Source organism: Magnolia sinica, chromosome 6 (assembly GCF_029962835.1).
Source record: "Magnolia sinica isolate HGM2019 chromosome 6, MsV1, whole genome shotgun sequence".
NCBI classification, from domain to species: Eukaryota; Viridiplantae; Streptophyta; class Magnoliopsida; order Magnoliales; family Magnoliaceae; genus Magnolia; species Magnolia sinica.
Window position 1 is genome coordinate 94,347,008 of NC_080578.1, and position 123,419 is coordinate 94,470,426.

At 41.4% G+C, this 123,419-nt stretch overlaps 4 protein-coding genes across 8 annotated transcripts; all 4 read right to left on the reverse strand.

The window, feature by feature from the left end:
* Positions 1-27,596: 27,596 nt before the first annotated feature.
* On the reverse strand, positions 27,597-29,537 carry LOC131249741 (uncharacterized). The gene is made up of 2 exons (XM_058250508.1): positions 28,615-29,537; positions 27,597-27,747 (listed from the first exon to the last, which is right to left on the reverse strand). The coding sequence occupies exons 1-2, from the start codon at positions 29,535-29,537 to the stop codon at positions 27,597-27,599; spliced, it is 1,074 nt and encodes a 357-aa protein (XP_058106491.1).
* Positions 29,538-43,544: 14,007 nt separating this feature from the next.
* On the reverse strand, positions 43,545-77,562 carry LOC131249127 (uncharacterized). The gene is made up of 14 exons (XM_058249697.1): positions 77,109-77,562; positions 75,443-75,648; positions 61,356-61,426; positions 61,132-61,220; positions 55,022-55,072; positions 54,191-54,286; positions 54,005-54,081; positions 52,201-52,387; positions 50,979-51,053; positions 49,065-49,315; positions 48,731-48,800; positions 47,577-47,672; positions 47,263-47,341; positions 43,545-46,795 (listed from the first exon to the last, which is right to left on the reverse strand). Exons 1-14 carry the CDS (start codon positions 77,415-77,417, stop codon positions 46,692-46,694), a joined length of 1,761 nt encoding a protein of 586 aa, XP_058105680.1. The 5' UTR covers positions 77,418-77,562; the 3' UTR covers positions 43,545-46,691.
* Positions 77,563-82,673: 5,111 nt separating this feature from the next.
* LOC131249128 (uncharacterized) lies at positions 82,674-97,116 on the reverse strand. Of its 5 annotated transcripts, none has more exons than XM_058249701.1 (6): positions 96,950-97,116; positions 96,593-96,825; positions 96,339-96,488; positions 95,817-95,879; positions 95,036-95,113; positions 82,674-82,912 (listed from the first exon to the last, which is right to left on the reverse strand). In XM_058249701.1, exons 2-6 carry the CDS (start codon positions 96,776-96,778, stop codon positions 82,901-82,903), a joined length of 489 nt encoding a protein of 162 aa, XP_058105684.1. In that variant the 5' UTR covers positions 96,779-96,825; positions 96,950-97,116; the 3' UTR covers positions 82,674-82,900. The 5 variants fall into 5 exon arrangements, with proteins under 5 accessions (XP_058105684.1, XP_058105682.1, XP_058105683.1 ...); XM_058249699.1 differs by lacking the exon at positions 82,674-82,912 and adding an exon at positions 83,052-83,138; XM_058249700.1 differs by lacking the exon at positions 82,674-82,912 and adding an exon at positions 85,149-85,766.
* Positions 97,117-107,654: 10,538 nt separating this feature from the next.
* LOC131249743 (probable xyloglucan galactosyltransferase GT20) lies at positions 107,655-109,721 on the reverse strand. Its single transcript, XM_058250509.1, has one exon. It carries the CDS (start codon positions 109,719-109,721, stop codon positions 107,736-107,738), a length of 1,986 nt encoding a protein of 661 aa, XP_058106492.1. The 3' UTR covers positions 107,655-107,735.
* Positions 109,722-123,419: the final 13,698 nt, after the last annotated feature.

Consider the following 123,419-nt stretch of genomic DNA (forward strand, 5'->3'; position numbering starts at 1 on the left):
AATTGGTGGTCAGAGAAATGTTTACAGAGACCAGATTAAGTATGGTCAATTTGTTTAAGTTGGATTTATCGTTTCTGAATTAAAAAATAAAATAAAATAAAATAAATTGCCCATCTATATTGGATAAAGTTTTATAATCTCATCAATGGTTAATATTAACTATATTTTGGGCTAAATCGAACTTTTTTGGAGTGGTTCTTTGAAGGTATGAATGTATAACTATCCTTTAATTTGAATCCTAAATATTAGAATGGATTATACTGGTTATCAAAGTGGCTTCAACTGGTGAATCATATTATATTTGGAATTGAGCCGGATTACATTAATTAAAGAAGGTCACTGTTTGGCCAGTCTCTTAGATTTATAAATTGACATCAGTTAGCTTCATGTACATGAGAGCCTTGAATGGTGACATCACCTTAAAGGACACAGTTGATGAGGTGGACTCATAATCATTTTGGATAATTTGATTAAAGGCTCCGATCTTTTAAAAAAAAAAAAAAAAAAAAAAGAAAAAAAAAAAAAAACTATTTCGTAACATGATTAAATTTTTTTATTTTGCTCCAATTTAAATCCTATGATGTAGAACCTGTCACAGACACGTTCCTAGCATGGTTGAGCCAAAAGAAGATGGATCGTGAATTGACTATAACTTTTGATCCGGGTATCGTTACGGGGCGCATAACCTATCAATCTTTACTGAAATGGGCCATCCGAGGTGAACTGACCCACAAAGTGGGTCGCATCTGTCCGTTTCGTCAAAAAAGGCGCGCTTTCAGCTCAAAAACGAATTTTTAGGAAAATTTTACTATTTTTAGTAATTCCGATTTTTTAAGTATTTTTAGAGCTTTAGATTTTCTTTCCTTTTAGAAATAACTTTTAGTTATACTAGGACTCTTCTAGAGAGTTTATTTGCAATTTTTATTTTTAGAAATTAGGCCTTAGAAGAGTTTTATTAGAATTAGGATTTTTATTAGAGTTAGAATTTTGCTATTTTTGGTAATTACGAATTTTAGTTTATTTTTTTTCCTATATTAATGGTGTAAGGAGACACATTAGGGAATGATCAATTATTCATCAATCAATTTCGATTTTATTAGAATTTATTTCTATTTTCTGCTTTCTTTTCTCGTGGATTCGAGAAGTCTCTGTGAGGAGTCCAAAGAAGTTCCGTGGATTCGGAATAGTTATCCTCTTGAGGAAGACGGTGCTCGACCTCACGTCCTCCCCTGCATCAAAAAGACAATTATCAGCTTGACCCAAAACTTTTGCGACCCATTAATGATCAATCACCACTGTGCTCCAGGGAATTTACCTTTAACGGCGGCAGCTTTCGAAGCAGCACGGCGAGAGAATCGGCAAGCTATGCAAGGGCTGCAGGCTTCCATCGATCGCATGGCGGATCATTTAGCGGAGGCCCTAGGGCAACTCCGTGTTCATGGTGGTGATCCACCATCAACAATTGCTAGAATTCGTAATCATATTGATCGTAAGGCGACGCTATCAGTGAACCACAGGATCACTCCTGATAAAGTGGGATCTAGCGGCATGATTTTACAGCATCCTAGACGAGCCATTGATCAGATGGATCGGATGGACCAAGAATTCAAGATGAAAGTCGATCTTCCTAGTTTTAATGGTCAACTCTACTTCAAGGACTTCCTCGATTGGTTGCTTAAAGTCGAACGTTTCTTCGACTACATGAACATAATGGAAGAGAAGAAAGTTAAACTCGTGGCCTACAAGTTGACGGGCAGAGCTTCAGATTGGTGGGAGCAACTTCAACTCGAGTGAATGAGACGGATGAAGGCGCCAATCCGCATGTGGTCGCGGATGAAGAAGTTATTGTGCATGCGATTCTTCCCTACCAATTACGATCAGGTATTATTCCAACAAAATCAAAATTATTGGCAAGATAACCAATCATTAAAGGGTTATGTAGAGAAATCCTATTATTTGTCGGCGAGAGGTGACCAAGTCAAAACGGAGTTGCAATAAACCACAGGATTCATCAGTGGAAAACATGTGACCCCTATGGAAACGGTGAGCTAACTCAAGACTTCTAAAGTGGAGGGACAATCTCTTATGACTGAACAGGCCTTTATTAAACAATCTGAGGAAACGGGAGACATATATGCAGTAGTTGAAGAGAAAAAATATGTGGAGCCTGTGAATATCCTAAAGGATTTGGAACCAGTATCGCAGGAGTTCAAGGGGGTTGTGCTCGATGAACTCCCTAATAAATTACCTCCCATACGAGATATGCAAAATTACGTTGATCCCATCGCAGGGGCAAGTCCGCCTAATTGCCCACATTATCAAAAAAAATATGAAATCTTGAAGACTGATGTGAAGGAATTAATCGATATTAGTCAAGTCAAGGAAAGCATGAGTATATGTATCGTATCGGCTCAAAAGCTTAATGCTAAGTACAAAAAAAAGTCTAATGAACATCGGCGTCAGAAGTTATCTCAGACTCATGTGCCAAGTCTCTTGCGTAACTCGAGGACGAGTTTTTTTCAAGTGGAGGGGTCTGATGTAGAACCTGTCACAGACACGTTCCTAGCATGGTTGAGCCAAAAGAAGATGGATCGTGAATTGACTATAACTTTTGATCCGGGTATCGTTACGGGGCGCACAACCTATCAATCTTTACTGAAATGGGCCATCCGAGGTGAACCGACCCACAAAGTGGGTCGCATCTGTCCGTTTCGTCAAAAAAGGCGCGCTTTCAGCTCAAAAACGAATTTTTAGAAAAATTTTACTATTTTTAGTAATTCCAATTTTTTAAGTATTTTTAGAGCTTTAGATTTTCTTTCCTTTTAGAAATAACTTTTAGTTATACTAGGACTCTTCTAGAGAGTTTATTTGCAATTTTTATTTTTAGAAATTAGGCCTTAAAAGAGTTTTATTAGAATTAGGATTTTTATTAGAGTTAGAATTTTGCTATTTTTGGTAATTACGAATTTTAGTTTATTTTTTTTCTATATTAATGGTGTAAGGAGACACATTAGGGAATGATCAATTATTCATCAATCAATTTCGATTTTATTAGAATTTATTTCTATTTTCTGCTTTCTTTCCTCGTGGATTCGAGAAGTCTCTGTGAGGAGTCCAGAGAAGTTCCGTGGATTCGGAATAGTTATCCTCTTGAGGAAGACGGTGCTCGACCTCACGTCCTCCTCTGCGTCATCCTACTTCTCCTATCTTAATAAATTTTCCCTTGAAATTTGTAGACCTCACTATTTTACCGCTAATCATCCATTTGTAGCTATTATTGAGTGGTTAAGATTGCTTGTAGAGTGTGATTCTGGAGATGCTCCATCCACAGTGCAGCCCACAATTTGGTGGTGATGGTTGTGCGTAAGCACGTGGCACACATTATGAGTCAACAACATTTTAAAAATAATGAAGTCTCAAAAGAATCTAACATATGGAAGAGCATGTATAATTAGATGGAAGCACATGGCTTCACCTTAGTTATGTAAATTAATGCCCTTTCTTTTACTTTAATGCATATGCTCTTTAATAATGCATAGTTCAGTCATGGTGAGAAACTAGTTGCTTTAAAATTTTTTAGTTTAAAGCCTTTACCATGTCCTTGATGATGTAGAGCTTTAACAACTTAAAAAACTAATTGCATGCAAATTCCACCCTTGTTATATGTTAGAGATAGCAACATGTAGATATTGTGTACCATACAAAAATGGGGTGCCTTTATACCACCCATTCATGATGTTTATAAAACCATGGCATAGAAATGGTGGAGAGATGTTTTTTGTTACAATTACAATGAGGTGGGGCTCGAGCAATGCACATGGAGAGAGGAGGGGGAGAGAAATCCGGGAAGCGGTCCACCCTAAAGTTTCAAAAGAGAGGAACTTGGGGTAGGAGGCTTTTTTGGGATATCCCTTGTTTAGTTTTTGCCGGTGAAATCTGAGCCATATGATGGGCAATAGTTACACAAATCAAGATCCTCTGCTTGCCACAAGGAGGGGACTCCTGTTTTCTTGATCGTGATTGGTATACGTCATCATTGACATTGTCGACATTGCTACAGTAAATGCAGCAGTGATGATATGACTCAATTAGATTGCAACAAACATGATTCTCATGCTTGTGGCAAGCAGAGGATCTGGATTCAGTCACACATTCCTAGAATATTAGGTCTAACTCTAAGGCCCAGTGTTAGACAAATTATATTTCAATGATGAGGTCATATGCTGAGTGCCTATATGGTGCGGTGTGTGAAACAAAATATTGCCAAAACACTCTTTAACTTTAGTTAAAAGGTATTTCATATCTAGTGGAATTTTAATGTTAGATGCCCTTGGAAAATTATTACTAGGGAAAGAATGTTCAAAAGCTAATCCCATTTGTTAGTATGGATATAAAAGGAGGAAATAACTTACAAAAGTAGATTCAAATAATCCCATGCAAATGACTACATTAACAACATTAAAAGCTTCAATTATTCTTTATTTATACGTGTAAAGCCTTAGCAGATGTATTAGCATGGATGTTTTAATGGTCCACTTCTTTTTGGGAAACATGCATGATCTAATATTGCAAGGCCCACCACCACCGCTATTGCCAATGATACCCTTGATTAATCCTCTCCATGGAAGTGGATGTTTAATAACAATTGGTGGGTCCGCAGTTCCAATCAAGCCACTGGCTCCACCACCAAAGCAAAGCCAATGGGTGCTACTTGACTGCCATCGACTAGTACTAGTTCATGATCTTGCTGATTCTGTTTTTGGTTGTATGTGTGTGGGCGTGTCAGAATTGAAATTGCGGCACAATTCAAACCAAATAACAATGACCCCAAGCGCTAAGATATGCAGACACGTAGCATATATGATCGAGATCTAATGAGATCGATCGCTTATTAAGTCACTCGTTCAATGTATAAACAAGATCAGACAATATTCAGATGGTGGGGTTCGTCTTCTGATGATGGGTTGTACCTTTGCCTTGTGTACGAAAAGACTTTTCAATACAGATAAAGTAAAATGAGAAAAAGATTCTTACCGTCGATCGCGAGGGACAACTATAAAATACATCTCCGAGTGAAGAACTGAATCCAACGTGCGATTATAGATTCAAATTACAACTAAGATTACCAGCTACTTGATTAATGCTATGAATTATACTACGTAATGTAAACAATAGGCTGAAAGTAAAGAATTACCTTATGGAATGTAATTTACTTGACGGAAAAAGTAAAGAATTACACTATGGAATGTAAATTGATTAGTAATTAAAAAGATAATCAAAAGGTAGATTTGATCTGATTGGATTGATATGAGATAATTTTTCTTGCTGAATTCCTTTGCTATTTGTAGTCTTAATTTGACCCTCTATATCCTTCTGGCGGTTACCATAATTGTTCAGCACTACTTAGCTTCCTTTGTTTATTCTTTTACCATCTGTGAAGTAACTGATTTCGCGATTGCTTCTTCACTGGTCACTCAAATAATGACACGACACCACTTAATACGCTCCTTCTATTATTACTAAGAAATTACCTCCATACATATTTGCAAATCTTCAAATGCACCATGCGAATACGTACAAATCACACGTAACCTATCTTGATTGGTACTCACGGGGAATGACGATAATAGGGATGAACAAATTATCATCTATAGGCCCTGGTTCATTGCCGTCAACTACTAAGCGAGGTGGCATTGGTTCGCTGGCGACCGGTACTGTTTCACTGCTGCCAATCAGTACTGGTTCACTGCCATCGATGACCAAGCCAGCTGGGACTGGTGGGCCACCGACGACCGGTGCTGTTTCACTGCTACCGATCTGCACTGGTTCATTGCTGTCGATCACCAAACCAGCTGTGACTAGTGGACCACTGATGACCGATATTGTTTCACTCCTGCCGATCAGTACTAGTTCATTGCTGTCCGCCACCGAGCCGGGTGGAAGTGGTTCGCCAATGGCCGGTATTATTTCACCACTGCCGATCTGTGGTGCTGGTTCATTGCCATGGACCATGAAGCCAGCTAGTACTGGTTCACTGCCAACGAACCCAGGTCTCGTGCATGAAGAGAGACCCACGTAGAGTAAAACAAGGAAACTCATGCAAGCCCATGCAGCTCTTGCCATTTTTGCTATTCTTCTACTATTTCATGTTTCTTGCCATGAAGTCCTTTATATAGGACACTTCGAGTGCACTCACCTCAGTTGGGAATAAAGGTACATGTGCTACTCACGGCCTAAATTTTATATGGTTTCTGACTCACCCAACGATTGGATATTCATGATATTTTACACGTGGCATCTGATATGTAGAGATTTCCTAATGAACGGTTTGGATCTCGCACAGGTTTACGTGGCTTCCATGTATAAGGCGAGAGTTCACTCGAGCGTGTAAGCATTTCTCGTGGAAGTGACGAGCACGCAAAGATCCTGAATTCGTTGTGGAGGTACCCAAAGAGGGGGCGTTATTTGATACTCAGCCTGCGTATGACGCTTGATACGCACGCACTTTGAATGATACACGTGGCATACATTAGATCAAATTAAACTGGATAAATTGCGGGACCCACCATTGCCAAGTTACAATCCGAAAATGTAAAATTTATTTTTCAAAATACCAACCTATGATTCGTGGACGCTTGTTTGTTTAAACATGACCATTGGATATTTTTCATTTTAACCGTCCAATAAAAGTGTCCAATAATCGATGGTCGTAAAATCAAATAAAGGTGACTCTTTTTTTTCAAGACACATCAAGATTGAAATAAAAATTTGGACGTTTTAATTTGAGTTACTTATATGCCAAGTGTGCAATTTACTAGTAAGTGCATGCGTATCATCGATCACACTCCACCAGAGTATCAAAGTTCCTCTCCCCACTAAAAACTCTTCTTACAGGAAGCATGGATTTGGACCGTTCCATCAACTTCTCAACAACTTCGGGCAATTTTGGCTCATTTGATCTGGTACACGCGGCACATTTGTATGGGATCTGGACCGTTCATTTGTTAGCCCCTGCCATGGATGGGTGCTGAGCAAAATACCACATCCTTTCGGGTGTTTCATCCAATGGTTGGATGATTTTCAAGGATTTCAGTTTGACGGTTACAAAATGGAAAAAAGCAACCATTGATAAGCAGAATAAAAGTCCTCCAATCAACGGCTATGGTCAAATTGCTTGGAATACATATCTGTTACTGTTATCGTTCTCGGGAATTTCTTGAGAGAGTTTTATCTTTGAGGTTTTAGTTTTTGGGATACTATCAGGAAATGTTTTAATATCTTCAGATCAACGGCTGGGATAAATCAATCATGGCCCCACGTGGACAGATTAGGTACCAAATAGGGACGCGGTTTGGCTAGTGACCCCCACACCAGCCAGTTAGCTGATATCAAATCTCTGTGGGCCCCACCATGATGTACGTGCTTTATCCATGCCTTCCATCCATTTCCCCCCATCATTTTAACATAAAAGTCTACAAATGAGGGAAAATCAAATCTCAGGTGGACCACACCACAGAAAACATTCTTAATTAAACGTCCACCATTGAAATTTCCTAAGGCCCACCGTACTGTTTATTTGCCATCCAAACTGTTGAAAATGTCACAAAGACCTGGATGAATGGAAAACACAAATACCAGCTTGCTCCAAAACTTCTGTGGCCCCCAAAAAATTTTTCAATGTTTCCTATAGTGTGGTCCCCCTAATATTTGGCTCTGCCTATTTTTTAGCTTCATTCCCTAAAATGATCTAACAAAATGGATAGACGGTATCGATAAAACACATACATCATGGTAGGCCCCACAGAGCTTTGACACCAACTAGCTGGCTGATGTTAAGGTCACTAGGCAAACCGCGTCTCCAAATAGGGAAGTTCCTTGTACGTGCCTCAAGTATTGGATCATCGTACACATGTTCCACATCCACCGTTAGGCTACTAATCTATATTCGATCTAGACCGTTGGTTTCATTCATCTAAAATTTCCTATTTTTAGCCAGGTTTGGCCGTTTGAGTTAGACCATAGCCACCATTTTTTTGAGCCTGGGCTTGGGTCCTACTGTGCCAGGCCGTTGCTAAGCTTGGTCTGGGTTTGGACCTTGGGACTAATTAATCATCAGGCCGGCCCGGATCCGTGGGAATGGTGACACTATCAAATGATCCGGACCATTTGCGTTGTGAGCACTTGCGTGGAAGGGGTCAAAGGGAAAAATGAACGGTCAGGATCATTTACTTGGGCTAATTTCTAGAACATGGTCGATCTGCAGTAGAGAGCAAAAGATAAACTGAAGCTTATATAAGTGGGCTAATTTCTAGAACACGGTCGATCTGCCCGAGTATCAAGAAGTCTTTCTCATTCTAAAGTGCACCAGGCGTGCAGGATTACTTATATAAGTGGGCCATGTGATGGAAGCTTAATCAATCTAGCTCTAGCAGACGTGATTTTATTAAAAAGACACGGATTGCCTGACCCGGCACATGAAGTTCCTGTAGTCGGAAGCTGTGGTGCCTACATTGATGACCGTGACAAATCTAGTCCGTTCATCAGTTTTGCAAGACCATAATAGGACATAATTATAAAAATCAGCGAGATCCAATACTCATATGGACCACACCAAATGAAAGAGTGGGAATGGAAATCTCCACCATTGCAACCATTCTGGAGCTGACCATGGTGTTTATATGCTATACAAACCGTTCATAGGGTTATTACCGATCAGATAAACCGTAGGTACAAATATCATCCTGATACAAAACTTCTTTGGCCCCCACAAAGCTTCCAATAGTGGGCGTTCAATCCCTACTCTTTATTGTGGTGTGGCCCACATAAGTCTTGAATCTGCCTAACTTTTACAATCCTCTCCTATTTCTTCTTTCAAAACTGATGGACGGAGTGGATTTCTCATGGGCATTTATGTGGGCCCACACAACTTCTGACTACAGGAACCTGGGCACAGGCAAGGCAATCCGCTTCCATTCTAACTACCTTTCTGTCTTTTGAGCTGTGTGGGACCCACCTGTGATGTGTGTATAGAATCCAAGCCGTTCATCCATTGTGCTTCATGATCACCGTATCAGGGCACAAATTTAAATCAAATCAAACAGTTAAAGTAGTGGGCCCCACTCTACTGTTAACGACCGATATTGTGTTGGCTTGCCGATTGGTGGACCCCTGATGGATGGCTAAAACTGACAACGTACCAATGGCCTGAATGAAACAAACAAGCGTCCATCAAGCAAAGGTTAGGAGGCCTATCTACAGTGTGTTCTTCCCAATACTGACGCTTTGATTTGAGTTACATGAATACCACGTGTGTAGTTTCTGAGTGCATGTGCATGAACTATTATACTCCTTCAGAGTATCAAGGATGACCGAAAGGCGACAGTTGAAAAGCCTAGTCGGTGGTGCTGAAGAGTCCTGCTTATGTTTTGGGACGTGGAAATCCACCATAAATTCGATTGTATCGACTATTCCACGTGCATCCAATGCCATTCAATAAAATGGCATTATCCCTGCAAGCCGTTGATTGGTGAACGTTGGAAAAGGATCGAGACGGTTCAATCAGTAGACCCCTGTGGTGTATTTTTGAAATCCACCACTCCCACCGTCAGGTGCGTGACCTATTTTTGGAAATAATGCTATAAAAAAAAGAAGCAGCCCAATCCTTAATTCAAGTGAACCATAGCAAAGGAAACAAGTAGGAGGAAAGCGCCCAACCTTCGTTTCCGATGGCTCGACTGTTGTGTTTATGAAATCCATTCCAACAGTTACATGTTCCATCCCATGTTAAGCCCAGGGTCAAAAAAATTAGGCTAACCTTGTAAGAGCTTTACTGATCAACGGTCTGGATTGTCATTCAGTTGGACTGGATGATTGAGTAGAACAGTGGGCCCCACTTCAGGTGATGCGCTGCGCAGACTATCTGCGCAGCTTTGCATACTAGGGCTGGAATGCTATAACTGTCTTACGCAGACAGTAATTTGAGTTGTACTAGGATGCTACAATGTGGAGCATGGGAGAGAGAGTTGTGATGGGTTTCAAACTCCCTCTCCACAGACTCTATAAAAGAGAGCTGGGTCCCCGATACTACACCACGGCAGAAATTCGAGTCTCATCTTGTGAATTACAGAAAGGGTGTGAAGGAGAGGAAGAACCTAAGCTCTACAGGAATTCTGGTATTCTGGTATTCTTATCCAGCTTCCATGGCGGCGTCCCATCTAGGTAAGCCATTTGAACCCCTGATCGCCATGTCCATTGCACAGACAGATCCGTGGGCCTATTCCGCATATAGATTAAGTCCCGTGGGCCTATTCCGCATATAGATTAAGTCCCACAGTTGGTATCAGAGCCACTGTGCAAAGGCATGATGATCAGATTCATCTAATTTTCATATTCAGGTTTGTATTAGAGATTTCAGATTCAAAACCCATATAGATAATCAGGGTTTATTTTTTCCCAAATTCGAAACTGTATTAATGTTTAGGGATTTAGAATCCCTGTATTCAGCAGATAATTAGGGTTTTCGATTTCGAATCCCTAAATCCAGTTAAATTAGGGATTTTGGATTCGAATCCCTAAATACAGACATCTGATTAGGGATTTCGGAATCTAAATTCTGAGAATTAGGGATTTTGGATTCAAAACCCCAAATCGGGATTTTGGAATCCAGTCATCCAATTAGGGATTTCAAATCCCAAATTCAGAATTAGGGATTTTAATCCCAAATTCAGATATTGGGGATTTCAGATTCTAAACCCCAAATCATTAATTAAAGATCATTCGAAACCCTAAATCCCGTTAATTAGGGATTTGTATACCCATACCTATGAATTGGTGAAGGCCGCCATGAACGATTGGTTCTCCCACTGGAGCTGTCTGAGAAACTTCGATTTCTCTAGATCCACCTCCATTCATGGCTGTTGAAGCTTTGAACTAGCCACATCGTTCAACCACGACCATGTCCGACGTATTTGGAGGAATTTGCGTCTCATATAGAATCGAGGGAGATGCCATCGTCGATCTTCTCTTCATCTGATCGAGCAGACAGAGGAGAACAGATGAGATTCATCTCTCTTTCTTCTTCTTTTTCTTAGACTGCATACAACGGGTCGAGATCTACCGGCTCCTTCCTCGCCGCAGACATCCGGTCGAAAACGACCTGCGTTTTTTCCTTCGCTGCGACTAGAATTAGGTCGAAAACCGACCTTATAAGAGGACGGGTCCTCCGACCCGATTTTAGTTTAATCGGATCCGTTCTCTAGACCCGATTTCAGTTCAATCGGATCCGCTCTCTGGATCTTGGAACCGGGCCTGACATGATGTGTAAACCCATTTTTGGCCCTTGGGCACATTCCACTGAATATTTGGGCCATTAGTCTTCTAAAAGACATCCATGGGCCTGATTTTTCATAACCATTGATGGGCCAAGGTCGTCTATGATTGACATTGTAAACATTGTGTTTACATTGTGGACATTGATTAATAAATCTAAATCATCCATTATGTATTCCGTAGGCATCTCATGTAGAATATTCACTAAGTGGGGATCAAGGGTGTGTATACACTATAATTGAACTAAACGTATTATTGATTATTTCCACCCATCTTGTGATAATTCTATTCTAATTATGAGTGCCTTAAGGATGATGTATAGATCATAAAGATTAAATTTTGATGAAGCCCCTATTTAGGCCCATTACCCATCCTTAATATTATTACAGAGACCATTGGATCGTAGAAAGCGAAACATATCTGACAGTTTCTCTCTTTAGATCATCTATTTTCCAATGATTAAAACTAACTATCTAGTGGGCTGCATCAGAATAATTAAGATATAATCCATAGAGAGGTAGAATTATAATAGCAATCTTGCAGTCTATATTTGTAGTTTTGGATTCGGTTGTGTTAGCCACCATAGTGACCTCAATCGATGAAAATTTTACAAATACAAACTTGTAACATTGGGATAAGTGGATTGCATACAGTTGCGTTCAAGTTTTCATGCGTACGGTAACGAACACATAGATGATTATTGTATGGCAGTCAAGTGAACGGGTGGAGTAAATGGTGTAGGTAATGTAAAGCTGAAAGACTCATCTCACCCACAGGTGTCGAGTGTCTCAGATTTACATCACTGACATCACTTAGCTTTATATTCAGGAGGATTACTAACATGTTGTCATTACCGCCCACAGGAGAAATGATGATAATGTAACAGATTCTCACTAGGATGAGATGATTGGGCCCATCGTCATCCTGGATAATTCAATTGATGCCTCTCTTAGCAACTGAATTGGTTAACTTTGCCTGATATTTGTTTACATTCACGAAATTGATTTGTGAAACTATGAACTAATGTGAGTATATATATACCTCTTTTATTTCAGTCTCAATTCCAACTAACCAGAATCAAGTCCCTGCCCTTAATGGATCTAATTACACTCAATGGAAGAACGCCATTAAAGTTGTAATGGGCTGTCTTCAATTAGATCTTGCCCTGATAACACCAGAACCGCCAAAGCCATCTGATAATGCCACTGAAGCTGAATATAATAGATGGGTTGCATGGTTTAGATCAAATGATACATGCCTGAAAGTCATTAAGTATTCAATTTCTGAATCGATGAAGGGTGCCATGCCTGAAACAGATAAGGCCAAAGTTTTCCTGACTTAAATGGGAAAACGATTCAAGAAATCTGAAAAATCTGAAGTAGGCATTCTTCTGAATAAATTGACTCACTCGTCCTACGATGGAAAAGGCAACATCTGTGAATACATTGTAGAGTAGATCGAAGTTGTTTCTAAGATCCGTGCTTTAGGGCTTGTACTCACTGATGATCAACTAGTTTATTTGATCATGAACAACCTACCTCCCCAATTCGGCACGTTCCTGGTAAACTATAACACTCTGAAAGACATGTGGACATTGGATGAACTCATCACTCAGTGCGTCCAAGAAAAAGACAAGATCATACAGATGATAAAAGTTCAAAATGTTAATATAGTGACTTCAGGACAATGGCATGGGCAAGGGAATAAAGGTAGAAGGAAGAGGAAACAAGGTTCTAATAATGGATTCTCTGGTCCTCCATCTGGAAACCATGAGAATCAATCTGGAAATGGATCTAAACGCAAATGGGTTAAAGGCAAACCGTGCTTCTTTTGTAAAAAGACGAGTCATCTAAAGAAAGACTGCGAAGGTTTTAAGGATTGACTCATAAAGAAAGGTAATCATTCTGTTCTTGTCTGTTTTGAATCTAATCTGACCGATGTGTCAGTGGATTCCTGGTGGATAGATTCAGGAACTACTATTCACATATGCACTTCTATGCAGGAATTACTACAGGTCAGGCCACCAACTGATGCGAAGCGCTCAGTATACGTAGGCAATAGTGTCAAAGTTGACGTGGAGGCAATTGGAGTCTATAGGCTTAAGTTGAAGACTGGTCATTTTTTGAATTTAGTAAATACATTCTGTGTGCCGTCTATAAGGCGCAATTTAGTTTCAATTTCCTGTTTGGATAAGTTGGGATATTCATTCCACTTTGGAAATAAAAGTTTTAGTATTTACTTTAATTCGATTAAAGTTGAAACCGGCTCTTTAGTAAACAACTTATATCAGTTAGACTTGATTGCCTCTCACGTCTATAATATTAATACCTTACATGGAAATGTAGTGGGATCCAAGCGAAGACTAGACTATGAGAATTCTTCCATGTTGTGGCACAGGCGGCTATGCCATATATCTCGTGAGAGATTAGACAGGCTTGTGCGAGAAGAAATTTTACATTATCTAGACTTTTCTAACTCTAAAGTATGCATTGATTGCATAAAAGAGAAACAGACTAGAACGAGAAAGAAAGGTGCAACCAGGAGTGTAGATCTATTAGAGGTTATATATACAGATATCTGTGGACCATTCCCTACAGCCTCATGGAGTGGCCACAAATATTTCATTACCTTTATAGATGACTACTCTCGCTTTGGGTACCTATACCTTATTAGTGAGAAATCAGATGCCTTGGATGCTTTTAAAATCTATAAGGCCGAGGTTGAAAATTAACTCGATAAGAGAATTAAAGTTGTCAGATCTGACCGTGGTGGTGAATACTATGGCAGATATGACGAATCAGGACGCAATCTAGGGCCATTCGCTAAATACCTGTAGAATTGTGACATTGTTGCTCAGTACACTATGCCTGGTACTCCAGAGCAGAATGGGGTTGCTGAGAGACGTAATCGCACCCTTATGGATATGGTGCGAAGTATGGTCAGCAATTCAACATTACCAAAATCTCTGTGGGGTGATGCGATCAAAACCGCAGTTCATATATTAAAAAGGGTTCCGAGCAAAGCAGTAAGCAAAACTCCTTTTGAGTTGTAGAATGGGAGAAAACCAAGTCTCCGATATCTACATGTTTGGGGTTGTTCTGTTGAGGCCAAAATTTATAACCCGCATGAAAAGAAACTTGATCCTAGAACCATAAGTTGTTTCTTCATTGGATACCCAGAAAGATCAAAAGGCTATCGATTCTACTGTCCTTCCCACTCCATCAGGATTGTTGAGACTGGGAATGCCAGATTCATTGAGGACACCGAAAATAGTGGGAGCACGAACATAAGAAATTTTGTATTTGAGGAACAAAGGACTGTGACTCTTGTCATAGTCAATCCAGATCATGTGGACATTAATGATGCAGTCGATTCTGCAGTCACTGCAGAGCACCACGTAGAACCTCATATACAAACCCCTGATGAGAAAAATCAAGATCAAACCCAACAAGCTGAACCATTAAGAAGATCTGAAAGAGAGAGAAGGCATGTAAATCGAGATGATTACATCGTATACTTACAGGAACACGACTTTGACATAGGGGTGAAAAAGGATCCTGAATCCTTTACACAAGTCAAATAAAGTGTTGATCCTTCTCGTTGGTTTAATACCATGAAAGATGAGTTGAAATCCATGCAGGACAATAAAGTATGGGATCTTGTAGAGTTACCCACTGGAATAAGGCCGATTGGTTATAAATGGATATTTAAAACCAAATGGGACTCCAAAGGTAATGTTGAACGATATAAAGCTAGACTTGTTGCCAAGGGTTTTAACCAACGTGAGGGCATTGACTTTAAGGAGACTTTCTCACCAGTATCAAAGAAAGACTCAATCAGGACCATAATGGCTCTTGTAGCTCAAATGGATTTAGAGTTACATCAGATGGATGTAAAGACTGCATTTCTTAATGGAGATCTGAATGAGAATGTGTACATGTTGCAGCCCGAAGGTTTTGTAGCTACTGGCTCAGAACATTTGGTTTGCAAACTTAAGAAGTCCATCTATGGGTTGAAACAGGTATCGCGGCAGTGGTACCTTAAGTTTCATGAAGTAATTTCTTCATATGGCTTTGTAGAAAATACTGCAGATGAATGCATCTACATTAAAACCAATGGGAGTAAGTTCGTTATAATGATTTTGTATGTTGATGACATTCTGTTAGCTAGCAGTGATACCAGGATGTTGAGCGACACTAAGAAATTTTTATCTCAAAGGTTTGAAATGAAAGACCTTGGTGAAGTTTCTTACGTCATTGGCATTGAGATTCGCCGTGACAGAACACTTGGACTGCTCAGCTTGTCACAGAGGGCCTATATTACTAGGTACTCGAAAGGTATGGCATGCAAAATTGTGCTTCAAGAAAGTCGCCCATTGTAAAGGGCGACAAATTTGGTTTATTTCAGTGTCCAAAGAATGATTTAGAAAAGAATCGAATGAAAGAATTTTCGTACGCATCAGTAGTAGGGAGCATCATGTATGCTCAAGTCTGTACACGACTGGACATTGCCTTTGTCACTGGAATGTTGGGAAGATATCTATCTAATCCAGGAATGCAACATTGGATAGCTGCAAAGAAAGTATTACGGTATCTTCAGAGAACGAAAGACTTCGGACTCACATACAGAAGGTCTGATCAGTTGGAGTTGATCGGATATTCAGATGCAGACTTCGCAAGCTGCGTTGATACTAAGAAGTCTACTTTAGGATACATCTTCATGATGGTGGGAGGAGCCGTGTCGTGAAAAAGTGTGAAACAATCTACCACAGCCTCATCCACTATGGAAGCTGAATTTATTGCCTGTCATGAGGCATCTAATCAGGCACTATGGTTACAGAGTTTCTTCTCAGGTTTGCGGGTACTGGAGTATATCCCGAAACCATTGAGAATATTTTACGATAATTCGGCTGCTATTCCTTCTCTAGTAACAACAAGCATTTGTCAAGGTCGAGGCATATCGACATCAAGTATCTTGTTGTAAAGGAAAGGGTTCAGAATCATCAAGTGTCCGTGGAATTCATCGGCACTAAGCAGATGATTGCAGATCAGCTCACTAAAGGGCTCCCTATTACGCCATTTTAGGAGCATGTAACATCCATGGGAGTCATTGATCCCACAGATGTTTTCAGTTAGTGGGAGTTGAGCGTACTTTGATTTTCACAGACACTTAGAGATCTCGTTTTATACAGTTTGTTTGGATGATTTTGATATAAAGATTTATTTCTGCTTATTTATATATATGCGCAAATTTTGAGTAAGTGGAACTACAGTTGTGTCTTGTTGGAGACATGAAAAAGCTTCAGGACCTCTTAAGGATAGGCACATATTATCACACTAAAGTGTGTAATCCTTATACCACATTTCCTAGTTCGTGATCTATGTCGTTAAGATTGAAAGTATTTGTGATCGCGCTTAGACTCACTTCACCTAAATTAAATGTTGTGATGACTACCGCGTTTCGATACTGACTGTCTTAATGGACCATATTGAATAGCATTACTCATACTGTCCAACTGTTTCATTGGTTAACCATTTAGATATTTTCTTAAAGGATCAAAACTTGTTTTCAAAATTATTCTATATGACCATCATTGACGTTGCTCAAAGAGGCCCAAGTGGGAGAATGTAAGAACTCTGTTTAGTGGGCCTTACTGATCAACGGTCTGGATTGTCATTCAGTTGGACTGGATGATTGAGTAGAACAGTGGGCTCCACTTCAGGTGATGCGCTGCGTAGTCTATCTGCGCAGCTTTGCGTACTAGGGCTGGAATGCTATAACTGTCTTACGCAGACAGTAATTTGAGTTGTACTAGGATGTTACAATGTGGAGCATGGGAGAGAGAGTTGTGATGGGTTTCAAACTCCCTCTCCACAGACTCTATAAAAGAGAGCTGGGTCCCCGATCCTACACCACGGCAGAAATTCGAGTCCCATCTTGTGAATTGCAGAAAGGGTGTGAAGGAGAGGAAGATCCTAAGCTCTACAGGAATTCTGGTATTCTTATCCGGCTTCCATGGCTGCGTCCCATCTAGGTAAGCCATCTGAACCCCTGATCGCCATGTCCCTTGTAAAGACAGATCCGTGGGCCTATTCCGCATATAGATTAAGTCCCACAGACCTTTGATCAGTTGAGCCCCGATAAAGGATATAGTTTGGAGATGGATGTTTGGGTTGATTTTTCACAAGGATCATGTAAAATCTAGTAAAACTATTAGATGCCACGCTAAAATTTAGGCATGAGCTTAAAATATAGGCTCATTTGTGATTCAGGTAGGCTATACCAAGGGAAGCAGTTTGGAGGGTAAGTGTTGCTGGCTCTATCGTTTGGTTCAAGTGAATCATGAATGGGCCTTATTGCCTTTGATGTAGCCAATCGGGGCGGCTCGTGTGATAGATGGACTAAATTGGTTGTGTATGTGCGTGTCTGGTTATGGAGGCATGCTAGAGTGGCATGCTATAGTCTTCTTTACTTGATTGAATTGTAAGTGCCATCGCGTCGAGATGGATAGATTAAAGACTAGATCAAGATCCAGGTCCTCTCAACCACTCATCGATGTACTTCGTACTTAGGTAATTTGTGCAAGGGTAGGGGTTAACCCTCATGAATGAGTTCTTTTTGCCTTGTGCCGATAGATGTAGGATCTACTGGCTTAAGAACTTTTTATTACACCGGTGCTTTAGTGTAAGACCCGTATCCTAGTCCGTACCGTTCCATCAGCTTCCGCGATCCTTTCGGTCAAATTTCGGCAACCTTCGCACCATATCCGACATTTACGCGCGATCCTAAGCCAGGTCCCGCACACCGACGTCGGCTCGATCCAAAACTTGTATCATAGTGACCGCGTCGTCGCCGCGGTTCCAACGCCGTGACTTGCGCATCGAACCGATACCCAGGCAAGAAGATGTCGATCTGTGTTTATTCCGAAGAAACACCGCACGTTGCAGATTTTGAGGGAATCTCTACAATTAATCCCATCAATCAATCATAAATGCATCCCATACCTCAAGTACTTCAACCCATTCCCTCCTTTTTCAAAAGTCCACACTCTTTCCACCTCAACATTCCTTTTTTTCCCATTTTCAACAACAACCATACCCCTTTTACAATTTTTCAACCCAACCCATCACCCATCATACCTCACCCATCCATATCATCTCTCTCTCTCTCTCTCATTTATCAAAACTCCCAAGCAACTCAAGCCTCACACGTCCAAGCTCCCCTCTCTCTCTCAAGTGTGGTCCACCTTCTAAGCTTTCTATAAGCTTATGCACGATTGATGTGTGCAGGTGACGCTAGGACGTAGTCGCAGCCATAGTCTCGCCGTAGTTGGAGCGTGCAGCCGAGCTTTTGGAGTTTTGTTTCTTTCGTTACATTGTATTTTCCCTTTTAGACGCATTGTACTCAAAAGTTTTTAATCATAGTGGATTTTGTGGTGGTGTTCTTGTGGTTATTGTTCGTGGGTTATACTTTTGGTTATGCTCATTATGAATCAGACTGATGATTATAAATCCTCCTTATAGTATCCCAGGATCGGAACCTGGTGAATGGGTGCCGGGAGCCGAGAATGGGGTTCTACGGAGGCTGTCGGCGTCGGATTCGACGATCGAAAATTTTGTGAGCCCGGTTTCCAAGTTCGGGGCGTGACAGAAGTTGGTATCAGAGCATAACTCGGGAATAACCAAGAACAACATTACATATCTGCTATGAATGATTAAGTCATAAGTTTGGATAGCCTAGCAATCTTTTATTACAGATCCTTAACGTGCGTGCCTTCGCGAGCTTTTAAGTTAATAGGCACCTTCGCTCTTTCCTGTAGGACATGGCGCGCAGGAGAGTGACCCGATCGACTCCCGCACCACCACTTGAGACTCCGGCCCCACCACCTACTGCTCCCGCACTACCACCTACGATTCCTGCTCCACCACCAGAGATTCCTACTGCCCAGCCTGAGGATGTCGCTCCTCTACCAGAGATTCATACCGCCCATCTTGAGGATGCTGCTCCTCCACCAGAGACCGGTGCGGATCCGACCGTATCCGTGAGTGCTTCCTAGTTACAGCAGATGCTGCAGGCTGTGACGGCCGCACTTCAGAGGCATAGCAGACACCCGGTTGTTTTACCGGCCCAGGCAGAGCAGGAGCCCGCGAGTGCCCTACTTCGAGAGTTCCGACAGTTTGATCCTCCGTTTTTCCAGGGCGAGCCAGATCCGACAGTAGCTGAGAGATGGCGCTCTGATGTGGAGAAGATTTTTGATACCACGTCATGTACGACCGAGCAGCGAGTCCGGTTAGCAGTGTTTCTTTTCCAGGGTGAGGCCGAGCACTGGTGGACCTCTGTTACCCTCGTCGCAGGACCTGACTACGTCTGGACATGGGATGATTTTATAGACCGATTCGAGGAGCAGTATTTCCCTGACCATATTCGACGTCAGAGAGCACTAGAGTTCGAGACTCTGGTGCAGGGAGATATGATTGTGGCGCAGTACGCAGCCCGTTTCGTGGCGCTATCGAGGTTCGCGCTGTATATGGTTGATGATGAGGGGCGGAAGGCCAGCCGTTTCGAGAACGACTTACGTTACGGCCTTCGAGGCCGTGTGATGGGGCACAAGCTCCCGACTTTCCAGGCAGTAGTACGAAGGGCTCAGATTTATGAGACAGAGTGGGCTGGCGCGCAGGCCGACGGAGATCAGAGGAGGGGTCAGAAGAGGTAGACCCCCTTCAATAGCTCCCAGCAGCAGCGACGACCACAAAGGTATAGGAGTCACCCACCTGCTAGAGCACCAGCAGCCCCAGCAGCACCTCCAGCGCCACCCCAGCAGCCATTTGCAAGGACTTGTTTTGGATGTAGTGGGACAGGGCACCGCCTGTCTGAGTGCCCTCGCCCTCATCTGTAGCAGTCGAGAGGATCACAGCAGCCTCATCTACAACCGCCGAAAGCACCACAGCAGCCTCCAGCACAACAGCGACCTCAGCAGCAGTATAGGCCGCTGCAGAGGTAGCAGCAGCACCAGGGACCTCAGAGGGGACAGGCACCTCCCCAGCCAGCTCAGGCTAGATTTTACGCAGCTCAGCAGGACCCGCAGTCATCCGAAGAGTCGTCGAGGGTATACTTCCTGTCTCTTCATGCATCGCCCGAGTATTATTTGATTCTGGCGCTTCTCACTCATTCATGTCCGAGGATTTCTGCCGATCGACTGGATTACCGACAGAGTCTACTAGTGAGGGATTGACCGTATCGACGCCCTTGGGGAGGACCACAGTATTGGGCCGTTTCTATCCATCTTGCCCGGTTCTTGTCGGTGATATCTTTTTGCCCACTGACTTGTTTGTGCTGTCGATGACAGATTTTGACGTTATCTGGGGCATGGATTGGCTTGCCGAGTACCACACTATCTTGGACTGTTCTACGAGGACGGTCACATTCTGCATACCAGGTTTGCCGCAGTTTCAGTTCGTTACAGAGCCCCGAGGAGAGCCGTTATCTTGCTTGATGTCCTACGCCGTTGAGGAGCCTGTTGTCATTTGTATTGATCAGTGGCTGGTTGTCTGCGACTTCCCCGACATGTTCCACGAGATTTCAGGATTGCCTCCGTGCCGTCATATTGAGTTCCAGATAGACCTTGTGCCTGGTACCGCGCCTATCTCGAAGGCCCCGTACCGTATGGCACCGATGGAGTTGCGTGAGCTGCAGCGACAGTTGGACGAGTTGCGTGAGTTGGGATTTATTCGTCCGAGCAGTTCTCCGTGGGGAGCACCGGTACTCTTCGTTAGGAAGAAGGATGGCTCGTTGAGGCTCTGTGTGGATTACCGCGAGCTCAACCGGGTCACAATTAAGAACAAGTACCCACTCCCGAGGATAGACGATTTATTTGATCAGCTGCAGGGTGCACAGTTCTTTTCGAAGATTGACCTGCGTTCTGGTTATCATCAGATTCGTGTCCGAGAGGAGGACATCCCGAAGACAGCTTTCAGGACGCGTTATGGTCATTTTGAGTTTCAGGTCATGTCCTTTGGACTGACCAATGCACCCGCGGTCTTCATGCAGTTGATGAACGAGGTCTTTCGTCCATATCTCGATCAGTTTGTTGTAGTCTTCATCGACGACATTCTGATATATTCGAGGACCCGTGAGGACCATATGCAGCATCTGATGATCGCCTTACAGACCCTTCGTGCCCACCAGCTATATGCGAAGCTGGAGAAGTGTGAGTTCTGGCAGGAGGAGGTGAGATTCCTCGGTCACGTGGTGACGAGGGAGGGTGTCGCAGTGGACCCCTCGAAGGTTGAGGCAGTGCGTCAGTGGGGTCAGCCCACAACTGCGTCCGAGATCCGCAGTTTCCTTGGTTTAGCGGGATATTACCGGCATTTCATTGAGGGCTTCTCCCGTATTGCAGCACCGTTGACCAGGTTGACTCGGAAGGGCACAGAGTTTATTTAGAGTGACGCCTGTGAGTGAGCATTTATGGAGCTGAAGGACCGTCTGACGTTCGCTCCTGTCCTCACTCTTCCCAAACTCTTCCCTTTGGGAGTGATGGATTCATGGTATTTACTGATGCTTCGCGTATTGGATTGGGTGCTGTCCTGATGCAGCACGGCAGACCTGTAGCATTTGCGTCTCATAAGCTCAAAGTTCATGAGCTGAACTATCCCACGCACGATTTGGAGCTGGCAGCAGTTGTCTTCGCACTGAAGGTGTGGAGACACTATCTCTATGGGGTTAGGTTCGAGCTCTTCTCCAACCACAAGAGCTTGAAGTATCTATTCTCTCAGTCCGAGCTGAACATGAGACAGAGACGCTGGATGGAGCTTTTAAAGGACTATGATTTTGACCTTCAGTACCACTCAGGTAAGGCAAATGTGGTGGCGGATGCCCTCAGCCGTCAGCCACGAGGCCTGGTGGCACATATGATGATTCAAGAGTGGAGCATGCTCGATGATATAGTAGAGTACGACTTTGATTTTGGTCTGCAGTCTTCTATCGTTCAGCTTTCGAGCCTGTCGATTCAACCTTCTCTTGTCGCAAGGGTGATCGAGGCTCAGCAGACAGATGAGTCGTTACAGGATTACCGAGCAGAGGCGGCATCTGAGAGTCAGACAGATTGGCAGATTGGTTCTGATGGTGGACTTCGCTTTAGAGGCCGATTGTGTGTCCCGGATATTCCTGAGTTGCGCAGAGATCTTATGATCGAGGCACATCGATCGCGATTTTCTATCCACCCTGGCTCGACGAAGATGTACCGTGATATGAGGCGACAGTATTTTTGGGTGGGGATGAAGCCCCAGATCGCCAGTTTCGTGGCCGTGTGTGACACATGCCAGCGTGTCAAGGCCGATCATCAGAGACCCCCTGGTCTATTGCAGCCGTTGAGTGTTCCGATGTGGAAGTGGGAGCACGTGTCTACAGATTTCATTATGGGTTTGCCGAGGACTCAGCGCGGTCATGACACCATTTGGGTTGTGGTGGACCGTCTGACGAAGTTGGCACATTTTCTTACGATTCGTGCGACTTGGCCTTTGGACCGGCTTGCGAGGCTATTCATTGAGGAGATTGTGAGACTACATCGTTTCTGACCGAGACCCAAGGTTTATGTCTCAGTTTTGGAGGAGCTTTCAGAGAGCTATAGGCACTGATTTGCAGCTCAGTACCGCGTATCATCCGCAGACCCATGGCCAGACCGAGAGGGTCAACCAGATCCTTGAGGATATGCTTCGGGCCTGCGTGATTGACTTCGGTGGTAGCTGGGATGAGCATCTGCGATTGGTTGAGTTCGCATACAACAACAGCTATCAGGCGACCATTGGCATGGCTTCTTTTGAGACATCTTGGGAGCGCGAGGCTGAGATTCGAGAGCGTTATCCCCATCTCTTTGATGATTGATTACATATTGTATCTTGTATGCTGTCTTCGATTTGATATGATGATGCCTTGCTTCCTCTTCTATTATGATTTATGTTTTCTTGTGTTGATTGTGTAAATTTCGAGGACGAAATTTTATTTGGAGGGGAGAGCTGTAAGACCCATATCCTAGTCCGTACCGTTCCATCAGCTTCTGCGGTCCTTCCGGTCAAATTTCGGCAACCTTCGCACCATATCCGACGTTTGCGCGCGATCCTAAGCCAGGTCCTGCACACCGACGTCGGCTCGATCCGAAACTTGTATCATAGCGACCGCGTCGTCGCCGCGGTTCCAACGCCGTGACTTGCGCATCGAACCGATACCCAGGCAAGAAGATGTCGATCTGCGTTTATTCCGAAGAAACACCGCGCGTTGCGGATTTCGAGGGAATCTCTACAATTAGTCCCATCAATCAATCATAAATGCATCCTATACCTTAAGTACTTCAACCCATTCCCTCCTTTTTCAAAAGTCCACCCTCTTTCCACCTCACCATTCCTCTTTTTCCCATTTTCAACAACAACCATACCCCTTTTACAATTTTTCAACCCAACCCATCACCCATCACACCTCACCCATCCATATCATCTCTTTCTCTCATTTCTCAAAACTCCCAAGCAACTCAAGCCTCACACGTCCAAGCTCCCCTCTCCCTCTCAAGTGTGGTCCACCTTCTAAGCTTTCTATAAGCTTATGCACGATTGATGCGTGCAGGTGACGCCAGGTCGCAGTCGCAGCCATAGTCTTGCTGTAGTTGGAGCGTGCAGCCGAGCTTTTGGAGTTTTGTTTCTTTCGTTACATTGTATTTTCCCTTTTAGACGCATTGTACTCAAAAGTTTTTAATCATAGTGGATTTTGTGGTAGTGTTCTTGTGGTTATTGTTCGTGGGTTATGCTTTTGGTTATGCTCATTATGAATCAGACTGATGATTATAAATCCTCCTTGTAGTATCCCAGGATCGGAACCCGGTGAATGGGTGCCGGGAGCCGAGAATGGGGTTCTACGGAGGCTATCGGCGCCGGATTCGGCGATCGAAAATTTTGTGAGCCCGGTTTCCGAGTTCGAGGCATGACATTTAGTGTGGTATTTCTCAATCAGAATGGAAGATTTACAAAAAAAAAAAAAAGAAATATAAATTAACTAGACTAAACATGATATATTTTATTAGTATCTTGGACCTGTTATAATCATTGTGCTTTACAACCATATATAAATAAAAATGAGAAATAAAATAAGTACGGGACACGCATATCAGAACAAACGACCAAGGCACGTGGTCAGTAGGATATAATTGGAGTATAAATAATTGAATCAGAATTCAGATAAACATGGTGATATGGCAACTTAAGGTCACATATATTTAGCCTATTCCTAAGATAAATGTATTACAACAGGAGCTGCTAGACAATAGTGAACTAGACTAGTAAAAGTAAGATAGACATGAAAATAAAACAAACATAAAAGTAGATAGGTATATTTGGCGTGAGGCCACGAGCTCTTCTTCTTGGGCTCATTTTTATAACTTTCTTGAGGCGGTGAGAGCCCATTGCTGGGCTTTTAGATCCTTTATGTAAGCTTCTTGAGTACGTAATCTTTTTCTTAGCAAATTGGGACTTACCTTGGAAAGAAAGGATGACTCGCTAACTTCTCGGATCTTCTTCTATAGCTGATCCTTCACAGAGATGTTTGTGGCCTAGTAAAGAATAGGCATGAGACCTTCAAAGTTCCTCTAATTAAGACAACTAGGCCAAGGTCCAGGGAGTTCAAGGATTAATCTTTATCAAACAAGGATATTCGATGCTTCTTGGTGACTCACCTCATCCACTTTAATGTGTTAGATGGTTCAAATTAAACCACTCCTTACATTTAACCATCACTAAGGTGATGATCTAAAGTGAGTGAGGGATTTGACCCATGATACTAATCTACCATTTGGATAGACCAGATCTTCTATTCTCTTGCATGATTCTAATTATTGTATAGAACGAAAGCTAATATAGGTTCGGTCATCCCTTTACGGTGTGGGTCCAGGACTGCATTTAGGTTGGCTCCGATATTGAATCGACCTATTGATCCGCAAAATCTTCTAGATCGTTGTTGGTTCTTAGAACGTCTATGATGAAATCTCTTATTTTGGAAGGATGGTGAGAGATGGCCTCACGAATGAGATTATATTTAATAGTGTGATGGGATACACTCACTCGACGAGTCTTTTGTAGACATGTCAGGCATGTTGCCTCATTTAATGGGCATGCTAATTGTCGCCACGTGGCATGCGACGATTCATCCTCTTAAGGGGCCCAATAAGAGTTCGTACCATTGCATTAATGACGTCAGAATATGTAACGCCGATGGAAGATATATCAGAAAGCAAATATCTTCAAGTGCGACTACAAATTAATGATGCTGAAATTGAATATAAACATGCTCAATTTTTTAATCCAATGCCTAAAATTGGGTCATAAACCTGATGGTAGGAGTGGAAATTGAAAATACTTTATGGTGAAACTCATTTGAGTCGGCCAACCCCTTGTGTAAAGCCATTTAGGTAGAAAGGGGTCACTAGCAATGGGCTTAACGTGATGCTTGATGAAAATCCACTCCCATAATTAGGTGTGTGACCCAATTTTAAGCCTAGAGCTAAAAAAACCAATCCTATCCATGATTCAAGTGGGCCACACTAAGGAAAACAATTTGGAGGGTGGGGCTTGGTTTTAGCCCTAGAAATTGAGTTATGCACTTGATTGTTACATAATGTTAATTTCTTAGTAAAGGGGCTGATAGGGAGCTCAATGTGATGTTTTGATTTTTTTTTTTCCTTTTTAATACCATTCCATCGTTAGGTGTGTGACCCAGTTTTAATTTATGGCTAAAAAATAAGTTTCATATGTTATTAAGGTGAACCACACTATTAGAAATAGTGCACAAGGCCACGCCCACCTCCAAACTGTTTTCCTTAATGTAGCTTTCCTTAATCAAGAATGGGCTTGTCTTTCAGGCCCTATGCTTAAATTTTTGTGTCGCATTTAATGGTTTACATGGATTTCACACGGTCATCATGGTGGGCTCATAAAAATTAAGAGTAAACGCCTCTCTCCCAACTATTTTCTTTGGTGTTGCGCACTTGAACCGCAAGTAAGCTCAATTTTTGGGCCTTATGACTAATAGTGGATTAGATAATTGTTGGTCAGAGTAGGTTCTCCATGCACATCACCGTGTCATCCATATAAAAAAAACCATGGGTGATCCTCCCCTACTAACTGTTTCCCTTGGTCGAGCCCACTTGAATCATTAATGTTACTGATTCTTGGACCGTAGATTGCATAAACACATTAAGGTGGAGGCGTCTGAGTTATAGCCCATCAATCCTTTCTCGCATGAAAGTAAAGACAATCTAGATGGTAGGAGTTCGTTAGTGGCATTTACTTTCATGCAAGCAAAAAGGTGGTTTGCTCTTGGCTTGGGTGGACCCACCCTAATATATTTTTACAATCTACTCTAACCATTATATGCATCAGTTCATATTAGGCCTAAGGCCCAAAAATCAGCAACACAAATGATTCAAGTGGACCACACCAAGGGAAACAATTATACGCCCTTAATTTTTACGTAAAGGGTTCGTCCCGGCTGGATGGGCCCCACTATCCTGCCGGCTCCAAATTCGATCAAAACCCACTTGGCAACGTACGAATGCACGAGATCTGGACCGTTGATTAGCATGCTGTGGCCCAAAATTGCATGAATTTCCTATTCCGGTGGGCCACGCGTGTACATTTGAATCTGGACCGTTGATCAAAAGCTTCTTCTAACCCCCGTTTGTATACACCTTAGTCCACCCAAGAAAGCAGATCGCATACTAGGTGGGGACCACCTGATCAACGGTTCCAGGCTGCCACGCTGGACACGTGCGATGAGGTAGGGATGAGAATCGTACTCGCGGGAGCAGCCTTTAGAATCGCTAGGAAGAAAAGATTCTTCCCAAGCTTCCTCTCCTCACAATCTTAGAATCTACGGTGAATAAAAAAAAAAATATAAAATTGGCATCCTTTCAAATCGGTTTTTCTAATCTACCGTCGATTACAACGAAAATTACATATCGACCCAGAAGAAGCTTCCTGTAATTTCATCCTTTCGCTTTTAAATCTTGTCACCCTCGAATCACCCAGGAAATGCAGCGAGAGAGGATCGATTCTTCCTTTGTAGCGTCTTCGTCTGGCGATTCGCGCGAGTACACATTCTAGGTTTAGTTCCAGATGGTGTTGGCATGGCATGCGTGTGAGAGATCTGGGCCATTTATTCGGTGGGGCCCAACATGAAATTCCAATGGTCAGGTTGATCAAGTCATTATGTGGGTGATACTTGCAGGACGATTAGGAAAATGTGAATTTGAGATTATATTCAAGGTATTTCTGCCACGGCATCTTTACGGATGGCCTGGATCTTTGACACGTGTCAGTAATCACCTCTTCAATATCTCCAGCCATAAACAAATCAGCACCAGCCAACCCAACCAAATGCTCTCTGCAAAAAAAAAAACCAAGTAGCAGATCAAATCAAGATGTGCGTATTGGGCCCACATGCAGATATGGTCAGATGATCGGAACCGTCCATCTTATGTGAGATATCGTGGACTTGGCCACAATACACAACCCAGGATGGAATGTACAGTTCTAAGTGTTGATATTTAACGAAGCGGATTGGGTGGTGACCATAACACCACCCATGTCCCTGATGTGACCGGACTCTGTGGGTCCACCGTAATGTATTGTTCTATCCACGCCGTCCATCCATTTTTTCCATGGCATGTTTCTAACCTTGAATCATATTCAAATCTTACGCGGACCACACCACACGAAACAGTGGAGATTGAACGCCTACCGTTGAAAATGTATTGCGGCCCACAGAAGTTTTTGATCAAGCTAATATTTTTTTTTCACTCCATCCAGGTCTGTATGATCTAATGAATAGGTTGGATGGCAAATAAACAACATGGCAGGCCCTAGGAAGGTTTCAACGGTGGACGTCACTAGCTCCACTGCTTCTTGTGGTGTGATCCACTTGAGATTTGGATATATTTCAATTTTGGCCAGTACCCTAAAATGAGCTGGAAAAACAGATGGACGGCTTGGATAGAAGATATACAGCACGGTGGGCCCCACAGAGTCCTGTCAAGGGGCAAAAATGGACGGTAGAAAAGAAAAATTTGCAACCATCTCTACGTGCCAAGTGGGGGCCACATGCACAAGTAACCAAATGATCATAGCCGCTCGTTTCCTTCACGCCATTGTGGATGGGAAACAGTCAAAACAAAAACCATCCAACGGAAAATATCCAACTCTACAAACCAACGGTCACGATCATCATTTCATTGTAATCTTATAGAACCACAGCCAATCCACAACAGCGCGATGGACAGCAATGTCGGCCCCACATGATATCCCCATCCAGCGGCTCCTACCTTCTCTCGGAGCCGAACCCGAACCCGGACCCGCATTCCAAAAATCCACCACCACCTGCCCGACGCAATCCGACGTGGTATTCACCCCGTTCTTGCAAACACACACGAAGAAATTCCTCGGCGGGGAATACCCGCACACCCCATCGCTCTTCTCGCATGCGTCGCACGCCGTGGCAAAGTTGTAATTATCCAGCCCACCCTGTCCAAACTTCAACGCCACCCCGTACTCCCACCGGGTCGGGTCGCTGGGGGAATCCCCCACAGACACAACCGACGCATACCCGCCGCATTTTAGCCCCTGGACGTCGAGATCCATGTGGGGCCCGAGATTGGCGGGGGAGTAGACGCAGCAAGAGGTTGAAGGGGCGAACGAGGCCAGGCCGAGGGAGCTGACGGAGGGACACGTGTAAAGAGATGAGCAGAGGTGGGAGTTGGAGAGATCGCAGAGAAGGGTGCCTTTGTAAGTGAGAGAGGAGGAAGGGGAGGCGCAGGATAAGAGAAGGAAGATAGAAGGGCCCACCTGGAAAGGGGTGGCCCAATCGAGGCCGAAGTTGGGGGAAGGGTGCATGGAGGAGCAGGTGGACATGAGGGGAGGGGTGATGGTTAAGGTGGAGGTGGCGTAGGATACGGAGGTGATGGGGTAGGAGCCAGTGTGGGTGGTGAGGAGGAGCTGGTCGTTGGGTGCGCAGGATACGGAGGGCTGGAAGCGAGGGGAGCCGCAGCCAGGGCCGGTGCCGAGGGGATATTTGACAGGGAGGGAACCGCACGTGCTTCTGCAGGAAGGGGATGTGGCTAAAATGCGCCAGGGGTGGAGGAAGAGGAGGATGAGGAGAGGAAGGGTGGAGAGTTCCATAGAGAGAGGAGAGAAAGGAGAAGCGAAGAGAGAATGATGTTCGATGAGGGGGGCGAGCGTGGGGTATAAAGGGTATGGGATTACGTGTTTGTTTGTTGTTAGCCAGGTACGGTGGGTCCCACTTGAGAGCTTCTTTCGGTAACTCCAAATGACCTTTCCACACGTGTGAACTGGCGCCCGTAGGAGCGGATTCGCTTAGTGGGTGTTATTCTTGCAGTGTGGGGCCCACATTGATGAATGTATTGTATATCCACGCCGTTCATCCGTTTTCTCAGCTCATTTTATGAGCATTTAACAACAACTAAATATATACAAATCTCTGCTGGACCACATCACTGGCAAAAGTATGAATAACCATTAAAAGCTTTTTGTAGGCCCCAGAAGTTTTGGATCAAGCTGATTTTTATATTTTACTTTGGTGCAGATCCTGTTTGACCTTATCATCGGATTGGATGAAAAATAAACATTACACATTTTCTTATAGTGGGCTTGGGAAGATTTTAATGATGAGTATTCAATCATCACTGTGTCCTACGGCGTAGTCCACTTGAGATTTTGATCTACTTAAATTTTGGGCCATGTCTTAAAATCAGCTTGCAAAAATATATGGACCACGTTGATATAAAATACATTCATCAAGGTAGGCCCCACTCCCTCCATCAATGGTGTCCCACCATGCATGGTTGTAAAACTGCAAAACTCTACTTGAATAGATTTTCATTGGGGCCTAGTTACTCTAACCCTTTTTTGAGTAAGCCATTTCATGATGTATTAATTAAGTTTATCTTTCTTGTGATAGTGGGGGAGACCGTGGTTCTAAATATTAAAGTGTGGGATACACATCAAGCATGCGTTAATTGAATATAGTTTAATAAATTAATGCCCATTGCATTGAAATAAAAAGGAAAGAAAAAGTGGATAAAAATCCAACTTTCTAATTTTTTCTATAGTCCACTATCTTGCTTTAAAATACATCGTACACAGGGGAGATGAACCTTTTAACTTTTATATATATATATATATATATATATATATATATATAGGGCAAGACAGATAACAAGATTTGCTTAGTATGGATTATATTGTGCACTTTAATGTTTTATTATTAATTTTATTTTTCACTATATATTTATGTAGTTGTAACTTGTGTATTTGTTATACTTATAAATGTTTTATACTGGAATGAAATTTTGAATTGCTTAGATATTGTAGTTAAAGGAAACACTACTAATCATATGAAAAATAAAATAAAATAATCACTTAAAATTTTTTTGTCACGTTCGAAAGTAAAATTAGGAGCTAAGAATATATTTTTGGAACGTGTTAAACTTACTCTAATTGAACTTTATTGAAATATATATATTTTTTCTTTTTAATTAAAATAAGCTGTTTAAAAAAAAAAAAAAAAAAACATACGCGCGCACACCCCCACACACTCACGCCATGGTGGGATTTCACCACCTATGGATACTTGAACTCTTGATCGGGTGTTGAAACTCCCGAGAGTCTGCCACCTAAGTAAGAGTAAGGATCCTATCAAAATAAGCCCTGATCTTGTCTACAATGGCTTTCTAAACTTCATCTATGGTGAAATGAAAGAAAAAAATGGAAGGGAAATTTTGCAAGAAGTTGCCTTAGGCTATTTCCCTCTTTTTTCTTTTCGTTTTTTTTTTTTTTTTTGGAAGTGGATTGCATGGCATGCCACTCACCTTCATGGTGTGTCCATGTTACTAATTTCTATGGAGCCCACCATGATGTATGTATTATATCCATACCATCCATCCATTTGGAAAGATTATTTTAGGGCATAACACAAAAAATAAGAAAGATCCAAAGCTTAAGTGGACCACACCAAAGGGAGCAATGGAGAGGATGATGTCCACTGTTGAAACCTTCCAAGGCCACCATGATGTTTATTTGCCATCTAACTTGTTCATAAGGCCACACGAACCTGGATGAAGGGGAAAAAATAAATATTAAATTGATCTAAAACTTCTATTCTTAAGAAGTTTTCAATGATAGACGTTTAATCATCATTGCATTTTGCTATAAAGTTATTTGAACTTTGGATTTGTCTCTTTTTTAGCCCAAGCTCTAAAACTATCTCACCCAATACACAAAATATTTAGATATAACACATGCACCACGGTGAGAACCCAGGGAACTTGGTGACATCAACACACCAGGCAATCTACTTCCAGTTTTTTTAGGGTGAGACTTTTGCACCCTCAATACCTATATTTGATACAGATAAAACATAACCGTGTTGGCCAATTACTGATATTGAAAATCATAGTAACAAGTGAATTACTTATGAGAATAACTATGAATCTCATGGGTCCTTACTCTTGCTCGGGTGGTAGGTTGGTAGGCTTTCAGGAGTTTCAACTCTAGGTCAAGGGTTTGAGTACCCATAGGTGGTGAAATTCCACCAGTGTGAGTGTGTGTGCGTGTGTAAATAAATAAATAAATAAATAAATAAATCCATGAATCTTATCCAGCTGACTCGGCAAGCCACACCGAGTCGGACCGAATAAGACTCAAAGCGAGTTTCCCAACAACTCGGCTCAAAGCCTTGCAAGTTACAAGTCGACTTATACGAGTTTTGAATCAAATCAGGGAGTTTTACATCTATGGGTCCCACGCCTGAGCTTTATGGTAACTTCACATTTGCTACTTGACATTGTGTGGTACACCCCAGCCGTGCATAATGTGGGCCCTCAATCGCTATAAAAACTAGGTTGGTCGGCCGATCAGGTGGACCCTCTGTGTTACGAATTCAATGGTCTATATTCCGCGTACACGTTGCTCAGCTCATTAGTGGATGGCCTGATTTTTTTGGCAGATCATCTAGATTTTGGAGCCCACCCGATGGACGGTTCAGATGTCCATTCACACGGAAATGGTGCGTGTGGCCGGACGCGGATTAGCTGTGAACATGACAGTAGCGAGTCTCCCTACTGAAGAGACATCACCACGTTCTTTGACCCCACCGTGATGTATGTGTTGTATCCACACCATCCATCCATTTGGAGAGATCATTTCAAGGCATTATCCAAAGAATGAGGCAGATCAAAAGTTCAAGTGAACCCCGCCACAGAAAACAGTGGGGACAGTGACACCCACCGTTGAAACCGTCCTAGGGTCCACCATGATTTTTATTTGAAATCCAAACTGTTTATAAGTTAAAAAAGAAATAGAATAAGGGAAAACATAAATATAAACTTGATCGAAAAATTCTGTGACCCAAAGAAGTTTTTAATGGTAGGCGTTCAATCCCTACTGTTTTCTCTTGTGGGGTCCATTTGAGCTTTAGATATGCCTAATTCTTTGTATCATGCCTTAAAATGATCTCTACAAATGGATGGACGGTGTGGATACAATACATAAATTATTGTGGGGCCCACAGAACGTGGTGACGTCACTTCAGTAGCAGGGAGACTGCTACTGTCAAGTTCAGTAGCTAACCCGCGTCCCGTGTGGCCATGGCAAATCCCTCCGCTCATATTTATGCTACTATTACAAGCAAGGATGGTAATTTAAACCATAATATGGGCATTTTCGGAATTGAAAATCCAGATAACTACAGTACGCACCTAGGCGTTATACGCACGTCCGGTTTTCCCCCCGGAAACGGATTGGCTACTCCCCTTGCCGCCAGCCAATGGCTGATGGTCGGTGCCCTGTGGGCCCCACCATGATGTATGTGTTTCATCAATGCCGTCCATATATTTTTCTAGATCATGTTATGGTATTACACAAAAAATGAGGTATATCCCAATCTCAAGTGGACCACATTATAGGAAAAAGTGTTGAATGAACGTCAACCATTAAAAACTTTTTGGGGCCCATAAAAGTATTGGATCAAGCTGATCTTTGTTTTTTCCCTTCATCTGGGTCTTTATGACCTAATCAACAGATTGGATGTCAAATAAAAAGTACAGTGGACCTTAGTAGGATTTAAATGATGGATATCCAATCACTATTGTTTTCCTGTGGTGTGATCCACCTAAGATATATATTCTTCTCATTTTTGGCATAAAGCCCTAAAATCATCTTTAAAAATGGATGAACGGAATGGATGAAATACATACATCATGGTGGGGCCCACAGATCACCGACCACCAGCCGCGGGGCTGGTGTCAGGGGGAGTAGCCAATCCGTTCCCTTTGCCCCCGCCCCCACGTGGCCTCAATGTCTTTACAGCCGTGATTTCGTCGTCCAAAATGCTTTTCTGCAACCGACCTTTTGCAATCGGATGCGTGAGACTTTAGCAGTCGGATCCGGATCCTTTGGTACCGCCCAAATCATATGGGACATGCAATGGCCCTAAAACACTCAATTACTGAAATATTTTAAACCTTTGATTCGTCAAAGATTAAGGAAACCGATCCGTATACAATCGAAACAAACGGTTGATATACTCCAATCCATGAGCCCTAGTTTTTTTTTAATTACCAACTATCTAAGTCGAGTCCCATCGTTTTAACGGTTTGGATCATTGAAATATATGACCCCACATCCAAATTCTAAAGTTCCAATGTATTCTAGCAAACCTCTCGTTCGATTAAGTGAAGCTGTGTGGGGCCCACAGAGATACCTGTGATAAATCCAGTCCGTCTATCAGTTTTTAAACATCACAATAAGTTAGAAATACAAAATAATGCAGATTAAAAACTTAGGTAGGCCACACTACACATCTTCGTGGAGCCAATCATGGTGTTTATATGCCATCCAAACCGTTCATAGGGTCATTGCCACTCAGATTAACTGTCGGAACAAATATCATCTTGATACAAAATTTCTGTGGCCCTCTCAAAGTTTCCAGTGATGGGCATTCAATCCCGGATTTTTAGTTATTGGCAGCCCACTTGAGCTTTGGATCTTCCTCATTTTTGGATTCCTGTCTTATTGTGATGTTTTTAAAGGATGGACGGAGTGGATTTGTCACGGGCATTTCAGTGGGGTCCACACTAAATGACCCGTTTGGTAGTTCGCGTGACCACAAATTCTCTGGTCCTTCGCGCATCCGTGGTGGGGACACTCAACTGAACATTGGGACAATATGATTCACTAGTCCGGCAAACCACCGCGCTCTTTCATACAGCACGTAGTGATCTATATTTAGCATTAATGGGTTTTCATTTCTTAAGTAGGGCCCATGATTCGATGATCCAGACCGTTGGTCTGTTCATTCCCAGCGTAGATGGAGAATACCCCAAAAATCTAGCAAACTGGCATATCATATTACCGACCATTGTTGCATCTCTCTTCTCAACCGTCTGTCTATGGGCCACGAATAGAAAGGCTATGGTTACCCCATCGATTAGATCTTTTTCTGCATGGTCCATGCAGAGAAATACAACATACTAATGGTCTAGATTACTGGACCATGAGCACCTTTTCAGAAATGAGGACGTGTGTATATTGTCTAAACATGCAGCGGCGTATCATAAAAATCCTTAATGAGATTAATCATAGCCATTGACGTGGGTGTATAACGGAAGCGGATTAAGGGGCCACATGCATCAAGGCGATCCCTACAGCGCCCAACACCACCTAGCTGGGTGGTGTTGAAGTGTGCATATGGGCGTTACGAACGTGGAATTCAGCCGACAGCGGATTGCGTGCTGAGTAAGTAAATTCTTGTGGGGCCCACCGTGATGTATCTTATCCACGCCATCCATTCATTTTACCAGATCATTGTAGGGCATGAGACCAAAATTGAATAATATCGATAGCTCAGGTGGACCACACCACAGAAAACAGTCTGAATTGAACACCTACAGTTAGAAAACTTCTTGTGGGGACCACAGAGGTTCTGGATCAAGCTGATATTTATGTTTTCCCTTCAATCATGTCTGTGTGAACTAATGAACGGGTTGGATGACAAATAAAAATTACTGTGGACCCTAGGAAGGTTTCAACAGTGAAACCTCGTTATCCCCACTGTTTCCTGTGGTGTGGCCCACTTAAGCTTTGGATATGCTTCGATTTTGGGTTCGTAGAATCAAATGAGCTAGAAAAACGGATGTACGGCGTGGATAAGACACAAACATCCACGATGGGCCCCACAGAGTTTACACAGTACGCAATCCGCTCCCAAATAACCGTAAGGCAAGGTTAGCAGAAAAGAATTCGTGTGGCATCGTGGCATACCTGTAGATCGCTGTCCCCACCGTTGGAGTGTGGACGATCGTAACCTTCTAATTTTATCCGAACTGTGATCTATACCATCCATCCAGTGGGATCCACCCAGGATGAGCCACAGCCCAAAGATTTCAATGGTCAGAGAACCCTAACTGAATGCCCGAAAAGATCAATGGTTTACATTCAACATAAAAAAGACCATTGTTCCATAAGATCACCCAATTGGAAAGAGTTCTTGGGCTATCTGAGCCATCCAAAGTGGAGGCCCATTAGGTAAACAACCAGATCACTGCGTATCAATCACAGCTCACAAGTCACAATGTACAGTTGAAACGCACTGAACAAAAAAGGAAAAAGAGGAAACATTTGATGATCTGGCAAAGTGTCCTGATACGCAGGCACTAAGAAATTACTCACAAACTGCATAGGTGGCATATGTGCACCTCAAAACTGTCCAAATTAGGGCTTCAATTTTAGATGTATCATGATCCAAAAACCACCCTTATCTGATAATTTGATTATCGGATTGGTGGACATTCATTGGATGGTTAAGAATGAAAAAATTTTTAAAAATCCAACGGTCCATTTTCAACAAAAAGTATCCACAAATCAGATCAGCGGTTAGGATTGTTCACCAATGAAAATTTGGGACCGTGAGTGGGTTCTGTTATTCCTGAGTAAATGAATGCCACGGTACGACTTCTAAAATGCTTGCGAATCAAGCACAATATGCTGCTGGAATAAATCATGCAGCTACCGCCTAAAAGAAAAGAAAAGGCAAAAAAGACACATACCTCTCAAAACAAGCAGCCCTTGACGTGGGTGACATGTTCTAAAAGAAGAGAGCATTTTCTATGGACGCAGTTTGGCTGGGGACCCCAACATCAGCCAGCTGGTGTCAAAGCTCTGTGGGGCCCACCATGATGTATGTGTTTTATCCACGCCATCCATTCACTTTGCCAGCTCATGCTATGGCATGAGACCAAAAACGAGGTACATTTGAAGCTCAAGTGGACCACACCAAAGGGAACAGTGGGAGGATGATGTCCACCGTTGAAACCATTCTAGGGTCCAAAGTGATGTTTATTTATCATCCAACCAGTTAATAGGGTCACACAGACCTGGATGAAGGGAAAACACAAATATCAGCTTGATCCAAAATTTTTGTGGTCTGTAAGAAGTTTTCAATGGCTAGGGTTCAACTCCGGCTGTTTCCTGTATTGTGGTCCACTTGAGCTTTGGATCTGCCTCATTTTTAGGTTCATGCCTTAAAATTAGCTAGGTGGGAAAATGTATAAAACACATACATCATGTGGGGCCCACAGAGCTTTGACACCAGCTAGCTAGCTGGCTGGTGATGTTGGGTCACCAGCCAAATGGGGTCCATTTTCTATATAAGAATGTTGTATAAAGAAACAAACAGGTCCAAATTTCAACCATCCATGTGGTGGGCCATGTAGACGACGGCCACAGCTCAAAAACTGCAGCAATAGACAATCCATTTGAGCTGAAATTGATCAGAGAAGGAAGGGTTCCTATACATTTCAAACCATCCATGGGGCGTTAGGCATCTAAATTTGGATATTCTTCCAGCATTCTAATTAAATCACAAGAACTAAACGATTATTCATTCAGGAACTCATAAAACAATCTCTATTCTATAATAAGGGCTTGCTTGCATGATAGCTGTGATAGAGTCGAATTGGATTAACCCTACCCGTTTCACTGAAACCAATTCAAATAGCCCCCTGACCGGAGTGTTTCACTTGGGCCCTAGTATGTTATGGTAGAACCAAGCATTCCAACCCTTCTCAAATTCAAATCCTAGTGGGTAGAAAATCCAATGAAGTTGGGACTCTCCGCCATTCCAAAACAAGGTATCACAAAATGGTAACGGTCATAACCGTTACATGTTACGTGGTCATAACAACCTAAATGGAAAAATTGACCCATAACAGCCAATACAACCCCATGACGGTCCGTTAAAGGGTTGAAATAGGGTTTTTTTTTTTTTTCCTTTCAAAAAAGAAAAGATGCAACAGTAATGGCGGTGAACATTACGGCAATCATTACCGTATGAAATACCTTGTTCTAAACGGGCCCTAAATGTTTAGAACTCCATATCCAAAGTTCACAAAATCCAACCCCATCTAATACTTAACACAAGATGTGTCATGGTCTAAGGGCCTGGCAGACACCTAAAAATGAGTTCATCTCATTTTAGTTTATTGTAATTATTTATTAGATATCATGATTGTCGGTTATTGTACTTTGACACCAGCTAGCTAGCTGGCTGGTGATGTTGGGTCACCAGCCAAATGGGGTCCATTTTCTATATAAGAATGTTGTATAAAGAAACAAACAGGTCCAAATTTCAACCATCCATGTGGTGGGCCATGTAGACGACGGCCACAGCTCAAAAACTGCAGCAATAGACAATCCATTTGAGCTGAAATTGATCAGAGAAGGAAGGGTTCCTATACATTTCAAACCATCCATGGGGCGTTAGGCATCTAAATTTGGATATTCTTCCAGCATTCTAATTAAATCACAAGAACTAAACGATTATTCATTCAGGAACTCATAAAACAATCTCTATTCTATAATAAGGGCTTGCTTGCATGATAGCTGTGATAGAGTCGAATTGGATTAACCCTACCCGTTTCACTGAAACCAATTCAAATAGCCCCCTGACCGGAGTGTTTCACTTGGGCCCTAGTATGTTATGGTAGAACCAAGCATTCCAACCCTTCTCAAATTCAAATCCTAGTGGGTAGAAAATCCAATGAAGTTGGGACTCTCCGCCATTCCAAAACAAGGTATCACAAAATGGTAACGGTCATAACCGTTACATGTTACGTGGTCATAACAACCTAAATGGAAAAATTGACCCATAACAGCCAATACAACCCCATGACGGTCCGTTAAAGGGTTGAAATAGGGTTTTTTTTTTTTTTCCTTTCAAAAAAGAAAAGATGCAACAGTAATGGCGGTGAACATTACGGCAATCATTACCGTATGAAATACCTTGTTCTAAACGGGCCCTAAATGTTTAGAACTCCATATCCAAAGTTCACAAAATCCAACCCCATCTAATACTTAACACAAGATGTGTCATGGTCTAAGGGCCTGGCAGACACCTAAAAATGAGTTCATCTCATTTTAGTTTATTGTAATTATTTATTAGATATCATGATTGTCGGTTATTGTATTATTCTTAATCTAGATAACAAGAGTCATGATCTCAAATACATAGTTACAATTAACTAAAACGAGATGACATTCAGGCGCCTACCAAACAGGCCCTAATAATTTCTGTGAATGTTCATCCATTCAACAAGTACTCAAATCAAGATCCATGTTTCCCAAATGTACACGGTAGGTCGTCATGATTTAGAATCTCTAGGCACTTTCGACATGGAGTTCAAAAGGGAACAGAAATTGCGACCCACCATTAATGAATGGGTAGTATCAATTCATACACAATCAACCATGTGCCGATTATGACACATGATCTGTTTCTCCAAAATCATTTCACAATAAATATCAGCATCAAACTTCAAACTAATTGAACCGTTAGTGTTTTACTGTTCATAACATGGATGGCAGCATTGGTATAAAATGGAACAACATGGGAGCATGAGGCGCATGGTAGTGACTTACGGCAACAGAAAATGGCAATGAGAATCAGACAGCTACTGGTTTTAAGCCCAACATCCATTGCTTATCTATAAAAAAATCATTCTCTACTAATCTTTACCACTACCTTTCAAGTAGTGAAAATGCTGAAGCATTTTGGAAGACAAGGCGGCTTACTGTGCGTGAAGTGTCACAGGTGTGTTGGAACCAACCACTCATTGGTGCAGCAAACCACCACACATATAGGCCCAAAAATCAAAGGTCCACTCATCAGGTTGGCTACACGTGTGTGCTCAATAAAGGCATTGATATCATTTTCTTTTTTTTAAACCATCCACTCTTTCAGACGTGGCCCACCTGAAGAGTGGACCAGCCTGATTTTGGGGTCAATGCTGACAAATGGCTGGGATCTTGCACATGTGCCCCAAATTGCCCTAGCAAATCGCAAAAGTAATATGGTAAATGATCATAAAGCAAGAATACCTCTTGAGCAAGAAACGTTCATCTAAATGTGAGCACTGTCTTCAGTAACATGCAGGTACATGTATGCATGCACATGCACCGACAATCAGAGAAAGCTACATTTCAAGTGATATTTCTTCAATGACAAAATGTTGAAATGTGAACAGTATTGCAAAGTATGAAGGCATGATCTGATCATCAACTTGTTTTATAAGTTGCTAAATAAAGAAACATAATGTACTGCAATTGCAGAGTCACCACACCTTAAAATTGCAGTTGGATTTGCAGAGAAAGGCATGGATGCCTGAAATGAAGTCCGGATCTTGATAAAAATCTCCATGCCACAAAAGCTTCTGCCTGGTGTCTTGAACTTGCATGTATTCAACTTAGTGGTTCCGTGTCTAGTTGCAGTCTCTGCTAAATAGAACCCAGTTACAGTATCAGTATTCAAACTCGCAACAGTTCATTGTGGACAAACTCCACAGCTTTTTGTCATCAGACAGTAAGGGCCGAACCTTGGGTTTGCATCCACCTGAATCCAACTGACCTAACCTGAGTTCATGTCGGGTTGGGCCAGGCTGTCAGGATCCTCAGGTTTGGTTAGGTTGGAAAACTCCAATCTGATTTGAAATTAGGTTGGGTTCCAATTGAGCAAATTCAGGTCAGGTTGGGAATAATGCATGTATTCGGGTCTGGTTGGGTCAGGTCAGTTTAGGGTTGAGTATAGAGGAATTAGGGTTGGGAACCTGGGGTTGGAATTCGGGTTGGGTTGGTTTGCAGGTTGGGTCATCTTGAAGTTGGGTCAGTTTAGGGTTGAGTATAGAGGAATTAGGGTTGGGAACCTGGGGTTGGAATTCGGGTTGGGTGGTTTGCAGGTACGGTCATCTTGAAGTTGGGTCAGGCTCAGGTTAACCCTCAACCAACCTGACCCACCAAAGTTGCACCCCTTTCAAATTGAAGGACATGATTCCACCATTGCTGCCAGTCAAAATCAAGAACATTCTGCTTCGCAATCCTTAATCGGTCCACCCTTTCGTATTTGAATATGGAGGAATTACATGATCCTCATCCTGCGAATGTGGCGTCATTGGGCCATGAGTTTCCTAAAATGAGCACATGGCAGTGGCTTGCAAATAGAAGATTGATAACAAAGTACACAATTGTCCACATTCAATGGAAAAAAAAAAAAAGCCAAAGATTGGATGGCCAAGACCTACTCTTGGAAATTTTACGGCATGGTTCCTTGATGGGGAAACATCAATCAATGGCTAGATCGAAACGTCGTCACTTAGTACAGAGTACAGATGAAGGACAAAGAATACTATACATTTTTTTAATAGAGGTAACTGAAAATTTATTAAAAGCGCGCCAAAAGGCGGAAAAGAGTACATGAGGAAGCCAAAGAAAAGTTTTCATCCCCACTGTTTCTGTCGTGTGGGCCACTTGAGCTTTAGATCTGCCTCATTTTTAGGCTCATACCATAAAATGTTCTGGTAAAACAGATAACGTAGATATCTCACATACATCATGGTGGGCCCCACAAATTTAAGTCAATCATTTTGTCGAGACAAAAATACTCACAAAAATCAAACAAGCTCGGGAGTAATAATGATCCATTTACCTCGCTTTCTTGAGGTCCCGTATCGATTCCTTGTCAGTGAAGATACCTCGTTCAACACCGGGCTTGATCGATTCCCTATGTGGCTAACTGAAGTGCTGACAGTGGGGTGTATTAACAAGCTAACAAAAAAAATGATCAACTTCCAGGGTTTTTTACAATAAAAATAAAAATCAAACAGCCCCTAAAGAAATTTTGAATACTATGAAAAGTGGTAAAATAAAGAGACCCTAATAATATGGGTGTTCAATTTAAAGGAAAAAAAAATTGGAGGAGGAAGAGGGGATGCAGTTTTGTATAACTAGGGCACAAAAAAAGGGGTAAAATCAATTAGAGAAGCAGGGTTCCCCTACAAACCATTTGAGCTGAAATTGATCAGAGAAGGAAGGGTTCCTATACATTTCAAACCATCCATGGGGCGTTAGGCATCTAAATTTGGATATTCTTCCAGCATTCTAATTAAATCACAAGAACTAAACGATTATTCATTCAGGAACTCATAAAACAATCTCTATTCTATAATAAGGGCTTGCTTGCATGATAGCTGTGATAGAGTCGAATTGGATTAACCCTACCCGTTTCACTGAAACCAATTCAAATAGCCCCCTGACCGGAGTGTTTCACTTGGGCCCTAGTATGTTATGGTAGAACCAAGCATTCCAACCCTTCTCAAATTCAAATCCTAGTGGGTAGAAAATCCAATGAAGTTGGGACTCTCCGCCATTCCAAAACAAGGTATCACAAAATGGTAACGGTCATAACCGTTACATGTTACGTGGTCATAACAACCTAAATGGAAAAATTGACCCATAACAGCCAATACAACCCCATGACGGTCCGTTAAAGGGTTGAAATAGGGTTTTTTTTTTTTTTCCTTTCAAAAAAGAAAAGATGCAACAGTAATGGCGGTGAACATTACGGCAATCATTACCGTATGAAATACCTTGTTCTAAACGGGCCCTAAATGTTTAGAACTCCATATCCAAAGTTCACAAAATCCAACCCCATCTAATACTTAACACAAGATGTGTCATGGTCTAAGGGCCTGGCAGACACCTAAAAATGAGTTCATCTCATTTTAGTTTATTGTAATTATTTATTAGATATCATGATTGTCGGTTATTGTATTATTCTTAATCTAGATAACAAGAGTCATGATCTCAAATACATAGTTACAATTAACTAAAACGAGATGACATTCAGGCGCCTACCAAACAGGCCCTAATAATTTCTGTGAATGTTCATCCATTCAACAAGTACTCAAATCAAGATCCATGTTTCCCAAATGTACACGGTAGGTCGTCATGATTTAGAATCTCTAGGCACTTTCGACATGGAGTTCAAAAGGGAACAGAAATTGCGACCCACCATTAATGAATGGGTAGTATCAATTCATACACAATCAACCATGTGCCGATTATGACACATGATCTGTTTCTCCAAAATCATTTCACAATAAATATCAGCATCAAACTTCAAACTAATTGAACCGTTAGTGTTTTACTGTTCATAACATGGATGGCAGCATTGGTATAAAATGGAACAACATGGGAGCATGAGGCGCATGGTAGTGACTTACGGCAACAGAAAATGGCAATGAGAATCAGACAGCTACTGGTTTTAAGCCCAACATCCATTGCTTATCTATAAAAAAATCATTCTCTACTAATCTTTACCACTACCTTTCAAGTAGTGAAAATGCTGAAGCATTTTGGAAGACAAGGCGGCTTACTGTGCGTGAAGTGTCACAGGTGTGTTGGAACCAACCACTCATTGGTGCAGCAAACCACCACACATATAGGCCCAAAAATCAAAGGTCCACTCATCAGGTTGGCTACACGTGTGTGCTCAATAAAGGCATTGATATCATTTTCTTTTTTTTAAACCATCCACTCTTTCAGACGTGGCCCACCTGAAGAGTGGACCAGCCTGATTTTGGGGTCAATGCTGACAAATGGCTGGGATCTTGCACATGTGCCCCAAATTGCCCTAGCAAATCGCAAAAGTAATATGGTAAATGATCATAAAGCAAGAATACCTCTTGAGCAAGAAACGTTCATCTAAATGTGAGCACTGTCTTCAGTAACATGCAGGTACATGTATGCATGCACATGCACCGACAATCAGAGAAAGCTACATTTCAAGTGATATTTCTTCAATGACAAAATGTTGAAATGTGAACAGTATTGCAAAGTATGAAGGCATGATCTGATCATCAACTTGTTTTATAAGTTGCTAAATAAAGAAACATAATGTACTGCAATTGCAGAGTCACCACACCTTAAAATTGCAGTTGGATTTGCAGAGAAAGGCATGGATGCCTGAAATGAAGTCCGGATCTTGATAAAAATCTCCATGCCACAAAAGCTTCTGCCTGGTGTCTTGAACTTGCATGTATTCAACTTAGTGGTTCCGTGTCTAGTTGCAGTCTCTGCTAAATAGAACCCAGTTACAGTATCAGTATTCAAACTCGCAACAGTTCATTGTGGACAAACTCCACAGCTTTTTGTCATCAGACAGTAAGGGCCGAACCTTGGGTTTGCATCCACCTGAATCCAACTGACCTAACCTGAGTTCATGTCGGGTTGGGCCAGGCTGTCAGGATCCTCAGGTTTGGTTAGGTTGGAAAACTCCAATCTGATTTGAAATTAGGTTGGGTTCCAATTGAGCAAATTCAGGTCAGGTTGGGAATAATGCATGTATTCGGGTCTGGTTGGGTCAGGTCAGTTTAGGGTTGAGTATAGAGGAATTAGGGTTGGGAACCTGGGGTTGGAATTCGGGTTGGGTTGGTTTGCAGGTTGGGTCATCTTGAAGTTGGGTCAGTTTAGGGTTGAGTATAGAGGAATTAGGGTTGGGAACCTGGGGTTGGAATTCGGGTTGGGTGGTTTGCAGGTACGGTCATCTTGAAGTTGGGTCAGGCTCAGGTTAACCCTCAACCAACCTGACCCACCAAAGTTGCACCCCTTTCAAATTGAAGGACATGATTCCACCATTGCTGCCAGTCAAAATCAAGAACATTCTGCTTCGCAATCCTTAATCGGTCCACCCTTTCGTATTTGAATATGGAGGAATTACATGATCCTCATCCTGCGAATGTGGCGTCATTGGGCCATGAGTTTCCTAAAATGAGCACATGGCAGTGGCTTGCAAATAGAAGATTGATAACAAAGTACACAATTGTCCACATTCAATGGAAAAAAAAAAAAAGCCAAAGATTGGATGGCCAAGACCTACTCTTGGAAATTTTACGGCATGGTTCCTTGATGGGGAAACATCAATCAATGGCTAGATCGAAACGTCGTCACTTAGTACAGAGTACAGATGAAGGACAAAGAATACTATACATTTTTTTAATAGAGGTAACTGAAAATTTATTAAAAGCGCGCCAAAAGGCGGAAAAGAGTACATGAGGAAGCCAAAGAAAATCAGATGGAGGCATCAATAGGCGAAGCTGATTTAACATATATGACTCAATTAGTGACATCAGCTTCGACTGAATGAATGACTTCCGCAACAGAAATATCCTTGTATTGAAAACACTGACTATTGCGGGCCCTCCAAATATGCCAAAATATGCCCATTGCTACAAGACGCCAAAGAACTTTTCTATCTTTGGTCACTGCACCTCCATGCCAAACCCATAAGAGCTGATGGACTGACTCAAGCATCACCCAGGACATGTGGAAAAGGTTGAGGAAGTACTCCCAGACTTTAAAGGCACAATGGCAATGAATGAATAGATGATCTATTGATTCCGCATCCGTCATGCACATCAAGCAAAAATTAGGAAGAACAAGGCATTTCCTTTGCAGGTTGTCTATAGTTAAAACTCTTTTCCTTCCCACGAGCCAAACAAATGCAGCAATTATGGGAGGGGCTCCATAGCGCTACTGAAGGAAGGAGAAGGAGGAAGGCGATGACAAGTTGGAGATCAAACTATAGAATGAGCGCACTGAGAAAGACACAGAGCTATGAATTTTCCAAACCATTGAATTGTCATCTTGGTATGAGGGAGCATATGGTTTCAGAAAATTTAACAAACCGAGGAGCTCATCGAATTCGCTGTCTGATAAATTCCACCGGCAAGGGGAGACCAGACACCTGTCCCTCCCATAAAGTAGCAGTGATCCACTGTAACGAGTTGGTCCGGAGCATGAAAAGCCAATCTTGGAAAGAGGTCCTGCAACAACCTATCCCCACACCAAATGTCTATCCAAAACTGAATATGGTTCCCTTTTCCAAGGGAAAAAGGAGATTCCTTTGCGAAAAAATGATTCAGTAGACGTGATCGCTTTCCAAAAGTTTGAGGCACGATAAAGAGGAGATGTTTTCGTGATCCATCCATCCTTTTGAACACCATATTCGGAAACGAGGATCTCCCTCCATAACTTGCCTGCTTCAGTTCCAAATCACCAATGCCATTTCCAAGGAGAGTAGTATTCATATGATGTAACTGTTTTAGACTAGCACCACCTTCGTTGATTGGCTTGCAGACTTCGTCCCATTTGAGTAAATGAAATTTTCCGCTTTCCTTATTCCCTTTCCATAGGAAGTCTCTTCTCATTTTCTCAAGCTTATCTAAGTGGCCTTCGAACATTTGAAGAGGGATAAAAAATATAGCAGCATGTTGGAGAAAGTTGTTTTGATAAGAGTCAGCCTGCCTTCCAAGGAAAGATAGTTACATCTCCAGGTGGATAAAATTCTCTCGATTCTTTCAATAACTGTGTCCCAGAGATGCTTTGCCGGTTTACCAATACAAAGGGGTAAACCGAGTTAAACTGACGGGAAGGATCCTCTCTTGCACCCAAAATACCTTTGCTAAATGAGTAAGACCGTCTTTGTTGATATGGATTCCCAACATTTCGCTTTTGGAGGCACACTATACATTCTCTGACAGAAGATCATACATTTCATATTTGTTGGTCCTCATACAAATCATCCTGACATGCCCAGCAACTCCGACCTTGATCCAAAGTAAATTCCTATCAAGTAATGCCCATCTTCCATCCCACCTTAACCAGCAAATCAAATACAAGTAGTGTCTATCCTCCAGCCCATCTTAACCAGCAAATTGAACCACTTCTCCATCGAGTTATATACTCATAAACAGAAACCATCAATCTTTTTGCCATCATGATTCACCTGGATACAATGGTTTCCTACTGTTTTCCTACACCCTTGACAGTTCCGCCCCAAATGAATTTCTCCCTTTTAAGCTAGTAATCTTCTGCAGAGCCAAACATCCAACTAGTCAAGCTGCCGAATTATGGTAAACGATCTAACGGTCAGGAACAGCGGTTGTAGTTAAGAGGGTGAGTGGATTCAGATGAATATTTGGATCTCTGTTGCAATTTGCGGAGTACTTTTGGACCCAGAGTGGTTATATCTCCTGAATACAGAAATGACAGGACAGCAACATCAGTACCAGTCCCATATGTTTGATGGCATGAAATTCAGGAACTTGGCTTTTCTGTTCGAGAATCTTTGCGCTGTGAGAAGTACATTAACATAGACTTTTTATAAATCCCACACAAACCAGAACATGTGCCTAAAAGGCCAACCTGGCATATGTGGGTGTCAAGGGGCACCACCATGTCGAGCACCTACGATGGGAATTGGCTGATCCATTCATCCAGTGGTGCAAATATGTACTTTGAATGTGATTCCCACCTGATGAGTTGATCAGATTGAATTTTGGGCCAGGACTTCTACATGATGGGACCACATGATGCACAACTTGGATGCCCCACACATATGCAAGGTTGACACTTGCATTGACATGCACTGTTATGCATGGAGAGTTGATGCTTAGAAATCTCTACTAACATATACAGTCTAAACATGATACTCAAATACCTGCACCTAGTGTCAAGACAAGCATTTCTCGATCACTCTCCTTGGATATCTCGAGCACCAGCTTGTCTACCACGTCCCCCTAACAACGTATGTGATTGGCAAACATATGAGACACTAAAATATTCAAACATGTAAATGGATATAGAAATGACCTATTATACAATTAGTACAAAAATGGATGCTTAAACGCTTTGCAAATTCTTATATCCATTGAGTTTCAATAGGCTCAGTAGTTTACGTATCACTGGGGATGTGGTTCGGTCTATGAAATTTGAGAATATGATGCTTGGAAGATGAGAAAATTATTTTTATACCAGTCTAGGGATGTATTCTGATGACAGGCCACTGATACAAGTCGCCAGGTCTCTTCCATTAACATTCCAAACATTTGTTTCTCTAGCAGCATAAATCTGGAATCGCAATGCAAACAAATGTTAGTGAACCAGTACCTACTAGAAAATGGAAAAGAGGTTATGATGCAGGATCATCCAACCATCCAATGGGAGACCAAGAGTGGTCCCATTACTGCTTGATCGAAAATCAGGCCATTGGATTGGAGAATGGGCCCAGATCAGGCCCATCCAAGGGACCAAAATACAGAACAGGCTTTTTCCAGCCACCCAAACTGAAGATATGTACTATTCAACATCCGTATTGAAGATCTGGACCATATTGAAGATCCAGATTGACCTGATCAACCATCTGGATCAGAGCAAGGTTCCTAATGGTAATATTGGACCAATTCAAGCCCTGGATGACCTATCTGGACTAGTCAGTTGTCCAGTTGAACTGTGGTGCCAAAGATCCAATCAGATGGCTTTACCGGTTGGACTATTGGTCTCACTAGTCCAACCATAGAGCTTTATAAGGCCTATATGCAAACCGTAAGACCCTTTTGATTTGTACAAATTGTACAGTCCAATAGATCATACGTTCCAGTCTATAGAATTCCAGAAAGATTATTTTAGTTTCCTTATTTAAATACACTTTGAAGGTGAGATTGAGTAGAGATAGGCAGGTGATGTGTGGATGAATAGGAAACAAGCATAGAGCATTCTAGATTTTTTTTAAAGATTATTCTAGGTGGGATCTTGCGCCGCAATAAATGGGATACAAGCATACATTTGAGACAATGAATAAATGATTGATCATCTGAATGATTGAACAAAGTTATTTTCTTTTAGTTTCTCACGAAACGATTTTAGCCTAGGAGGGCAATTCTTCCAGCATCTAATGTTGTGGTTCCTCTGGCATGATGTTTTCCTTTCCAAAACTACCTTTTGGATTCCACCAGGCCCTTAGCATGATTCCACATATTTATCAATCTTCCTGTTACTTTATTTTCTTTTCTACTGCCAGGGGATCAATGTGAGGCAGTCTTGTTTGTTTTGATCTTCTAATTGGTAAATAATCTATCCTTGTTCAATTCTTCGAAGTAGTGGTAAATCAGGTAAGGGCCTCGAAGTACCTCTGTAACTATTACGTGATCTGCATCACCAAAGGCAGCAGCAAAATCCTTCATCAATGCTACTAGACGGCTGCAAAATACATCAGTTAGAAATAAAGCAGATTAGGACAAATTATTTTCATCATGATAATGCAGAGTTCTGCTGCAACCAAGGTTTGAAGTATTGTCTGAAAAGTATTGCCCATGAACGATGCAGGTGCATCGGCTCCATATTGGCCTGAAACAGTGGCGATACGTAATGGTGTTGGTGGTGGACGATACATTACATAACACAACCATTTCAAACCTTGGCTGCAACCACAGTTTTGGGATAGCACAACTAGCTTGCAAGGACCTGAAAGTATGGGGTTGAAAGACCACCCATAAAGCCTGGAATGGAAATTTTTGCCGGGCTGCTTGAAGAACTGCACGAATCTCTGTTGGATGGTGAGCATAGTCATCATATATGTGGCATCCATGAATCTTACCAATCTTCTCAAATCTTCTAGAAACACCAATGAATTTTTTCAAGTGTAACCTTGTGCGGTTGATCATTTCATAAGTTAGATTATTGTCACCAACTAGAGCTGCAACTGTAGCAATAACCTGCAACATGGAATCAGAAGTCGAAGGGTAATAAGAAAGTAGTCATTGAAGTTGATGTGGCTCAAGGTTAAATGATCAATATTAGCATGCAGATTTCACTATTTATTTCAAGGATAAAGCACATTGAAATGTACAGATGCATTCATGTGAGGCACATCTCCTCGGGATGAGAGGCATCAAATTGGAAGACTGACTGCTAGAGGCACATTTCCCAAGCTCCATGTAACGTCAATATGTGCCAGAGCATACCACCATCGCAGGGTATGGATCTTTCTGTACCTAAGCTTGTCTGAGAACTAGGATCCTTGCGAAGGGAGAAGCCTAGAAGATTCATGTACAGGGCTACCAGTTTCACACGTCTCCACCAGTTCTATGCGTTGATGTGACTTGCAGATGTGCTAGGATCAAGAGTCGGCTGATAGTAAACTACTAATAATTTTAACTAGGACAACCTGGGCATGTTCATGACATGAACATTTTTATAGCTGGCCCTTGACCAACAGGGTCACTTCTAAGGAAAGTTCGTAGGAGGCTTAGGTAGAGGAATGTAGAATGCTAGAAATAGAGTGATGAATGTACATGGGGATACATTTGGCTGGCTTTTTTTTTTTTTGAAAGATACTGATTTATTCAAGGCCAAAAAGCCAAAACAAATGGAAAAAAGAGAAAAGGAAAAGAAATACAATAGAAACTACCAGAAATGGAAAATTACAACAGCCATTAAGGCAACCAATCCCTCGAACATAAGTTAACCCTACAAACAACACCAGAAGTTGAGTTGCTTATATTTCCGAAGCAGCATTTATTCCTTTCCGCCCACACACACCAAAGAATAGCCACCAGCATGAGGCAGCACTTGGATCTCTTCTAAAAGAATCAAATGGGGACCCATTTGGCTGACTTAGTGAAAAATGGGAATTCCAAGGCAATCAAATTCCTTTGAACGAAGATTTCATCCTAAGACCTTAGCTAGGATGCAAAATAATTGGGTAAAATAGCCAATTTTTCTCTCAGTCGAAAATTTCCATCTTTATCTGTTACTTGAGATAATTCCTTCATTTACTCAAGTCTTCCACAAAAATTACTTCTTTGTAACAAAAGAAAATCATAATAAAGATATGATCTTTATAACTTATAATCACTAATACATAACTAAAATCTTTTTTGTTTCCTTAAACTGATGAATCCCAGAATACATGAGACTTGATACCAGCTGTGCTTTGTACATAGTGGTCAGTTTTAGAGTAGATTGCTTGATCATATTCAAGGTTCTGCTCCAGGCAACAAGTTTTTCCATCTTCTCTGGCAATGGCTTCCCATTTGTGGTTTAAAGTTTGAAGATTTCTTATCCAAACAAGTTTTCATCCACAAAAGAAAAATTGCTCTTCCTCTGTAACAGGTTTAATCGGTTTCATGAGAGAGAGAGAGAGAGAGAGAGAGAGAGAACCATGGACCTAATAATTTCTGTGCAAAGATTAGATCGAGTGAAGATGAAGATGGCTGCAATAATTAGATGTAAATATGTTGAAATCATGTAGTGTCTTCCTCTGACACACTGATACAATTACACATTTGCAAGCTTCAAGTTGTGTCAATATGTTTTAGTCAAAACACCTACAATGCAAAACAGAAACGTAGAAGTTGGGATAATGACCCCACTCACCGCTAATGAGTTGAGAACATTATGAACTCCTGGTAGTTGGAGGCTGATGACAGCCACTGGACTTCCCCTGTGACACTGGCAGGCAATAATTACTTCAGAATTGTTAATTCTATAATAGATGCTTTATACACTGAACATGCAAGCCATGCACATTATGTTATAATACCACCACAAATTTTTTTTATTGAAAGGTGAATACACACACACTACATAGGCTCTCGAACCCATGACCTCAGAGTTGAAACACAATGTCTAACACTAAACCATGAATAGAGACCCAAAACAGAACTGGGAATAAATGTGTTGTGTCAATCTTTTCTCTTTTAACAAGTTTAGTTCTTTAAAGCAGGGGGGAAAAAAAAAACCTGGTTGCATAAATCAATATTCAAAGTTCAAGCCTGAGAGGTCGTGACGAAACACATTCAAACATTATATCCAGCTGTTAACATCCTTTTGTCAAAGTATATTCCTCTTTTAGTGTGAGAAGCTGAAAATATACTGATTAGTTTGAATAATTCTATTAAGGGTCTCTTTGGATAGGGGAAAGAAAAGAAAAGAAAATGAATGAGTTTTCACGATGGGACGTTTCATTATGTTTGGATAGCAAAGGAAACATTGGATTTCAAAAAGCAATCATAACCCAAACACCATATTCAATCATGCAGAATATTAAAGGTGACAATTATGAGAGCTTTATTTCACTTTTAACTTCTCATCCAAACAAGACCCTCATAATGGAATAAATGGGAATCCATGCTCATGGAAAATCTTGGGAAACCATCCTTGGATAATCATTAAAGTTTTCTTTTCTTTTCCCCACTATCCAAACAGGCCGAGGCCGTTGGAATAATTTTCAGCAGTAAGCTATAATTGAACCTGAGACCTCAAGGTTGTGACCATGAATGAGTGTTATCCTGAGCTACAGGCTCAACCACAAAGAATCGAGATCTTGTTCTCATCTTATCATTGTACACATCATTTGTTTTATATTGCTTTCATCATTGCTACAATCTTTATTTGCATAAATGCTACACAAATTCAAAAAGAGTTCGTTTTCTGGCTGCTGATGTTTTCCTACAATTTGCTTCTTACATGTGTGCATGCCTGTGCGTACACATGTAAATGACCCCCTTCTCAATGAAAACTGTAAAGACAAGACTTCCGAACCATCTATGGGAAAGTGGAAAGTTGAATTTGTAGTGACAGACAGAAGGGAGCTCACCAATACATAATCAGTACCGCCTTGCAAATTTGTAACAATTGAGGTTGCACGCCAGTCATTTTGAGTCGAAGTCCCATAAGTTGTTATTTTGTACCCAGTAGTGGACGTTTTAGAACGAGGCATCAATGGCCCATTGTTGGATACATTTCCATTCTTTGAGTGAGTTAGCAAACTATATGCTCCTGCACTGGAACGCACCTTCCAATTAGTCGTTGCATTAGAAACTAAGAAGAGGGCTTCATTAAGCCTCTCAAATGTGTATAGGGCATCTCATGTACACACCACACGTGTGCCACCACATAGGTACAAGAGCCAATCTGTCAAAGGTACCAGTACCTAGGTGCCAGGCTGAAGAATCAGGTCAGTACACTAGATAGGCAGGTCATAGGTTATGAAACAAATATTCGGCTGAGAAAAACTTGGCTGAGGTTGTCCAGCCTGTCAACAGTTTCTAATACTATGGCCCACCTGCTGACTAGACCAGATTTATATTTGGGGGACAACATATAAATGGTCTGGCTAACTTGATGGATGGATTGGATAGTCAACCTCTACGGTGACACTGTCATCTGCAGTGGTAGGGTTGTCAAAGGGCTTGGCCTGAGTTGGCTTTGGCCTGGATTTTGAACTGTTTGGGCCGGCCCTATTCAAAATTTTGATTTTGCCTGGCCCGAGCCTGGCCCATTGATAGCCCTATGCAGTGAGGTATATATGGTTTGCCTTGCGCACACGTTGGGGCCGGCTTAGCAAAGCTCCTGAGATGATAGATGCTATGTTCATGAATAGATTCAAAGTTATTTAATCAAAGTTATTTAATCTGGTCCTACATCTAAATTACAGGCAGTGCATGAAAGATGCAGCTTCCATATTATCCCAGGCTTTGAATTTTAACCTAATCACGGGTTTTAGAAGGCATGGAGCCCAAGGAATAACACCGTGATGGAACTCTACAGTACAAAACTCTGGAGTCTTGATTCCCACAGATGACAGGACAATGCAGGACTTAATAATGCAACTACAGCAACCAAAATGTAAGTTCTCCATACTGGGGTGAAAAAATATGAATTTTCTTATGGAGTTCTAAGCATTGAATCTTATGTGCAGATTCCATCAAAATTACGTTCAATACATGCTTGTTAGAGTAACATGCAAGCTTGTAATGCAGTTTACTCAGACAATTCAAGGCCATTCGAGATTAAAATTTCTTCGAAGGCAAATCACAATATGACCATCTCATTATCAAACATATCCTAGAGAAGCATGATCGTGGCTCGTAATGGCCTTCGAATGCACCCTTGTGTTTGAGGCCTGGACGGCGTCTTGATCCAAACGGAAGAATATCATGTGCACTTCAATGCACTTTGCTAACCCCCATCTCATCTTCCACTCGACAAAATAGGTGCTAAAATGCCGACTCAGAAAAAACCAATCGGATTGGCTTTCGCTGAGTTGACTAAAAAAGCAGGCTTAAACATCCTTTCAGAAACTCTCCTTTGAGTAAGTGTGTCGAAACATTCACTAAGTGTATGATTGGAAGTTCCTGGGCTGCTGCTGCCAGCAGAATGTTTTTCCATCAAAGCACTTCGTTTGTTTCAAGTAAGCAATTAAATTGAAGGAAATATTATTTCAGGGGCAGAAACGGGTAAAAATGATAACCCGCCAATTCCATTTCATTTTCACACATGCTCAGTTCAAAAGGAAGTCACTCCACCGAAGCACCTATGGCTAACCAAAAGTCAATTTGGGGTACTCTTAACGCTACCCAACGTGATGAAGTTTGCTATAGAGACCAAGAAATGTATACCTATCTCCACATAAAATGAGATGTCCGTGCACCCTGATTTGTTGCAGAAACTTCCTGAATATGTTTCTGACTGCCTCCTAATCAGTGTAAAAAATTTATTAAAAAAAAAGAAGAAAGATATTCTTTTAGTGGTTTCAGCATCAATAACGTGATACAGTCCATATGGAAAATCCATCAATAACAAACCTCATCTGGAAAGACATCAACATGTTCCCACTCTACATTAGTTACTACGGCAACATAAGGTGACAATCCAAGGAAACAACCATCATACTCATCAGCCTGCCATGCAAGGAACATAAGTATAACTGCAGCAACATGTTTGCCTGCTGTGGAAGGAATATTAACAATCACCAAAACGTAATGAATAAGAATGACACTTCTTCAGAGGAGAGAGATTGGACAAAACAGTTTCTTGACTTGTTAGCAAGTAATTGTTCGAATTTATCTAGCTGTTCTTGTCTACAATAGAAGGAGAACAAGTCCTTTACAGATATGAGAATAAGACTGGCCATATAACTACAAGAGGTTATATACACCTGCAGGCCACGCACACTTACGAATATGGCCACCAGCAGCAATATCAGGTCAGTGCATCAAGTAAGCCCCACCAACTAGATGACCTTGCCAAATAATCAGCCAGTTCATTCAACAGGTGGGCCATGTGTCTGTTAAATGTGGGCCTTTGGCAACTTTTTTGAATCATCCATTGCTTCTGTAAATGTAGCAATAGCCTGAATTCTGTGCCACTTCATAAAAAATGCAGGCCCACCTGATGCATGGCTGAGATGTCCCACAAATGTGCCAGCTTACCAGGTGCGTGCATGTGGCTCACAGAGGTGCGTGTGGGCTATGGAAAACTCATGAAAACAAAAGCAGGGTTTTCAAAAAAGATTCTTCCTCAGACTAATGTAGACAAAAAAAAGTTCAGCAATAAAATCTGCTTCCTAGAAAGTCAACTCCATGTAAACCAGATGATAGAATCCTTCCGAAAAGAAAATCAGATGAGAGACATACCTCTAATACAAAATTGTTACCAAACCCTGAGATAACATTTCCTCCTTGAAACTGAAAGAAATAAATGCTTTGATCATTCACAAGTTGCCAGGATAGACTTAAAAAAGTTAATTATGCAGAGGGTAGGTCCTTGAATTGAAAATTTAGAGGCATTGACAAACAAGAAACCATGAAGCAATATGATCAAAATGGTTGACAGTCACTACCGAAATTGATGTTTATAACAAGTGCTGCAAGTATTTTCAATATCATTAAAACACTTGTACTACAGTTATGAACATAAACTTCATTATCCATATGCTACAAGACAAACAACTGAACACAGGAAGTACTGGATCACCTAAAGAGAAGTATAGAACCATTGAGTGATCGCTACCTTTCTGTTGAAGCTTATCTGCCCTTTTCTGTTAAATATTCAGCAAGGTCATGGGTTATGGGTGCCACGCCTTATATTTATTTAAATTTTCATTTCGAAAGAAAATATGCATATTTTTATGGACATCCATTCACACAACCAAAAAGTGATTCCAGCTGAATCCTTGCGCACCCTGGAGCGACCTCTCTTGAGCCTAATCATCTGGCTCCTGAACATCAGGCAGCTCCCCAATCGAATCTTCAGCTCCAGCGTGGCTCCATTTGCTCTTTCTGGAGAGTTGCTGTCCCTTTAAAATTAAGAGCATTTATGCGGACGGCATGCTTGGGGAAAATCCTGACAGTGGACAATTTGAAAAGGAGGGACATGACGATGGCCAACAGATGTGTCATGTACTATTTAGATAAAGAATCAGCGAACCATTAGTTCATTTCCTGCCCCATCGCATGGGACATTTGGTCCAGGTGTTGCAGAAATTTGGGCTGAATTGGGAAATGCCTGTCTGATGTAGTACAAACCTCTTAATATGACGACTGACACCCTCCACTGACTTGGCACCAAAAGAGGACTGTTATAGCATAAGAGGATTAAAGAATAATAGTTGGAGGTAGTAAAGGATGGGTGGAATGAAGGGCTAAAAGGGGTGACAAGGGCAGATTTATGGAAAAGCTTTAGAACTTGAAAATTAAGGGTTGAAGGTCTGATTAGTAACATATGAGAAGTATAGCTGAGAAATGAAAATTGGTTAGTCAAAATATACTACGAAAAATTTCCCAATGATACAACACTGCATCATACCCTGCATGAATGTGTTGGGGGCATTGATAAGTACAAAGGGCATGACTAACCCCCTCATATATTCCATCCTTGATCTTGAAGGCTGCTTTCCATTCATCTCCCGAGTGGATACGTATTTGATGGTATCCGCTTCTCAAATCGATCTTTTGAGAAAATCACTACTCTTGCCATCATGTCCAGAATATCGTCCAAGTCTTGGTATCAGAAACCGATAGTTGACAGTTATTTTGTTGATAGCTCTACTATCCACACACATGCTCCACGTCTCGTCCTTCTTAAGAGTGAATAGAGTAGGAACTCCACAAGAACTCCACAATGGCTTAGCCTCTCCCAAATGAACCCTTTGCAAGTAGTTCATCCACCTACCTCTCGAGCTTGGCATGCTCTGTCAAATTCATGCAATGGGAAGGCAAATTGGGCGTGGTTACACTTGAACCAAATCGATAGCATGTTGTATATCAGACATGGGAGGGAGCTCATTGGGCAACTCTTCGTGTACTAAGTCAGCAAAATAAAAACGGATGTTCTTGACTTCCGATGGGCATTCCTTCTATTTTTCCTTTGATTTGGGCAGTTCACATGTCACAAAAGCAAAAGACTATACCATTGTCCTTGCTTTCCTCCATGAATTCATGATAGTGAGACCATTTGCTAGTTGTTCTTCTTCCGATTGCTTAAGAGGTGGAAGATCCTTAATGGGTACGAGGATTTCTTGCACCCATTATGCACCAGTGTAGATTTCCCGTACCAATCATGTTGTACCTACGATATTAAAAATAATAATAATAATAAATAAATAAATAAACAAAGCCAAGTCTCCCAAGCAAACTATGGCCAACTTTTATAGGTAAAACATCACACCAAACAGATTTTTCAAAGTCCTTACTGATCAAGCAAGTAACCAAGCAGTGGTGATTTAACATAATAGAAGTATCATTTACCCATGCTACCCGGTATGCTCATGGGTGCTTCTCTTTTTCCAATCCAAGCATCTCAACAAGCTCCAGAGGTGCCACATTCATACTGCTGTCCCCCGTCGATAATCATGATGCAAAGTCTTCCCTTCTATGAAACCCATGTGTGAAAGATGTTGGTACGCCGCCAATCTTCCCCTTCTGATTTTGTAGTTAATAAGGTTCACATCACAAGGCTAAGGCCCTCATGCATGCCTCCACAATAATCCACTCCATCTTCAGGTTGTTCTTCCACATGTTCCTTTACCAGTTCCGGTTCATGTTCAGCTTCCGGTTCCTCTGTGCAAAAGTGCAGGCTCTTGTTTGGGCATACGATGGCAAAATGATCATGACCTACACATTTGTAACACAATGGAGTTTTACTGGGCTGTTTTGCACCATCTTCCAAAGGCACCTTGCACTTATTAATATCCCACTCACTATTATCGGAAACCCACTGGTTGCTACTCCTGCTGTTTGAATGGTTAAAAGTGTTGGAGTTGTTACCCTGTAGAGGGTTACTTGCAGGTCAATCGTTGGAAGACCCCTTGGCTTGACTTCCCGGATGCCTAGATGACCAAAACCTAATGGTTTCTTCAATTTTAAGTGCAAATGATGAACTTCATCCAACATCCAACTGAAAGTGGCCATCATCTCAAGCTGTATCTCCATATGGAGTCCAGATTTGTGATGAGCAGCTAACTGAGCTTCATTTCCTAAAACTCAGTTCCAAATGGTCAATTATTGGAACTCGTGTACTCTTCCACTGACTTAGAACCTTGTCTTAGTTGGAACGTCTTGGCATACAAGGTTTGCTCATAATCAGCCTATACGTAGTGCTCTCATCTTTATCTTCATTTCATCCCATGTATCAATGGGTAGTTGGCCAGATCAATACCATGCCACCATAAATGTGCTGCCCTTTCAATTTTGCCTTTACAAAGCGGACTGTCTTCTCTTTGGGCATGGAATACCAATCCAAGTAATCATCCATAGACATGAGCCAATCAAGGAAAGCCGTTGGGTTAAGTTTACCAAAAAAATCAGCAACACCAAGGTGTACTTCCTTGGTCACACCATCTGTTGCTGTGCAATTCCCAGGCCTCTCTATGCCTAGGCCCATGTAGAAGTCACCCACCATGACTCTCCTTTTTTTTATTTCCCATAAGATAAGTTCCTCATGTTTCACGGGCAGCGATCCATGGTGAACATATAGCTCAATGTTGAGACTCATTGCCATCATCACCGTCATTATCTTGGTTCATATTCGCATAAGACATTTTTAGAAAGATCATTATTTCATCAAGCCCATTATTGATCTTATCGATTGCCTCTTGTTGCAACTGTTGGACAGCTAACAATTCTCCTAACTAGGCTGGAGTTGCTCCAAGACCTTCGGAATGGTTTCCAGAGCTCATGGCAACATAGTTCTCCCATGATGTGAAACTTCTCAAATGATGGATGCACTGGTATGGTGCCAGGCTTCAGCTATCGATGTAGGACAAACCTCTTAATAGGAGGATTGAATGCCCTCCACTGATGTGCACCCGAAGAGGACTGTTATAGCTGTATAGGGTTAAAGAGGGACTGTTGGAGGTGATAAAGGATGAAAGACTTTAAGGGGTAATGAGGGCAGATTTATGGACAAGGTTTTAGAGCTTGAAAGTTAAGGGTTATTTGGATGAGAGTAAATGGAGGTAAATGGGGGGAATTGGGAGTAAATGGAGGTAATGGTAATTGAGGTATGTTTGGATGGAAGTAAATGCATGGAAAGAAAATGAAATGGGAGTAAATGGGCAAGTAAATGAAATCCTCTCTAGAAGAGAGGATTTGGAAGTAAATGGGATGAAATGACTTTTTGAGCTCCCATGGAGAGTCGCATGTGTAAACAAAGGTGCCGCTACGCACATGTCCGCCATACACATAGCATGCTAATGATACTCGGAAACAATTCAATTACTGGCAATATCACTAAAATCACACCAATAGAATGATCCAAACCGTTGAAAGGTTGGTCATCTAAATGGACGGTTAAAAAGCGTTGGCAGGTTGCTTGTTCGTGATCCTTACTTTAGTGGCCCACCCGAGGCTCAAATTTTTTTCGTTTTTGGCTAAATTATATATTTCAATGGGCTTATTACAATCATCCTATTAAATATCACATATGTACACTAATTTGAGATATCACATATGTTCCTATGAATATATTGAAAAAGTCCATTACATTCCAATTCCTCCCATATACTTCCATTCAAACAGAATATTTGGATTTCAAATACATTTCATTTGCTCCCATCTAAACACAACTAAGTGAGCCATTTACTCCCAATTCATTTATTTCTAATTCCATTTCCCATTTACCTCCATTTAAAAGCTCCCAAATGAGCCCTAACATATGAATAGTAAGACTGAGCAAGGAAACAATAAGTATAGAAGAGAGAGAGAGAGAGAGAGAGAGAGAGAGAGAGAGAGAGAGAGAGAGAGAGAGAGTACAAAGAGTGGGGGATATACCTTAGAGCTTCACTAAGATTTTCCAGGAGTCTCACCTAAAAGATTTTAATGGAGTCACACCATCAACAAAACTATTCATTCAATTACAATGCGATGGTTTCCCCCTTTTATAGACTCAATAGAACTTACCTACATTAACTCAATGACTTGAGCAATCTAGAAGACACTCTAGTTTCAAGGAGAATTAATAACTTATGAAAACTAAAGCTTTAGTCCCAAAGAGAACTAATAAATGACAGCAATTTCCTAAGAACATCTTTCTAGAACAAAGACTGTTGGACTTCGTAGAGAATTCTTAAATGAAAACAAAGATATGAACCTTCTACAGAACATATTGAATTATGGGCTCAATCTATGTGTCCAGCCATGGGCTTTCTTGGGCCTACGACTATAAGTCTTAAAGCCTGTGGGCCTGTCTTCATCCATGGGGCCCACATCATTTTCATTAGTTCTCTCTCCTGCTGTAACCTTTAAGGGGCTTATCCCCATCACTGTCTCTGTTGCAGTTTTGGTAGCTGGTTGGTTCTCCTTTGCATGTGGAGGATGGCTTGCTTGGCAACCGTTTAGGGGATTTGGTTGGAGAAGAATAGGAGAGTGCTCAGAGGAAGGCTCCATGTGAATAAGATAGTGATCAGAATTTTCAGAGCCTTAATTGATCGGAGCAGGGCAGGACTAGAGACCCGCACCATTCCATTCCCCGCACTTTGTTCCAGATGGGCAGGAAGAAAATTCTCCAATGGTATCCTACGGTGGCTAAAGCCCAGTCATGCATGGAATCCTCCTCCACCTGGACCATTTAAAGCTAATTACGGTTGGTGCTTGTTCGGGAGCCTGCATAAAAGATCATTATGGGCATATACCCTATTAGAGTTTTCGGGTCCTACAGGTATCCATGACTCCAGCTTTGTGGAAACTGCTGCTTTGCTTCAAGAGGTCAAGCTAATGGTGGCAAATAACTTCATCCCAGCAGTGGTGGAAGGCAATCCGAAAAATGTGATCAGGTGGGCTGAGATCGGGGACTGTCCGTGGAGAGTCTCTAGCCTGGTCTTGGAAGCTTTAGATCTCCACGAGGCCTTGAGTTTTCTTTCCAGAATGTGGGGAAAGAGGCGAACAAAAGCAGGGACTTTCAGGCGAAAGCAAGGGCGTCCAGACAACAGATGCAGATTTTCAATTTCAAAACCCAGCAAGCGGGGTGCTAGCAGTTTTAGCTGTTCCATTAGGGCTGTTTGGTTGTTTGTTGGGGAAAGATCCCTTTGAGCTTTTGTTGCAGCTCTTAAGCTGTTCCTGTTGTACTATTATGTTGTTTCTCTTTTAATAAATTTAAAAATTACCCTTCAAAAAAGGTAGAGAACCATTGGGTAACTGTTAATTATTGAAATAGTAAACCTAAATAAAACTACTCACATTTGCATTGCAAAGTTGATACAAATAAATAATATTCACATTACCGAATTGTGAAGTTAACACAAATATACCTGTGGCACGTGTGCCCCAACTACAGCAGTAATGTTATCACCCATTGCATTCAAAACATATGCAAGCATACTAGCTGTCGTACTTTTCCCTGCATTTATCAATCATGATCATGGTACTGTTAACATAATGGGGATAAACAACATGAATAAGAAACAGACATCAATTTCAGGGTCAGGAAAGTCACTGATTAGAGCATACAACTTAGAGAGCAGGTAAATCATACCATGTGTTCCACTAATAGCAATTAGAGTATACTGCTCTGTGATCTCACGCAACCACTGATCTCTCTTGTATCTGAATTATGACAAGCAATTAGTCGAAACAACCAAATAACTACATGCAATCAGAAGCAACACATCAGTTGCATTGACCCCACACCTAAAATGAGGACAAATGGTAACACAATACACAATAAGTTGAGAACCGAACCCAGTCAGGTAATTTAGATTGGATTATCCTTGAAAGGATAAGCTATGGCATTTCAAGAAAAAGTTCAGAAATGGTATAATATATAGAAAAGAATAGGGTATTATTAACAACAGAAGAATCGGAGAAATGCTAAAAGTATATATATATATATATATATATATATATATATATATGAAAAATTGTTTGCACTTTAGATAAGAGGACTATGCAAGTTCAACATAAATTGGAGACTTGTACTTCCAGGACACCATATTCACAAAATACGCTGTCTAACATGAATAAATTCTCTTTTTTACATTGCTATCCAATTCGAAGCTTTTTTTTTTTTCCTGAAAGATGACGATTCTATTATCTATTATAAAGGGATCAAAGGCCGAAGAACCACAGCCCAAGGATTACAAGAAAGATCATAGTCACCAAGACCAATTGAGATAGAAGCCCATTCCATAACATCTATATTAACCCTCCTTAAAACTCCTGATGCATTCCCGCAAAGATTGTGGAAGCACTGGTTGTTTCTTTCCCCCCATAAGGCCCACAAGCCGGCCAAAAGAGCCGTCCTCCACAACCTCTTTCCTCTCATGCCACCCCCACCCCCATGACACAATTAGAGGAGATCCTCAATAGACTTCAGCAGCGCCCATGAGCACCCCAAAAAGACCCATTACTCTTTCCCACACCTTCTCAGCGAATGCACAATAAATGAAGAGATGATCGACCGACTCATCCGACCAGCATAGCGAGCATATGTTGAAAATCACCACTCGACTCTTCTGAAGGTTATCAACTGTTAATACATTTTTTCCACCCCACCAACCACGCCAAAATTCCAACCTTGGAAGGGGCCCCATAGGACCAAAGGGCAAACGCATGCGAGCCTTCCCCACGAGACGAAAGCTCGGCGAGCAACCTATAGAAGGAACGGACAAAGAAATTCCCAGATTTGTCTTTGAGCCACACCAATGAGTCCGGATCCAAAGAGAGCAAAATGCCGATAGCCTCCTAGATAAGATAATGAACTCTTCCTCCTCTTCCTACAAAATGAGGGGTCGAGGACACCTCGAGGCTTGAGACCAAATAGCAAAGATAGATAGGGACTTCCAAATCCAAGGACAAGCTCACCAACCTCAGGAATTCTTCACACAACCTCCTCTTGCTGAACCACATCCTTACAGAACATAACCCTTCTCCCCTCCCCTATAACGAGCCCCAACCCCTCCTCGAATCTTTCCCTCACGTGCTCGAGATAACCTTCCACACCCCTGTCGCCCTATATAAGTAAGACATCTTCGTCCACCAACCCCTTTCATTCTTACCATACTTACTATAGCTACCATTTCCTTCCAAAGATTTCCATCCTCCGAACTGAACCTCCAATGCCCATTGCCCAAAAGCTCCAAATTCATTACTTCCAACTTCCTAATACTCGCATCCCCATCCTTTATCAGTTTACACACTTATCCCACCTCATGAGGTTGTTTCTTCTCCGCCATGCTCCATAAGAAATCATGTGTGAGGCTCACCAATTTCTTCAAAACACTTTTCAAGCATTTAAATAGGGATAAGAAGTAGAGTGAGAGATTTGAAAGCATCACTTTCATTAAGATAAGTCTTCCCCCTATGGAAAGGTGCCCGCCCTTCCAAGCTAAGAATTTCTTCTCAACTTTCTCAATGATCCTTACCTCATAGATGCTTCACGGGCTTTCCAATGCAAAGCGGGAGGCCCAAGTAAGAAGAAAGAAACAAACTAGCCATACAACCAAACACCTCCACTAGCTTTTTAACCTCCTCCTTAGGAATACCAATACCTAGCATTTTACTCTTTTTGACATTCGCGTTTAAACCTGAAATCCCTTCAAAGCACAATGGGATCTTCCTCAGCTTGTCCACCTTTGACTCCTCAACATTGTAGAAAAGGATTATGTCATCCTCATGCAGAAGGTGGGAGATAAAAAAGTTTCCTTTACCCCCCTTAAACTTGCTAATAAGCCTTGACATTGCTCCTTTGCCCATCATTCTGCTAACAGCTTCCACTGCCATGACAAAAAAAATTTGGGGATAGTAGATCCTCTACTCTAAGCCCTCTTGATGACTTGAAAAACCCTTTCGGTGACCCATTGACAAGGATGGAGAACTTGGCCGAGCTAGCACACATCCAAATCCATCTCCTCCACTTCTCTCCACACCCAATGACATAACATGTAATATTTAAATTTTAAAATAAAAATATAAAAATATAAAAAAAATCAGTTCCACATGATCATTCACCTTTCCGAGATCAAGCTTACACATAATGTCGTTCTTCCCTTCCATGTAGTGACTGGTGAGAATCAATAGATTCAACACACATGATGTTGCTCTTCCCTTCCTTGTGTGCGACTAGAGCATTGTCCAGAATCTGCCAGCCTTCAACAAATGCAACTTGGACTTTTGAGATAACTTGCCCAAGGATCAACTTGAACCTTGTGGTTAGCACCTTTGCTAAAAATTCATGTAGGGCACCAATCAAACTTACGGGTCTCAAATCCCACAGGCATTATGCTCCCTCTTTCTTTGGAATTAGGTCTACGAAAGAGGTGTCGAACTCGACTCAAAGCAAGCAATTTTCGAAGAATTCGAACATGAATGTGAGCACTTCTTTTCTAACCAACTACTAAATCACTTGGAAGGATGCCAGGGGAAAGCCGTCCAACCCTAACGCCTTCTTTCTTCCCAACTCACCCACCGCCGCCTTTATCTCATCGTCGATCATCGGCCTCTCCAGAGAATCCGCTTCTTCCTCAGAAATAGATTGTCCAACCTATGTCTTGCTCTCCCTTCGTTGGACAAAAACTTCTTGTAGAAGAAGATAATGGAATCGCAAACTTCATAGTTTCTCGCCAACCTGACCCTGTCCACCACCCCGTTATGGATCTTATTGATCATTGCCCTCGCACTAGCTAGCCCATGAAAGAACTTTGCATTTCGTCCCCTTCCTTGACCATGTTGCTCTTAAACGCTGCCTTTATCTCATTGTCGATCATCGGCCTCTCCAAAGAATCCGCTTCTTCCTCAGAAATAGATTGTCCAACCTACGTCTTGCTCTCCCTTCACTAGACAAAAACTTCTTGTAGAAGAAGATAATGGAATCGCAAACTTCATATTTTCTCGCCAACTTGACCCCGTCCACCACCACGTTATGGATCTTACTGATCATTGCCCTCGCACTAGCTAGCCCATGAAAGAACTCTATGTTTTGTCCCCTTCCTTGACCATGTTGCTCTCAAACATTGCTTCCATTTAATCTCCTTTTCTTTTAGCTGGTTTTTGTATTCAAGAGAAAGGACCTCCCTCCTTACCTTTTATTCCTCCTCCGACCCTTCCTCAATGTCTATCAGATGCATTTCGTTGAGGATGCAGCCTAGCTCCTATTACCACTTGTCAAGCACCTCCTTTTTCATTCTTATAAGTTTGCCTTTAAGAAGTTTCAGCCTCTAGAATATGATAAAACCCGGGTGACCATCCACTAAGAAAGAAGCCCACCATTCCTTAACCATATCAACAAAGCCCTCCACTTCCAACTACAATAGCTCAAACCTGGACGACCTAGGACCCCAATCATCCCCTAAAACCTCCAAGATGATTGGGCAATGATCTGACACAGGCTTAAGGAGATCACTTTGGGTGAATAAGGGGAACTTTTCCACCTAATCTGATGGCGACAAAAAAGAAGAAGAAGAAGAAGAAGAAGAAGATCAAGCTTTGACCTGGTGACTCTATCATGCTCATTGGACCATGCGAGTTTGACATCGCCCATCGGAAGATCGATCAACTCATTTTGCTGCACCTAGTTCGAGAACTCTGGCATACTTTGAGTTATCCACCCTTCTGAAGATATCTCGAATGAGAATGTGACTAAATCCCCTCCATGCACCACGACAGCCCCCACTTACTGACAGTGGCATCTAGGTCTTCCCAAACGCTAGTGCGCCGGTTCAGGGAGTTTGGCCTATAGACTGTGATGAAAACCCAACGAATCCAGAGGACGGATCTCAAAGAAGAACCGAAACGGAAAAGTCATTGCACAACCAATCCTCTTCCATCCACAAGCTGGAGTCCCAAGTCACTACTGTGCCACCTAATGACCCCACTACATCCTTAGCAACCCAATCCTTCATGTTCCCCTCCAAATCTCATTCATAATCTGATGATTCAATGAACCCAATTTGGTTAACTGAAGGGCCACCAACTGCACCTTATACCTCTAACATAGATCCCTAATTTAGGCATGTTTAAGGGGTAGCCTTTCACCCTCAAGTTCCAACTCAGAATCTTCATCAACCACCATCTTTGCTTCTCCTCCCCTTCTCCCTACTCTTTGATAAGGTTCCTGCCTCATAATTGACAGAGCACTCAAGACCTTTGAGTTCTCTTTTCCCATTTGAAGACTTGAAAACTCCCCTTCTAATTCATCTCCTAGACTTTCTGAATTCCCATTTCCTTTAGAAGGTGGAAAAAAGTTACATAATCTTCTTCCCGAAAGTGACCCCCATCCACCTTTTAACATACCCCAGGGCCCAAGGCTTCCCGGATCCACTACTTCATTTTTGCCAAGGCTATCAACTCCCCATCTCCTCGAACAGGCTCGAGAGGCAAAGAAGTATTCGTTGCGATTTGTTTATCCTCTGTCACACTATTTAGAAACGTCACAATGGGATAACCTCCAAAGCTACCTCCAGTGTGCATAGCGTATTACGTAGTGTTCAACCCTCTATAGCATGTAGCGTAAGCTACACGATACCTCCATTTTTTAATTAAAATAATAGGAAAAATGATAAATAGTAATAAAAAAATATTAAAAAACAACATTTTTTTTAATGCCTAAAAATGCCTCCTTTTTCATATAAAAGCATGTTCAAAACAAGTTATTAATTATCATGCATCAAAAGCCAATCTATTTATATTTAATTTAAACCAACTGTTGCGATGACCCTCGTGATGATTCGATCAACCAGAGAAAACAATAGACAGCCATAACATAAAAAAAACAAGACAACCACCATCATCATGTGGACACTGCACACTACACTAGACAGAAAACCAGAACACACTACACAAATGGTTGTAGAATAAGCTTTTATTCTACAATATTTCATAGCACCGACCCCCAAAAGTGAAAAAAAAAATTGGAAAATAAAATCAAAAGGCACTTTAAATCAATATGAAATCAATCACAATAAAATAAAAGTTATTAACTGAGATAAAGACTAAAAGAAATACCTGTATTTAACTTTAAATCAATCAAAAAAATGCAAATCTTCAGCTCCACAACCATACGCACTTCAAATAGGGAATCTCGAGGTTCTCCTTTGTTTGGGCTGCAATGCCCATAAAACTTTAGAGGTAGGACCTTCTCATAGGGCCGATCAATGCCCTAAAGTTTTGTCTCTAACGGTTCCTTGGATCTAGAGAATCGAAGATAGGAAGTTTGGTGGAAAGAAGGCTTGTCGTCGATGGCATTAGGGCATTCGAAAGAGGGCTTTTGAAACCCTCGTTCAAAACCCTTTTTTTAACATTTGAGTACGTGTGACTTTGTGAGTTTCACACCATTTAGAAAACTCATAAATCTTCAACCGTACACGTGTAGGCCCTTGTATAGATGGTTAAAACTATCTGATATGGATATTATGTACAGATATTCTTCATCAACAATAGGACCTATTATTTGGATGGTTTGGATACTTCTAAATCATTGCCACGTGTGAGAAAGATTGGTCACCACCATTTTACATCAGCAACTAAACTAACATAAAAAGAGTTTTTTTTTAAATAAAACGTGCAATATGTTGTAGGTTGTAGCGTAAGCTACATACGCTACACACTACGAACTTGTAGCGTACGCTACTGCATGTATAGCGTACACAACATGAGAAATGCGCTATTTACTCACACTACGTAGCGACGTTATTTAAAACACTGGCTACCTCCTCCTCTACACTAGGGAGCTCCATTAGCTCCAAATATCCTCCGCTTTGAATATCACCATTCGAAGCCCCCTCGTGATCGACTAGAACCAACGCCCCAGGTTCCCTTTATAGGAGAAAATTATTGTCCAGAGATAGGAATGGTGACAAACCTAAATCAACCTTGCTAGGAAAAGACCACATAGGTATGAGTAACATCTTCAATCTTCTATGCCCTTCGCCCTATCTCTGGTGTAAGTGAAATGCCCCCTTTGAACTCAGGCCCTCCTCACACGTGACCTTGCTAAAAAGGACCAGTGTGCATGCCAATGAAGGGACATGCTTCAACCTCAGCATGTGAGATTATTCAACAACCCCTTCAACCTCCGCCCTCGAGCCACGTGTCGATTCGTAAGGCCCTCTCTCGCCAGCTTTCAAAGCACTTGCACACATGTCACTATCCCTCGCCTCATGCCACATGCTATCAGAGGACGAGCAACGTATCCTATAGGTCATTAATTCTTCGTTGCCCGACTCTACCACAATCCTTCCCACAACGCAATCTATGTCAAACGATGGTGAGGTGTCACTCGTAGCCAACCTCAATTGGCTCTTATTAATGCCGATTAAACCACGTGTCCCAACCAACATTAATGACCCACCGCCTCCCAGCTCCCTTGGACACAAGTCCACCTCCTAGGCCACAGGGATCGTGCCATCTCCTAACGAGAGAGTAGTCCTTCCCTCTATCGATGCCACATTGCCACCTACCACCAACCCAAACCTTTAGGCGTTGCACATGTCCCTTGCAGGATTTGGTGGTCTACCAGACCTCCTGATCTATGCACCTTCACCCTCCTTCCCTACTCCCTTCTCTTAATTCTTCGTCGTTGGTCAGAAATCTCCCTCTTCCCCCACAACCAACCATGGGAAACTTCTGTTGCGAGGCTTTCTCTAGATTTTCGCTAACACCTTCACTTCTTCGACAACCACCTTCACTTTCTCCACGGCCGGCGAAGACTTTTTCCATCTCACACAGATTCTCGCAACTTGCAGCTCCGAGCGGTCTTCTGAAAGAAGATTAATGGCTTCCACCTCCCCCAAGTAAGCCCCCACTTCCACAAACATCTTGTGAACCCAGGACTCCAGAGGCAGTCCTCAAAGTAGGTACTAGACCTCCAGCTAAAAGTTGAGCAATCCTCCCACTTGCATACACCAGCCACCAAGTTGTCCCTTAGCACGCTCCCTACGAGAATGATCTTTTCCAAATTCATATGAGGCCTGAGGGAGATCATAACCTCCGACTCGTTGAGGTACTTCAACACCCTGTCCCCTCGCTCCACCCCGTAGTTGCTCTTGAGCCAATCACCCACCTCATCCAGGGAATGGTCGTCGCCACCAAGCAACACCGAAATGCCTGCCAAGCATAGTCAAGAGCCTCGGAGCAAGGTTGATCATTGGCTCGTCGGCTTCCCAACTCCACCATATCAACCCCGCCTCCTCCTGGTTCGAGGTCATTGCCTCCTTCAAGCCCTCTCCCATTAAGCCTTTCTAGTAACCACCTTGTTGAATGTACGACCACCTCCTTGGCTCTTCTCCCTTGTCCCTTTGAACTGCACAACCCTTGCAGTGTCCTTCTTTGCCTCCTCTTCCTACTCCCTTGCTTCTTCCTCCCTCTGCACCGCTAGGCTAAAGACAACCTCCGGCCTATACTTACACTTTTTACAAACAACCACCTTTCCCCAAATTGGCTCATGTTCAATGCCTGAATCGCCCTCTTCAAGTCCTCCTTCCCCTTCATCCTCACAAACACAAAATCGTGGATGTGGCCCTTTGACTGAGGGAAAACCACTTCCAACACCTTCCCAAACTCCCACACAAGTTGCGTTTCTGACCACCTGTCCAAGAAGTTCTCGATGAACAACATCAAACCTCTGGTAAGGCTCCCCTCTCCCTCCCCCCTACGACTCCCTTCTGACTTGTTCCTCTTCCTTTCAACCTGAATCCACTAACCATTCTCTCTTCCTTCCCAGACTCCATCCCTAAAGCGTCCCCTATCCTGTTAATTCTCAACCCCACCTTGTAGTCAGCCGGTAACCAATCACCCTTTTGCCTCTCCCCATAAAATTCAAAATAGGGTATCAAAAGAAATAATGAAATACAATTCCAACATGAATAAACTCTCTTTTTTATATTGTTATCCAATACCATAGATGAACCTGATGAATGTCTTCGCTCTACACCACAAGTAATTCTTTATTAGCACCATTCTTCCGTTATCTTAAGCGCAAAATGAACAACTAAAATCCTTTTTCTGATTAATATAAATGGTCAAGAATGCATGCAGGTTTTTCTCCCTTTTCTAGCAAACACTAAAATTTGAGTTCGAGTCCTATTAATGGGTGTCACCAAGCCACATGCACACACATCAACCTTTAACCAACAGGTAATTTAATAATTCAAAGAATACGAAAGTTTGATTGTGAAATGGGCAAAAAAACAGAAGGGGGGTTGGTGGTTATCCTGATGAAGGCCTTGAAGTTGGCAAGGAACATTGAGGCCTAATTGATCATAAGAAATGTCATGATCAAATGCCTCTAGACACCAATAAACATAAACAAAATCCTACCATGATTTTGATGCATCTGTTGGAAAATCAAGAGAAAACCAGATTTCAAAAGCCATTTTTGAGTCCTACTTCATTCTCAAAAATTGAAAGCAGCTTGCCTTTCAAGGTGCAATGCTAAGATAGATAGGCTCAAGACTAGTAGAAACCAAAACCTTTTATAAAAATGTCAAATCATATGAAAGAAAGGAAAGAATGTGTCACAAGAATATGGTACCATTGTCCACATCACAAACATTTCAGTTCTTACTTCCATTTCCACTGTGTGCATGCAAAAAATACAATCCCTTAATGCTACAGTAAACCTGTTTTCATTTCAAATGTCGTGTTATAATGGTATAGCATGATATATTTGCTCTTCAAGAAAATGATAATTGAGAGGGATACGAAACCGTTTAGAGTCCTTTTGAAAAAGTCTGTCTTTCTTCATTGACAATTGCCCATTATATAGGTAGATTACAAGCTATTTAGGGAAGAAATACAAGCTGATCTTCAGCCCCTACCATATATACATCTATCTAAATATATTGTACAGCTAATATATCCTAATTAAGGAAGGAATAAATCTGTATAACTGTCATATCAGTCAAAGCTGTAGATATTAGCTGTAAATCTGCTATTAGCTGTAAATCTGCTGTAGATATTAGCTGTAAATCTGCTGTAAATCTGTAAATCTGTAAATCTGTAAATCTGTAAAGCTGTAAATCTGCTGTGTAGATTGATATTTCCTTTGACATCCCCCCTCAAATTGATGTTGGTAAATCGACAAGCATCAATTTGCTAACGAGAAAATGATGGCGCTGACGTGGCATGGATTTTGTGAAGATATCGGCGATCTGCAAAGTTGTGGAGATATGTGGAAGAGTGATGACTTGATGATCATAGGCTTCCCTGATTGAGTGACAGTCAACCTCGATGTGCTTGGTGCGTTCGTGATAGACTGGGTTTGCGGCAATTTGGATGGCACTAGTGTTGTCAGCATGGAGTGGAGTAGGATGTACGGGAATGAAACTGAGCTCTGTGAGGAGACCACGCAGCCAAATGATCTCGGAGCATGCTGCAGACATGGCTCGGTACTCGGCCTCAGTAGATGATTTGGAGACGTGGTCCTGCTTCTTGCATTTCCAAGAGATAAGGGCATCACCAAGAAACATACACCAGCCGGTAGTAGATTTCCTAGTGTCTTCAACGTCACTATAGGCTTGTAGATGAAGAGAAGAACCGGAAGGGAAGAATAAGCCACGAGTAGGTGTCCCAAGAATGTAGCGAATTATGCGGCGGATTGCAAATAGATGGAGATGCCTCGGTGCTTGCATGAATTTGCTGACGGTATGAACAACAGAAGAGATGTCTGGTCGGGTAATGGTTAGATAGATAAGACTACCAACCAACTTCCGATAGGTAGTAGGATCCTCAAGAAGCTCCCCTTCGTCACGTCGATATTTCACATTAAGTTCCATGGGGGTGTCAACCGAAGTAGCGTTGGTGAGACCGGCTAGCTGAACCAGATCTTGACTATACTTGTGTTGATGCAAGAGGAGACCGTGCGGTTGATGATGCACCTCTAAACCCAAGAAATAGGTGAGTTGGCCAAGATCTTTCATGTGAAATGTAGAATTCAACAAAGTCTGAACCACAGAGATTGCCTCCAAGTCAGAGCCAGTGATGACGATATCGTCCACATAAACAAGGAGGACGACGATACTGTGGATGTCCTTTGTAGAAAAAGAGAGGAGTCATACTGACTTTGAGTGAAAGAAAAACTAAGCAAAGTGGATCGAAACTTCTCAAACCATACTCTTGGTGCTTGCTTCAAACCATACAAAGAACGTTTCAGTTTGCAAACATCAGTAGGTGAGGAAGTGGGCATACCAGAGGGAAGTTTCAAGTAAACGTCTTCCTTGAGATCACCGTGGAGAAATGCGTTCTTAACATCCATTTGATGTAAGGGCCAGGATTGGGATGCAGCAAGAGCGAGTATAGTTCGGACAGTGGTCATTTTGGCGACCGGTGCAAAGGTCTCATCATAGTCGAGACCATATTCTTGTTTGTTGCCAAGTGCCACTAACCGAGCTTTGTAACGATCTATGGACCCATCGGAATTAAGCTTGATAGAAAACACGAACTTACTGCCAAGGGGTTTCACGGAGGAGGGACATGGAACAACATCCCATGTTTGGTTTTCTTCAAGTGCGAGAAGTTCGGTTTCAATTGCTTTTCGCCAACACTCATGCTCCATTGCCTGTTTATAAGATGAAGGAAGAGAAATAGACGACAAAGTGGCTGTGAAGGATGAAGGAGAAGAGAAACCAAACCTATCTGGGGGTCTACGAACCCGAGTACTGAGTCGGAGAGAGGGAGGTGCAGGTGCTGAAACAGGAGCAGCAGTCGGGGAAGAAGCTTGAGGGGGCTCAGGAGGTGCTGAAGGTTGGTGGGAAGTGGCGGTGGAGTGTCGTCGATACACTAGGAGAGGTTTAGAAGGGACTGGATCTGCAAGAGAGTTAGGAAACATAGGCAAAACAGAAAATGAAGGAGAAACATGATCCTGATGGGTAGAAAAGAAATATTGATTTTCGAAAAAAATCACATTTCTAGAAACTCGAATGCGACACAAATTTGGATCATAGCAAAGAAAACCTTTCTGCTGTACTGAATATCCTAGAAAAACACATTTAATTGACTGAGCCGTAAGTTTTGTGCGTTCATGTGCAGGAAGATGAACATAACAGACACAACCAAAGGTACGAAGGTTAGAATAAGTTGGAGGGTGACCAAATAACCTGGTGAAAGGTGAGTCATGGTTCAATGTGGGAGAAGGCAATCTGTTAATGAGATGGACAGCAGTGGAAAGAGCTTCACACCAAAATCGAGAGGGCGTGGAAGATTCTAACAGAAGAGTGCGAACCACATCAAGAAGGTGACGGTTCTTCCTTTCAGCCACTCCATTTTGTTGAGGTGTCGAAGGGCAAGACCGTTGAGAGATGATGCCATGATTCTGTAGGAAGTCCTGAAACAAATGAGACATATACTCACCCCCATTGTCAGAACGAAGGATTTTGACATGGGCCGAAAATTGTGTCTGAATATATGCATGAAAAATCTTAAAAACAGAAAATACTTCGTCTTTGGAATGAAGGAAATAAATCCATGTGAAACGACTATAGTCGTCAATAAAAGTGACAAAGTATTTGTAATTAGCATGCGAAGTGACTGGTGCCATACCCCACACATCACTATGTATCAGATCGAAAGGTTTGACAACATGCGGTATGTGAAAAGGAAAGGGTAGAGTTTTACTTTTGCCAAGTCTGCAAGAATTGCAATCAAACTGAACAACACTAAGAGATGGTGTTTCATTATTCCCAAGAAAACCAGATTTCAATAAAGCATGAAGTACATTAGAGTTTGGATGTCCGAGACGTTTATGCCACGCTCGGTAATCAACATGAGCAGAATTACAAGCGACAAAAGGCAAAGAAAAAGAAGACAAAGGAAATTGAAGAGGAAAAAGACGTCCCACTTTAGGCCCCCTCGCGATCATCCGCCCTGACTGTTGATCCTGCACAACACAACCAGATTTAGAAAACTCTACTTTACAATCATTATCAACTAACTGACCGACAGACACAAGATTGGTGGTAAGACCGGGAGATACGAAGACATCAGTGAGAGAGGAGGAAACATCACCAGTGGCCGTGATAGGTAAATGATTGCCATCAGCAGTATGAATTTTGAGATTTCCAAAATATTTGTTTACATTGGTAAGAGAAGCGGCATTGTTTGTCATATGATGGGAAGCCCCGGAATCAAAGTACCAAGGAGATGATGTAGTGAAGGGTTTACCTGAGAGTCTTAAAGCTGAAAATGCCGAAATGATCATTTGTTGAATCATGTCAGGGGTCCCGGGTTGGACTGAAACGGGAGCAAGAGCAGGAGCACTTTGTGTTGTATTCACCAAACTACCCGCACTAGAAGAGCCAACTGAGACAGTATATGCTGTCTCCGATTTCTTGGGGGGTCGAGTTGGGCATTCCTTGATGATATGGCCATCCTTTTTGCAATAGTTGCAGAATTTTCGAGGACAGTTTGCAGCATAATGACCAAATCCCTTGCAACAGAAGCACTGAACAGTGCTCATATCCCTGCTTCGTGGCCTGCCTTGTGCTGCATAGGCTACAGGACCAGATGTAGATCGTCGTTGTTCTATGGTGGTTTGAGTGAGAAGGCGCTTGTTCCTTGCGAAGAAGATCATTTAGGCATGTATCCAAGGAGGGGACAGATTCTCGGTTCATAAGATTGGATCTGGTGCCTTCAAATTCAGACCTTAGTTTCATTAGAAATTGATCCCTCTGAGTAGTTTCATGGACAGATTGAACAGAACTAAGACCTTCGGATGGTAAGTCAGCATAAACTATATCAGTGTATTCAGCCCAAAGATTAGTGAATCTAGAGTAAAAATCAGAGATAGAAAGACTATCCTGTTGGAGAGTGGCCAATTCATGTTCAAGCTGGAAACGACGAGCAGTGTTTTGTTGACTGTAAACCTTCTTCAGGTATGTCCACATCTGAGCTGCAGTCTGAGAAGATCGAAGGTTCAAGATGATGTTGGGTTCAACGGATCCCAAAATCCATGCCATAACTTGTGCGTCCTTGACTTCCCACTTGGCGTGTCGGTCTTTGTCTTTGTCTTTGTCAGGAGCTAGGTTACTGCCATCAACATGTCCCCACAACTCCTTACCTTTGACGAAAATCCTGAAATGAAACGCCCAAGCAGAGTAGTTCTTGCCATTGAAACGAATCAAAGAAACATCAGACTTATCGGAAGACATGAGGTCAACAGAACTAGAACAAGAATAACCGAGACTAAGAAACTTGAGAGCACGAGACAAATGGAAATTTAGAGCTATAGCTCCGATACCATGACAGTTTAGAGTCCTTTTGAAAAAGTCTCCTTTCTTCATTGACAATTGCCCATTGTATAGGTAGATTACAAGCTATTTAGGGAAGAAATACAAGCTGATCTTCAACCCCTACCATATATACATCTATCTAAATATACTGTACAGCTAATATATCCTAATTAAGGAAGGAATAAATCATATGAAAGAAAGGAAAGAATGTGTCACAAGAATATGGTACCATTGTCCACATCACAAACATTTCAGTTCTTACTTCCATTTCCACTGTGTGCATGCAAAAAATACAATCCCTTAATGCTACAGTAAACCTGTTTTCATTTCAAATGTCGTGTTATAATGGTATAGCATGATATATTTGCTCTTCAAGAAAATGATAATTGAGAGGGATACGAACACAGGTATGCCAGCAGATTTTGCATGCAAAATTTCCTCATTGTCTGGAGGAATGGCACTGGAAACAACAACTGCAGTAGGAAGAGTTGATCCATTATTCCTTCGTATATTTGATGATGAGTGACACACATATAGTTGTGCCCCGGCTTTCTGTAAGCCGTCCATAAAGCTGCTCCATGCAATATCCGACCCGCTAACCTCAAAGCCCTGAGATAAATATAAACATTCAACATTTCATAACTAGAGAACTTCCATTGAATGAACGCATACATATAATTACGTACATACATACACGTGTATTTCACCATTAGTATCGCAAATCAACAGATTCTACCCTTTTTTAACACGAAAGGTGTTTTCCCATGGCAAAACTATTTCTTGGAAAATGGATCATCTATTTTCTCACATCCCCCCTAAGAAAAATAATGTTTCCCACACTCTTAGGAAAGAAGGTTTCCCATATACCATGTGCACCAAATTGCAACATGGGACACCATCCAAGTACTGCACATGCCACATGTGCTAATGTACCATCATCTATCCTCAAGTGTCGCATGAGTGCAAATGTGCCACCGGCCATCTTCAAGCACCCCACGTGTGCCAACATCCATCTTCGAGCAGCCCCCACATGCCACATGTGCCACCATCCATCTTTGAGCAGCCCCAAACGTGGCACATGCCCATTTCCCTCCATTTATCTTCAAGTCCCCACATATGCCACCATCCAGCTTCAAGCGCATGTGTGCCCATGTGCCACATTTGCCAATGTCCATCTTCAAGTACCCACATGTGTGAATGTGGCACATGGCAGCAGCAACTACCAAGTAAATTTCCCAAGGAAAGTTTTGTTTTGTCAGAAAAGAAAAAGGGGCAAAAAAAAAAAAAGGAAAGAAAGAAAATAATCTTTACCAAACAGCAAATTTGAAAATGGACCCCAATTTCACAGAAAATCTTGTTGAAAAACAAACAGCAGAAATGCCATTCTCTTTCCCATAGTTTCATGGAAGCCTTCCAGGAAATACTGTTGCCTCCATTTATTTTCATGAATCCTAAAATGCCCAAACAACCCAACACATCATAGTTTCTACAAAATAAAAAAGGGATTAGTTAAGGGCCTGTTTAGATGCCAACCATAAATCATTTTTATTCCATCCCATTTCAAAAAGTGCACTCAAGGTGGCGCCATTCCAGTACTTGTCCTGCTTTGAAATTTAATATATAAAAAATAAAAAATAATAATAATAAATCCCTAAAAAAATGAGTTTTCACCAGTTCCCCTGAGATCATTTCCACATGCCAAATTAGAAATAATCCGTGTGATCCGAACGGTTCATGAGGTCAGTCCTACCATCATCACTCCATGTCCGCTCAATCTTAAGATCAAGGATTAAAAGTTGGTTTTGGCGATATTGCATTAGATCGATACAGTTGTATCATTCATGGAAGATATCGGTACGTATCAGGCGTGTGTTGGATGATACTTTAAACCAATCTGGACCGTTGGTTCCCTTCCCAACCAACCAAAAAACCTCCTCCAACAGAAACCAACCTTTCCTATCGACTACATGAAAAGAAAAGAAAAACGATTTGAGACAGGGATCCAAACAGGGGTTTTTATTCATTTCTATCGCAATGTAACTGAAATTTCTTTCAAAAAGATCACGTACTTGTCGGAGAGCGAGCATTGCGAGAGCAGAAAGACCGCAGCCTCCTACGCCGACGAAATGGATCCAGCCCTTGTCTTTGATTCTCTTGTTGGTATCGTAACGGCCTCCTTCGCTGCTTCTCATCTGCCCAATGCAGTTCGATGTAGCAGGTGATGTTGCCTTGTAACGTTTCGGTATCGGAATAGAGAAGAAGGTATGAGGATTTGTTGAGATTCGGAGTCTGTAAGAGTCTGATTCGGAGCGTTTCGGGCGAAATGGATACGGGACGATATATCGGGCGTTACAAGCAGAAAGGGTGGGGAGCTCCATCTGAAGCAGCAGCCACTCACTCTTGCTTTCAGAACCTTCTGCTTCTTTAGAAAGAGATTCCTCGAAGAGGCACCTAGATACTCTGGCGGAGTGGGATGGATGATACGCATCAAGGGAGCCGACTAGGTGCGGCCCGGCCTCACCCAACACGGTGCGGCCCTGACCGTGTGTCCTACCTTAATGTATGCATTTTATCTGAGCCCGGCTTCGGTGGATCCCGGATCCACCGAGGTGGGTGGGATAGGGCCCACCATGATGTACATGCATTTTATCCACGCTGTCCATCTGTTTTGAAAACCCATTTAGGGCATGATCTAAAAAATGAAGCAGCTCCAAATCTCAGTTGGACCATAATACATAAAACAGTGGTAATTGACCATTAAAAACTTATGGCGAGCATATGACACCTTCCACGCATGAGTGCGGCGGTGTCCTCACTTCCTTAGCGTTGATATTGATTTGTTAGTCTTGCTGGAGTTTGGTATTAACTCGGGTGTAAAAGTGTATTTATTCGTAGTCGTCACTAGCCAAATGAAACTCAAAATTAGGGGTGTACATCGGGCCGAACCGAGTCGAACTGGGCTCAACCCGGCCTGGCCCGGTTACCAGCCCGAACCCAGCCCGGCCCGGTCACGGGGCCAGCAATCAGGCAAGTTCGGGCCAGTTTCGGACCTCATAGCAAGTTCATTGGGCGGGGGGTGTTCTCACTTCTCTGTCTCAAATAGTTAGAATAAGGATTTTGGAATATATATATATATATATATATATATATATAAACGGCCGAATCGGGCTAGGTTGAGTCAAAGAAATTATCTAGCTTTACATATCATATTCAAATAACTTCGAGTAGACGAATAATATAAAAATGTAATGAGTAAAATGAAATATACACTAACCTTACTTCGTAGAGCTAAATAGCACCAGTTAAGCAAATAAAATAAATTTGTAATAAATAAGATGAAGTATCAATTAGCCTTGCTTTGCGAGACTTAAGATCCTAAGCAGACAAATAATATAAGAGAAAATGAAATAGAGAGAATGATGCAAAATGATATAGAAGGAAATATGAATGTAGTTGATGCACTTGGAATTTGTAAGGACAAAGGTTTTTCCAATGTCGAGGTGGAAAGTGACTCGCTAGCTGTGGTAGACCTTTTCTCCAAAGCAGGTGATATTCCATGGGCGGTATTTTATTGGAAAAACCAATTCGAAGCCATCCGGGCCACATCTACCATTTCAAACAAGCACACCCCTAGAGAGGCCAACAAGTTAACTGACAGTCTGGCCCACTGGGGTAGTTCATATCAGCAGAATCAGATTTTCTCTCACGTGGGGAGTTGGTCCTGGATAGAATATGTTTAGGTGCAGTTTGCGTTTCTTAAATTTTTGTTTATCTATAGATATGATAGGCGGGTCCCTTTTGGTCAAGGCCAACCCAAATGTGAATGCTTTGTAAATCTGGGGAGGCTCGAGCCTTATTTCTGCCAGAGCCTGCCCCCAGCTTGTAAGACTTTTCCTTATCAATGATATTTTCATATTTTGAAAAGAAAAAAAAAAAAAAAAAAAAAAAGTCAGCTAAAAAGATTACCACTTAAAAAGCCAAACCGAATAGCATGTAAACAGTTTCCACCTGAAACTATTTTCAGGTGCAAAGTGTAGCATGTCCTAGTGAATTCTAACCCTCAGATCCTCTTTGTATTTTCCAATCTCTCTTTATGCTATTTGTTTCTTTCTCTTTCACTCTTTCCCTATCTCACTTTTTTTTCTATTGGTATATTTTTCTTCTGTTTGATTACAAGCACCTTATACAGGCAATGACAGTCATTTTTTGCTGCAAATGACCGTTGTTCGTTGGATTACATTAAGAGCGCCCATCGTTTAAATCATAAGATTACACACACACACACACACACACACATATACATGCACGTATATGTATATGTATATAATCTTCCTAAATATTTAATATATAATATATAAAAGTTAAAGGTAATGATCACACACCACAAGTAAGAATCATTAAATAATTCAATAAGAAAGCACAAGCACAAAATGGATCAGTATGCTTTAGAGTTCATGTTCTAACAATTTGACCGATTGTCCATTTTCAATTAGGCTTATTAGAAATGTCACCTCATAAACTTTTCAATGAAATTGAAAATCACTTCAATTGTATCTCATTTGACTAATTTAAAGTGTAGTCAGAGTTTTTACAGCTTTGGGCACTTGACAATTCATGATTTTAGTAAACGGATTTGATATTCCTCGTCATAATTCGGATTGATGAAAACGTATGTTTGTTAAGAAGATCATTTGACCACCTTTCTAACGAACTAAATCATCTTGATTAGTCAACAATTGTTTTCAATAATACCATAGCCACTTTATGTACAAGAATGACTGTACTTTTCTAAATCTTGAAGATGTGACCTTTCACACGTTAACATAACATTATTCGAGAAGACCAAGTACTACATGGAGTAATCCTTAGGTAGAAAGATAGTTCATTTTATCTTTTTTTTTTTTTTTTTTACACATTAATTACTACGTACAGAGAATTATTAAGCCAAATTAAACAAACGATAATGTGGAAACCACTGTTGTTGCTTTGATTAAACAATCCTTACCTCCCAGTCACATATATTTGTCTTTTGAGAATATTTTTCACTTCTATCCACTTGTTTGGTAGTGTGGATTTGAACTCTCAGTCACAGCTTCTTTTCTCGGCGAAGCTAAAAACATATTGGAAACTCTCGGATGCCAAGGGATTCAAGATCCGAACATTGATCAATGTGCCTGTATAGGTGAGTTGCATACATGTACTATTTCTAAGTGCCTGCGTATCAAGTGTCACATACAGCCGTCGTATCCGATATTTTTCCTTCTTTGTCTGTTCCATAAGCTTTGTAGCATTGGAATAGAACATTTACTTGTGACAGAGGTATCAATTGGACAGGGTTTGTCCAATTTTTTTTATTACAATGGAGGGAGAAGGCAGGTATCCATGGACAAGATTTACCAAAAAAAAAAAAAAAAACTCCCAACAATCCTAATATGCAACCTGGACAGATGCAACCCAAAATTACAATGGCGTAGATTCCATGAGAGAGCATTTCACATAGTGGGACCCTCTTATTACTAGGCTCACATGTACCTTGACTCATCTCTTCAATGCATGTGCTGCTTATTCGCTCCCCACGAAGGACTGCTCAAAGGTGTCATCCAGTTGAGAAGGTGGGTGTGAGGGCTTCTTCTTTTTTCTTTTTCTTTTTTTTTTTTTTTGTTTTTTTTTGTTTTTGTTTTGCCCTTTTTCCAATTCCAAACAAAGCTGCTGGAGAGGAGAGGCTCCAACATCTCCAATCTCTAACAATTCCAAGGTGAGTTTCTCCACTCCCTCTCTTTCCTCTCATTCTCCTTCTCATGATTTTTCTTTTTAATGCCTAATGCCATCTGTTAATTCTCTGAATGTGGAGAGATTCTTTAAATAGAGTTCATGCTACGTTAAGAGAGTTGTTGGATAAGAATTTTATATAGATCTTTATTAACCTTAAATAGTCCTATTTCTGTTAGGAGAATTATTACCTTAAAGAGTGTAAGTTCTGATAGAAGAGTTGTTGGATATAAATCTATATTGGCTTAGATAAAGTCCAAAGGTAAGAGAGTTATTAGAGAAGAGTCCTATATATGGATATGTATTTATTTAGTTGGAAAGAAAGGAGAATAATAACTTCCAATCTAAACAAAAATGGTTCTGTAAAAGCACTCAATGCGATTAGGTCCACTGGCTGAACGTTTAAGATCATCCCATTAGAGGAATTTATTTATTTGTTTGCACTTTGGTCCATCTACAATGGAGCCCACTTAAGGCAGGGCCTCACTTATGGCGTAGATAGAGCAGCTCAGAGTCATGGATTTACTAACAATTTAACTTGCGCTCCTCTCTCACAAGTGAGAAATTACAGGATCCTCCCACAACCCTTTTTTAACATAATACCCGGCTTTTGGGTTTTTAATAAGTTCATCCATGATTAAGTGATCCAGACCATTGTTCTGTGGTGACCCTATATGGAAGTACATAACCCTAAATCTCTTCAATAGAACAATCCTATACATACAGTTTGCGGCCTACAAATAGATGGTTAAAAGGGAAATGCAGCAGCGATCCATGTTCAACTGAAAAAGGCCCAATATCTGAAGGCTATGATCGTCAAATCCATGTTCTTTTGGAAGCATAACCGATCCACTAGATGCAACAAACCAAGGGTTTGGATCATATAACCATGGGCCCACTTTTTCAGAACTGAGAGCTCAAGTACTTCGATCCTGAATCCTATAATCCTATTTAGATGCTTCTGTACAATCTGGGTCTTACTTCAGTTACCTCAGGGATCTTTGGATGTTCAACGAATCAAGTTCCTGGGTTGGCCCAGGTTTTAAAGAGTTCGTTCTGCCTCTGTCGTGACTCCTCATTGGGGCCCACATGCTGAGATGGTACGATAATTTAAACCACCCATCTTTCAGTACTATCCATGGTCCCATAAATCCACGGTTCAATGATGATATTGACCTTCAATTTCTTAAATATGGGCACCGAAAGATCTTTTTACAGTGGCCATAAATCATAGAACTCAAAAAAATGGCGGTTGCCATCATTGGACCATCTCAGCATGTGGGGTTCAATGGGGCAACACAAGCTGGCAATCCTGTGACTACAACTTCTGCTTAGCCATCTAATCAAATTGATTCTCCAGATGTTATGCTATAGCATATTCCAGCTGGAGATTTCAAAATGGGGTACCTTCATGTGAGGGGGCAAAACAGGCGTAAAGATACATGACAAGCAAAAAATAAAATAAAAATCTGCTACTTAGGCAGTAAAACCTATATGAGAAAAACGGCCCATTCCAAGAAAAAAAAAAAAGGAAAAAAAGAAAAAGAAAACAGATAGTCCAACAGTCCATACTCAAATGCAGATGTGTGGCTCACTAATGCGTGTGCTGCCCTGATTTTATATATATATATATATATATATATATATATATATTTGTTTTGGTTTTTTGTTTGTCTTTGTTTTTATGGTGTATATGTCATGTTCACAGTGCACTCTACCTGATGAGTGGCCCTGAACTGTGACACATATAAGTTGAATCCTAGCCCTTTAAAATTTATGCAAAAAACCAGGTCCGCCAATCAGTGCAGAGCTTTAAGAATTCAAATTCTTATTATAAAAAAAACACCCAATTATAATGGTGAATGCCATCTTATAAATGATTTTTGATAAGTAGCTACATCAGCTTGGAGCTCAAATATTTCTAGACTTCCCAGCTTCCATACAAACTTCAGCATTATCAGAACCCATACGAGTTTCCATCTGGACGGGATGGTGCAAAAACTGGGATATTGGCTCCATGTCAGATTTGCAAAAACTTGCTTTTGTCTAACTTAATTACAACTACATAATTGCGACGAACTCTCAACTTCTGTCAATGGCGCATCTGACATGACAAGTGGGCTCCACAAGATCAGGATTAAGGCAGTTGACTATCCAAACAGAATCTAAAAGCATGCGGAGATTAAGAATGTAACAGATAAATACGTCGTAACATGTTGACACAGCCAGGATGAAAACTCCATCACCTTCGGAAGCAGTTAATCATCTCTTGCCAAGTGGGCATGGAGGATGAATGGCTGTACATGCACAAAAGGTCCCCTTGGACAGGTCTGATCTTATCATTAGTCCATTAAAAAATATCTAGAATCTGATCACAGTAAGCAACAACTGACGATTACTCATACAGGGGACCCAACAAACTAATTTTTTTTTTTTTATTCTCCATGCCACAAAGCTGCATCATTTATCAAGTCAAGCACATATCATGGACAGGTCTGATCACATCATTAATCCACTAAAAAATATCTAGAGTCTGATCATGGTAAGCAAACGGATGGTCGGACACAACAACTGACAATTACACATACAGGGAACCAACAAACTAAAAAATTTAATTTTTCTCCATGCCACAACACTGCATATCATTTATCAAGTCAAGGCACATATCATGGAAGCAATGAAGGGGTAATCCCTTTCGTTCACCAGCTAAGACTCTCAGACTGCCTCCTGCATTGGGATTAGCTTCTGGGAACGTTGTTCATTACAGACAGGTGTATGTATTCACGGCATTGAGACCATCACAATAATAGGTTTGTGAGGGAAACACAGTGAGAGGACTTTAGTTGCTCGTCAGTTTAGACAACCTACTTGCAATCTCATTGTATCACGTCTAATCAAATGAGATCATCTGCGCATAAAAGATAGCTGATGACAATTTGAATGCTTAACTAATACCCATGCGGGAAAAAGAAAAGGAGATTAAACAAAAATCAATATTCCAACCATACCAATCTCAACATTGTTTAAAGCTTGTTGAATCAACTTGAAACTTTTCTCAATCAGATTTAAGGTTTAGTCGACATCAGCCCCAATTCTAACAGAAGATGGAAAAAAACTCACCGGTTAAAAAATTCAATGAAGTTGAGTACACAATTCAAGTCCATTTCCATGCCTATGGAAAAGAAAAACAGATATTGTAAAATGAATTAAGCTATATTTACAAAGCTCATCCATGACCAAGCATTCGAGTCAATTAAACAGTGGTCATTCAACTGTGTGAAGTTTCTAAACTTATGACGGTAAGCATGATGCAGCTTTTAACATAACCCGGTGGCTGGTCAATGTTGTTTTTCAAATCTCCAAAAAGAACGGCATTCTCAATGCCCCTTTGGCACAAATAAGATCAGCATAAGAGTGCTTTGAAAAGATTTAACTTTTGCCTTTGGTGAAGTCTACAAAAAATATTTTGAAACTTCTAGCCATCAATTGAATGGTGTAACACAACCTCATCAAGTAACATGATTTTGGTCCCTGATTCTTCACTAGAAGCAGCCAGCCTTTTCTTCTCTTAGAATCTTCTCTAGCGCCATGACAATATGTATGTTGCAATCTGTCTGAGAGCTATGGCATGATGCAGACACTCCATTTTGCATGGGAGGGCCCCGTGGTTTGACATGAATTCTACAGTGGATCCATCCAATGGACGATCCTGTTTCCCACCTACAGAGTGAGCTAACAATTTTGATTGAATCTCAGAAGGAATCCTGTCGTACTAATTCTTACTCAATTCATTGAACCCTGGGTTAAGCCCAAAGTCCAAATGTCCCATCCAAGCCCTATATTAGGACACCACAATTAAGTTAGGTCCTGGACCTTGTAAATTGAATACCATCGGGTAGTCTATAGTGCAAGCTTTGCAACCATGTTTTCAGACCCGGTTTGGACCGATTGAGCCTGAACCAGGGACAGAAATCAGTTGGATCACCTAGAAGTGTGTTTTGGTTCAAACCATTATGTGGGGAATAGGTATAGAACCCCACAACTACCAACTATGCTAGAAGCATTTAGTTGCTTATATGTTGTCATTTTATTTAGTTATATAGATGTCACAGATCAAACCAATCACATTGTTAGGTATAGAAGCCAACAAACTACCAACTATGCTAGAAGAATTTAGTTGCTTATATGTTGTCATTTTATTTAGTTATATAGATGTCACAGATCAAAACTAACAATGTGATTCCCAACATTGCCACTCCGTAACTGGACGACAGGACGAGTTTGGACCAAGCCACCAAAAGAAACATGTTGAGGTCCAGTCTGGGTTTTAAAATGTTGCTTCCCATCAACACCAAGCATGCCTCAACCCCAAAATGTACATGCTAAAATATTGAGGCAACTACTTGGGACAAATAACAAGGCAAATATCTCATTTTGACCATATCGCATGCCCTAGAGCAGCTTCCACTCAACATTTCTACAAGACCCCGTAAAACATTCAGCAGAACTTGCTTTCGGATTAGGAGTCCATACTACGAGTGAAAGGAAAAATGTAAAAAACTACCATTAGAGCAGCCCAAGAGAGTATATACATGTGAATTACGTCCCTATTCCTACTAAATACAAAGTAACTATTCCATCATTGATCATCAATCATTTGTGTAGTTGCTGGTGCAAAGATTGTTCTAACTTAATGCTATTTATGAACCAATCACACACCACCACCTATTTTTTACCTACCTTTTTCCTTTCTTATTCTGACTTTCTGACCAAACCAGTCCTCTGTTCCACCGAGATGGGCCTTCTAACCAGACCTGTTAATGTGCCGGGCCTTTTCTAACCAGACCTGTTGTTGCGCTCTGTCTTTCTTGCCAGACCTATTTCTTCTCCGCAGTCTGGCATTTCAACGATGATCTGATATCTGCCTACTTTTGGATTACTTAATCTGCAAATAAAAACTGTTGTGCATCTAAAGTAGTTGGTAGCTTCAATTTGTAAACCTGTTTCTGCATGCCTATCTTTCTTCTTCTTTTTTTTGGAAGGGCAACGACGATTTTATTAAAAGACCTACAAGCAAAAGCTAAACGAGAAAAGAATATAAAGGAAACCCTAAAAAATTACAACCCAAAAAATGAGAGGATCAAAATCAACCACATCTTTTAAAGAGAAGCACAATCTATCACACACATTGTTTAGAGTATCCCAGATATTATGATAATATCCAAGATATTATCCATATATCCAGCTCGGTGATACCAATAACACTGGTGGTACTAGAAATTTCAGGTATTATCGCCAATATTTTCAACTGTGTAAATTATTGATGCCGCTTGTATCGCCAATGTATTGCCAATTTTTTTATTGTATAAATTCCAAGTGTCAATTGTATCGTCAGTGTATCAGCAATATTTCTATAATATCACCAATGTAACGATATTGCCAAAAATCAGTTTATTAAAAAATGTTTGGATGCATTGACAGATGGGATAGATGGGATGGTTCATTAGATGGATGGATGGATAGTTAGATGGATCGATAGATGGATGGTTGGATCATCATGCAGGTGTATTTTTATATGCTTATTTATGCATGGATGTATAATTCATTATGCATATTTGTTTGGTTGTTAATTGGTTTTGATGAGATTTAAGTGATTGTTTTGTTACTATTGGATTGCTTTCTTACGATAGCACATACTTTTAGGCCCCATTAAATGGAAACTTACTATGTATGCATTCTTTTGTAAAATTTTGACTCCTAAATATGCAAATATGTGTGTTTTAGAATCTCCTAAAGTTCCACTAAAAAATTCCAACGTTTTTCCGATGTTTCCCCGCATTTTCGGAAATTGATGATATTATTAGAAATATCGATATTGTTCCCATATCCCTGGCCAAAGAAACTTGGTAGTGATACCGATACTTCAAACACTGATCATAGCCACCCTCCATCTCCTCCGATCATGATTTATTCCAAAAAACACCGACTATTTCTTTAAACCCAAATAATCCACCACAGAGCCAGGAGGACAAGATGCCAGATTACCTTGCCTTTCTTTCCCACTCCTCCATGCCAGGCCCATAAAAGCTCCCCCACATCAGCATGAATATAACGAGGAAGTACGTCCAAACCTTGCAAGGGGCAATGGATAAACAGATGGTCGACAAACTCCTCTGCTTGAATGCATAAGGAATAGATATTGGGGATAATCATAGACTTCTTTTGGAGGTCGTCAATAGTCAGTCAAGACCTTGTTCCCGCTCACTAGCCAAGTGAAGGGCCCGAACTGTCAACCTTAGGAAATGCGCCATAGAACCAGAAATGAAAAGCATGATCCCAACCATCAACCATTGCACTCATCCAGAACATCCTATAGAAGGACCTGACCAACAACCGGCCCAAACTGTGAACACACCCCCCCAATTGGACATTGGATGGCCTGCAACCAACCCAACAAACTAATGAAATCTTCCAGCTCCCTATTCGACAGGTCCCTCCTGCATGGAGGCGCCCATATCGCTGTGGAAGAGAAACAATCCGACTAAATTTCCGGATTGCAACATCTATATTTGGATATGATTGCCTATCTTTGGATCAAATTTTATGTTTACTGCTAATTGCTTGCCTCTGTTGGCTCTCAAGTCTGCCATCTATCGCCATTGATCATCAATCTGAATGCATTTGTCATCAGCAGTTGACTCCTACTAATGTTTGTTGCCAGAAGTTTGCAGTCATTCACATCTTGTTATCTGAATTTCTCATTTAGCATTTGTTATTGTTCATGGCATTTCAAAGCTACATGTCACTGCTTGTTGTTGCTTAGACATCATCTCTATGATCATCTTTAGGTGCTGGAGATCTAATCATTGTCTCTGCCTCTTGAGACTATGATTGAAGCCTTTCTTTCTTGCCTTTCAAACTCAAGCTACTCCTCAAGAGCACCTTGAGTTTGAAGTGTGTGTGTGTGTGTGTGTGTGTGTGTGTGTGTTAGGATAGACACACATGTATATCTGTACTACTGACATCAGGCTATTCTAGATCATATTACATACTCTATGCATAATGTCGTTTGTATATATTTAGCTATTTCAATGGGATACTAGAACATGTTTCCACAATGTAGTTCCTTACACTAACACCTTTTACTATACAATCACCTATTTGTACAAAAAAAAGAAAAAAAGGAGAGAGGACATAGCTCTCTTTGGAAAATCTAAACAAATGGAAACCATACATCATCCTTGCCACTTCTCCATGCACTCAACTCAAAACACATACGTGCCATGTTACTACCATGCGGCATGCGCTAATGGAGGAGATACCTTGGTCCCTAGAGTCCTATGTACCAAATACCAATAGGAGACTGAAGTTGGGACCCCCAGCCACTCCCATATTGTATGTACCCCCTCTCCTTTGTTTATTTTCTTTATAAAACACCACCTTGAAGAAGATTACTTTGGACTTGGCTTTTTCTCTCACAAGCTCAATCTTAGACCTTGCACCACACCACTAGTGTGGCCTTTTTGCTTTTAGGAAAATACTTTTAGCCTTGCTTCCCTTCTCTCATATTCAAATATAGAATTAGAAGCACCTTTAGGAAATTACCTAGATATGCCATACCACCAACCTGGAACTAATCAAAGAGAAATCTTGGGGTCCCAGTAGTCCATATCTACTAAACGGGACCAAAATTAGACCCCAAGCTCTCCCATACTTGTAGGTACCCCTTTTCTCTGTGTTTGTTTTCTTTATAAAACAACACTGCAAAGATTGATCTTGAGCCCTACCCCACACCATTATGCTCTGGCCTTTTGGCTTTTAGGATCATACTTTTAGCATTGCTTCCCTTTCTTGCATCTTCACACATAGCATTAGAAGATCCCTTAGGAAATTACCATAGGCAATAACCGCACCTTCTAATCTCCATAGCTCACACCAACTGTACAGCGATATGACATTCCATTTACACTAAAAAATCTTAAGTCATGCCCCATACCAGTAAGCTTGGCCCTTTTGCTTTTAGGATCATACTTTCAACCTTGCTCCTCTTCTCTCATCTTCACCCATTGCATTAGAAGCTCCCCAAGGAAATTACCAAATCCAATAACCCCCAGCTGATTTCCATAAACTCACACGAACCATACCACAATCTAGCCATGCAACCATTCTGTTTAAACTCTCAAAACCAGGCGATCATTACAAGGTCACTCTTTTCTGTGCTAAGATCAGATGTGGGGCTTCAACAGACAATAATCTGACCATTTGCATGAAGCTTCTCGGAAGCAAACATATCTACGGCATCTAATCCTGTTTCCCTACTTTCTTTCTTCCTTATGCATATTGCCATTTGTTTTAACCAGGAACAACATATTGTCTAGTATGAAATATTGATCGCCAAGGATTAAAATATCGTCCAAAACTGATACATATTGCCCAATACGTACCAGCTCCAGTGGGTGACAATATGACACACCATCCTTTCCCCCATACAGAGTCAGAGCACCTGAATGGGACCAAGTAAGAACTGACTCATCCAAATTGATGTGAGTGGACAAGTGTAGTCAATCAGATACGCAGGGGTGACAATATGACACACCAGCTCCAGTGGGTGACAATATGACACACCATCCTTTCCCCCATACAGAGTCAGAGCACCTGAATGGGACCAAGTAAGAACTGACTCATCCAAATTGATGTGGGTGGACAAGTGTAGTCAATCAGATACGCAGGGGTGACAATATGACACACCAGCTCCAGTGGGTGACAATATGACACACCATCCTTTCCCCCATACAGAGTCAGAGCACCTGAATGGGACCAAGTAAGAACTGACTCATCCAAATTGATGTGAGTGGACAAGTGTAGTCAATCAGATACGCAGGGGTGACAATATGACACACCAGCTCCAGTGGGTGACAATATGACACGCCATCCTTTCCCCCATACAGAGTCAGAGCACCTGAATGGGACCAAGTAAGAACTGACCCATCCAACTTGATGTGAGTGGACAAGTGTAGTCAAAATCAGATACGCAGGGCATCTGACTCGGACATTTAAATAAAATAGTTTTCTTTTCTTTTTGTTGGGCTTAATTTAGGGTTTATGACCCCCTAAAATTCATTTTTTACTTTCAAGTCCCAAAAAAGACTGCTTCATATCGTGCTAATCAAGCTTGGAAGATTTTTTTTATATTTTTTAATTGTGATTTTTCCATGTTTCAAAATCTAAGGTGAATGATCTTATTTTCTTACATGGTTTGGTTCTTAATCATGTGTTTGTAGATCTACGGAATTTTTTTTCTTGAAACTATAGATCATGCGAAAAATGTGATTTTTTAAATTTTTTTTTCTAGATTTCTTGCCAAATACATGTTTAGCTTGTTCGAAAGGGATGCTATAATTTCTAAGAATTATTTTTCTAGATCTCTTGCTAAATACATGTTTGGTTTTTTAGAAAGAGATCCACTGATTTGGGTGGTATACATATTTTTTAAAAAGAAAAAATTAAATGTATTTTTTTAACAATTCAATTACTTTAAAAAAAAAAATTATTTTTTAGTCATAAAGCCAATTATTGCAAAAAATGATGATGGAGATTCCATTGGGATTTTAAAACACAGTTTCTCTTTTCACTCAAATTAATCAAGCCAATACGTGTATGATTTTCAAAATATGGAGGTGTTAGTGGAGGGTGGCCCCACTTCAATCTTCCAATCCAGATCAACTCCAAAATCTCGGGTAATCAAACCTCCAAAGATGTCTGTAAGGCACCTACACAGAATAGCGAGATAGCACACAAAAAAAGGGAGGTGATGTTAAAACCAATCTAAATTCAAAAGAGATGCAAGAATACACACGCGATACAACCGGGAATAGGACACTATCTTGAACCTTTTATGTTGGGTTCATTCCTTGACCAATAGAGTTGCTGTGAGATGTGAATCCAGACTGGCCAATGACTACATCATGGGTGGAACAGATTGATCCTCGGAGGAACCAATCCTATGGGGGCTCTAGAAGTCATTACTGAATGTTCCTAAAGATTAAATCCAAGTCAGATACCCAGAGATTAGATTTCGAAAACATCTTTGGGCTTGAAAATAGCTCTGGTCACATGATCTACAAACAAGAAATCTGGATTCGGCTTTGGATTGTGTGATGCAAGGTGTTAGGCACCTCAATCACCCACCTAGTAGAACGTGGTCTTTATTTTGTCTTAAATATCTCCAGTTAAAATACACCCATTATAACGTGAGGTGGGTCAGTAAATCAAATTAGCTTCTCCAACATCGTCACTTCTCAGATCCTACATATCGCTGAAGAGATCATGCTATCCAAGATCTCAAATCAAATGAGCAGGGCATGGATAACCTGTAACCTTAGAAAGATAGTGAAGGGGCTTCCTTTTTTTCTTTTTTTCAGAAGCAACAAGATTACATTAAAGAAAACGAGAAATACAAAGGGTGCTGAGATAGCAGAACCAAGGCTAAAAGCCTAAAAACAAAAGGTTAAAATCCTTAAGACCCGGGACATTGGCCACCCATTTGAATAGCAATTTTTTTTTGCAAAGGAACCCACAGCCTCAGCCGAAGACTGGCTGTTGTTAAAGCATCTGTCATTTCTCTCCTTCCAGACAGCCCACCAGATAGCGAGGATCGCCATTCTCCAAACACGCGATTTGATTTTGCCCAACTTGAAACCGTACCAATATGCTAACATAGGGTAAGCGGAATCCGGGATGCACCCGCTGACATTAAATCTGAAGAACGTAGTGAAGGGATTTCCTTGTCAAGTTTTTCTATCAAAAGCACATTTTATTAATCCTCCAACAAAGTGGATACCGATTAAACTAGATCAGTGACAGCAAAAATCGTTGCGTACATGGGCCAATATTGGTTTATTCAAATCAATTCTTGAACAAAAATGCTTTATATAAGTAATGCCGATAAAATCTTCCATACATGTTAAGATGAGCAACATACATTATGACTTTCATTGTGAAAATTTTAAAAACTCTGCCCTATGAAGAGAGAAGACAGCTAAGAACCAGCTTTCACTGTTGCAGAGCAATAAACAATTGATTAAGATGTACAAGCCTTAATATCCAGTTATCCACATACAAAAGGTTCAGAGGAAAAAACCATTCTTGGATATTGTGGAATCAATGAATTTACAATCTTCCTCCTTTGGAAAGGAAACTCCATGGGGTCCATTTATCTAGCTTGTATATTTATCAACAACAGGTACACATACTTTTGTTTCTAAAGATAACTTTTCTCTTTCTGGAATAGGTGGCTCCTCCATATGTTCCCTTCTTTCATATCATCTTCATTTCATCAAATACGTAGAGAGAGAGAGAGAGAGAGAGGTCACTCAAACTGTTTAATGCTAGATGTCTTTCATAGAAGGGATGAGAATTCTGCAACAAAGAAAAGGTTAAAGAAACCAAGTTCTGCTGCCAAGTAGAAGATAGGCTGATACAACTGGTCCTCAAGGGCTGAACTGATGACAACTATTACAATTATATAATTTCTTTCATGTAAATATGGAGTCTATGCTGTTTTGGGTGTCCTTTGCTGCTGCTTTGTAATTGAAGTGGAAGTTCGTTTATCTCTCATCATCCTCTTCCTCTCCTTTCTTTTCTCTTTTGCTTGTTAATAAAATTTTCACAGCTTCTCTTAAAAAATAATAAAAGAATTGGAGTCTACACTGTAGTGTACACTGAAGTGTAATAAAAGAATTGGAGTCTACACTGTAGTGTACTAGCAGTTGATTTAGTCAATTTTGGAGCTTCACCAATGACAACACTGAGGGCAACGAGAATCCATTTTAGTAGAAATCAACTCATATATGCTTTGTGTGAATGTTATGGAAGCAGAAAATGAGAATAGGAAGTCCTAAATGGCAGATCACACCGACGATTGCCACCGGAACCTGTGTAGGAGCTATTTGCAACACTAAGGAAACAATTTGTTCTGGAAAAACAAATGAAATAGACTTTTTCAGGCATGGATTTTAATTTCAGCCAAAGAATCACTGCATTGACATTATCATATGTTCACTTCTTGAAACGGGCCAGAGATAGATGGTTTAGAACTGGCATCCAATGGGCTTTCGAAGGAAGGCAAAATTATTTCTAGCAACAGATGTGACATCAGCACTGGAGAAAGTAGCGGATGCAAGGTAATGGAGAGCTGGTCAAATGATTAGGTATGGCACAATCAGATGATATTGGCAAAAGGCAAAATATATGATGGATGAATAAGCTTCAGAATAACTTTTTTTTACCTAAATGATGGACGGCCTCTAAGTAATAAGGTGTATGCAAATCACAGATAAGAACCTATCTAGCACTTGCCAGTCTACTCTTTCTAGTAAAGTAAATGAATCACTTCACTGTATCACTGGCGATGATCGCAAATTAATTGCTCCAAGAAATTACTCAAGTCACTCCTCAATACTTTAAGGGCCTGTTTTCACTAGTGGAAACAAAAAAAAAAATTTAAATGAGGAAAGGAAAACGTCACATCACAGGAAAACTATGGAAGAGGTAACTAGGGAAAAGGAAATCTATGGAAAATAATCCTTATATTATATAACTACATAACCTATTTTTTCTAGCATACATGATTTCAATGCAAATGTGGAATGGTCAATGGTCAAAAAGTGAGAGTTAATCACTCAAAAATGGTGGAAATCTCCATTTCTTAGGTTTTAGAGAGGAAATGAAAATGATCCTTTCCTAAGGAAATCAGACCAAATAAAAACCTACTTCCACACCCCTTTTGGCTTTTGCAAACAAGTGAAACTGTGTCATCAGAGGAAATCATTTTTCTTCCTCCAATGAATCCCGTTTTCCACAAATCCAAAATACAGTCACTAAGTACCAATGACCCAGTTCTGGTAAAGAAATCCAAAAAGCCATTTTGGATCTAATTAAGGTAGTATTTAATATCCAAAAAATTGCCCACTGAAATGCTACCTCAAATATCTGGTGCCAATGAGAAGATTAGGAGGGATTCTAATGAGTTGAGATGTTCAAAAACTATTTGCAGCTCCAGTTAGATCTGTCATCAGGACCTTAAAGACCAGTAAGGAAGAATGAGACGAAAAAGCAACTGAAACGGATAAAACCAACTAGCCATGCACCATTCTTGCAGAAAAACAAAGGCTGCAAAGCACAGGATGCATATGTTGTCTTTGAATCACACCACTAGTGATGCACCGTTCTCTTCCAATTCGGGACAGGGCTGCCATTCAGCCCTCAGAAATCGAAATCCTAAAAACAGGGCTGTTTTATTCAGCCCTGCCAAATCAAAATCCTAAAACCTGTCCTCACTCTTCAAATGCATACAAATGACAAGGTAAGAACAACAAAGGCTGGCAAGCAAAAACTGCATACAGTATCATTGGATCACAACTGATCAAAGTAGACTGATAACTCTGGAAACCTTAAATAGAACAATTTGTACAGAGTTCATCTTTACATATACACATATAACATTACATCTACCAAGTACATCTCAAAGAAAAATCCTAGCATTGCCTAAAATTGGAAAGCTTACTAAACCCAACTTCACTGTACCTGGACCAACTACAGGAGCTAGAGACACTATAAAAAGCTGACCTTCTTATTATGTTAGAAGTCATCGAGCATTAAACTATACATAAGGCTTCTATCCCTCCGTGTCAAGTCAGTGGCACAGACAACCAACCAATTCAGCTTTTCTTCCTAACCAGAGAGTCCATGCAATTGCTTCAAGCGCTTTGCAGCATGCAAAAAATCCGCTATCACCTGAAATTCATCTAATTGCTTTATAAAAGCAAAAGATGGAAATATAAAGTTGAGTAAGCATGGTCTTGTTTTGGATATTTCAATGCTAAGTGACATCCTTAAATCCTAAGAATAGGACTTTTATCAACAATTACCTCCATTGGTATCTAATAATTATATAAAAGCATGGGATGCACTTCAAATGTTCAGAGAGAGTGGGAGAGAGAGAGCTTCATAGGAAGAATCATATAACAGGTGCACACGTAGGAGGAAATGGACATCAGAAAACCATAGGAATAAGCCAAGAGCTTACAGGACAAAGGGTTCCAACTGTTAAAAACGAAATAGCACAAGCAGAACAGTATCCAAATAAAGGAGAATTAATGGCCAAAACTTCGCAAAGAGTAATTGACACAAAGAATACATATAAACTAAAGAAAATTATGAGAGTTACCTGGGACACAAAATGCCTTTCCACAGCTTCAAGCAACTGCTCCTTTGATGGATGGTAGTTCCGGTAGTTCACTTCATCCTTATTACCAATTCACAAAGCAATTAGTAAAACAAAACATCTACCATATTCAAATAATCGGACACTCTGCAATGTATGCAGGGTTTCAACAGTTATACAAACTACAAATTCATATACTCTACACAAGTAGCGTATCTATCAAAAAACATGATAGGATGCTGAATTAAAAAGAGACTAGTACCAAAAGTATATAGATACTTTTAGGGACAGTAACCATATCTTGGTGTAGTAGGTTTCTTACTCCTAATGATTTCTCATGAATTGACATGTCGGACAGGATACACATGTTTGAATCATGTGCATTGGACAAAAAACAAAATATGATGCTGAATTATGGATATCAATATCAAAAGCATATAGATACTTGCAGGGACAGTTTAACCAGATCCTTGTGCATTAGATTTCTTATTCCTAAAAATTTCTCATGAAATTGACATGTTGGACGGGATACACATGTTCGCATCCATGCCCTAACTTCTGAGAACGTTGAGCTGTATTCCCCACTCCATGTCCAGAATCAGTATTTGGATGTTATAGCTCATGAATTCCATGAACCAAGCCATTGACTGATAGATATTTCCCTTTTCTGCATTCAATCACTTGTACCAGAAGAGATGAGGATAATGCACTTCGGAAAGAAAGGAAAGAGAAGAAAGAAAAGAAAAGAAAAGAAAGAAAAACCCCACGTAACAGAATAACTCACAAGTTTGAAATGCCTCCAGTATTTCCACAGTGAGGCTGTCTCCAATTTCCTCAAATCCGCAGTCTGCCACACAATTTCCTTTTAATTTGAAAAGATTTAAGCACATCCCATAATAGTGTATTCTTAATCAAGGAATTATATGATCCTCGGACGTAGGATGTAGATAGTTTCCTCAGGCAACAAGTCCATATCAGTTAGGCGATTGTTTTGTCATCTAGACAGCTGATCTAACATAACCCACCATGGATAAACCATAAACCAAAAACCCCTAGACAGCACAATCCTAACCCTTGACCATGGACTGCAAACAGAAGAAGGTTACAAAAAGACAGTAGTAGTCCACATTCAAGAGCTAAAAATGCCAAATGCTGAAACGGAGGATCTTTCAATGGGTGAGATTACAGTTCATGGTCCATAAACAGTGGGAACCATAAGTTCAAGGATCATATAATTACCATTTTGAGTAGCAAGCCAAGTTTCAAACAAAAAACAAGAACAGAACAAAAGAGAAAAAGAAAATACCAGTGTTCTTCGAGGAGTACTCCTTGACCCTAAATCCGACCCACTGTAGGAGAAATCCTCCCACTCATCACCATCTTCATCTCCCGTCGGCACTTCAATCACACTAAGTGCATTCCTCTGAACTTTCACCTCATCGCCATTCGTTAACACCTGAAAACGAAGAAACTCTCCTCTCTCAGAATCCAAATCCCACAACATCACAAAACTCAAGTTACATCACCAAACACCGTAAGAAAAGGAAATCGATCTTTTACCAGCCAATGCCACCCGCCGAGCCCAACGGCCTTCTTCACCACTCCATGGAGCCCGACCAAAACCGACCGAGTCCGATTATTGCCAGTCACCACGACTTTCGTACGACGCGGGAGCACCGCAAGGTCTTCATCTACATTCTCCTCGCCAAACAGAACTCGCTGTGGATAAACGGTAGATTCCGACATTACTCTGCTTTCGACCTATTATCGCCGTATTCAATTCACAGAAATTTCTACAAAAAATGCGAAATCCAAAATTCAGATTCTTACATGCGAAGTCCATCAAATCGAACTTGAAAAATTACTGAAAATCGAGCGGAATGCAAGCATGATCGGGTCAGATCGAGAGAGCAGTACCTGGAGAAATCTCGAAAAGCAGCGATTTTTCGGAGATGGATCTGTTCCTAGACATTTCGGAGAAATGCTCGGAAAGGGAAAAAAACCCTAGAAATGCAAATGCAATGGAGATTCCGAGGCTTCTTCTCTTCTCGAAAATGAAAAGAGGGAAAATAAAAGCAAAGCAGAAAGAGAGTGAGAGGAGGCTCTGCGTTCCAGAGCCGTACGGGAGTGGGTAAAGCACGAGCAGGTCGGCAGGAGAAAGTACCGTTGGGATCGGTTGCGGGGCGTTGGATGCTTGGTTAGTTGCTCGATGTTTAGCGGTCACGTCCGAGGCGGTTTTATTCGCTCTTGTCCAATGGGAGAATGACACGTCGAGAAAGGTCTGTGGGACCTGCGGTTGTTGGTAGAGCATGTACGCCACGTGACGATATTAATGGTAGCTACTGTTTGTCTGTACCCGCCTTGAGGAATGTTAATTCCAGTCGTTTAATCTTCAAGCGCGAAATCAAACGCATCACACGTACTGTCTTGGACCCTAAATTCAAGATCTGGGATGTTGATTCCTTAAAAAGTAAACTTTATGACTCTATATCCATGAATTAACTTGGTTTTCTATACCATTGGCCCCATACATATGAATAAATGGACGTTTACAAAATTTGTAACCAACGGCTAATATTAAATATATGTTTTTTTCTAGTGAATTGAAACTAGACACGCACTTTTTTGGGATGGAGAATCTAAAGGAATGTATCTATCTGATGGACGATACGGATTTTTCACGTGTAAGCCTTTTTGTTACCTGCACGGGGTTGGTAATTTTAGCGCTTGAAGATACGGCGTCTGATATGACCATTTCCATAAGCCTGCATACGTGCGGGACCGTCACGCTTTAGATCGAAGCAGCAGGCAAGAGAAGCATCCGGCCCTGACATATGGGCGTTTCCTATAGGCAAAAAGACAAAGAGCTGCGAAGCATGAATCGAGTATCCACGCGGCGGACCTGACATGCGCTAACTGAACGCCACGTGTAACAAATATCCATCAGATCCACTCCGTCCATCAGGTGAAAAAATTAAATATAACCATTTACACTAAAAATAATTTCAATTTAATACTTAAATGAAGCATATCATATGGAACTGTGTAAAATCATTACTAGAACCTTTAAATTCAAATGGTGTGGCCCACTTATTCTATAAATGTAATTATATTTGGGTAATACATTTATAATGAAGTTTAACGCTAGATGAATGGATTGGATGGTATATAAAAAACATTTTGGACACCCATGCAGCATTTTGGACACTTTTAATGGTGGAACTTCCCATCTCAACTGTTTCCCGTCGTGTAGCCCATTTAAGCTTTGAATCGGCATGATTTCTGTTCTTCGCTCCAGATATAAGGTGGATCGTCTGATGGACGGGGTGGATCTCATCCAAATGAAGTCATTCCTTCCACGTCAGCTACAGTCACGCAAGCGTTTTCGTTGTTGCAAACGAGATAGTACGTTATATGGTCGGAGCCATCTATGCGTGCGGTACTATCAAGTAGAATAGAAGGGTGATAGAATCAATCTGGACCATCCATCTAGTTTTTCCTACTATGGATGGCATGTAATTTGAAATGCATACAGATCAGTTGATTTTATCCGTCCGATCGGTTTTATTCAAAGCAAAGGTAGGAAGCATAAAGCTTAACGGTCAAAATTGAGGTTTGGATGTTGAAGAAAAGCAACGGCTAGGATAGTCCTTGTAAAATTGATTTTGGAAAGATGGGCCATCTGTAATAAACCCCACTAGATGGACGGTCCCAATTGATCATTCCCCCGCCATCTGAAGCTGAATTATGTGGAGTATGGAAGGATGGGTCTACCAAACTCCGGTACTATCGGCTCTACGACACTGCAATTCTGGCTCGGATGCGGAGTACCGTGTAGAGAATTATACGATCCTGCTCAAGAGCAAATGTACTGTTTGCTCACGCACAGAATTTTGCACACGTGGGGCCATTATTCGGTCATCCAAACCGTTTATTTTATGCTCCTCATACTTAAAGTGGTCCATATGGAAAATAATTCAGATTGGAAAATTCTAACCTTCGATCAATGGCCCATAAAAATACAGTTACATGACGGTTCAGTGATCAATGGAATGAAATATTATAACTTAGATTTATTTTTTCAGAATTTTCTCATCTGATGCGATAGAAAAAATATTAACGGTTTGGATCACTGAAATATGTCCTTGGAAACACGAAATCCTGCAAGAAACGGTTCGTTTGCTACTGAGCTGCACCGGTAATCCCATGTCCTTCAGATTTTAATTTGGACAAGTGGACCCTATGATTCAAAGATCCCAACCGTTGATGTGCCAGGCCTCAACATGGGTGTCATATGGATTAAAAATCCAGTTTGATTGAATGATCATAGCCGTATAATGTTTGGCCTTTTTACTGGTCGATTGTTAACCGTCCATTCATTGCTGCAGTTTAAAGGGTCTTTTTATTCATCAAATCTGGGGATTTTTGGTTTATGGGCCATTCACAGTGATGCTTCTAATGTCAAATGCTTGGATTACTGAACCGTTGCTGCATTTTCTCTTTAACCGTCTATTTATTGCCACCTATTAAAGGGCTATGATTCGTTCAATCGGGAGGATTTCTGGTGAATAGCCATCAACAACGGGCCCCATAATATCAACTGCTTGGATCGATGATAAGGTGGGGTCCTATTTCTCCTACTTGTGCGAAGTGAACGCTTGGATCTACCTTTAGCTCTGCTGCCTTCTAATCACACGAGGGGACGTGGGACCCACACATTCGATGGACCTCACCCAAAAGCATGTTTTATAGTTGTACGTACTCAAACAAGATCGGATCTGATGAAGCCAGGGTTGGATTGCAAATAAGCATTACAGATCTGCTTATAGTGGGCGTTGGGTAGTTTTTAATGGTGAGAAATCAATCATCACTGTTTCTTGAGGTATGGTATACCTGAGATTTGGATATGCTTAATTTTTGAGACATGGTCCTAAAAAGAGTTGTAAAAACAGATGAAAAGAGGATATACAACATATGATCAATGTGGGTCATAAGGTAAGGATAACACCCACTAAGCTTAGGTAACATCTAATACGCACCCATCCTTATAACTTACCTTGGGCCCACATATGGGTTCATCCAGATTTGAATGAAAGTATAACACAAATGTTAGCTTGATCCAAAAATTATGTAGCCTTTAATAAATTTCCAACTGCAGGCATTCAAATCTAGATCTGTTAGCTTCACATGGCTTAGATTGACTTGGCGCGACCAGTAGCTGGCCCAACTTGAACTTGGCCCAGCTTAGTTCTAGAGGCAGACTGACCAGCTCAATTCGATTCAATTAGTAGCTTGGGCCGTTCAAGCTGAATTTAAACCCATGTGATGAATACAAAACAATAACAACAATATACAAGTATTTCATCAAACACACAATGGGCAATATCAAAATCATGATTTGATAATAGTTTTATGATGTGATATTTTGTTTTTAAAGTAATCGATCTGTTCCGTATTCATTTATTCCTCACCACAAGCTGTTCCTGCAGAGAATGCATGCACACTAAAACAATACTTCATTAAGTTATCCCATCAAACACATGACAAATAGCATCAACATCAAAACAACCAAGTCACTAAGTTGATTCCATGTAATAAGAACTTAGACAAGCCCAAACTCAGTTCAAAATTTTTTGGAGGCCAAAAATAAACTCGATTCCATTGGATTTCAAACCATATTTATACCAGCATGACACAGGTTAGAAAAGAGTCGAGATCGTCTATTATCAGGTTAACAGAGAATTCCTGTTACCTTAATGGTTTGGCTTCCGAAGCTGTTTTTTATTATTTTTATTTTTTTAGTGAGTGGTGACGTGGACCAATGAGAATTAGGGTATCAGGAATTCCCTGTTAACCTAATAACAGAGGACCCGGACTCGTAAGAAATCCATACCCTGAAAATGCCTGTACCCACCCTGATTGGGAAATTTATGAAAAATCATACTGATCTGGGCCACATATGCATGTTGAGTCAAACAGTCGATTACCTGTTGATACGAACATTGTGGCCCAACCAATTATCTGAACGTCCTGATATTTTCATCAGAAAATCTTTGATGTGGGGCCTATATCTTTAATGGTACTGATTTCCTACACAGGTGTCATGTTAAGGAAAACGATCGTGCGGTACCATGCTGTCGTACTTTGCCTGCACGTGATCAGTTCTCCACATTAACATCACGAAGAGCCAATCAATGCCCGTATGTACTCGCGAGAGTAGCCATTAATGTCCTACTGTCCCCAGTCTTGCTCGTGTTGGCCAGATCCGGACCATTCATCAGCTGGGGCCCACTCTGAGATCCGGCTATTTCACTTGTCAGGAAAATGGGTGGACAAAAAAATCGAATACTGTTCTTTCAGTTGATGAGTGGATCTGATTTTTTGGGACAGATCATGTTAACAATGTCCCACATGACGAGCTGCTTAGATCTCCCACGTGTTTCCCACCATTGCCACGTCACACGTGTGAGATCTGTACCTTAACAGATAAATGCAGGTTAGATGGTACCACACAATGAGGTGCACTGGGACCTGTATGGTGCGATCCATACAAGTGGGACCCACGGTTTAGTGATCCTAACCGTTGATCCGGGGGGCCCATTCATAGATGGGGATGTATTATCTATGTTTATACAAAACTAATATTATCGATAGGTGTGTCAATAAGCGGGCGGGCCTTCAGGCTCAGACCCTGGCCTATTCGGGCTGGGCTTGGGCTGGAATTCTAGGTCCAAGGGCTGAGGCAGGCCTAAACTTTAAGCCCGTTTATTAACTGGGCAAGCTCAAGCTTTGTTTAAGAGAGTGGCCCGAGCTTGGCTCGGCCTGGCCTGTTTAGGATTTAAAGGGCATTTTTGTCATATATCATGCATGGTGGGGCGCACTTAATGAACGGTCAAGATGCTGCACAAAAGTAGGTGACGTCGCAGGCAAGGGCTGGGCTCAGGCCTAGGTTTCTTTATGGGCTGGGCTTGGGCAGATATCGGCCGAGCCTGTCGACAGGCGGTTAACCTTCTGCACAATTCTAGCCCCAGCTTGAGTTTGGGCTTAGCCTAGTGGGCTGCTTTCAGGCTTATAAGCTTGGGCCGGATGTGTTGGTGAGGCTTGGTACGGGTTATTGTAGTCATTGGATTTACCAACTAAAAATCAGCATAGCTGGGGCCCAGCTCACAGACTGGGTTGGGCTGGGCTGGACTAGGACTTGGGTTCTTAACCCAGCCCATTGCCTTCCCTAGTATAGATTTGAAGTGTATCAATGCAGTACTGAGGTTTGCTAGAATACATCAAACATCTATTGCTGGATTTGTCTGTACTATAGCTGTTGCATACTTTTAAAACACCATTCTATTAGTTTTTGAGTCAACTAGACTCGACTCACTGAGTTGACTTGACCAGATTCGATCTGGACCTATGGAAATATATATACTTTTCAAGAATAACGAGGTTTGGGCCTAAGAAATTTGGCAAGATTTGCGACGACCCCAAATTTGTGACGGACTATGATCCGTTGCATAATGGAGAAACATCTATGGCTAAATGTTAAAATGTGGAAAGTTGGGCAAAGTTCTGATGGAATAAAATCCATCAAATTTTTTTATTTTGCAATGGATATCATCCGTCGCAAGATAACAAATTGCGACGGATTCTGGTCTGTCAAAAAGAATTCTACCATACTTTTCCTTGCTACTACGAAGGACATGACCCGTCGTAAAAATTTTCAATGATGTTCTATTGGTTGCCAAGATTTTTTTGCGACGGATGATATCCATCGTAAAAGCAAGCATTTTTGTGTCATTTTTTTCCCATTGTGTTAGCATAGTGGCTCGCCTTGTACCTATCCAGTTTCTTACCGAAGATCCACTTGCATTCAATCGCTTTCGCCTGGCGGAAAGATCCATCAACTCACATGTCTCAATTTTGTACAAAGAATCCATCTTGTCCTACATCACTGTCATCTTCTTTGCATATATGTCATCAAGAACCTCCTAAAAAGTAGATGTGTCTCCTTTACCCATAACGAGGGCGAATACAATGTTTGAGTCATCTCTATATCTCAGTGAAAAACTAAGGATTTCTCCTGACAGGTGGCAGCTCCACCTGCTCTTGCATCTATTCCTGCGACTCGGCTTCTTCAAGTGTCTCAACCTTGTTGATTTTAACATTAATCACATTGATTTTTTCATTTTTTTTATGTTCATCCTTACGAAACAAAGAACTCTTATCAAATTTGATATCCCAACTAATTATGATTTTTCGAGTGGGCCGGTCAGACAGCCTGTATCCTTTCACGCCATCACCATAGCCGACAAAGGTATACTTTTTCACATTTGGTTTAGCTTATCTTTCTCAACAGACGGTACATGAAAGCAAACATCACAACTAAATACATGCAGCCTCGAGTAGTCAATTTCATAACCGCTCTATATTTCATTAAAAATTTTGCAATCAATCGGTGTAGACATGTAATGATTCACTAAACTGACAGCCTCAGCCCATAGCTCATTGCCTAACCCATCGTTACTTAGCATACTTCATGCTCTTTTAAAAAGAGTCCGATTCATACGCTCTGCCACACCATTCTACTTTGGTACATGCTTAACTGTGTTATGCCTCACGATCATATTGTTATTACAAAATTGATTAAATTCTTTTGAAATAACTCTTTACCGTTATCGATTGTTAGAACTTCAATTTTCGTCGTGACTATATTTTTTAACCATAATCTTTCGTGACTTAAAAGTGACAAATACATTGAATATATGTTTTAGAAAATAAACCCACACTTTTTTAGAGAAGTCGTCAATTAATCTTACAAAGAATGACGACACTCCTCTAGAAATAACTGTCAATGACCCCGACACATCAGAATGCATATAATCTAGTGGTCATTTACTATTATATTTTCTGGTTTAAAATGATGATCTTGACTATTTATTATATGTGCAATGCTCACATACATCAAAATCAAAAATTTTAAAAGCAGGAATTAAACAACGATCGAGTAGTATCTTTATACCGTGCTCGCTCATGTGGCCTAGGCGCGCATACCACACACGTGCTGATGTGGATTTCACTATAGACATTACGACTCCACCCGATACAATACTCCCGATCAACCTGTAATAGTTTACACTCTTCTGCGCCTTCATAATTGTGAGTGCCACCTTTGAAACTTTTACAATACCTTCATACCCGACAAATTTGGATTCAAGTGCCTCAAGAGCTCCTAGAGAAATCAGATTCTTCTTTAGGTTTGAAACGTGCCTCATGTCCAATTCCAACCATCTTACGTGCATGATTATTGCCCATAAGAACCAGACTACCATTATACTTATAGTAGATGGTGAACCAACTTCGATTAATACACGTGATACGAAGCCCTCGTATCTAAAATTCACTCTTTATACAAGTGTTTGACCATGGAGATAAAAAAATACATTGCAGTCACTCGTCTCCTTATTGGATTCCGCTGAATTGGCTTCTTTTGGTGAATTGTTTGAATTATTATCTTTTCAGGTTTTGAGATTTGTACAGTTCGTCATGTCTTGTCCTGCCACAATTCCAGCACCTTAACTTCCCTTTGTCCATCGACTTGGACCTCGATCGTGACTTACCTTTCACTCGTTTAGACAGTCTCCTCGTCGTAACTAGTGCCTCTGTATAATTACCTTCCTCACCGTTATTCCTTCTCCACTACTTCGACTGAAGGATAAAGATAATAGTATCAAGGTCTAAGGTATCCCTACTATAGCACAAAGTATCCATCAGATTCTTGAACGTCAACAACATTAAGGCTTTGTCTTTTTCATTGATCTTCACCTCCACGCTTGTCAGTTTACAAATTAGTTTATTGAAGGTGCTGATATGTTCAGAGAGATACGATCCTTCCACAATCTATAAAATATATATAACTGTCTCTTTAGATATAGGCGATTGGAGAGCGACTTCGTCATGTAGAGGTTCTCCGACCTCGCCTATAAGCCCACGATAATCATCTTAGAAATAACATTATAAAGGACATTTTCAACCAAGAATAATTAAATTACGATAATCGCCCTCCGATTTAGGTCGTTTCAATGCTCTTCCTTCATAGTTCCAGGATGTTTTGCTTTGCCAAGGAACGCTTACGATACCCCTTGCTGAATTAGGAGGGCTTTCATCTTCAACCTCTATAATTCAAATTTGTTTTTACCTGTAAACTTTTCCATCTCGAATGTCACATTTGATCCCTTCGATCCTATGTCTCAAATTCAATCTAATAACCCCAACGTAAAGCCTACGCTCTGATACCACTTGTTGTGTGCAACCGACCCACGTTAGGTGCGGAAACAACATTAGAATGAATTAAACACGCAATAGAGTAACATAAATTCGAACAATCATAGAGAACATAATGATTTTATATGGAAAAACTCTTGTGGAAAAAAATTACAGCACCAAGGGACAAACAATTCACTATGAATAGAGAATCACGAGAGATGGACAACTAATCACAGATTCAAAACTCTTATCTCCAAAGATGAATTCATCTTCTCAAAACCCTAGTTCTCTCTAACACAACATTAGGATACCCTAATCCTGCATATAACAAGATTTATATAAACCACACACTTACGTAGAAGTTGCGCATGCCGTTGATCGATGACATTCGATTGATCGACACCGCATGCTTAATTTGATCAAACATCCAGAAGTGTCTACAAACCTAACTTGATTTTTTCGAATTATCTCAATCAAACGAGTCCTAATGTTCAATCGATTTAACATGTCTAAAACTATCCAAAGAATAAACTGATTTATTTAGGATTTTCTCGATCAATCGAGCAAGCTGTCGATCAATTGAAGATCCTGAATTTCACCAGATTGAAGGCACCTTGATCAATAATATCATCTTTGTTACCCATGCAAATTTCCTAAAAGCTCAATTCTATCACACATGGTTAACAGTTGTTACAATACTCAAAAGACAACACAAATAGGAATTTTGGCAGACTTATCAGATGCAAGCCTGTTTGATTTTCCATGATACATCTAAATCCCTGGTAAATAAGTAATTATTACTTCTTTTCACCTGATTTGAAAATGGGTGAGTAATTCACCTGGAAAATTGGTTCAAAAGTGTGGACTTAAATATGTGCCCCCACTATAATGCATATGATACATCCGCGCCATCCATATGTTTTATCGTTACATTTTGGAGCATGAGCCAAAAATGAGGCAGATCCAACTTATAAATGGCCCACACGGAAGGAAACACCGGTCTTAATTCATCCACGGTTAAAAGTTGTTTTCTTCGGACTCACATTAAGATTTATTAATGTCATCTACCTGAATTATTAGGTCGCACGAACATGGATAAGAGGAAAACACAAATATCAACTTGATCCAAAACTTCTAAAGGCTCCGAAAAGTTCTCAACAGTAGGCGTTCGACTTCCACTATTTTCTTTGGTTTATTTGAGCTTTGAATCTGCCTCATTTGTTGGCTCATGCCCAGAATTCACCACATCAGGATAGGCTCACATTTATTTCGTAAAATTTTGAATATTGAAGTAAAAAAAAAGTAAGCAGCAACGGTTCACCCATTTACAAGGAAATTGGTGTTGAACCAAAAATGCAAACCGGCCTTTACAAGAGTAGCAGGGTTGTATGCCATGGGATACGAAAAAATTCTGATGATGGGGCAATGATCTGTTAATCCAAACCATTGATCCAATGGTCCACCATCAATGTGGAACGATCAGGAGTTCTTCTAGATTGAAAGATCTTAGCCATTCAATCTATGCCCTTTTTCTGAACATCGGACCGTCCAACCTTTGGGAGATTACATCCCTCGAATTTTAGCTTACAGTAAAAGACAAAATCAGCAACGGCTCCCATTTAGCGAAGAAAAACCCATTTATTAAATGGTTAATGTAGTCCAATCATAACTAAATTTGGTTTGAGGCCAATCAACGGCTGAGCGTAAATGATGCCTGGTTCGGATCATCATACACGTGTCCCACACGTGTGCTTCGCATTCTTCAGGAGACGCATGCCAGCGTACTTTTCTCGTCACGACCCTATAATGCCTCCAGAACGCATATGACTCGACAAAAAGCATTGAAAGAAACAGTACGTGCATGGACGTGGAAATCACGTCTCTCTAGTCTCTACCCATGGAAATATCGTCTGACGGTTGGAACCGTCCATCTTCACGGTACCACTGTAAATGGGCTAATATCGAGTGATCATGCATCATGGATGATCCTGACCGTTGGTCTTAAAGCTTAATGTAAGCCAGTGAAACATTTCGTTTCAACGTTCTTCATTCATCTACACATAATCAATGGTCAGAATCATCCTTCAGTGCCCCACTAAAAACATATTATCCACAACAAACGGTTCTGATAATAACAAAAACTTTAAAATATCACATTCCTTCTCTTCTTCTTCTACATATTTATATTTCAGAAAAAAAAATATAAAATAATAAAAAAGAAAGAAAAGAAAAACATTCTTCTCCTCCTTCTACATATTTATATTTCAGAAAAAAATATATAAAAAAAAGAAAAAAAAAAAAAAAAACATTCTTCTCTTCTTCTTCTACATGTTTATATTTCAGAAAATTTTATTAAAAAAAAAAAAAAAACATTCTTCTCTTCTTCTTCTACATGTTTATATTTCAGAAAATTTTATTAAAAAAAAAAAGAAAAAAAAAACTATAGTTAGGATATTCTTCGGCTCACATGATCGATCAAATTATCAATAGAGATGGTAAAAGCATCTGCAAATTTCAAAATACCTGAATCCGAATTGCTGTAAACCAAACCCGGCATGAGTTCATACACGATATATCTCCTCATCTCCTCCCTCTCCTTCAAAGACACCATCTTCAGCCTCTCCACCACATTCACCTTCATCTCCCTCACTTCGTCCTGATCTACAAAGATCGAATACCGCCGATAATCCTTTGGCAAATGCCACGGGTATTGGTAGTATGCTGTAAACGGATCAAAAAGCACCGGAATACAACCCGACACCAAAGAATCAAACACCGACTTTCTTGTCGGGCTATCTCCGGGCGGCTGTAAACAGAACTCCGATTCCATAAACAGCTCAATGACTGACATGGACTTTTCACACTCGTTCGAATTGCAGTCGAGAAACCGGCAGTACCCGTCACTAGATTTACACTGCTTTATCAGTACTGATCTTATGTTCTCCACCGCCTCTGGCCGTGCCCCACCTGCAAAGCTAATGAGGTTCTTACGATCCGACCGTGTGATCTTCAATTGCCATGCGGCGATATCGTCATTGGAACGTGGGTGGAAGTGGGTCGGATGCGGAATCCCGACGTCATTAACGGACCATGGCTGCCGTTCGATCAAGAGCTTAATTGGGTTTTGCATTTGGTTGATTTCTAAGAAATTGTTGCCCCAAGAGTCCTTGTTCTTCCTTCTGAAATCCCAAGAGATCTTCCCCAATACGAAGGCGTGATCGATGCCAGCCCGCCGAGCCCATGTCGGCTGCGCCTCCAACCATCTGATCAAATCGAGCCCGAGCCTGTCTTTGATTTCAATGGAAGCATTGTTGAAATGCCACCTGAGGATGTGTAGTCCACCATAGAAGGGTACGTAGAAGAGCTTAGCATCACTTGCATTGTAAACCCTACATGGGTGCTTCAAGACCCTTGAATGGAAGATCGGCTCGAGAGAGTACTGGTGGGTCTGATACCAACCATTGCCAAGCTCTGGAATGGGCTCGCCCATTGCATCATTGGTTAAATACTTGCAGAAATTCATCCATGGAAGCATGTCGCCGCATTGGTTTACCAGGTCTCTATTGAATTTGGGGGGCAGATCATAGACGAAGATCCCCCTTCCGTCGCATGTTGTTGTTTGGTTCGAAAGAGTTCTAATTCTTTCAAGCCTAGAAGATGAACGGAGTGCTCGCATCTGTTCTTCGACTACCTTGATAGCATTTGCTAGCTCCGCTTTCCTGGCATCACTGATGTTTTTGTTGTTGTGGTTGTTCATGACCACTTCTTCAAAATCAATGTCTCTGGTCTTGCCATTTTCATTGTTGTTCTTGTTGTCGTCATTGTTATTGTTGGTGATGGCTGCGGCGGTGTTCGTGATGTTGGTAGTGGTGTAACCACTCTCGTCACTATTGCCGCTGTTGTTGTTGTTTCCGTTGCTATTGTTGTCACCACCACTATTGTCATTGTTGTCTTTGCTGCTATTGTTGTTGTCGTTGTTGGTGTTGTTGTCGGTTATCGCGGTGGCAGCATCATTGGTACTGTTGTCACCACCACTATTGTCATTGTTGTCTTCACTGCTCTTGTTGTTGTTGGTTTTGGTGTTGGTGTTGTTGTCAGTTATCGCGATGGCAGCATCATTGGTATTGTTGTCACCACCATTCGAGTTTTGGTTGTTGTTGTTGTTATGGTTGTTGCTGCGCAATGCGATTTCACTGAATTCAGGCCGTGTTCCGGCGGAGACGCAATATAAGTCGAGCTTTCGAGATGAGATGCACACATGGAAGAACGAAACTGATACGAGAGTAGATGAACACCAGACGAAAATGAGCATCAGCAGCAGAAGGAGGGGCGGGATAGGGAGCGACCGTCGGAGGAGGATATTATACAGACCACCGTCTTTAGGCACCTTGTCAAGTTCAGAACCTCTCCTTCTCACAATGGAAATGGCCATTTTAGCTACAATAACTATCTTCTTCCTCCCCTTGCATGGCTTCTTCTTTTCTAGACAGGAGAAAACCCAACTTACTCTCCACAACTACTCTTTGCCTGCAAACGTGGAGATCACGTTGTATGGATGGGAGGTTGTAGGATTGCACGTTCATCTCATGTGGCCTATTACATGCGCGTGCGTCTCACGTGGAGAGAGCGAGGAAGAGTGAGAAGGGGGAAAGGGAAAGTCGCTACCGGGTACGGGTCAACCCGAATCCAACTGACCTAACCTGAGTTCAGATCGGGTCGTCAAGATCCTCTAATCGGGTTAGGATTGGAAAACTCCGACAAATTTCAAGTGGGGTTTGATTTGCTTGAGCAAATTCGGGTCTGGTTAGGTCAGGTTGGGGATGGTCAAATGTATTTGGGTGGGGTTGGATTGGGCCATGCCAATTTAAGGTGGGGTACAGACGACTTCGGATTGAGTTCGGGTTGGGCACCTCCGGTGGGAATTGGGTCCTCTTGAGGTCTGTCGAGCTCAAGTTGAAGCTCAACCTGACAAATCCAACCGAACTGCAAGAATAAAATTTTCTTTATATCAGGATTGTTGGCTTTACAAGCCTTAGAACCCTACGCCACAAGGATAGAAATGAACACCTTTTGCATTAAAATGTTTTTCTATTTGCTTTTTCACTATCCTTGCATTGAACGTACAACACCCATCCTCTTTATATCTCTCTATATAGTAACTTACTACTATGTGAAATACCTAATACGCCCTCATTCCATTAACTACATTTAATCCGTTTCTAATGTATGGAAATCCACCCGCCACAACACATGCAAATTGTGGAAATTCCACTTATAGCCATATCGTATGGCATTTCAAGTGCCATGAAAACTTCTAGAGGTTGTTGGAGCATCTGAATCGTCCATTTGTTTTAGACGTTCCAACACTCCCCTTCAAACCAAAACCGGTTTTATTTCAAGCATTGACCTTAGTTGTCTGAATGTATCAGTCGGTAATGCCTTGGTGAATATGTCCGCGACCTGTTCAGTGGTGTGACAGTACTCCAATTTCACCACTTTCTACTTCACTTGATTTCTGAGAAAATGGTATTGAGTATCAATGTGCTTGCTCCTTCCATGCTGCACCGAATTTTTGGAGAGCTCGATTGCTGACTTATTATCCACATATATAACTGTGAATCCTTTCTGTGGATGCTTCAGCTCCTTTAGCAGGTTTCTTAACCAAATCGCCTCACAGACCGTGGATGATGCTGCCACGTACTCTGCTTTACATGTGGACAAAGCAACAACACTGCTTATTTGAGTTCCATGTGAAAGCTGTCGATCCAAGATAGAAAACATATCCAGTTGTGCTTTTCCTTTCATCTTGGTCACCTTCCCAATCACTATCTGAGTATCCATATAGAATCGCCTCATCATCGTATGGATAAAAGAGACCGAATTTCATGGTTCCTTTTACATACCTGAGGATTCTTTTTGCAGCAAGCCAGTGTAATCTTTTGGTGCTTCCATGTACCTGCTTAGAAGTCCAACACTGTAGATGATATCTGGCCTTGTGATTATGAGATACGTTAGGCTTCCAATCAAACTCTTGAACAGAGTCAAGTCCACGCTTCTTCCTTCTCCTTTTATCAGCTTCAGGCCCGTTGCTACAGACGTGTTCACGACATTGCAGTCTGCCATCTTGAACTTTTCAAGTAACTCTTTGGCATACTTTTGCTAAGATATATGGATGCCTTCATTTTGTTGCTTCACTTCGATGCCTAGAAAGAAAGACATTAGTCCGCTATCGGTCATCTCGAACTCCTTAAACATGGTCTTCTTGAATTCATCAAACATCGACTGGTTGTTCCCTATGAACAGCAAATCATCAACATACAAGCATGCTATAAGTATATTGCATCGAGTATTCATCTTAACATAGACCGCATGCTCATACGGATATTAGACGAAACCATTCTCTTGCATATAGTTGTCAATGCGTGCATTCTAGGCACGAGGAGCCTGCTTCAACCCATAAAGGGATTTCTTCAGTCGATACACTTTGTGTTCCTCCCCTTGAATTACAAAACATTCAGGCTGGTCAACATAAACCTCTTCTTCTAGAATTCCATTCAGGAATACAAATTTCACATCCAGTTGGTAGATCATCCAACTGTAATGGGCTGCAAGGGAGATAATAATCCTCACAGTGTCAAGGTGAGCAATAAGAGCAAAGACTTCTTCATAATCCACCCCGTATTTCTATTTGTAACCCTTTACTACAAGCCTTGCCTTGTACACCCATTTAACGCTAATAGCTCTTTGGCCTTGAGGAAGTAAAGTTAGATCCCATGTATATATGGTTCTTCTCAATGGCCTAGATCTCCTCTTTCATAGCCCTCCTCTAGCATTTTTCTTCTACAGCCTCCTCAAATGTAAGAGGCTCGTGGTCCGCATACAAGCAGAACAAATTTACTTCCTCAGTTTCGGCGTAGATATCGTTGAGGCTCCTTATTTTGATAGGAACCAAGGGTGAAGGAGAACTAGATGATGACGTGCTAGCTGAATTTTGATTTGATGGAATACTTTTAGAGGGGATGGAACGTATCGCTGGACTTCTACGTGTAGATGGTTCGGTGGAAGAGGGTGTTGCAGGTGTCTGCTCCTGGTTCTCATACTTCTCTTCTTCATGTTCTTCAACCTTGACTTGATTTTCTTTGGCTGAATCTTCCTCGTTCCATTTCTAAGCTTCTTCCTCGTAAAATACTACATCTCTACTCAACACCACTTTATTGGTTAGTGGGTTGTAGAGTTTGTATGCGTTTGACTCTTCATTGTAGCCGATGAAGATGCACTTCTCGCCACGATCATCAAGCTTTTTCATTCTCGCTTCTGGAACTTGAGCATAGACGACACACCCAAAGATCTTAAGGTGTGCCACGCTTGGCTTGTATTCACTCCATGCTTCCTGCGGTGTTTTGAATCTGACACTCTTGGTCAGACACCTATTGAGCAGATAGGCAGTACATGCAACTGCCTCTGCCCAGAAATTCTTCGGTAGACTTTTCTCCTTAGCATGGTCATTGTCATATCAAGAATAATACAGTTTTTCCATTCCGCAATTCCATTCTGCTGTGACATGTAGGCTACAGTATACTGTTGCTTGATTCCTTAATCCCTGCAATACTTTCGAAAGGCATTTGAGGTGTACTCTCCACCTCTGTCAGATTTAAGGGTTTTGATTTTAAGACCACTTTCTTAACAAAGGCCTTAAAAATTTTAAAAATAGTAAAAGTAATAGACTTCTCTTTGATTACATACACCCACAATTTTTTATTGAAATCGTTAATGAAGGTAATAAAGTATTTATTACCTCTAAGAGATTGGCTCCAACGGTCCACTTATGTCAGTGTGAGCTAACTGCAACGGTTCTCTTGCTCTTCGGGATACTCCACTCGGAAAGGAGTTCCTTTGTTGTTTCCCAAGTGTGCACGCCTCACACACTTATTCTGGAGCTTTAATGGTAGGCAAGTCATGCACCATGCTTGATGACGGCAGAAGTTCCAGGCCACTGAAATTTAGATGGGTAAGGCAAAGATGCCATGTCCAAGAATCATTCTTTGCTTTTCCATAAAAACACTTCTCGAGCATTGTATTTATATGGAGCAGAAACATACGATTCTTCGCCATCTGGACTTTCGTAATCAAACGTCCATGCATATCTCTTATGAAAAGAAAAGAATTCTCCATGTGTATAAAATACCCTTTTTCGAGGAGTTGTCCGAGACTTAGTACATTACTTTTCATGTTGGGTACATAGTACACATTGGAGATGTGGTTTGGAATACCATTCTTTTGAAAGATTTTGATTTTGCCTTTACCTTTCAACGGTGTTTTTGACTAGTCGCTGAATGTCATATAACCATGAACTCCTTCTGTGAGTTCTTCAAATAGGCTTTTCTTCCCGCACATGTGATTACTTGTACTTGTGTCGAGATACCATACATCTGGTCGATCACAACCTTTCTCTTGTGTAAGGAGCACTGTAGAGTCTTCCTGGTCATGACTCGATGCTTTAGCATAGTTGGATTGTTCATCGTGATCCACTGGCTTGCTCCAACAATTCGAGGCATAATGGCTGAATTTGTTGCAATTCCGGCACTGAATATTTCTCATATTTTCGCGAGCGCGTACGGATCGGCCTCTACCATTCCCTCTTCCACAGAAATTGGTAAATTTCTATTGATTTTGTAGATGGTTCAGATGATATCCACGTGCCCTTCCTCTTGCATTAGTGTTGGTGCCACGACCTCCACGATTTGTATGACTACTACTTTGGTCATTTAGAGTCAGCTTAGACTCTAAGGCATATTCCAATGTCGATGTGTTATTTTTCTGCATTCGTTACTCATGCACTTGCAACAATCCCATCAACTCTTCGACGAACAAGTTTTCCAAGTCCTTCAATTCTTCAAGGGCCACAACCACATGCTCGAATTTGGTTGCGAGAGATCAGAATATTTTTTCTACTACCCGAATATCTTCAAACTTTTCGCCATTTCTTTTTAAATTGTTAACTATGATAAGCAATTTTGAAAAATAGTCTAAAATGGACTCACCTTCCTTCATATGTGCAGCTTCGAACTCAGCTCTAAGGGTTTGGAGTTGAACCCTCCTGACGCGATCAATACCCTTGAATATGGTGCTGAGACTCTCCCATGCTTGCTTGTATGTCGTAACTTCAGCGATTCGTTCAAAGGTGGAGTCATCCAACCCTTGAAATATAAAAAATAAAGCTTCTTGTCCTTTTTCCTCTGATCTTTGAGAGCAGACTTTTGTTTGGCAGAATAAGAGGCTTCTTACTCCGTTGTGGGTTCTACATACCCATCACTAACGATAGATCTTGGGATCAGAACAAAGCCTTCATCTGGATACACCAATTTTCATAGTTATCCTTAGATAACTTTGGAATCTACGGTTGGATCGAGGATGCCATCACTTCTTCACACCACGGATCAACAACAACGCGTTTTTTTTTTTTGACGTAGTAGTGGCAACACCTTGATCACATGATCTGCACCTTCAAACTATACATGGTCCTACGGGATCGTCTTTCTCTGATACCAATTTGTTGGCTTTACAAAGCCTTAGAGCCGTACACCACAAAGATAGAAATGAACACCTTTTGTATTGAAATGTTTTTCTACTTGCTTTTTCACTTTGCTTGCATTGAATGTACAACACCACGCCTCTTTATATAGTGACTTGCTACTATGTGAAATACCTAATATGTCCTCATTCCATTAAGTACATTTAATCAGTTTCTAATGTATGGAAATCCACCAGCCACAACACATGGAAATTGTGGAAATTCCAATTATAGCCATAACGTGTGGCGTTTCAAATGGCATGAAAACTTTTAGAGGTTGCTGGAGCATCTGAACCGTCCATTTGGTTTGGATGTTCCAACAAGGATTTATGGAGCCTAATCATCAAATGTATGCTATTAATTCATCTAACCAGCACTTTCTTTGGTCGAGCTCTACACTTGCTAGCGTCGCAAGGAGGTAGTGTCCCCTTGCTTAGGGGTCTGGGGCATGTTACCATTTGAGAGAGTAATTTTATAATTTCACACTATTTACTCTATTCTTTTTGGGGTAATATTTGTTATGGGTAAAAGTGTTCTAGTCAGAAATATGAGTTCGGCTCAGATGTCTGTGCACGTCGCCTGGCCAACTGGTATCAGTCACACCTAATGAGCTCCTTAACGGTCAGGAAAACGGTAATCTACTGTTTGAGATCTGTCCACCCGATGACCCTGTTCGCCAAGAAATGAAGTGCCTCCACCTTCTTTAGAAGAGGATGAATATATACCAAGCTCTCCTATGACCATTTCCGGTGTCCTACCCCATATGATAAGAAAAGGAGGATGGTCATCTGAGATGTCGCTTATTTCACTAAGGAAGGGAGTTTGGTCTCAGTGCTAGGATGTGGGCAGGTTGGAACCTGATCAGGATGATCAACCATAGTCAACTAAAGGGCTCGACTAAGCGAGGTTTTTCTCAGGACGGCCGTGAAGATCATCTTTGCTGATCGGCCTCGACCTCTTATCATATGTTCTCAGAGCTCGACCACAGCCCACCTACAGGCCTGGGTCAAAAATTTCCTCCTCAAGACGACTGCATAGGTTAGCTTGGCTGGTTGGCCTTGGTCTTGGTCATCCATTGCGTGATTTCAGATCTTGACTAGATCTTATCTACGCCGAAGATCTCACGAAACGGTTGAGTAACGTACATTGAATGCACACCCGTGATTTAGAGGCATTTCTATCCACGCAATTGACTCCGTGAAGCTATAAATAAGAACCTCTCTAATGGTGAAAGGTACGCACATTCAACTCCACGAACCAATGAACCCTCATCTCCACTGGACCCAGTTTTGCTTGATTTTGACTTAAGCATCGGAGGGTCCCCCTATTATAGCCAGGGTCTCCTTTATCCTCTTTGTGTGTAGGTCATTTTAGAGGTCCAACAAGGGTTAACTGGATTTCTGCATTAAAATTTTGGTGCCGTCTGTGGGAAATGACATTGAAAGCCATTCCCATCACCTACACCAATCCTACGATGGTGAAAGGAAGAAAGAAGGCTTAGACTACTATTGCTACACCCAACCCTGCGCTCGTAGAACAGTCTATGGATCATTTGGGACTCACCCTTCTAACTTCAGGATGATTTTGAACCCATAGGTTCTGTGCAGAAGTCTCGAAACTAGGGAGGTCAGCATGTCTCCTTGGAGCATCAAGTTGAAGCAATGACCAGTAACATTGATCAGATAAGGTGAATATTGGAGAGACAAAACCCTTCTCCCCGCTAGGGGGCTAAGGAAGCTATTGCTCGGGCAACTACCGAAGTTTCTGGGCCTTCTCAGGCACCCGCCGGCTCCCAGAGGAACAAATAGGCCTGTGAGGTACTGAGATGTGCACCCTCCCATGCTTTGGGAACTCCCGTGCTGGCTGCCTCCGACCTACGTTAATTATGCGTTGGAGAAGAAGAGGCGTTGTAAGGCTCCCAAAATTGTGGCCGAGAATGAGGACCTTTGGGAGGTCAAACTCAAAGAGCTATGATGTTAGTTCAACAACATACGTCAAGCATATCGCATGCACGCCCCGACCTCAATAGAAACTATGTTGGAGGAAACGGAGCCGTCGTTCACTAATGATATTATGTAAGTTCAGCTCCAACCCATATTCAGGATGCCACAGATTACCCCCACTATGGGTCCATCCACCCAGCCGAGCATTGTTCACAACCCCAAGTGTAGGGTCACGATGTAGTAATAATCTCGGTGAGATCGAGGTCGAATCCAAAGGGACTGAACTTGTGTATCTTTTGAAAGTAATTAAAACTAGAACTAGAAGAAGATGTGAATCTAAATTTGAAATATTTGAAAGAGTGATTTTGAATAAGGTAATTAAAAATTATAAATTTAAAGGTGAGAACTAGGGTGTCAAGGATCCACTTGTAGCAATTGGGAAGCTACCTTGCATAATTCAAGGACACAACTGGAATCAGAGTCCTATCCTATCCAATTGGTAAGAAGAGATTTGTCAGATCTCTAAACTTCTAATGGATTTAATCATCAATGGATGAGAGTTGTGAAGATTTGGAAGTGATTCCGTCACTTAACCATGCCCAAGAGACAAGGCAAACAGAATCTACCAATCACACAACTAATCATAAGAGAATTGTAAAGGTTAGGAAGGATTCCATCATCCTACCATGCCTAAGGGACGATGGTGAACAACAGGATCTCCTAATTTCACAATCTCAATTCCAGAAAAAGAAGATATTTTAAGCTATTACAGATCTATTGTAATTTGTCACAACAAACTATTAAAAACTAAAAACATTCCTTCATAATCAAACTAGAATCCAAGAGAGTTCAATAAAACATGAATCAAAACAAAGAAAACATCCCAATCACACTACAAGCTTCACCTCTTAGCCATAGTTAAAAGGTTTAGCCAACCATAAATATGATTGAAGTAAGAACTCTTAAGAAAAGCATAAAAACTACTAAGGAAAGGGAAGAAAAACTCTTGACAACTACTTCTCCAAGCTTTTGCTCCACTCCTCAAACCTTAGAAGATACCTAGGAACATCCTAGGGACCTCTATTTATAGTTTTGCAACTCAAACTTTAGCACCGAGTTGGAAAATTCTGGAAACCGCTTCAAATTTTTGCAATTTGTGTGCTGTCTGCATAACCTAGGACTGGTTAAGGACATCCCATGACTAGTCGAGGGTCATCTTCGACGGGTTGAGGGTGACCTATTTTTCATGATTTTGTCATTGGAGTTCGAGTCGAGGAATCCTCGACTGGTCGAGCAGGAGCCAGGACTAGTCAAGCAAGAGCCAGGACTAGTCGAGTATTATGCAAATTCACTTCAAAACTTCGATTCTCTTCATTCTTGACTTGGTCTTATTGGATATTTGGCATATGAGTGTTTCATTCTTAGTCTTTTAAGATCCATCCTTGGCTTTGGTGATCTTTGAGCGTTAAATCCATACTTTTAGCATCATTTTCAATCCAAGCTCTTAAATTCACCTTGCAACACAAATATGATTAAAATAGAACATTAAGCATTATCATGTTCATAAAACTAAGTAATAAATGGGGTCCGATATGCAATATTTAACCCTCAACAAGCATTTGGAATACTTCAGGGCATAGATGAAACTTCATGGTGCCTCAACAATGGTGATGTGCCAAGTATTCTCAATAACTCTATTAGGAGCAGCCTGGAAATGGTTTCGGCAATTGAAACCGAAATCCATCACCTTATTCACACAGCTCATCAAAGCCTTCATTACCAACTTCATTGGAGGAAAAGAATGACGAAAGTCAATGACTCACCTCCTTACTATCACTTAGAAAGAGGACAAGTTGTTAAAGGACTACATTAAACACTTCAACTTAGAAGCAATGCAAGTGGAGGGCTATTCAGATCAGATCGCCCTATCCATTATGATGGCCGGCCAAAAGGAAAAGAGGTTCCTCTTCTTGCTCGACAAGAATCCCTCGACGTCACTAGCAGATCTCCTCAACCAAGCTTGGAAGTACTCCAACATCGAGGAGTTTTTTAGCTCACGGAAAGCCACCCAGAGTGCTGGGAGCTCGACTAAGGAGAAATGACCTAATGAGGGACAGGCATCGACCCCCAGTAATAAGTGTAGAAGGGACGATGATCCGATCATGGGTCAACGACTGAGTAGATGACCTGAGAGCAGATTCCACACCTACACTCCCCTCAACGCTACGCTCGAATAAGTCCTCATAGAAGTTTAGGACAAACGACTCTTGAAATGGCTGAATCGAATGAGGACCGATGCTGATAAGTGAGATAAGAGGAAGTACTATCACTTTCACCGCAACCATGATCATGCCACTAGTGACTGTTTTAACCTCAAGGAGGAGACCGAAGCCCTCAACCATGCCAGACTCCTGTGGGAGTAAGTCAGCAGAAGGGAAGAATGGTCAGATCGAAGGACCGAACAACACGAAAATTGAAACAACGGTGAAGCTACAGGAGAAATCATACCATCTTCGGTGGGTCTATAAGAGGAGAAGACTTAAACCGAGTACGTAAAGCTCATGCTCAGAGCATCATCCATAGCAATTCGTAACATCAGATCCACCTCACATCTCGACCTACGAAAGAGCAGAAGATGGTCCCATGCGAACTGACCTTCACCGAGGAGGATGGCCGAGGTGTCCACCACCCCCATGACGACGCCCTAGTGGTGGCCATGAGCATAGCCAATCGTAGAATGTTTCAAAATTTGGTGGACACTAGCAGCTCGGACGACATCCTCTTCGCTGTTGCCTTCGACAAAATGGGGATTGAAAGATTCTGACTTCGACATGTCCGGACCCCTTTACTCGAATTCACAGGAGAAAAGGTCATCTCTGTATGATCTATACTCCTCCTAGTCGCTAAGGAGAAGGACGGAACTGGATGACAATGATGATTGACTTTCTTGTGGTCGATTATCATTCTGTCTACAATGTCATCCTCGTTTGACCTTCCATCAACGCCATTTGAGTGGTGGTATCAACTTACCACCTCACAATGAAGTTTTCGACTAAGTACCGCGTTGGGCAGGTCAAGGGAGATCAGTAGAAGGCTCTCCAATATTACTCCATAGCTTTGAGGACGCAGCACCACATTATGGCCATCACTTCCCTCGATCCCGAGGAAGAGTTGCTCGAGAGGGGATCTTCGGTGGAAGACTTTGTGGCAATTCCCCTCAGCGAGTCCGGCCCGGCCCACATTGTACAGGTCGGCTCGTCACTGGCTCCAGATATGCGGGACGAGATCACAAAACTCCTCCAATGCCATGCTGACATTTTTGCGTAGTCCCACCAAGACATGCCTGACATCAGCCTAGAGGTGATGGCCCACAAGCTGAACGTTGATCCCGACCATGGATTTGTGAAGTAGAAGCGACGCACATTCAAACCAGAATGATATGCTATTATTGACAAAGAGGTCGGTAAACTCCTGGAAGCTAGATTCCTCGAAGAGGTCTACTATCCCGACTGGGTCGCTAATGTCGTCTTGGTGAAGAAGGCCAATAGGAAATGACAGGTCTATGTTGATTATATAGACCTGAACAAGGCCTTCCCCAAGGATAGTTTTCCCCTCCTAAGGATTGATTAGTTGGTCGACATAACTGTAGGGCACGAACTCTTAAGTTTTATGGATGCATACTCAGGCTACAATCAGATCACCATGCACCGATATGATAAGTAAAAGACAACCTTTATCATCGATAATGGGCTCTACTGCCACAAAGTTATACCCTCCGGGCTAAAGAACGTTGGGGCCACATACCAACGACTCATCAATAAAATGTTCGCTCGGTAGATCGGACACTCCATGGAGATTTACGTCGGCAACATACTCATCAAGAGCATTAAAGCTGCAGGTCATACCGTTGACCTCGAAGAGATGTTCGCAATTCTGTGAAACTATTAAATGAAGCTGAACCCGAGTAAGTATGCCTTCGACATCAGCTTGGAAGAGTTTATTGGCTTTCTGGTCAACCAAAGAGGAATTGAGACAAACCCCAACAAGATCTGAGCCTTGCTGGACATGAGCTCGCCCAAGACGACGAAAGAAATCCAGTGCCTTATTGGGAGGGTTGCTTCCCTTAATTGCTTCGTCTCCCAAGCCACTAACAAGTGCCTTCCTTTATTCTGACAGTTGAAAGGGAAACAGAAGGTGGAGTGGACCGAGGACTGTGAACTGGCCTTCCAACAGCTTAAACAATACTTAGGTTCACTTCTTCTACTTTGCAAGCCTGAACAATGAGAGCCACTACTGCTGTCACGCCCCAAACTCAGAAACCGGGCACACAAAATTCCTGATCATAGAATTCAGCACCGACAGCCTCCATAGTACCCCATTCTCGACTCCTGGTACCTATACACCAGGTTTCGATTCTGGGATTCTACATCTAACATGATTTTGATTTGTAATAAGCATAACCATAAGCATAACCATAAGCATAACCCATGAACAATAACCACAAGAGCACCATCACAAAATCCACTATGATAAAAAAAACTTTAAGGTACAATGCGTATGCAGGGAAATATAAGATAATAATAACTGAAACTCCTGAAGCTCGACTGCACGCTCCTACTGCGGTGAAGCTATGGCTGCGTCCTGGCGTCACCTGCACGCATCAATCATGCATAAGCTTATACAAAGCTTAGAGGGTGGTGTAAGTGTGTGCACAATATGAGCATGATCAGAATGCAATATTAAAGTAATGCGGAATCATACTGATGAGTCCATGAATGCAATTAGTCGTACTAAGGCTATGCGATGCAAGGCATGAATGTTATCGGCCATATCAAGACCATACGATACAAGGAGTGAACGATGTTGGCCATACCAAGGCCTGCGATGCAAGATGCAACTCAACCATACCAGTCCTCATCCGAATCCACATATCAATGTAACTCATCACTAGAGCATCAAATATCAGTACAGTTCTCACACTGGACAATCACCGGGGTTTAGTACACTCCAATTGACACTGCCCATTTCCCAAGCATACAGTCCAAGTGAGCGTAAAAAACTTCACCATCTGCCTAGCCAATAGTTTTTCAATACCTATCCGGCACGTCGATAGCGAACCCATTCACGAGCTGGTCAAACTTAGCCTAGCAATGCCCTCTACTCTTGGGCGGGTAAGGCTACACCCCTTTCCAACCGACCACGACACAGAGGGAAACGCAGTCTCCTGGTATTCGGCCCTCGTGCGCTCATGTATCCACTCGGTCTCGACGTTGGAGTCATCCTCTGGTACCATCGGGTTTAGAAATTTTCACCCATGGACATCAATGGTACCCCGATGCTGGTAACAGTATTTTCGGTGTCCAATCCTGCCATCCACGATGTGCCTGTGGAGGCCACAGCCCTAATGTCGCTAGGGTGTACAGTAATCATGTCATACAAATGCTTGTATGAATCATACTATCAGTCATGCAGCAATTCTATGCGTACCGGGCGCTCATGTGGGGCAACTCCACCTATTAGGAAGCCCATAAATAATCTGTCCGAAGGCATATGCTATGATCAGTCACTCATCAAATCAAGCATACATATGATGCATATGAGCATGAATCATGGAGCTATACTAAACATGTTATATGGTAATGGACTCTATTCATAACGAAGATGGCCCTAGACGGCCTACGCACTACAAGTATGACCCTAACAATGGGCCCTAGGGAGAGTTACAATGCGGACATTTAACCATCATTGCTCTTACAATATGACATCAAACCATTATCGCTCCCAAGGCATAATCGCCGTAAACATCATTACATACATCATGGTGGAATCTCACATCGCAAGGGGCCTCATATACATCACATTCGGCCCACACAAAGGCCTCATATACGTCTCATTGGGCCTCACTTATGGTCCTTATATACATTACATTGGGCCTCAACCCATGGGCCTCATATACATTAAGTGGGCTGCATCATGTGGGCGCTCGAATGGACCAACATACATCAAATGGGCCACTCCAATGGGCCCATATACATCAAATGGATCACATCATATGGGCCACACTAATGGGCCAATATACATCAAATAGGCCGCTCTAATGGGCCAACATACATTAAATGAGCCACATCATATGGGCCACACCAATGGGCCCATATACATCAAATGGGCCACATCATATGGGCTGCACTAATGGGCCAATATACATCAAACGGGCTGCATCATCGGGCCACACCAACTACACCATTTATCTATTTTTAGAGATCATTTTAGAGTATTATCTAAAAAAATGAATCATATTAAAAGATCATCTGGACCAATACCATAAATAATAGTGGTGATAATGATTTTCACTGTTAAAACTCTAGTGAGCCCACCATAGCGTTTATTTTCCATCCAGTTTGTTCATAAGGTCACAAAGACCTGAACTAAGAGGAAAAAACAAATTTCATATTGGTCCAAAACTTCTGTGACCCAAAAGGTTTCAATGTTGGACATTCAATCCCCAGTATTTATGGCACTATGGTCCACTTGATAGCTAGATCTATCTTATTTTTCTTCTCAAGCCCTAGGACGAGCTCACCAAATGGATGGACGGTTTGGATGTAACACATACATC

What these genes read in the sequence shown, in the direction of transcription:
- LOC131249743 (XM_058250509.1), bottom strand. Translation starts at nt 109,721, where the DNA reads ATGGCCATTTCCATTGTGAGAAGGAGAGGTTCTGAACTTGACAAGGTG.
- LOC131249127 (XM_058249697.1), bottom strand. Translation starts at nt 77,417, where the DNA reads ATGGAGCTCCCCACCCTTTCTGCTTGTAACGCCCGATATATCGTCCCG. An exon ending in CAATGCTCGCTCTCCGACAA is followed by an intron (nt 75,649 to 77,108) that starts GTACGTGATCTT and finishes TATTTATCTCAG; the next exon opens with GGCTTTGAGGTTAGCGGGTC. An exon ending in TTGGGGCACACGTGCCACAG is followed by an intron (nt 55,073 to 61,131) that starts GTATATTTGTGT and finishes TATTTCTTTCAG; the next exon opens with TTTCAAGGAGGAAATGTTAT.
- LOC131249741 (XM_058250508.1), bottom strand. Translation starts at nt 29,537, where the DNA reads ATGGAACTCTCCACCCTTCCTCTCCTCATCCTCCTCTTCCTCCACCCC. An exon ending in CGCGCTGTTGTGGATTGGCT is followed by an intron (nt 27,748 to 28,614) that starts GTGGTTCTATAA and finishes TTTTTTTTGCAG; the next exon opens with AGAGCATTTGGTTGGGTTGG.
- LOC131249128 (XM_058249698.1), bottom strand. Translation starts at nt 96,778, where the DNA reads ATGTCGGAATCTACCGTTTATCCACAGCGAGTTCTGTTTGGCGAGGAG. An exon ending in GTACTCCTCGAAGAACACTG is followed by an intron (nt 95,880 to 96,338) that starts GTATTTTCTTTT and finishes ATTGTGTGGCAG; the next exon opens with ACTGCGGATTTGAGGAAATT. An exon ending in ACTGGAGGCATTTCAAACTT is followed by an intron (nt 95,114 to 95,816) that starts GTGAGTTATTCT and finishes ATTGGTAATAAG; the next exon opens with GATGAAGTGAACTACCGGAA.